Genomic DNA, 144,179 nt, shown 5'->3' with positions numbered 1-144,179 from the left:
AAGCAGTTCCAAACTAGATTTTGAAAGGCTAAGAGTATTAATCTTGTTTCTTTTCCTAATGGTAGGCGAGCATTCTGGTCTCTTACCTAAGATATTCAATGGAACTTCTGCCCTACCACCGTTAAAACCTGAGTAAAGTGCCTGCCTGGCAACCCAAAGGTCGCGGGTTCGAATCCCGCCTCGGGCTTGGATCAAAGTACTGCATAAACCTTGGGAGGTGCACTATGGCCACAGAAGCCGATGTGCCAACAACTACCAAACCAAAAAAAAAAAAAAAAAAACGTTAAAACCTGATGATTCTATTGACACCTCAGCTAAAGGTAAATCTGACCAGTTAGCATCCTACTTTTTTTTCCAAGTCTTCTATTGACGATCTTGATAAATCACCTGCCATTTCCAGAATACTCCATTCAGTGCCTCCTATGGTCTTCCATCAAAAGGATGTCAGAAGAATTTTGAACAAGCTTGATTCCAAGAAAACTCCAGGTCCTGATGGGATTTCTCCACTTGTTCTCAAAACCCGAGCTTACCTTTTGTCACCTTTTAACACTTTCTTGTCCCCCTGGTTTTCCTTCTGAGAAAGTTGCTCATATCCAGCCAGTTTCTAAAACGGATGAAAAATTCTTCACATTCAATTATCGTCCCTTTGTTTTCTACTTTCTAAAGTAATGAAGAAATCAATTAACTGCAAACGCCTAAACTATCTTGAAACCTATCTGATCAATGACCGCCAATGTGGATTCCGTCAGTGTCGATCCACTGGTGATAAAATGGCTTAAGTTAGCATTAGCATTAATTGAGGCATATGATGCAAGAAAGCAAGGTTATACAGCATCAGCCAAAAATTAATAAAATAAAACCTTCCCATTTCACCCATCTGGTCACTCCAAATGTTTGTCTAGTTCAGCCTTAAATTTATTTAAGCTATCAACTTCCACAACAACAGATGGAAGTCTGTTCCAAACTTCCAGCAATCACCTACCCTCTGGCTAAAGGCAAACTTCCGCACATCTATTCAACAACTGTGTTTCCTCAATTTGAATCTATGCCCACAAGTTCTTCATCTGAGCGAGTGGAAGTATCCCGTCAGCATTGTGCCTGCTCAAACCATTTACGGCCTTATACACCTCAGTGAGATCACCTGGCAGGTGCCTAGTCTCCAGATGCTGCAACTTGCAGAGCTTAAGCCTTTCTTCGTAATCGCGCTAATTTGTTCCTCTCACCAATCTTGTTGCCATTCTCTGTACTCGTTTTAGCAACTCTACATCCTTCCTAAAATGAGGCCTTCAGATCTGTACGCAGTACTCAAGGTTTGGCCTGACCATTTCCTTATACAAGGGGATAATCACCTTGTCTGCCAGCAAAATTACCTATCTGTAGCCAAATTCAATGGAAAATTTTGATGAAACTCAAGCAGTTGCTCTTGACATTTAAAAGGCTTTTAATCGTATTGGTATAAAGATCTTCCAAATAAGCTGCCATCTTATGGACTGCCGATTGTTTTTTGTAATTGAGTATCTAGTTTCTCTCCGACTGCTGACAGGTGACGGCAGATGGCCGTTTTCTAACTTTTACACTAATGCTGGTGTTCGCCAAGGTCCAGTTCTATCTCCCACTCTGTTCCTCTTGTGTATTAATGACCTTCTTCCATTGTCTGGAAATCATCTCCATAGTTTTTTTGATTCCTCTTTCCAATTTAAAATACCTTGCCCTCAGAGGCCGACTGTTAACTTTGGGGCCCTGGACCTACACTGTTTGGGGGCCTACCCAATGAACCCAAATTTGGGTTAGTTGTGGCAACTCATTCGCCATTTTGTCGGAAAACTGTTTTTTTTTACCCTTTTTTAAATAGGAAAAATTATAGGCAACAGACATTGAAGAAATTTTTTTTATTTTATTTGATGCACTTAGATATACAAACTTTTATATAGTTATAATGAAAAAAGGTTTTGTATACATAACAAACATCAAACATAAATAAAAAATAAAATGTATTAGATATTACTTTTAGTAACAAACAAAAAAACGAAACAACAAATTCTCAGGTCTCTTGAAAAAAAAAACAAAAATAATACTTATTCTTAAAAATAAAATAAATAAAACATTCTAGGAGTTATATAATGTAAGTACAGTATTTTTAATACATTAAAGACATTTAAAGAGTAACTCTTCTGCATTTTTTCGTTGCAAATTCTTTTATTTGATCATCACATTGTAATTCTTTGGTTAAATCACAGTTTATGCAAAGAATTGATAAATAATTTAATCTTTCATTCGTCATTGTTGTCCTATATTTGTTTTCTATATAGGACATCCTGGAGAAGGATCGCTCCGCCTCACAGCTGGTGATTGGCAACGCCAAAAAAAGTTTAGTTTTGTTTCACGATTTAGAAGCTCCCACCTATGGGTAGTTGCAGAAAAGAAAACATATATTTATTGCACTACTCCAAAAAAGTTCACAATTTGAGTTGCAACTTTAACCGCTTCCCCATCAACTAGATTTAGGGAATGTACGGCACATAATCAGCACATTTATTTTTTTTGTTTGAGATGTGCTTGCACACCATTGTATCGGCCGGACATATTTGCAGCGTTGTCAAAAGACTGTCCTCTACAATTATCCAGTGGCAGTCCATTTTTTCTTAGAAATTCTTGTAAGGAATTGAATAAAGATAAGCCACTGTGACTACTAATTTTGATGAAAGATACACATCTTTCATACACTTTTCCCTCAAAACAATATCGTACTATAATAGCTAGTTGGTCATTGTGGGACAAATCTGGTGTCCAGACCATCACACTTGAGTAGTACTTTGCATCGTCGCTATTTATTTCAGCTATAATTCTTTTTATTACTTGTTTTCCCATAATCTCTATTATTTGTTCATAAACGTTTTTTGATAAGTACGAAGTGAAAGGCTTTGGTTGCAGTTCTCGTTGGATATGTTCGCGCATGAATGGATCGAACTCTGCTAGTAATTCCAGAGCCCCCATAAAATTACCATTGTGCGGAGAGCCAAATATTTCCTCGTGACCTCTGAATGCTAAGCCCCTTACACTTAAATATTTCACCGCTGCAATAACACGTTTTAGGACATTGTGGTAATATTCCGTATCTTTTCTTAGTTGCTCCTGCAACTGCTTGTCAATAACAGACTTATTTTATTTACGTGTTAACCATACTAACAATGATTTCTTATGTTCATTAGAATTTTCGTGACTTTCTAAACAAGGTCCTGTATGTTTCCAGTCAGCGAATCCGGTTGTGTGTTGAGAAGGGACTTTAGAGAAAAGTTTGCAGACTAGACAAAAAACACTTCCCATACTGGTAGAATAGCACAACCAAGATCTTTCAAGTAATTGACCATTTTTAATTCTTTTCGTAAAGTACTTATTTGAAAGTTATCTGTTTTGTTCTTTGTAATTCCTTATTGAAACTGGATATATATTTTTTGCATCTTTATTTTGGAAATAAGTCATTTCATGTGAGAGACAGTGATTAATAAAATTATCATTTAACTGTGTAGGCCACAAACCTACGTCAACATATTCAGCGAGCAACTCTGCATTTTCTAAAGCCTCTTCTGCCTCTTGATCACTATCTTCTTGCAAAACAGCAAGAGAGACTTCAGAGAACTGGTCGTCGTCTAGGTCTTGTATATTTTTGTCTGGTACTGAATGTCCGTCAACGTCAACATTGTTTTTCTCGGTTGTGATTCTAGTTCTAGTAATTCTTCGTTATTGTTATAATTTTGTTGTGTTTTCTGTTTCTCATCGGTTAAGTTATTCTCTCTTTCGCTTATTACTGCACCTATATCGTTTAGATTCTCATTTTTATTTTCCAATACAAAACAATTTGAAATTTTGGCACATTTACTTCTTTCTTTTTCTCTATTTAATTGTATTTTTCGTTTTTCAGCTCCGCTTTTATATTTTCTACCAGACATTTTTTAGGTATTTATTTAATCACCAGAATGAGAATTATTAACATCAGTTTGTATCAGTTGTATTTTACATAAAATTGACTCCACAATGATTACTCAATCATTCTCTTACCTTACCATTTTTTTTTTCTTTCTTTCTCTTACATCAATAATATTTACTTCAGCTCTTATTACTCCTTTAGAATCTTTGTTTTAGCCTCTCACACATAAAACGTATTACGTTCTGTACCCTCTTATCTCAATAACATTCCTTATAGGTCACCCATTCTGCCTTAATTAATATCCACCCTAGTTATCACATTAGTCAACCCTCTTTACTCATGAGGTTTATCTATTAATAAAATTTATTTCTCTTTGCACCTCATCTGATATGTTACCTTGTTTGGCACTTGACCTAATTTAATGACATAGGTTAACCTGTCCTTACAGTACTACCCTTATAAATATAGTTTCTTTACTAATTCCTTTACATTATTACTTTGATTTTGCTACTCCTGAACCACCCTTACATTTTTTCATAATCATTAACAACAGGAATGTTCCTTTCTTTTACAAGGACTATAACTCAATGTCTTACAGAGCTAGGTTATGAGTCCTTGAGTTCAGGATTCAATAAAGAAACAAGGAACAGACTTACTTTCTGACATCGCCGCTACTTCCAATGTCCTCGCGTTCAGGTTTCCCACGCGGCTGACAGGCTTATTTCAGATCCTTGGGCACTCCGGTTTTCCTTCGAGACTGCTGGGGACACTCCGGTTTTCTTTCGAGCCTGACAGGCTTGCTTTCACTTCTGGGGTAGACGATATATTCACAGGTGTACATACCTGGCTCATTGTCTTTACAAGGGCCTACATTACCAAACTCACCTACCTCCACTTCAACCCGCACTCATGACCTTCTTTCTCCCCTTTGACCACACCACACAAAAGTCAGACACAGAATGCTCTTTTCTCTCAATTTTTCTTTCCCCGAACTTCACTCTTCCCCTCAAGTTTGGCACGCCTCCCCCAACCAATCCTTCCCCTCTGTTTAAATTTATGTTCCTTTCCATTTGCCAACACAGTTTATTTTTTTATTTATTTATTATTCAATTTATTCCATATGCTTCACCCCTGAACAGCCTTCAGCTAGGAGGGTGCCTATATACATTTGTACATTTTGACTTAGACAGCAAACATAGAAGTCGTACATAAATTACACATATTATTATTATTTCTATTTTATAGAAACAGTTTCTATATAATATTATGAACATTAGTTTCTTTATCCAACAAACATCTAAAGTGAGCAAATATAGCGGATAAAAATATATACAGTGACACGAGCAAAAGGTAGAGACATATAAACACATACGCGTCCTAATGTGTGCACATACAGCCAATACATATACATACAAAACACATAATGATTTAAAACAAATTAATTCTTCAGCAAAGTAGAGTTCATGGGAGATTCCATCCTGAAGGAGATAATCAGGAAACTTCTACAGTTGTATGTGGTGGTACATGTCCTGTATCTTCTCAGATCTGTACGCTTTCTCATCACAGAACTTGTGGGAATCAATCTTCAGGGTGTTGTACGTTTGGAGGATGTTAGACGGAAAACATCTTCTAAGCATAGTTAAATTCTGTAATAAGCTTCTTAGGGGAATCCATGAACTATTGCAAAGGACGCGGGAAAGCCTAGGACCTGCAACAAGATTATGGACATTTGGAGCGTCAAAGCGATCGGTGAGGAGTTGACAGAGATTACGCAGATTTCCTGTAATCAGCAACTGATTCCAAGGGGTGCAACCGAGGTTAGCATACATGATTGATCTCGAGATGGTGAAAGGGAGGCCATTAACACGGTTCAACCACCTTAAAATCCAGTACTCGATACCCATGAATTTTTTGATGTTAGTGAGGGAAGCAGAGGACCAGATCGTCGAGGCATACATGGGAATGGGAACAAGACATGTTTGTATGTAGTGAGTGGCAAGTTTTTGGTTGTTTACTCCAGTAAGTTCCTGTCTTATCGCCCACATTGCTGACAGAGTTTTTGCTTTAGTGTTGGCAAAGTGCTGTTGGAAGGTCAGGCCTTCATCCCAGGTGAGCCCTAGATCAGTGTGATGAGAAACCTTTTGCACTCTAATACCATTTATGTAGATGTTTATGTTCATCTTCTTCTTCAGGTTGGTGAAAGACATTTGTGCTGACTTGGTCGGATTTATGGATAGGCCAATATTCTCAAGATAATGGACAAGTTCTTCTATTAGGGCAGTGGCATGGGCGTTGATTGCTTCAGATTTGTCACCGTGTTTTGACGAGATGAAGAGTTTTATATCATCTGCGTAAGAGCTGCAGTCAGGATGCGTAGATAGGAAGGGGTCCAAAGCGGCAGCAAAAAATAGTGCGGAAAGGACGCCACCTTGGGGGACTCCTCTGTAGACGACGTGGTTCGATTGGAAGGTTCTATGTTCTACTCTCAAATGCCTTTGTTTGAGAATGGAAACGATGACTTTTAATAGGCCTCCCTGTATTCTGAAGTGCCTTTCAAGTATTGTCATCAAGGAATTGATTGAGACATTATCGAAAGCAGCTTTAATGTCTAAAAATACTACATCAATCTGTTCTTTGGCGTTCAGAGTCATTTGGATCCGAAATAGGGTGTCCATTAGATTAGTCACAGTTGATCTCTTTGGAATCACAGTGTGTAAATATGGTGGTCTTTTATGGAAAAAATGCATAACAAGAATTGGCAGCAGAGTCTTCTCAAACAATTTTAGTAAATTGCAGCTTATAGAGATTGGACGAAAATCCTTCTTGTCTTTCGGATGTTTGACTTTAGGCACAGGTTTTACAATATAATGTTTCCATATTTCAGGGATAATTCCAGTGTGTAGGGTTTCTCTAAATATGTGTAGCAAGACCTCGATGATGAATGGACTGCTTACTTTCATGATGAAGAGGGGGAACATATCAGGGCCAGAAGTGGATTTATTTGGGAGACTATTTAATGTCTGAATTACATTTTCTTTGGTTATGGTGATTTCTGTTAGTAGAGGTCTGATATCAAGATTGGATCCGGATGGAGTCATGTTATTCATGTAATTTACTAGCCAACTGGTATTGTCTGGTGTGAGAGAGTTATTCTTTAAATTAGGGTCTGGAGAGATTTCGAAGATACTGTTCGCCCATTCCCTAAATAAAGTTTCATCTATGGTGAAGTTGGTATTCTTGTTGTTATTGATTCTTTTAGACTGTTTAAGCTTTTTAGAAATTGCAAGGTTGTACTCTTGGCGTTTGTGCTTTAAGAAACAGGCTCGTTCTTTTTTGTAAGCGATGTAGTCTTCAGCGGTTCTGGTTTTCTGCCATTTTCTGTAAGCCTTTTGTTTTCTTACAAACACAACCTTCATATTGTTGTTAAACCACCAGTTAGATCGATGTGAGATCCGAATCTCCTTAGACGCACCAACACAAGCTATTTGAAATAATTCTTCAGCCAGGATGGAAGCGGCTTCAGGCCCTGACTTTTCTAACAGACAGTTCCATTTATACGTAGTGAGGCGATGGAGGATTATTTCTTGCTTAATGAACTTGTTTGAAAAGACTCTTCTCCCAAGCTATCTCCCTAGTGCGCAAACCAACCCTTTTCTCGAATTTTCTTATTTTTTCTCACAGACAGTATGACCCTTTCGGGTCCACCGTCAGTCAGCCTGACGCCGTTTTTAATTTGATGCGAACACTGGACTCTTTTCCTGTTTTGGCTCCAACGGTGTCATAGATCAAAGAAGACGCCTCGCATAATTCCGCTTCACGTCTTATTGTTCTTCCTTAACAACCCCTTCACGCCCGTTTTCAAATGGCACCCCTTTACTTAGTCCTGCTGTCCCTGTTTGCTCTCTCATATTATTTAAATTACTTGTTTACCATTTTGCTACTATTCTCGATTCTCACGCTTAAACTATCCCATCACTAAATCTAGCGTTTTTCAAACTTTAACATTACTTCTAGCAAAACAATTATTTTTATTTTAAATTTGTAGAATTTTACATTGTCATTGTCAAGTAGGCCAGCTTATAGCTTACGCCGCTTGCTAGTGCATACCGCTTACTTCAAATAAACGGTGTCCAGTTATTTTTATTATGGCTCATTTCGAGGAAATGCAAAAAACGATTGAATTTACGTGCCGACAAAAGATTTCCGGAAAGTGATTTAACTTATATTTATTTAGTAAACTTTGCCGATTCTTACCAGTGAAGAAACGAAGCACCTGAACAGTACACTTCACCGAACGAATGGCTATTTAACATTCAACTATACTGTACTATATATAACTTCAAATGTCAAACGGCGAGAGTTACAGTAAGCTAACACGCTTTAGAGGGGCTATACTTGCACTCCCATTCCGACGTTGCCACATTATTTGCATAATTGACAAATGACAAAGTATATTTTGATTTTACTGACAGAGCCGTATTTACTGTCATTTAAAAGATTGATATTTGATATTTTATTCAAATCCAATAGTGTTGCAAACCAACAATTTAAACTTTATCTAGGTACGAAAAAATTTTGTATAATTTATTTTTTCTTAAATTTTTAATTTAAATTGTTTTTATTTATTATTATTATTTTTTTTTTACTGCGAAGGGGCCCTTTGATTGAACGGAGCCCTGGGCTGCAGCCCATAAAGACCATGCCTAAATCCGCCCCTGCTTGCCCTACACAAACAGCTTCAGCTTCTCCAATGTCCATTACCAATTCCTTTAATGCTCCAGGTAATTCTCCAATGGGACCTAGTTAACTTAACTTCAATCCTAAGACTCAGTCCTGTCGCATATCACTCAAAAAGAATTTTCTCCTCTGCTTAATTTCGACGACATTTAGATTTCTAGAGATCACTAATCTCTTTTAGCATAAGCAAATCATAGATATTGCTTTCTCTGCATCTGAAAAACTGGGTTTTCGCTTTTTGCCCCCCCCCCCCCCACGTTACTTTTCTTCTAAACAGCAACTCACTCTGTACAAATCTCAAATCCGCCCTACCTTGGAATGTTGTTCTCACACCCGGGAAGGTGTACGTATAACTCTTTCAGGCTCCTAGAATCTCTTCAAAAGAGTGCCGTTAGGTTAATTAATGACCAATCTCTTACAAAGTCTCTCCATTCTCTGTCTCACAGACATTCTGTTTCTGCTGCATGCCTTTTTTTATTTCCATGGCTACTAGACGAAAAACAGCAGTTTTTCGTCTAGAAAAATAGAAGTTCTCTGAGAAGAAAAATGTGCTATCCTCGCTTGAAGCCAGCTAACTCAGCCATATTGGGAACAAAGCACATGAAAGCTTTTCGCCTAATCATTGATGACATTCTCCATTTAGTAAAGGAGGACGGTGGTTTTATTCACAGTATTACTGGCGAGGGAAATTCAAGATTTTATGAAAGATCTGCAGCACAATTAATTTTGTCTGTTTTCTGTTTTGAAAGTACTAGGGAGACCCCTAAAACTACTGTGTTATGGGATGACGAATCATGATACATGGAATACATGTTTGACATTGTTTGTCTGGCGGAAATCCAAACAACATTATTCACGTACAAACAATGAAATTTGACACATCCATTGTACTGGCTGAGGTTGTTTCTCCTGATTTGGTCAGCGTTCCTGGAACAATGAATGTCATGTAGTACCTTGATAATTCTGGACAATTTTACTCTTTCTATGCCATGGTAGTAGTATGGGAAATGCCCTTTTTGTTCGTCATAACAATCATACTGAAGAGCCTATAGAACTAACTTTTCTTCTAGCTCATTTATCCCTTCAACTTTTTTTTCTCGAACAGTCTTCCTTCACACGTATTTCCGGAAAATTGCAATCTACAGAAGTTTAATTTTAATGTTGTTGTTTTGGTTTTTGGGAGCATTAGCAACTAAGCCCATATTGCTCCGCGGATATGCGGTGGTTATTCCCTGACCTTTCCGCATCCTCCGTGTTTGGTAGTCACGGGCTCAAACCCCTGTCTAATCAAGAAGCGTGTGCTACGCACTGCTGCTCCTGCCCACCTGGCTACGGAGGCGCCTTAATTTTAATGTGAACAAGTACCTTAATCTGTGATTACTGCTACGCATATCCAGTACCTTGCATTCATAAATGTTAAACTTCAATTGCGATTCCTTAGCACATCTGCCAATTTTTTCTAGATCTTTTTGCAGTAGTTTACCTTGATTAATGCCAACCTTTTGTATAATCTGTAAACTTACTCATTAAGCCGGATATAAATAAATAAAATAAATAAATAAATTTTCTGTTTATACTCCGGAACGATCAGAGGAGTTCACAAGATATACAGAATACAAGAAACAGCACCGTATTCACCAGTCACGGGCTTGAACCCCGGTCACTCAAGGCACGTGTACTTATACACCCGCGCGCCTGACCACTAGGCTACGGCGGCCTTACTTTCATCAATATCATTAATAAATAGAAAACAACAACGGGCCCAGCCACTGAACCCTGGGGGACTCCACTGATAACATTTGTCCACGAAGAGCCGTGTCCATTAATAATCACTCTATCTTCTCGCACTCAGCCCTCCCTTTATCCATAACAGTAACTCTCTCTCTTAATACGACACGCTTCAATTTGTACAGCAGTATTTTATGTGCAACAGTATCAAACATTTCCTGAAATCCAAGTATGTTATATCATAACTATGTTTTGGATCCAGTTCCTTTGTTACTGCATCATAGTATCCAGTTAGATTGGGCAAAGATCGCCCCTTAAGAAACCCATTCGGTGTCTGCATTATAATTTCAATCCTATCTAGATGCTCCTGGATTACGCCTTTAAGAAGTTGCTTCATTATTTTCTCCGGAACAGAAGTTAAGCGAATATGTCTGCTAGCAATTACTCATATCATATTTTGATCCCCTTTGCGAACTGGGGATAGTTTCACACATCTCCAGTCCATGGGTCCTCTCCTGAATCCAAGGATGCTCTCATAATTATGATTAAGGGTTTGCTTACCTCCTTTGCTACCTCCGTTAATAGATATCATCCACCCCAGGCGAGTTTATTATGCGTAGCTTCAATAATTTTCTCTTTCACTTTCCTCTCAGTTATCGCAAAATCATTTAGCTCTCTGTTAAAGTTTGATAAACTTCTGACATCCCTTTCCCTAAAGAATATCTCATGTGTGAATGTAGACGCAAAATAACTATTCAATTTGTCAGTAACCTGAGCAGCAGCATCAACAGTTAGACCATCAACATCAAATGGACCAAAGTGATTCAAATCTTTCCTTCTGTTGTTTACATAAGTAAAGAATTCTTTCTTCTTTTGTGTGTGAATGTAGATGCAAAATAACTATTCAATTTGTCAGTAACCTGAGCAGCAGCATCAACAGTTAGACCATCAACATCAAATGCACCAAAGTGATTCAAATCTTTCCTTCTGTTGTTTACATAAGTAAAGAAGTCTTTCTTCTTTTCTTTGCACTTTATCCAGAGACTTCTCATAATCTGCCTTAACTTGCCTAAATTCCTTTGTGACTTTATTACAGACTAATTTATATCTACCACAGGCTTCTATATCACCTGAAACTTTATATGCAACTCTTGCACATTTCTGCTCTGTCACGTTTCTCAATAGTTGGTCTAACACACATTTATCTCTAGCCCTCGAACAGTATTTCTTAGGGGTATGAAAAGTCTAATAGCGTCTATGATTATTTACCTGAATGCTTCCTATTTAGAATTTGTTGTTGGTAACAGCATTAGTTGGTCCCACTGCACAGAATTTAACAAATGTCTGAGACCACTGTAGTCTCATTCGAAAGTAAAAACTCTTCCCTTTACCCTTGATGGTATTACATCTTTAAGTAAATCCCACATCAATACACTGTGATCACTGCCACCTAGTCGTTATTTTAAGTGCAGATTTTTAATGCACAAAGAATCACAGCTAATAATCAGATCAAGAGTATTGCTATCTCTTGTTGCCTCTCTAACGTGCTGCTGCTGTAGCAAATAGTCATCCAATAAATCCACAAAAGCCTTGCTAGAGTGTGAGTGAAAAGCCCACAAGCAGCCAATATCGGGTAAGTTAAAATTCCCTATTATAAGACATCCTGTTGACCGATCACTCTGTATCTTTGTATAGCTGTTATTCCCATCACAGTCTTTTGGTCTACAACACACTCGTACTCTCATTTTCATTTTCGTTTCCTCAGTGCTTACGTCACACCAAACTGAATCTACAGATAAAAGAACCAGTAGGTGGCAGTGATCTATCACAGTGTATTGATGTGAGATTTATTTCAAGATGCAACTACTATCAAGGGTAAAGGGTAGGGGTTTTTGCTTTCGAAGGAGAGATTCCAGTTGTCTCAGACAGTTTTTAAATTCTATTCAGCATTGCACTGGCCACCACATCGACTGGATGAACTGCCTTATATTTAATATGCTTCTTAACTAAGAGCTTAACCCCCCTCTTCTGCCCTGTCTATCCTTTCTGTACACATTCTACTCCCCATTTTCAAATTCTTCATCCCTTATATCTTGAGTGACACCACGTCTCTGCTCTGATATCACCACAATGTTTGATGAGTTCAAATTCATCATTATGAATACATTCAAATTCATCATTTATTTACTATGCTCCTAGCCGTAGTTACACGCAAGTATACATTCAACTGTTTTTACTTTTAGCTACCCTAAGAGTCCATGTATTTGCTTGTTAGTGAGGATCCCCCTCCCCAACAAGCTTTGAAATTACTGACCCCCCTTGCTTTCCAGGCTGCTGCATGCTCCAATCGATGCAGTGCAAGAATCACTTTCATCTCCTCATGCGGCTCTAGTATCCCAGTAGGTTAAAGCTATCAGACGAGTTTCAGCCTGGACAAACGCCGGACTGTCATTCAAGAGATCGATAGGAACATCCATCGAGGGGAATCACAAATAAAGGAGAAACAGACGACGAGATCGTGTCACACAGATCCCACAGTAACTGATTTTACTCTTTTTCTAAATTCCAGTCTATTGGTGACCTCCAGCGTTTGGTGTTAATGAGATTTTTTTTTTGCAGTGATTTATCCCTATTCAGCGTTTAGTTATATTGTATTGTATTTTATCTTTGCTATAATCTAGCTCCTCTGGCTCGAAACCATACCAGTTTAATATTTGAAATTATTAATGTTACACGAGTAACAAATAAAGCCATTATTATTAATAACTGTTTATTTTTTATTACTACTTGATTCGCCCGATAGGTGTCATATTACTTTCGAAAGTTCATTTTACGCGTTAAACTTAAAATAAAAATAAATAATAATAAATAAATTAAAAAATGGACTTTCGTTACATAACTAATTCACTACTTGGATGCAAAGTATAACAGAAATCGTTACCTTCCTACTTAGCTATTTATTGAATCATTTCCTTTGTTTGCCATACTCGAAATGAGTCCCAAGCCTTCCATATACCTGGCAAAATTACTCTAGAAATTCATATATCATCTGCAAGCTCTCCTTTTAGTCATGACCAGGATGTTACGCATCCCAGCATCTTTTCAAATAATTGATATAAGCCTTTCAGTGGACTTAAACAGTGGAGTAACTTGTGTTACAGCCTGCTCGCTAATTTCGATTCGCATTCTACACTAGCTTTTCGTTCGGCATTCTCATGTTGTTTATTTAATGGTGTACTGTTTGCGCGTTCGCTTCGTAAACAGACACTCCAATAATGACGTTCTATTTAATGAGCTGGCTTTGCTCCTACCATTATATGATCACACGGAATACTCACCGAAATTGTTTCAGTGTTGACTTTGAATAGTTTGTCAGCATGGCAGATGTACGTAGGGTTCCCACTTTGAACATCTCATCCTTAATCATCTGCAAGGTTAATTTGGGTCATCACAGAAGGAGAGAGCGAAATTTCGATCTTTATATGCACCTAGTGCCTAAAATATTGGAAACCTTGATTTATTCTGAGTCCCTTCTGCGCTGAATATATTTCGCATCAGATAGCAGGTGGTCTCTAAAGAAACACGAACTAAACAGTTGTGAAGTTGATCAAGGTGAACTGCCATTCGTTATATGAAATCAGTTTTCAAAGTTGTAATACAGCTAAGGCTATCTGTTTAGTCAGTGCATTGCTACGTTACCGCCTGCTATCTGATAAGAGGACTTTTCAGTCCCGAAACAGGCTATCATTGCAGTCTCATCTTTTAAACAAATGGTCAATGAAACTTTTGGCGAGGGGCCATCTATTTGAAAGAAGTGCAATGCCAGAGCATCTCATTACAAAGGCAAATTTTTGTATGTTGCAGTTTAAATCTTGCTGGCTGCGAAACCAGATGAAAGGACAAGATAGTCGATTATACTACGATTATAATTTCTCTGAGGTCGTATAGCTTTGCATTTCACTTTTTAGTGATATCACGTATTCAGTAAACTTCGTAACTTGGCACGAAGTGCTCTTGCAAATTATACTTGTGTAGCAGATTATATTGAGCTTGAGCGAGCTAGTGATCAGTTTGAAGTCACTCAAACAAGTCACTCAGACAGGTACAAGGGACATTTATAGGGGCTGAATAAGAATTACCAAAAAAGGTCACATTACAGAAGTCGATACAAGATGCTCGAAAGTATGGTCACATGATATAAGTACGGCGTATGATCCCCTCCAACGGTTAAACAGCACGGATAGCAGTGAACCATGCTCGATGAGGGTATCTCTAAGGTTGATTCTGTGACAACAAATCCCATTCTTCCCCTAGCGCAGACCTTAGCTCACCAATGACCGAGGAGTTAGCTGTCAGCATGCAATACGACACCAAGGGCGTCCCACACATGTTCGATCGGATTTAAGTCTGTGATCGCATTGGCCACGGTAGTCGTCGGATATCTTCAGTTTCAAGGCTAATGGGGGGGGAGCCCTGCGGTCCGCTTCTCAACACTTGAAAAAAATCTTCAGTTTCAAGATATTCCTCCTCTACTTCAACTCTATGTGCAGCAGCATTTTGTTCATGAAAAGAAAATCTGGCGATCCACACCCCTAAAAAGTTCACATAAGGTTGGAGGATCTGTTTTCGGTAACTCTGCGCACTTATGATACCCCTATCAAAATCATGAAAAGGGGTGCAGCCATTGATCAATATTCCACTCCACACGAGAACACTGTCTCCACCGTAAGTGCCCCTTTCTCTGATGTTGGAAGGATGTTACCGCATTCCTCGTTATCTCCAGATAAAATAAAGCCTAGAATCTGTTTTTAGGCTAAAATCTGAGTCATCAGAGAACAGAACTGCATCTCATTTATCAGTGCTCCAAGTCACATGTTCACGGCACCATTTTCGACAAGCTCTGCGTTGGTTTGGGTTAATGGGATACAACTCACCGGCTTCCTTGCTTACACTTGAATTGAACCTTCTTAACACAGTCCGGTTGGAAATGGTTTCACCTCACCTGTGACCGCAGAAATCTCAAAAGACAGTTGATGAGAGGACATCGTAGGGTTCCGTCTTGCTGTTAGAGCCAGACAGCGGTCTGTTCTGGTTGATGTAGCCCTCGAACAATCTTGACCAGCTCCTCTTGCAATAGTTCCTATCTCCTGGAACTGCTTTCACAGTGCTGAGATGACACTGCGTCATTAAACCAAGGTGTCACCTCCGCCTGCGACTGCCCGGCTTCAACTTGTCCAATGGCCTGCCATCTCAAGGAATCATCTAAACGACGATGACTTGCCATCCTGAGTACTGGAGATGTGACTGTCCCACTGAGCACGCCAAAAAAACGATAATGAAGTGATATGGTCGCAACCCGTGTTTTTATGGGCATGAATAATTTGCACAATGTGCGGCTTTGTAAGGTGGTAGAATCGCTTTGTATTGGTGCTCGGAATTTGCATGCCAATGCCTATTATATCAAATATTCTCCTTCGGCAACACTGTTCACAGTAAAATATTCATGAAAAACATTTTGTTCTGATAATTTTGGGGAGGCGTGTAGTCTCGCAAGATGCATGAACTAATGTAGAGAAAAAAAAAAAAAAAAAACAACAGGCGGTTCTCCACAGTACATTAATAAATGTTTAGAGATGTAAACAAGTTCAATTGTTAGTGCTCAATAGAACGTGCTTTTGCTGGTTCTTTCACTTTTTTTTGCTACTTTTTCACTTTGTCATTAGGTGTTGATGTAGTAGGAGTTTAGGAACATTGGCGACTAAGACCATATTACTTCTTGTATATTGTCTGTAAATGTGTGTGTTCTGATGGCGATTCTCTGTTTGTTGGATGAAAAACCCGAATTTACGGGAGTAAAAACCGCGCTACCCTCGCTCGAGACGACTAACTCAGCCACTTTGTGAAAAAGGCCCATAAAAATTCCTCATGTCATCGACGGGACTCGAACTCAGGTCTTTTCCACCGGGTGTGGGGGAGGACGGCGATTCTACTACCTGTGCTACCCACGAAGGGGTTATTAGGTGTGTTAAGCGCCAAAGCAACTAAGGCTATGAAGTGTCACTGTACTGTTGAATGTGGTTTTCAGGCGGTTTTTTTGAACGAAAAACCCAACGTTTCTTAAAGAGAGAAAAAAAAAAGTATGCAACTCTTACCCGAGACAGATTTGTTCAAAAAGCCCATAAAATTCTTCGCATCGCTGACAGGATTCTAAATTCGATTCGAATTCAGACATTTTCCAACCTACGGACACACAACCGTCATCATTCATTGCAAATAATTCATTGCAAATTGACCTTGATTGCTGAGAATTCTATAAAAAGAAAATTTGCTCTGCAGTTGACCGTTGACCTGGAATTAGAACGGCTTTACAATTTCAGTTCAGGCTGCAAACATATCCGGGATCTAATTAATGATTGAACAGAAGTCATGTAGCAGATCCCGTAAGGAATCTTTCGTCTTCTATAATAATAATGCAATTAAAAAATATATATAATAATCATTTGGAAGACAGCATGTTCTTTATTGATACAAGGAGGTTTTCAAGACCGACGGAAGAGTGTCAGAACATCAAGCAACTAAGGCTATGAGGCTTCACTATATTGTATGTGTTAGCTTATAATTTTCTGTCGATTTGTCTGTTTTCGGGAGATAAAACCATGAAGTAGGATCTCGAAGCATCCTTTTGTTGTGCCAAAGCAATTTGTAGATTTACAGTAGATATATACACTGAGTGATCACTGAATTATGACCACCTACCCCTAATACCATGTTGGGCCGCCGTTCGCACGGACAACAGCCACTGTTCGCCTAGGCATTGACACACTAGATGTGTGAAGACACCCGTAAGGATCTGCAGCCATGATGCCTGCAACGCTTTCCACAGGTTCGGAACAGATGACGGTTGTGTGTCCGTAGGCCTCACTTCCCGTCAAAAACATTCCACAGGTGTTCAATTGGATTGCTTGCGACAAACACACGAAGGCATCCGTCGGTGTGTTGCACCAGATATATGGACTCATCCAACCAGCGCACTCGTTTCCAGTCCTCCAGTATCCAACCAGCGTGTCGTTGACACCACAGATCAGTAGTGAGGAGAGGGTGTCTATTGGGTCAATTGCTGTGGAACCCCATACGTCTGAGTGTGCGACGCATCATCATTTGGGATATTGTTCTTGCATTCGCATATTGTATTGGGATGGATCTATTGTACATTGACCTGCTGTTGGGCCCGTACAATGCACAGCGCCCTTTGCTTACCACGAACATCTACCTTGCGTAATCCTTTACAGTTCTGTCAGCGGGAGGCGACCTTTCGACACCGTTCTTTGTACACCTTAACCACAAGGGGCCATGAGCAACCTACAGATATGCCGTTTCCGATATAAAAGCATCCAACGGACGAACACCCACAACCATACCCTTTTGAAACTCCGTGATATCTTGACTAGGTCCATAACTGCTACTTTGTCACTTTGACTTGTACTATAAGATGCAAATTACCACAAGATGCAATTAACAGAGGAAGCTGTTCAACTTCGTTATACTGCGAGCTATGTGGCACGGTCCATTACGGATGGAGTGATCATATTCAGTGATCATGGAGTGTATATATGTATATTGTCTTCATTCATCCTAAGTTGTTAATGAATCCGCTAGAGGGAGTTGAGTCGGTTATTATCGAAAAGTAGAAATGCTGCGGTTGGGGTTTGTCTAGCGAATAGCTGACTTGAATGATGGCATTGTATGAAGATGGCTATTTGAATGTGTTCAACTATAAGGAGTATTGAAAGTGGAAATTTTATTTATTTGTTATTGAGAATGACGTTATCTATCGATAAGAACATTTATACAGTGAAAGAAAAGTAAAGGTTGTTCGGTTCAACATTCGTATTTCATTATCGTTAGGCATAAAATGATTTTTGGAGCTTTGTACAAGAAAGTTTATATGCAGCGATTCCATTCCTCAGTAAGGAAGGAGGAAGTTAAAGATCGTACGTAATTTTATTGACTTTTGACAGGGTGACATACCGAACAACGCATAGTGTTAAACTGATGAGCCGTTGGTGACCAGAATCTCTAAAAACACCACCACAAGTTACAAGTAAGGATCGTGGAAGGTAAGGAACGTAACTCATAGTACAAGTTTGTAAAGGAATAATTTATAAGGACGACATTTTCTGATAAGATAAAACTTAGTTACCATTTTGATTTTACCAAAATTGTATTTTAGAAGAAAAATTGCATTTATTTGTTTTGTGGTTTAATGTAAACAATAACAGTTTAGTAAGCGGCCACCTTAATTTAGAATTTTAAAAATAATTTGGTCCTTTTAACTTTATCGCACATTTTGTATGAAAAAAAAAAAAAATTGTTATTACCAAACAAACTTTCTTTTATTCCAAAGCACCTTTTATTTGCATACTGAAAGAAACAGAAGTGAAACTTTGTTAAGGGAGCTTTGACATCCCTAAGTATCTACAATAATAAGAGAAAAGAGAGTATTATAAGTACTTTGAAATAAAGACTATTTCAGGCGTAGGGGCCCAGTTAATTGCTTAGAACCTGATAAATAGTTAACTGTTCTACCCAATGAATCCCTCTGCCCTCTAGTTCATCTTTGTTGTAATAACCACAAATTTCAGAAGAGAAGAGACACACAAATTTAATAAAATCATAATTTGTTTCCTACGTAGCGTCCACATCTTGACCCACCGGACAGTACTATGAGCACTAGTGCGTATCTGAAAATCGTTGTGGATTAGATACACCTGGCAACGTGGCTTGTCCCCCCCCCCCTCAAGGTGACATTGCAGCCATCCACGGCTTCAGATGCGCGAAAAAGTAGTTGAGAAACATGAAGGCTTCACGTATCTGCTTTGGCCAGCCGAAACCCATTTAACGTCTCTGGAGTGAAGTGAAAAGGCGTGTTCTTCAACATAATCCTCTGCTCATGTCACTTCAGGCATTCAAGACAGTTATATTACATGAATGGTCGAATATGTCTCATGTCACCTTTCATCAGTTTGTTGACTCCAAGCGACGTTGCATTGGAGAAGAGATTTACACCAGAGGTGACCCAGTAGCCTATTAGCTGATTGTCCTAATAAGGTGGCCACGCGGTGTAGATCCAGGATTCGATAAGTGTAAGATATGTACCAAATTTAAAAATCCTCCTAGGATTTTAAATATGAAACTGTTATGGTGCATTATCGGTGAGAGGGGGAAGACAGGAATGTTACTTAACATTGATAAATACGTAATCGAATTGGAATACTTCGTTATGGGGGGATTCCAGATATTGTTAAGAGAAGGGAAGAAATGTTTAAATGTTTTAAAAAAATCGCGTTACGTAATTCTTGATAGCCTGTTTTCCCCCATCTAGATAACAAGTATCATTTTATTTTGTAACTTCAGGTTTTTTAATTTTTTTTTCATTTATTCCTTATTCCTTCACCGGAAATGAGTTCGAATGCTGTCATCCTATTCCATCATCCACGTGACCAATACACCGAAAGTTTTTTAATCATGAACGTGAAATGTGAGTTGGATACACGTATTAGAAGCGAGCTCAAAATGCTGGACATGGTTAAGGGAAATTGTATATCTGGAGAAATACAATTTAATTAGATTAAATTTTTCATTCCATTGCAATTCGACGCACTTCGATGCATTACTGCTTATCTTTATTTCAACATCGGTCTTTTTCGTATAAATTAAAGATTAAAACCAATAAATTTGGAAAAAATATTTTTAACAACAAAAAAAAAAAAACTGACAAAACCATAATTTTTTAACTGACAAAAAAAAAAAAAAAAATACTTGCAAAGTTCTGTTCGTTGCAACCATGAAAAAATAAACTATAAAGTAAACAATCGCAGTTATTTTGTAGCTGTGTTCAGCTAAAGCTTGGAAAGACCACGTTGCATACTAATGTGCATGACTAGAGCGCCACCTGCAATTATCTTAGATAAGAAAAGGTGGCGTCATTTTTTAGTTTAATAATTGCTAGAATAACAAAAAATAAACACATTCGTTATTTGCCTAATTAAGTGTTTCAGTAAAGAATAAATTGATAAGATTAAAATATTTACTCAATATAATATTTAATTTGAAGTTCTTATTTTTCGTTGTCCCATGTTTACCGTTTGTATAAAGGCTTTTTAAAGGTCACCTTATTAGGGAAATTGGACCCTTGAAATTCTTCTAACTATGGGGAAAGAAGGGTAAGAAGTGGGTAAATAAATGTGATAAGCCAGCTGACCGGGAAGGGCACTTTTGTTAGCGCGCGAGTGAAGTGGTTCCTGGTGAAGTCTTGTATGGCATGGTAATGTGTTTTATCTACGTGCAGTCGTAGTCGTTTTTGCGCCAATAAAATCAAAATCAATCTACGTGTAGTACGTTCGTTAGTAAGACTACAGCATTGGCGCTATTCATCGTACTACAAAAAAAAAAAAAAGTGCAATGCGTTCCCCAACTGTAGAATTCGATGCTTTCTGCACGTCTTTCCAGTAAGTGTTTACGTGTCCAATCGAAATGCATCATCTGGTGAACTCCCAGTTTGTTTCCAGGTGCGAACCGATAAAACTTCAGTTCGCAAAATGTACAGCGACCTAATATTACAAGCGAAATGCACTTACAATTGTCGCAATGAATTTTTTCTTTAATATAATTTCCAAAAGTTCTCCTTCTGAGTAATATAAAATTGCATATTTTATTTTGCTTTTAATAATAACAAAGTGTACCTATTGTGTATAAACAAAGTTTTGGTAAGTCAAAAAAAAAAAAAAATCATGCTTCTTTCCGTGTAGTGCGAATAAGATTAGAATGGTTGGGAAAAGAAAGATCAACAATTTTGAACTGTTTGATTCCTTAGTAGTGGAGGCGTGTGATGCAAGAAACCAAGCGTATGAACTTATGTAGAATCAGCCAAAAAAAACAAACAAAAAACAATTTCGCACAACAATTCCCTTTAAAAGTTTGTCCAGTTCCTTCCTGAATTTATTTAAGCTATCAGCTTCCACAACGACAGATGGAAGTTTGTTCCAGCAATTAACCACCCGCTGACTAAAAGCAAGTTTCCTCATATCTATTATACAACTGTCTTCTCAATTTGAGCACTATAACCTTGCTGTTTTTGCGCCACAAAATTCCAAATCAAATCAACCTCCATTTGAATTTATGCCCCTCAGGTTTGTAATCTGAGCAAGCGGAAGAATCCCATCAGAATGGGAGTATTCCGCTTGCTCAGATTACGTAACATCAGCCGCTTGCTCAGAATTCAGTGTGCTCAACCCATTGAAGGCCTTATACACCTCAATCAGATCACCTCTCTGATGCCTAGTTTTCAGCCCCTGCAATTTGCAGAACTTAAGCCTTTCTTGGTAAGAGGACCCCTTCGTTCCACTCACAAATCTTTTTGGCCTTCTCTGTACACGCTCAAGCAACTCAGCATCCTTCCTAAAATTAGGACCCCAGACCTGTACGCAGTACTCAAGGCATGGCCTGACCATTGCCTTATACAAAGTGATAATCACCTCCTTTTCCGTACTAGCAAAATTTCTGTATATCATTGACAATACCCCATGACCTGCTCTGGCAGCCTATCTGCATTGCTCAGAAAACTTCATATCTGACAGGTCTTTTTCATTTTCTACCACCCTAAGTGTAGTACCACACAGTTGGTACGTTACTCTGGGGTACTTCTATCCATTTGCAGTACTTTGCATTTGCCAATATTAAACTTTAGTTGCCACTTCTCAGCCCATCTTAACAAATTGTCTAGATCCAGTTGGAGTAGTACACTGCCATTACTTTCATTAGCAGCCCTGCCAACCTTTGTATCATCTGCAAACTTCGACACTAAGCCTGATATACCTTCATCAATATCATTGATAAATATACAAAACAACAGTGGGCCCAACGCCGAACACTGGGGAACTCCACTAATGACATTAGTCCACGAAGAGCAGTGTCCATTGATTACCACTCTGTCTTCTCCCACTCAACCATTGTTTTATTGATTGTAACCATTAATGCCATATTACTCCAATTTGTACAGTAGTCTTCCATGTGCATCAATATCAAAAGCTTTCCTGAAATCCAAGTATGATATCAAAATTTGATATACTTGGCAATAAGTACATTGTTGTCAGTAAGAAGTCTGCGAGGACGCCTGAAATGTTTCATGTACATTAAGCGGTTATTCGTATTTAAAGGAGAGATCACAATTGCTGTGGAGCAATCTCTGAAGGAACGCTCGTTGAAGTTATAAGCTTCAATCAACGTTTTCGATTGGGCTTGAATGCAGAACCGTCTCGTCCTGTATGTGTTTGCTTGAATAATAAACTCGACTCAGTTTATATATTGAATCATACAAAATTCGCCAAGTCCAGTGCAATACATTAAAAAATATAGGGATTGAAAACTTTCTGTAGACGGTCTTGTAACTGTTATATAATTCAAATCAGAATTGAGTCGTTGCTATTTCGCGTAAAATCGATCAGCACTGATGTTATCTGAATATTTTGTAGCATTTTAATACAGAGCACTTTACAATTAAAATACCTTTGTCCAGAGGTGTCTGGAGCCTCATCTATTGGTCATATTGAAGCGATAGCTCGCATATGTATATGGGGAAGAGAACAAAGAAAAAAGTTGTCGACACATTTCACCAGGAGAAGAAACAGCGCTGTTTTTGAGAAAGATAAAAACGACGTAACTTAAGTACACAAAGTCTTTAAGGTGTTTGCTAATTGTTAAACACGATGTGTTCCTTACTAGCCCAAACAGCGCTATTTCTGCTCCTTTGTGGATATGCAAATTAATTTTTTCTGCCTTTCTCCATTTTCTGCAGAAGAGAAGGGTAGAATGTGTTTAATGTGGTGTTAAATTTTGCTGGTGTTTGGTACAACAAATTAAATTTCAGTCGGACCATAAGATGACACTCCAGAGAGCTGTGAGTAAGGATACTTTAATTGCGTATAAAGAATGTACTATTTAAAAATGACTCATTTCATGTGTTAAATTAAGGTTTGGGAAATGAAGCGTATAAAACTAGTGAAACTAATTTGAATGGGATTCATTACAGAGCAAATATAAAAGATTTTAAGTGTAGACCTGCCAATTTTAACAATACATATCAAAGATATTCCGGGGACGGTGAGCATTTTGTTAGTAACTCCTGACTGTCTTAATTGTGTTAATTAGAATTATGTTCGCTTCTTGAAGTGGATAAGTTGAATTAGCATATAATTACATTTCCGGGATTCATTATTCAAAGAAATACGCAGCGAAATTGAGACTCTTAATTTATAATTGTGGGACTGGTAGCTATGAGTCGTTCCCTTAATTGCTCTGCCGTTTGTTAATTCAATGAAATATCGAAAAGGTAAAATTCCTTTAGATTGTAATTAAAGCTAAATCGTGTTATAAAAAGAACTAATCAAAGGACTTTTAGAGACTGTATTTATCTCTTGTAGGAAAACGTAGGTGTGATTTGTTGAGTAATCGGGTTTCCTTTTAAAGTTCGAATGACATCAAGTAAAACTAACTTTCCAACCTTCGAATTACGCAGATTTAGAAAGTCCGAAAACACTTGCGAATTCCAGAGCTGAATTTGATTTTTACTGATAGTAACTAGATTAAGAATTTTATTACAGATTTAGAGTACGGCATCCTTACAAAATTACAGGATGAAAGAAAATTAAAACATTTAAAGGAAAGCGCATGAGTTAAGTATAAGGTCAAAATCTGTTGGACCATGACACTTTTCGTTTTCAGTTGTCGACAGTCTTTGCACCACTTTAGTGTTTGTTCTATCTTGCGTGGTATATTTAGAGATAGACTGAAACTGTAGTGCCATCACCAATCAGATCCGTAGTTTCATTAATAAAACACTTAACTCCACGCTTATAAGCAAAAATTCTAGTCTATTATAACTTAAGTAACGTAACCACACTTATCTTGCAATGTTGCCTTCTAGATAATCCTGCCCAAAATAGGCGCTGTTTCGAATTCTCTTTGGAATTTGTTTTCAAGTCTGGAAAGAGTGGAAACTCAAACTGCTTACTACCAAATCCCTAATCAGTTCTTTTAGAAATTTTATACTGTATTTTTTGCACTCGTTTAAAAGAACATGAAATAATTTAATTTCCAGGCTTGAATTTAAACGAAAGTGTTCACTTACCGGTGTCCTATGGTGTCAACTCCAACATGGTCCCCTTGAAACTTGTGGCGAGATCAGTGATTTTACGGCTGTTGAAAATGTTTAAAGTTGGAAGCATCTCCAAGGGCACCTGGAGATGGTTCAAACAAACAAACGATTTCAGCTTTGTGTTAAATAAAGTATATCAGTTCGTTTTAAAAAGGTTTTAGCCTTTGCATCATGGACTAATCTTTTATAATAAGACAAAACTCACTTATGCAGTATTAATCACATGGATCGAATTTCTAAATTGTCTCTGAAAAGGTGGAGAAAATATCTGTAAGGAAGATCGAAATAAATCGATATTTTCTCTCTCCTATTTTTATGTCCCAAGAATAATACAACACTGACAATGTTAAGGACATAACGTTATATTGATTCTAGGCTATCCACTCGGAATGATTTTTATAGAGTAGAGAACTCTCCTAAAGGGATAGGAACATTGCTTTGTTCTAGATATTCGCATGAGCTGAGGTCTAACAGATAACTTGAATTTCCTGTTTGAAAAAGAAATTCCTTTCTGCTCAGAAGCCTGTCCACGCTTTCTTATAGCAATGTTCCTTTGAAGAGTCGTAAAGCGATAAAATCATTGAATTATCTTTCTCCATTTATGTATCTTCCTAGGAATGCAGGAAAAGAAATCTATTTGGGCCATTCTCAGTTATTTATATCACCAATGAACTTTCTTCCCAATGAATCACACAAAGGTTGCTTTTTGAAGGGTGTATGATGAAACTAGTATTATGGGAGAAGTGTTTCTACATGACAGCATTTGCTTTTCCAAAAAGTATTCATAAAAAGTTACGTTTAGTGAATGAAAGAATTAACTGTAGTAATGAGTGAGAACAGCTCAGTTCTAGTGTTTGAATTAATTTTGGGGAAAAGAAAAGGAAGACCCGATTTCTTGTCTGGATTTAGGGCATTCCAACGTCTTTTTGGATGGATTTGGGATCCTTTTCAGGAAGAGACCTGGTGCATTACACCTGCTGCACTCCTCCCCTTAGGGACCGGCACTGAGTAGTGAATTATAATTTATTGCACTTATTGTCAGCTTTCAGTATGGTCATATTAATGCTCATATTCTGAGACTTCTAAAATAGTATGTCTCCAAAACTGCCACCAACCAGTTGGCTCAATATTGCGCCACTTCAAATAGAGAAAAAATCCTTTATTTTTTGTTCCGATTTCTCACACGGTGCACGCCTCAACTTCTCAATACGTTGCCTTGGTCTTGCGCCACTTTATACAACACTTCCTCACCTTAGAGAATTGATGCAAATTTCATGGAATTTTTTTCACCAGAGAGACTCGTTTTGGTGGATCGTAATGTTCAAATGAATGGCACCTTTAGGGAAGGGAGAAATAGTCGTATAATACCAAAGCAAATCGTGAAAAATGTGGCAAAGTATGCAGTGAACTCTGGTGCAGAAGAGACTAGTCAATCTGTGAACTCTCGCTTCTAGTGTAGTGGATATTTTTCACCGGGTTTTTCAAGGCTGAGGTTCGAATCTCCCTCAATGATGCAAGGAATTTATGGGCTTTGTTTTTTTTTAACAGAGTTCGCTGAGTAGGTCGGTTTCAGGCGAGGGTTACCTGATTTATATCGAGAAATGTGTTTCGTCCACAAAACGGGCAAATTGATCACAGAATACGCAATTCACAGACATTATACTGAGGCCTCGTAGCCTTATTACATTGGTGCTTAACATACACAAAACAATACATCTGAGTAGGTGTTGAAGGGTAATAACAGTATAGGAAATGCTGCACCGTATGATATGTAAGGACCTCCGCTATTACATATGCATTAAGAACTTTTAAAATTGGTTTTATGTTGGTCCCTAATTTAATATTAGTTTTGTTATTTACTTGGCGGTTATTGAAGAATAAAAAAAAAAAACACACACACACGGCCGCAAAGGAGGCGTAGATCTAATCTTCTTACATGTTGCCATGCGGCGCGTGAGCATTAACTCTAACCTATAAGATTAACTCTAGTCTTCCTCTCTTCGGAGCGCTTATTTTCGTACTGCAGGTGCTAGATGTAATTTGGACAACGAGCAAACATCACGTGTCGAAAGGTTCCGAAAAAGTCCTTGCCAGACATCCGCAAACCATGATCGTTGATCGATCGTAAAAAATCGCTTCCTTCCCTCCACAATCTGTCTGATCTCTAATAGAATGCCTGACCAATCAATGATTACATCACTAGTGTTATCAGACTGTTAATAACCCTAAGGCTAAAAAAAGATTTTCTTATATAGTCTACACCTCCTCTTCCTTAGGTGCGTGTACTTCAGTATTCGTTACCTTTGAAAGAAAAAAGATAATTGCTATTATTTAATTACGCTGAACATTTTAAACCAGAACCTATGAAATTGTGAATAACTTCGAGTAAAAGGGTGCTAGTGACAAGAAATTTATAGGCAGCTTTCTTTATTCTGTGCGTAGTATTGTTGTTAATCATTTAATTCTTTTAACAATTAATAGTATTCCATATTCAGTTATATACCGTCTGTTATTTCACGTTTTTCTGAATTCTCCAAGATGGAATTGTGACGAAGCTGGAGAAAAATTATCAGTGGCTGGAGAACTGAACGCTCCTGCCAATTCCACTTTTACCAGGCAGGCTTTATAACATAGACTTCATCGAAAATTCCCCCGATATGTGCTGGTAATGGAAAACGTAGCTCAGCAAGATCAGAAGGAGGACACTTCCAGTTTAATTTCATCTGTCAAGAACTCTTGTCAAAGATGATGAAATGAAGCAAACAAATTCTTCATATTCATGAATCTCGTACAGAATACTGAGAGTTGTGGTTAAGTGTATAGAGTTAACCTTTTTCGATAGATTGAAAAGAAAAGATGAAAATGCAGTTGAAACAAGAGAAAAGCTAAGTTGAACCCTTCAGGGACTATTTCATCACAGTCTAATAGATACGATAGTAGTTGTACTTTGATTTGATGAGTAGTCCGTTTTGTTTACCAGCTTCGAATCAGTTCATCCTGTGGTTCCTTTGAGACATAGCAATAGTTAAGTCACTAAAATTTGTTTCAGCTCTCGTCTCTGTATTACTGTGGAGTCCAAAGTGAATAGCAGAAGACGAGGAGGGATTTATGAAACACGTTTTGTTTTTACGCGTATGTCGATGGTCTGCGCTGTCGGAATATGAATTAATAATTTTGTAAAGCTTGATATCATCCGCAAACAATTGGCAGACTGGAACACGTCTAGATATACTGTAATATAAAGAGATGAGTACCTAAAGGGGACTCAAAAAGATTAAAAGGATCTGAAGTCTGTTTTCAATCACATTTTCAACCAGATTTATCGAATAGAATTCAATAGAAAGTTAAATGAGAGAAATGTGAGGATAAACAGAATTGAATGCATTACGTATATCGAGAAATCTATTCACTTCTTTCAGGATTAGTATTTATAATGCGGGTAAGTGCAAAGAGCAGGAACAAAGCTGTATAGATTGGATAAAACATTGAGATTCATATAAGGTTTCAATATTTTCGCGATAGATGACTGCACGATAGATAGCGAGATCAGTTTAACGTCATTCTTTTGTAAATTCGAATTATGTGATCGTCCCTAAAAGCACAAGGACCGAATACTATCAAGAAAGTAGTTGATGATCCTCTTGCTGTCCACATGCGCTTTCTCTTAAAGTAGGAAGACCATCTGGACCTGAAGCAGTTGAACCTTGTATAACGCCCTCGTGGGTAGCACAGTTGGTAGGATCGCCGTTCTTCCCACACCGGGTGGAAAAGACCCGAGTTCGAATTCCGTCGATGATGGGAGGAATTTGTATGGGTTTTTTTTCACAACGTGGCTGAGTTAGTCGGCCTCAGGCGAGGGTAGCATGGTGTTTCATCCAGCAAACAGAAATCGACCTCAGAACGCACGCAACTTACAGACAATATAAACGGAGCAACGTGGCCTTAGTCTCCAATGCTCCTAAAACCCAACAACAGCCAACCAACCTTAATATTGAACCCTAATAACATATCAATAAAGATATGTTGACATAATTATTGAACAATAACAGCATAATCCTTTTGAAGAACAAAAGTTATATGATATATGTAAATTCGCCAAGGTATTAATTTCTCATCTGTTATAATCTACCCTCGTAGATGTTACAAGCATAAGAAATTTCTGCTGATGCGTTTGGGAAAATATAAAATAAAAGCGAAAGGTAAACGTTACGGCTCTTATAAACACACATCTGCAGTCGCAAACAACGTTCTTTATCTTTCGTAAAAGTTCGTCCCCAGTTTTTCATACGTTGAGCAGCCACTTTATTAAATACGCCTACCCATTCATGAAATGGGCCTTCAATAAAACGTCATGTATTCATACAATGCAGTATAAAATAGTTGGGCAGATACGTAGGAATGATGGATGTTTGTAATTCAATGCGAGAATGAGCAAGACTCAACTTTAAGTGAATATTTAAGTTAATTAATTGACTGTGCGCCGGCATGGATATCTCTAAAACGGCAACCCTGCTAGGGGTTTCACTAGTGTGTCGAAATTGATCCAAATGACCCAGTAATATCCAGCCACTGTCGATCCTGCGGTCGGAAACAGCTCGTTGATGAGAGAAGCCAATGGAGGCTGATGAGACTACTGCAGAATAAGAGAGTCTATAATCAGTCAAATAACATGCCAGTACAACAGTGGTAACCAAGAGAGCATTTCAGGACTCAATTCCCACCTTGTCACGGATCGGGTGTAGCAGCTGAAGGCCAAACTGGGTTTGGCCATGTTCTGAGAGCTAAAACGGGTTCAGAAATACCAACACTTGTTGAGGAGGAGTTTAAAAATGTTGGCTGGTCCGACGAATCTCTGTTCCTGCTGTTTCACGCAGATGGGAAGACTAAAATATGAAATAAAATGGAATGAGTTCATAGACCCACCTTGCCAGGTCGGTGACGGCGGGGTAATGGTAGGAAGAGTGTTTTCGTGGAGCCAGTGTGCACCACATTTTTTTGGGAATTGTTATATCTGGCGCATCCCCTCATGGCTGCAGTGTATCCATCTGCAAATGGGTTCACCTAACAGGATAATGCACCACATCACAAGGCCAGAATTGTACAGAACTGATTCTACGAACATGAGAATGAATTTAGCCTACTGTGGTCTCCTCGGTTACCAGATCGCAATAAAGTAGGAACTCATAGGAACGAACCTCTTCGGAACAGAAATCCACAACCACCCAGTTGGTTAGAACTGTGGTAGGCAATTGAGTTAACATGGATCGACATCCGTGGCACGCTTTCGACACCTCGCTAAAGGGGCCAATCAGTGTTGATTGTTTTCATTACAGAAATAAATACAAAGTCTATTACAGCTGACTTCGCTTCCCTAAACACGCAAAGTGTTTCCAGACCGGTCGTCCGGAACTTTTATGTGAATCCCTTTTAATATACATTTGTATTTTTTGAAGTGAAGTCTTCCAGTAATAATTCAAAAAATAACTTTTTTGAACGTACTACATTTTATTAAAGACACTACTTTTGTAGAACATAATAAAATCTGAATTCTGATATTGATATCAGTTTGTAATTAGTAATAATAAAATATAATTTTTAAAACATAAATTGTAAACAAAATCATTCAACTAAAACTAATGATGCTTACGATATTGTTTTGAAGAACACTAAAATTCATCTCGACAGAAGATGGATATTATCTAGCTATGCCAGGAAGCGCAGAACTTGAAGAGGCAACTTTCAGTTTAATTTCGTCTGACAAGAACTCTCACCAATAGAGACAAAGAAGATAAAATTCTTTTTTTGTAATCCCTATATAAAAGAAGTGACTTGTCTGTTTGTGCGTGCACACCAGTGGATTCTTGAGCAAAGTAAAAAACCTAATTCAATTGAATGGCACGTTATAATAAACTGCTTCCAACTTCCCTGTGGACTGTCTTGTTGTAGTCTGCACATGCAACTCGCTGCACTTGTATTTGTGAAGAAAGAGCGCTCTCTGTTTTGATTTAACGAATACCCATTTTGTTTTGTACCGAAATGTGGCCACCACACTGATCAGTTTGTCCTGTAGTTCCATTCATACACATAACAAGTAAAGTAACTAAAATTGTTTACTTCTGTTATCGTCTCCTTGCAGCCTTGTTGAGGAATGTGAGAGGGGACTTTCTTACTGAAAAACAAATATGTTCGCAAGTCGAAGAAATCGAAAAGAATAAGAACTGTATATTGGATAAAATTTGTGGTTTTGTTTCTTTGAATTTCATAAATGTCAAATAGGCTAAATATGGAATATTATTAAGGAAGTACTGGATATTATGATCGTTGCCGCGTGCTGAGTGGAGAACTGAATAGAAAATATGGTGAATGAAATTAACAATATTTTTTGTTCGCATATGAAGTGTTACGTTTTGATGAGCTCGATTTTTGTTATAAGTTTACTAAATATATAACCACGAATTATTACAGTTTGCTTATTATATTAATCACAACGGAAATGCTGTACGTATTTCAATTTTTATTAAAATACAGGAGAAAATTAAAGTACCTAAGTTGCTATTCGCAGTTTTTCTTTAAAAAGGTTATATTAGCAGAAAGTTGCCTTTAACTTTTTGTTTAATTACTATATCGCTCGACAAAATTAACAGAACACGTAGAAAACGTAGTACAACTCGTGCAGCTTGCGATGAAGACCGACAAAGTTTGGTATGGTGGTGGTGTTCCGTAGAATAAAAAAGAGAGCGAGAAACTTCGGACAAGCATAGGGACATTTATAGGGGTTGTATAAGAACTAGATAACTCATTTCTAGTTGTCTCCAAATGAAATAACGTATAGAGTCTGTTTGTAGGCTAAAACGGGACTCATCAGAGAACAGAACTGTACCCATTTGTCAGGGCTACAGGTTCACATATTTATGGCACCAGTTTCGACGAGCTCTGCGGTTGTTTGAGATTAATGGGATACAAACCACTGGCTTCCTTGTGAAGAAATGAGCTCTTAACACAGTCCGGTTGGAAATGTTTTTAACTGTGTCTGCAGCAACCTCAAGAGACAGTTGACAACAGGACGTTGTAAGGTTTCGTCTTGCTGTTAGAGGCAGATACAGGTCTGTTCTGGTTGACGTAGCCCTCGGACGAGGACGACCTTAGCGAGCTCTTGTAATGGTTCCTGTCTCCTGAAACTTTCCACAGCGCCGAGACAACACTGCTGATACATTAAGAGAACGTGCCACCTTCGACTGCCCAGATTCAAGTTGTCCAATGGCCCGCCATCTCAAACAATCATCTAAACTACGATGATTTGCTATCCTGAGTACTGGAGATGTGGCTATCCCACTGAGCAAGGCGAAAAACGTGAATGAAATGTGATCGCAACTCCCACCTAAATAATGTATTTATTATATGGTAATAACCTTCACCTGTGTTTTGTCGTAATTTCTAATTAAAAAGCCCAACTCTATAAAAAGTACAAAATTATCATTGTTTTTGTAATGATGCTACAAAGCGAGTAAAATACTATGGAAGTTCTATATCTCCTCATTATAATAAGGCTGCGCGTGGAAGAGAACTCTCCACCCATCACTCCGTTTCCCTACAGAAAAGCTTACTTCTAAGGGGGTAAATCCTAACTGGTTAGTGAGAATTAAGATTATGAAATGTACTATAAAGTATTTAAGGGCAAAGGCCTCATGCTACGAGGTAGAATGACTATCATGTAGGTTAGTGCAAATGCATCATTTATCTACCAAAGTAGTTGAATTAATTAATTAAATTGGCATCGTTTTGGTTATATCTCATATTGTGAATGCATTCACAGCGAGTTGCCATGGTATTATTATTATTTTTTTTTATGTGAACCCCAAACACGAGAGGTATTAGAACTTATAGTACTTAGTACTGTGCTTGGGTTGGAGGTTGAGAAGACGAAAGAAGATATTTGTTGACATTGGACTTGAACTTCTGTAGACTGTAATTTTCAGGAAATACGTATGAAGGAAGGTTGTTCCAGAAAACGGCGTTTGAATGAATAAACGAGGAAGATGAAGAGTTGGTTCTGTGGGTTTGAAGTTGGACAGTAAAAGGTTTTTGTCTACAGTTTTTGTGGTGGAAGTGCTACTGCTGCTTGTAGAGAACACTTGCAACGGTTTCCTAACCGCAGAATACCGGATTCAAGAGTGTTAACACCAAACTGCGTGAAACTGGTACGGTTCCCAGCGCTCATACTTCTTCTGAACGTGCAAATGAACAAAATGTGGATGAAATGGAACACATTCTTCAGTCGGTAGAACGTAGCCCTACTATTAGCACACGAAGAATTTCTATGCGTATCGGTGTTCCACAGACAAGAGTATGGCGAACATTAGGTGAGCACGGCTTGTATCCATTTCACATACAGCGGGTGCAACACCTTCAACTAGGAGTCGACGCCCAGAGATTTGAATTTTGTCTGTGGGTAAATGCTAATCGCCGATTAATACTGTTCAGCGATGAAGCTACTTTCACCCGTGATGGTATCAACAACACCCGTAACTCTCGGTCAGATGTAAATCCACATGCTGCTGTAGAAACCAATCTTACGGGGCCCATATACCTAGGATTTCTGCAAAACTAACTTCGACTACTATTGGAGGATGTTCCCATGGATTGGTATGTACTTTCAGCATGACGGAGCTCCTTCATATTATACCTGTCTGGTGATACAATATCTAAATTGATCCTTGAATGATGGATCGGCCGCGATGGTCCCGTTCGTTGGCCACCAAGGTCTCCAGACCTCACTCCGTCAGATTTTTGTTTGTGGGATCGATGTATACAAAGAAAAAGTGAATACAAGAGACGAATCGCATTTTGGATACTGCTGCCCTCATAAAAGAATGCCAAGACGACCTTAGAAGAACAGCACGTCATATTACCACAAGAGTTGCAAAGTTTGACAATGTCATCCTGTTCTGTAAAACTACCAGAGAAATAAAGGAATTGGTAGTCATTATACATTCTACAAATTAACAACGAAAAGTGAATCTCGTTCTTGAAGTTTATTTTCTGATGTGCGTGTTTGAATTTTTTAACATTTATTACGAACTGTTTAAAAATTTGTCGATTATTCGTGTTTTGTATCATTCAAAAAGTCAATAAATACAAACAATAAGTCATTTATCGTTCTTTAATAGCTCTCATAATCGCTTTGTGCGCGCCAGTTTCAAACAGCTGTATCCACTGAGAATTGGACACAAGTTTATATGAACTTTTTTACTCAGAATAATCGATACTATAACCTCCCAAAATATTTACTGTTCCTCCCGAATCACCCTGTATATCTCTCTGACAGATGCGATACGCCCGAGTTTCTGCATGCGCAAATGGAAGTACTATTGAACGCAGGTTTCTTCGACCTGCGTTCAATTGCGTGAGTCGCAAAAGTACAGTATTACATGAGTCAGGTTGGCGTGCTGTACTTGTCATTAAGAATAAATAATATTACTTCATACCAGCCACTGCCACGTGTAGCACAGTGGCCTTTTCGTACAACAAAACAAGCAAACAGACCAGTGAAAACATGCAACTTACGGACATAATACACATGGGTGGATGAGTGTGTTCTCAAATAATTTAATAAATATGAAATTACTGCTCGTAAAGATTGGATATTCTTGGCAATAGATAAGAATAATTCAAACACGAAAGGTAATAAATACTCATAACATATTAGATAAAAGGTTCCGTTTATGCTTCGGCCCGACCAATGAGGCCAGGGTAGGTTACCTTTTTAATTATTTAACAAGAATATTATTATTAATAATCCTATTTAGCATTTCTGTGCGTATGAATCGCGGTCAATTCAACACACGCATTCCAGCTTTGACTGCCTCTGAAAGTCCACGAGAGCGAAGGTGACCCTATGTACATCACTATATACTGAGTTATAGTTTAGATGTATTGTTGGATTGCAGTGCATTTAGTGTGGCTCGTGCTGTTTTCGATTCGATTCGTGCCGAATCGAAATGGTCATCACTTCAAGAATCAACACCGAATCCAGAAAAGGTCACCAATTGTGTGGGCTGGTTTGTTGTTGTAGGGTTTTAGGCGCATCAGCAACTTAGGCCATATTGCGCCGTTTATAATATGTCTGTAAACTGATGTGATCGGTTTACTGGATGAAAAACCATGGTACTTCGTCTAAGACAGACTAACTCATCCATGTTGTGAAAAAGACCACAATTCTTCGCATCGTTGACGGGATTCGAGCTCAGGACTTTTACAACAGATGTTGGGAGGACGGTGATTATACCAACTGTGCTACCACGAGGGGAATATTCAGTGGGAGCTTAGCTTAAATTTTCAAACTCTTCGTGCTCTAATTTGTCAAATTGTAACGCCTGTGATTAGAGATTCGTTTAATTTTTTTCCCCCATATAATGATAAATACTAAAATTGAATCATATTCGAAGTTGTCTCTTGAATATTTTTAGATATCATGTTTAAAAAAATTACTCCTCATGTAAATATGAAATATATATTAAAATTGTTTTAACGGATGTCACTTGTTCAGAGGTCAACGTTTCCCTTTGTTTTTATCACGTGTTTTCACGATATTATCGATCATGGTTTGGAAAGTGCACACTTTAAGGGATATTTCTTATTCGTTGACGGTTTCACGTTTTGAAATTCTTTTGATATAACGTGACTTTCTCTTAAATTTCTTAGAATATTGTCGTCTGTTATCCCCACAAAATTTGAGCCTGAAATGTTTCGCTTATAAAAAAGACTTCGAAGAAGGTTTTGATGGACTTTATTGTGGTTAGATATTTCAGGTCTGTGGTTTGTTTGCATGTTTATTTGATTTGAGATTTACGAAGTACCTAAATCCTCCAGGGAATCTGCCCTTTCTATTTGATCACATGTTTTTGCCTTTTACGACAAAGATTCTAGACTATTCCGTTTTACGACAGTCCGCCTCAGTTTCAATCACCAATCCAAAGAGTTCTATTATGTACAATACTTGGGAAAGTACCACTGCTTGAAGGAACGCTGATCCAAAGGGGAGAAGATGCGAAGTCAACGGAGTCATGAAAAACAAATGAGTCGGGAGACTTCAAGAGACGTGAATAAAATAAATATCGGAAAGGGAGATCGTATTAGAATTGGATCCTCGAAACAACGGTGACAAACACGAAGGTAAAGAATTGATAAATTGTCTCCCCGATTCTGTAGGGGGATTTAAGATACTTTCTAGGGCTGCTTTTAAACAGATCAATTGATCTCCTTGTACCTCTTTGGACAAGCTGGTATCACTTATCAATTGTTGCTTCCTCTTTATTGTATATTTGAGTGTATCCCGATTTAGGGAAATTTTTAAACTTATCTTGTATTTACTATATTTATTCATTCCGGTAATTTTTTAATAAAATAACAAGATCATAAAATACACCTTTTCAGTTTTCTGTAGTTTATTCGCAGAACATTTATTTTTTGAACACGATTTTTCAACTGAAAACTGAGTTTGATTATATTTCAATTGATTCTAAGTTAACTTCGTCGAATAGATGTGATTTTATAGTTAATTATAGTTAAACAAGAGTTAATGAATGTGAAATTCACTTGTGAGAACTTTCAAATGGATTTAATTACGTCGATTCAGCCACAAACGCATCGTAATTGCACAGGAGTTCACCAACGTTTGAGTTTGAAGCGAATGAAGGTAAATAAGCTGTAATTACAAAATATAAGAAAAACGTAGACCATTCAGGGAATATCATTTCATTATGGAAAAGCAACCAAGAATTAAAAGAAGGATACAAAAGTAGGAAATGAAACGAAAAGGTGAACTATTCCATCGTACCTTTCATAAAAACGAATTCCTCGCTGACTTTAGACTACTTTGGTGTCTGAAACAACAGAATAGTTCAGTTACTAACCAAATAGCTTTGGCAGTAGTTGCTTTGACAAAATAACTTATAGAACACTGGAATCTTATCAACAAAGGAATGTTTCCAAAACTTTTTTTTGCAGCGCTATAGAAACTCTCTAAACTTGAAATTTCCCAACCTTTTACCAGAAAATATAACAATGATACATTCAAGGTTTTCCATCTCCTAGAAAAATCTAATGGTTCAAAGTGATATCACTGAATGGCATGAATATTACTATACAGCGATGCTGGCTGTAGCTCAAGCAGTGAGTGATCGATTCTTTGAAAAACCCTTCATAAAAAAAAAACTTAAAGCGAGTAAAATTGAAAAAGGAGCGCCATTGAAGATTTTATTAGGAACAGGTGGTTATAAAAATGTTCTTTTTTTCACTTTATTCGTGTGAAACGCTAACCTGTTTCATCAGCACACCCAACCGTTATTGTGAATACAATGGAGGCTGGAATTTCGTAATTTGTTTGGAGGAAAATGAATTTTTTCCAGGATTATCTGTTTATAAGTTTGACAATGTCATCCTGTTCTGTAAAACTACCAGAGAAATAAAGGAATTGGTAGTCATTATTCATTCTATTAACAACGAAAAGTGAATCTCGTTCTTGAAGTTTATTTTCCGACGTGCGTGTTAAGATGTTTGCTTTCTTAGTGTTTTTCAATTTCTTTCAGCTTCTTATTTCTCCTCTTGTGTTGTTCATACAATTCTTAGACACTTTTTTTTCTCTAGCTCTGACTCGTCTGTGTCAACAGGCTCTATTAAATATCAGAATGAGATCTGTAAAAGAATTTTTGAATAACTTCGCACTTATTTAAAAAGTCCTTTCAATTACCAACTTTTAAAAACGAACAAATTATTAGCAAAGATCAAATTTTGTTTATTTTCAATAACTAGCATCACTAACCTCAATCGCACACAATTTTAACAGCTTATTATGGAGAGATGGTGGAGATTCGAGTCTTAGCGATTATTAATCAAAACAACTGTCGCGCTTACCTCGCAAAGGCAGGAACTTTTGGCAATGTGTACACTGGGTTAACAAAATTAAAGACTAAACACATAAATGTGAATATCTTTAAGACCGAAAGAAATGAAGATGGAAAACTTTGTTGGTAAATACGTCAAACTAGGAATAATTATCCACAAAAATCTTCTCTGAATCTTCACCTGGAAGTTACTTTTTTTTTAAGGATAATCATCGAAATTATGCAAATCGAATCTGTTTCTCTAAGGACTTGATCCATTATAACGAGGATTTGTCCTTCACATGATTTTTCCTTAAATAAAATTTAAATTACAGATAAAAATTAACCAGTGCACAGTTAGTCTCTGGTTTTAGATTGCATGGTATCTTTCTTCCGGAAACTCAACCTATGAATAGATAAACTGACTACAGAATACATGCAATTCCCTGGCCTTAGTCAGACCTGGTAAACACTTTTCTCTTACATTCTTTCATTTTGTAGCATAACAAATGGCTTTTCTCTTATGAGAGCTGTCACTTTGAAAGCGGAGTTCTAGGTGCACGCAGTTACTCTTTTCTGTTCCGAGGCGTCAGAGCATGCTCCTGATGTTTCGAAGAAAGTCGAAGGCACATCGCTTCGTTGAGTTTTACGCTCTGTTGGTTTATTTAATTATTTTCCAGTTAGAGTAACTTTTTTTGCCTTCTCATACTCACCATCTGGGAAGTGTTCCAGTCAAGCTACGTTACTTGGACTAGCAAGTTAAAGCCGCGCTCTTTATCTACCAATTCCAGGATAATTGGAGGAAGCGAGCTACCATTTGCTGATTTCTACTGTGGTTTTGATTCTATGATATTTGTTTCCGTGCTTGATTCGTTGGCTGCGTAGCAGCTGTTAATTAGACGCGCCTGTCTGTCGTTGATGATACCATCAGTGTTTTATGACGATTTTCTAGTGGCCAAGATGAGGGAACGCATTCATTGTAGCTATTAGGAACTCATTCAGGTTCGATTCATGGTCACAGCGTTCCCAAAGACTTTTCCACGCCAAACTAGCCTTACTTTAATCAATTTCAAGATCTCAATGAAAATCCTTGTGTTCCATTGGCCTAGAAGATTTCCTATAAAAACTAAACCCAAATTCTATCTCAGATACTGCAGATCCTAATTTGAAGATTAATAGCAAATTTTAAGATATTGTCTATCGATGGGTAAACATAAAGATGCATCTTACGCTTGGTCAGTTTAATCTGAAGCCTTGATGAAGAGGTATGTTCGAAGGAAAATTCAAGGTCAATGAAAAGTTACATCCCAGTTATTTGGTCGCTGGATGTAAATGTTGATTGCGTTGGAATTCATCACCCGATATTCTCAGGGATCGTAATCAAGCAATTCGCTCTTGGTACCACTAGAAGGACAGTTTCCAGACAAGTTCATATACAATGGAAGGCTTCAGAAAAGAGGATTGTATGCGAGATATAAGAACGGGATTTTCTGTTCATAATAATATTTTTGATTTGCGATCTCCATTCCAATATTCAAGATGGAGCAGCCAGATCTCCAGACCTGAATCCGATTGAGAATATCTTGGGTGCTCTAGAGAGAGATGCAGTCAGACATCTGACCTCCTACCACCACTCCGTACGCCAGAAGAATCTGCTCTTGTTAGTAGTGGGATTTATTATCATAGGATCTTATCAGGCTTGTGAACAACATGAGAGCTCTTGAGTTGCTTGGCTATTTGTGGCAACCAAACACTCTGTTAAACTATTAACTCCTGAATTATATGAGACTGTCCCTTCAATTTTCGATAATTAGGAATCGATGACTGCGATCCAGGAACAGAGGCATATTTCTTTTTAAAGTTAATGTAATCAGATCCTATAATATTAAGTCTTCTACAAAAGTCTGGATAGATTTCCCTCAACAGCCCAGACTTTGTGATGGTTAACTTTTATAAAACAATATATTATTACTAATGACTTACTTGACTCTTTCTGAAGAATAAATTTGCAGACAATATAGTGATTACGACCATTAGTTATCCACTGATGCAAACCTTCAAGGATATTTTTTGCCATGGCTGACTTAGTTGGGAGAGAACTGCATCGGCTTTTTTTGCTGGAAATTCAGTTTTTTCAATCTAAAAATCGCCTTCGATGCCTTGGAACAACTTCTAAATCGATCCAACCCCCCAACGTCAGTCCATCTGAGAAAGATATGCTTTTCTTAAGTAGTGCAGGTCTGCACACTGTACTGTTCCTTTAGCTAGTCGACTTCTCCACCAGAGTCAAAGATCTTCGGTTGTTTACAATATCTCGAATGTGCTGTTCCTAAACGAAACTGGTGGTGCAACCTGTTCTTTTGTTTTTTTCTTCGCTGGATGATCTCCAAAACTTATTATAATAATCGCCTACAAAATCGATAGCGCAGGTAACACATAAATATTAGATCAAAGAATCCTTTATACATTCAGTATTACTCAGCGAAGCGTGCCAAAGCATGATTAGTTGAAACACCAGCGCTCTAGTTAAATGGTTTTAGCAAAAAGTCATCTACTCACGAGATGGTAATCTCTTTAAAATAATGCCCGACTGAGCTAATATGGGCTGATTTAATTTCTCTCAGGGATTAAATCTGATTTTGTAATTAATTTCTAAAATGAGAGTTGATTTTGCCAATTACTTTATCTGACTGACATGTTTAATGCGTGGAAGAACTCAATGTACCATTACTCATCTCATTAGCTGTTGCTAGTACTGTTTATTATATTTGTATGATCTGGTTTTTTATAACCAATAAATCCAGCGCTAAGATGGATCTTACAGGTTATCTTCTGCGTCCTAAGCTAATGGAATAGCGATTCTATAGATTTAGAGGGAGGTCTGTCAAACGTGAAAAGAAAGAAAAATATAAGCATATTTTCGGAAAGGCAAAATTCAAGGTATCGGAAAGCCGAAAGACACCAAAAAGTGGGTCAGAAACTCAAGAATATTCAAAGTAAACCCAAACCCACGGCAGGTTGAAATTGTATCTTCACTTTGCCGATGGCATGCCTTGCCTTGGGAGGGTGGGGAGATGAAGATGGAACTGTAAAAATAGATGACCCATTTGTAGCTTAAGATGCAGAGGTAGGGGGTAGTGAACGTGAACAGCAATCTTGGAATTTCTTTTGACTTGTCTTGATTCGTTCAGTTTTGTCATGTTTAAAGAGTGCTGTATTCTCTGTAGAAAGTAATGCCAAATTGGAGGGCGCATGTTTGTGGTTAACATTTCGAGAAGGAATTTAAACTTTTACGAGCCCGAATGAGAAATTTTTGTTCGCTCATCTTTGAACGTGTATACAGAACGATCGCATGTTCTTTCTCCAGTGAACAAAAATGAATCCGCATATTCCAAGGATATAGAAGACTCAGAATTGTCCGAATTTAGAAGATTCAGAGGTGCCTAATGGGTAAGACCCAGATAATTGGACTTTTTGGGTCATTGGTTAGTCGGTCTATACAATTATGTTTAATGGGGCAATTTGCCCAGTAAAACAATTGTATAAATCTGAAAAATGAGCATAGCGAGCAGTCCGGATTGCATGTGGCTTAAAACGATCTTTCTGGGTACTCGGTAGCTGCTTTCACTCGCTGCGACAGAAAAAGTACTGAAACCAGGAGAGCTACGAATACATCTAGTATTCGTTGCTGCACCAGTGAATCTGAGTCCGAAAGGATAGTGGGTATCTGCTCAAGCGACAGTCTTTCTCCTATTCATAGGAGTTCGCCACTGAAAATAAGTCCTGTTATCAGTTGGGTGAACAGGGTGATATTAAAGCAAAATTTCTATTGGAATTCTGTAGATGCTCCGCTGGTGGACATGATCGATTCCACGCTGTAGAGATTTGAGAACAAGACCACTAAAACATCCAATCACGTAGTATTGGAATTTAACTGTCCTGAAATAGTAGTTCTAACAGGAACAGAAAAAAAAGGGATTTGGCTTCCGTATTACGTATCTAGATGGATCACGTCGGCATTGAAAGTTTAGAGTTGAGGGTCTGTCCAAAGACCTAAGAGTATAACAGAAATGCTATAAAGTCGTGGTATACGGATTACATATAAAAATACGCTGTGTGGCCACTTTATTAGGCAATCTAATAAAGTGGACGCTCCTTTGGTAACATCGTGTTCGTCATGCGATGTGAAGCAGGTGGGCAGATTCGTTGGAATGTTGCATGTGTGTAATTGTATTTAAATTTCATGAGAATGGGCAGGAGAAAAGATTTAAGTAACTCCTGAACGTGGCACGATAATCGGCGCCAGATGCGCTGTTATGAGTGTAAAATCGTAATTCTTCTGGGATCGTCATACGATTCTGTCTCGGGTGTATTGAGATCATTCAATAACTAAGTACCGTCCAACCAATGACGATCCTGTGGTAGTGAGAGGCCAATAGAGTCTAACAGGACTTGTGCAGGTTAACAAACACTAGTTAGTCAAATAACAACCCAGTACAACAGTAATGACCAAAGAGGCACTTCAGTACACACAACTCGCACCATGTCACGGATGAAGTATCGAAGCCGATGATCAAACAGGATTCAACTCATGTTTGCAAAAAACAAAAGGGTAAGTTAGTAGGTTCAAAAACACAAATCTGAAAATAGGTTATGTGGAAATTGGGCAGAACTAGTTTCAGGAACATGAGAGTGAATTCTGCATATCACGGTGGCCTCCCAGTCACCAGATCACAATACAATTCAGCACCTGTGGGAAGTGGAACAAGCTTTTCGGAGTAGAGATCTGCAGCTATAAAGATTCCATCAACTGTAGGAAGCAATTCAGTCAACATAGACTAAATGGGGTATTGAAATCCTTTATTTTCTGGAACAAAAATTCCCGGGATCAATTTGAGGAGAATTGCAACATTCCACTACGTTGTTTGGGAATAATATATTTAAATATCTAACGTTTGTATGTCTGCTTCTGAACTGATTTCTCTCTTTCCTTGTAGGATCATAAGACAACATTGTGAACAGCAAGGGCATCCATCTGTTGCGAAATTAATTGTTCCAATATGTCCGTGTTCTTCCAGACTATAATGCATTTCCATGGTTTCGATATCGTACTACAACGCATAAACACGCTTCTGGCATGTAGGAGGTGCAGATGACAATGCATAAAGGTCACAGGGTTGAGCTTGAGGTCATCGACATATACCAAAAACTTAGGAATTTCTAACAAGAACGTTTGAAGTGCTGCTGCAAACAGTGTTGAGAACAAAACTCCACCCTGCGTAACTCCTAGTTCCTTTAAGCGTTAGCTGCTCACCACTGTGACAAACCAGCAGTACCCTAGTGGTTAGGATTCCAACCAAGATCTGAAGGAGATTTCCAGTGATATTGAAATGAAACTGCACTATGTGCAGGAGAGCGTTTACTGAGAGGCTATCATATGCAGCCGAGGCTGATAGTATTCAATTGATTTTTATTGTGGACTGCCTTTTGCATTTCAAAAAGTTTGGAGCAGATTAGTGATGGTAGACTGAGTGGTAGTAGTGATGGCCCACTAATGATATTGTGGAGATGTGCAGGTCTATAGCTGAAACAGTGATCAACTAGTCTTGCATGGATCGCTTTTTGGAAAACTTTCAGAAGCGAGCACCCAATCGAGATTGGTTTGCAATCCTTCACACATATTGGAGATTTGAATTTGGAACTGGTTTGACATAGTAGGATTTTTAGATTAAAGGCGTGGAGCCAGTTTTTAGAATTTCATTAAATATGTAGTGAAGGATATCAATAATGTAAATGCTATAAACTTTCAATATGAAACAGAGAAATCCATTCGGGCCCATCGTTGCTTTATTGGGAAGCTTGTTGATCGCCTTTATTGATTCCTTAGAAATGTGAATAATTGCAAAGTTGGGTCTTGTGGTTTCTTAATATTCAAATTGCATGTACTGCTTTTATCTTCAATTTGCCCGAAGTTTGATTCAGACGACGCATTAAATGTGGATTGACTCATATTGCACCTTAATACATGCTTACGGTAAATTCGTTTATTTTCTTTCAGGTGGTTGAAGGAAAAACATAATGGTAGCCTATTTCACTTTAAGAAAGTTGGCTTTCCCTTTCTTGAAACGGATGCGATCTTGGTCGGTCCCTGTTCTTTTCCATTTTCGAAACCCTTCTTGATTTTTCAGAAAAGAACTTTTCAACTCAGAAGAAAACCAGTGGTGAGTTCTGGGAGAAATACGCGTAACTTTAGAGGCTGTTAGGTCCTCAATTCTTGAGAGATTGGAATAGAGTTGGTTAACTGCTTCCTCAAGGGGGAAGGTTTCAAATGTCTTCCCAGTTAAAAGATCTTAGAAAGTTGAATTTTTTTTTAACATTCAATGGAGAAAGTTTTCCTGGAGGTCACAACATTTGTTTGGATATTTTCGGACTTAATGGAACATTTAAAAGCAATTGGAGTATGGTCAGAAGAAATTAGGCGTTATTCTTTCTAGCCCTGGTGATTTATGGTAAAAGAAGGTCCAACATCTGATTTGTCCTTGTAGGATTAGTACGTTCTTGTACTAATCCAAAGGTGCAGAAAAGAGCATCTAGGTCATTCCTTTGTCGTTTGTTTCCTCGGAAGAGGCATGTTAAAATCTTCTATTATGGAAGTTGGAGAAGCTGGTTGCAAGATCTGTGATATCCACATGTGGAGTTCCATCCTAGTATCGGGCGGTAGATAGATCGGTAACACCTGGAGACGAGACGGGTAGTAAAGACTTGACAAATGCTCCGATGAGATTTAAGACTGGAGTCTGGCTGTCGGTGATAGCAAGTTTTGGGATCTTAGGAAGAAAAGGTGTTAAGTGAAACAGAAAGATGGCGGCGAACTTCAAAGCAGCGGACTGCCTGGGAAATTTACAAATTTATTAAAATGGGAGGTTGAATCTAGCGGGGATGGACATAGCATGGGAAACCTACGCGCGAATAGTCGGGATGTAAATTTAAATATTGATGTAAGAGTGGTTAAATTTCTGAGCGAAGGTGGGCCAACACAAAAGGGCCTGTACACAAATTCGGAAAACAAAAAGAGAGCGCGCGCAGCCAAGAGGACACTGAGTTGAGTTTTTTTGTTGGTGTTAGTGGGAAAATGAGTTAATAAGTTGTGTAGGGTTAGATAAGTACTCAGGTCAGCAGTTGAGAAAGTCCTGACAAAGTTAAGATGGAGTAGTGAAGGGTTAGATAAGTTTAAGTACAGTCAGTAAGTTAAGAAAAGTTAGAGGAGTTTCATGATAGAAGAGAACAGTCGAGTAGTCCGTCATCGGAAGACAAGGGTAGTGGCCCGTATGCAAACGAGTGAAGTGTATGGAGAAATAAACCTAGTCCGTAATAGGAAGGTTATGAAAGTGGCCAGCGTGAAAATAAGTAGTGTAAGAAGAGGAATAACCCTAGTCCATCATCTGTAGGCAGTGATAAAGGTGTAAGAAGAGAAATAACCCTAGTCCATCATCTGAAGGTAAAGGCAAAGGCGCAGATAAGTGAGCTGAGAAGGTAAAGTTGTAATCCCGAGTCCGCCAGAATAGCTGAACCGAAGGTTAAGTAGCAGTATCGAAGACGAGCCCATAAATTCCTAAGAGACACAGTGATGCCCTATCCAGACGTAGACTACAACCCATTGAGAAACTGGAAGTCCTGAGATGAATGCGATGATGTCATTCCCAGACAAGAAGCTGAAGGCCCCAAAACGGAGAAATCAGATTCTTAAAATTAAGTAAGTGACTACTTATAAGGTATTCTCACTTACCTATAAAGGACTGTAGGAACTCTAATATCAGATTAATAGAAATTTAGAAAGATGTTAAGGGAAGGTTGTACAAAGGTATAAATATAGAGATAAGTCAGATGATAGTTTTGGGTTTTGATTAATGTACAATTAGACATGTGTAGAAAGGTAAGGGAAGGAAATTTTGATATTTGTTATTAGATATTGTTTAACATATATGTATGATATATTTTAGAAGGGAGGGGTAGAGAAATACAGAGAAAGAAATAGCCTTATGAATGTAGCTGACCCTTGGGAACTGCATTAGTGCAGAAATTGATGTTAATTATACGATTTATCTTAATTAGAGAAAGATTGTGAAATTATATTCCCAAGACAAAATGGAGCACTAATTAAATCGGAAGTTAAGAGTGAAATTCCTAAACCAATTTATAAGGTAAGAATTTGATTTACATAGGAGAAAGGGTGTTAACTAATCCTCTTAAGTATGTATTGTTCATGTGTGAAGAAGAAGAAGCTATAGCAATTTTTTTCTAAAGATATTAAGTTTGTTGTGTAGAAATAAATAACCCTTCTAGTGTAAACCCAATGTATTGAATTGCATATATATCTGATGCTACATAGGTAAATTTGAATAATATTAGTATGTGCTTGAGTTTTGATCACTTTATCATGTTATATATATGTAAATAAACTGTTATGTTATAAATTAATGTGTGTTTTTGTCATTCTTGAACACTCAGCCTTTCCGAAGGGAATTATACGTAATTGAGAAGTTCCCTTGAATCTGAAATTCTCCTGTGAATCCAAAGACAGATGTGTAAGTGGGGGTATAAGAAAAAAGAGGTCTATATAAATAAAAGGGAACAAAAATAAATTATATTTAATATTAATTAAATAAATAAAACAAATAAAAAGTAAAGACTTCATCCCCCCCACACACACTCTGTTTATGATTGAGTCAGGTTTCCATAAAACATTTATTTGATTTTAATTGCTAGACATGCGTCTGCAGATTATCTGATCCGCTAGGGAGAAACTGCCTTATCTCGGCGCGAGCCATATGACCAAATCTGAATAATTAAAATCAAAAGCTTATTAAAATTTTATTCTATGCCTAGCGTAAATACAAAATTAACGGACGTTTCTAGCTAATTTATTCTGTTCTTCATGCTGCTGATAAGATTAGGTCTGCAAGTTCTACTTAGTCGAATGCTTTTAGGTAGAATAAATTTTGTTTTCGTTTGTTTTAAGTTCGTCCGAGAAGTAACTTAATAGGTGTGAACGGAATCCGATTTATTGGGCAATGATTAAAAATAAACACCCGTTTCGTATTTTTCTCCTTCAAATGCTGTTTCTAATGGTCGCGCAATTAGAAACAGAAGTTGAAAAACAATATTAACTGCACTAATTGCCTCGTTAACGGCAAGTGCATCGTCTTAGTGTTTGTTTGAAATCCCCTCCCCCCTTTTTTGTATTCTACACACCTCCACAAAATCACTTTACCTCGTTTAGCTGGTGAGATATTATTCAAAGAGGTCGAAATGATTAACGCCGGACTGATTTCTTTTGAGGGGAAAACAAGGAATGGCACTTAACGTTTTGTTGTCAGTGAAGAATTGGAAAATGGTCTTACGCGTACAAAACAGGAAATGCTGTTAGATGAAACTTTTTTTCCAACCACTTGTTAGAAAAAAGAAGGACGATTGGCTCAGAAAATATGTTTACAAAATTCACTGAATTATGACCACCCCTATGAAAACTGAATGCGACCACGTGAGGACGAGAGTGTGCAGTTAGTCGATCTACGTAGCATAGATAAGGTTTGTGTGTGTTATGGGAATTTAACGACGCATAAGTTGCTGTGGCTGTAATGCGCCTAAGATAAGGTGTCAGTGGTTCAGTAGGTAGTACAATTCCGAGTGTGATGGGCAAAAGGAAGGATTTATCGGACTTTGATAAAGGACAGATTGTGGGTGCTCGACGAGCAGGTGCATCGATTTCCCAAACGGCTGAACTGGCGGGGTGTTCGAGAGCCGCCGTAGTTAAAGTGTACCAGGACTGGCGTCAAAATGGTCAAACAACGATCCGTCGGCAAAACTGCAAAGGTCAGCGAAAGGTTGATGTTAGAGGTGAGCACCGGGTCCAACGACTCGTACAGGCACTGTTGAAAGAGTTGACTACCCAATACAACATGGGCCAACCCGGAACAATATCTGGCATGACCATGCTTCGCACGTTCGCACGTCTGGGCTATATCAGCAGACAACCCCTACGGCATCCTCTCCTAACCAAGGTTCATCGGCGTAAAAGACTCACCTGGTGCAAAGAGCATGCAAGTTGGACGTTAGAAGAAGGTGTGCTGGTCGGATGAGTCACGTTATTAACCCCACACCGTGGATGGTCGTTTACGGATCCGGCGTCAACAACATGAGGCTCTTCATTCAACATGCATGGTATCAAAAGTGCAGGCCGGTGGAGGCGGTTGTATGGGTGGGGCATGTTTCACTGGCACGAACTTGGACCCACTGGTCTCCGCTATCATCAACTGCTTGCTGATTGTATACACCCCGCTATGTTACTTTTTCCTGAATGGCGATGGTGTCTTCCAAGATGACAATGCGCCGAGCCATCGGGTACTTATTGTGCAGGAATGGTTTGAGGAACACAGTTCTGACTTCCAGCATATCGATTGGCCTCTGAACTTTCCCGATATCAATCCCATAGAGCACTTGTGGGACACTATGGAAATTTATATCAGGCGTCTGGATACACCAATCACCTCCATTGCTGACCGCATTACACACCGTTTGGTTTGCCATACCTCCCGAAAGCTTCCCACATCTTGTTGAATCAATGCCACGTCGGATAGCTGCTGTACTGAGGGCAAAAGGAGGACCTACGATGTATTAGGTAGGTGGTCATAATTCAGTAATCACTCAGTGTGTATATCCATTGATTTTGTCAAACTGGATCAGAAAGTAGTTCTGTCCAACAGTGAATGTTTTATGCATAAATGAGCCCTGAACATACGCCACAAAAAAAAAAAAAAAATATATATATATATTTACTATTTGCAAGATAAGTTGGGTGCAACTAAGTTGGGCATGTGCGTAAACTGCGCAATGGCCAGATCAACGCTAGTCGTGTCAGAAAAAATAATACAAAATGGGTTTGGACAAATACTGGTGTTCATATTTAAGTGGTATGTCTGGTCTATGTGAATTATGGATAAATGATGGGTGAATGCTTAATCAAATTGAGTAGTGATCCCAATATTTTTCCACCTGAATATATATATATGGATACTGGCACTGGCTTCAGCTGGTCAGGCCAGTGTGGGATTGCATACTCGCTAAGTTTTCAAACTGGCTACCAATAGCTTCACTAAGCGACACTACACATGTACAAAATCCACACACATTTTTAAACCTCTGGCATTGACAGTGTTCTGTTTCACACCCACAAAGTATACTACGCGGAGATGGGAGGGGAAACCCTAGTGCCATTTGACACTAAACACTCTACACGCTACCTTCACTAACGGCGCCCTGTCCCTAAGTCTTTAACTCCAACCCAACCCTACTAGCTGTGATTTTGGTACTGCCTGGCTACCTCCCAGAGGTTAATGGTGGGCAACGTGAAGTCCCATCAGGGGCCCCGCGGCGAAAAGCCAGATGACAACACAACTCAGCACTACCTTCATAAAACAACACGCTACTCACACATCTGGCTTTCACAGAGTACTATTTTACCGCATAGAGTATACGGCACAGCTATGGGGAACCACCGGAGCCCCCAACCCAAACACTATGACACTATGTCAACCCTAGGGCATTGCCCATACAACCCTCCCACATCTCCAGAGTTTTCTCCTGCTGAGTTCTACCACCCTAAACATCTGTTACTGTTCTTAATAGAACCCCCTCTGAAGGGTGGGTCGCCTTTACAAGGATCCCCTCTGTTCCCTTAACTTAATTCTTGGTGGACGTCTTGCTATCAACCTTCTTCATCTCTTGCCCTAACTCTGTTTCCACCAGTCCAATAACTTCCACTTTTATTTTCAGGAAGCCCTCCGTGGCAAGCTCAGCGTCCCCACGGTTCGCCTAGCCAGAGCATTGAACCCTATTTCCTGACCCACCTCCACGTGGTTGTGTACGGGCAACGGGGGCCTTGCTTCTCTAAGGGTCCCACGGCTAAGAGGCCAGATGCCCAACATAATCTATCACAATACGACACAAAGCACACAAAGATACACATTATCTAGCCTTTACAAAATTTGTACTGCTTTACAGAGTTACTTCGGGGAGTTGCAAAGACAGGAAAACTCTAGAGTCCATGAACGGTGAGATGAATACCGCTTCGCATTGGACCTATGAACAGCTGCCCTACCATTGAACCTATGGTAATGCAACTCCTTAGATGATCGACGTACTGACAGACGCTCTCGTGGCCTCTTGAATCTGCTCAGTGATGCGTTCCGTAGTCGATATACACAAAGCACGAAATACCTTCCTTATGATTCATCGAACATTTTCCGCGAGTTTGAGTCTCCAAGTCTCTTTAAGTGGACCGTATTCAAAGATATTTGAGAATGCGTGAATTGTAAATGTTAAGGGTTTCACGTCTAGTATATTTGTGCAGCACGTGTGCAAAGTAGTCATTTTACTTTGTTCGGAGGGGTGCGTCTGTGATATTTGCAATTCAAATGAATCGCAGAATTCTGTGGAGGTTGGTTATAAAATTCAAATTTAAGACTCCCTTTTAAAGTTCCACATTCGGTGATTAGTTTATTTAATCAGTAAATTTCCTTCCCGGTGTCACGCATTTTGATTTCTATTTTTATTTATGTAAGAGATACCTCGTATCTTAATTTGGGAAAAAAAACTTCTCTCAGTTATTGTTTTATCTGATTGGTTACTTAAGTTAATAAGCTTCCCGAACTTGAGTAATGTTAACACGAGGATTTTCATCCACGAAATGAAACTTCCATATGTGGACAATGTAAACGAAATTCAAATATGACAGGGCATGAAATCTGAGAACAAAGCGAGGGTTTATTAATATCTTTCCTAGTTGGAGCACTGGCAGCGAGAATTCTTCGATGTTAAACATTAAAGTTCTCCAAACGTGTTCTAATTCGTTCACGTTGCCACGGTTACTGCTGTTGTAACCCGTCAAACTGGAATGTGACCTAAACAAACTTATGGCGCCGTTACTTTGATTCAGAAAGGTGTCTAAATGCTTTATTGTGTTTGCTGGAAGCGATGTAAGTGATTTCTTTTGAACATTTACGCGAATACGTGGAGATAAATCAGAAGAATTATCGAGGATATTTTGTTTCATCTGGGAGTAATTGCTCTTAAAGTATTCATAACAAATGTGGAGCTATTCGTATAGTTTCAAGAAATCTGGAGACTTTTTTGATGACTTGAACTCTGTTTCTTTATGCAGTGTTTTTCCTTCGCGTCTCTGTCTTTAGAGTGGAGTGGGGAGGGGTTATCTCGTCCGGCACGAGCTCATAAGAAACATTTATCTCCAGAGACCTTCCGGGCTGATTTCTTATGGGCACTGAGAGATCTGCTTCAGCAGTTATGAGAAGTTTATCTCCCAGGAGGTAAAAGGACCAGTAATAGTAGTCGAAATATAGGTGGCGTCGGGGTTGTTTTGACCGAATGACTTTTTTGCCAGTGCTGAGGGATTTTGTTGTGGAAATTCAGCAATATGAGAGTTTCTGTTCTTTGGAGCTGAAGAATGAAGTCGCTACCCTTGCAAATATCAAGTCGTATGCGTAATAAATGATTGAAGTAAAGTTTAGATTATTTTTTGAGACCCAGTTAGCAACTTTTACATTCTGCATTCAGATCCACAGTCTGATAAAAAGTCTGCGCTTTAATTATCCACTTACATATGTACCAGAAGCTTCTGGTACGTGGATGTAAGTGGATGTGTACTGGAGGCTTCTGTTTAAATGGCCAGATCGTTGATGAACGCGCCAATTTGGAGGGGCCCAAAGAGAAATCTTGGGGAACTTTTCTGTGTCCAGGTAAAATGGATGCGAATAGTTCAGGATTCTTCATTCTTGCTTAAAACTGCCTGTTCCTAAAAATTCAACCAAATAATTTCAAAATCTATAAAGTGCAAAGCTTTTACAATTTTACTACTAGAAAAACTGGGTTGTTATGTATTTTATTTACAACTAAGGATAAAGCATGCAACACTTACATTGAACAGTCTTTAATCACAAACGATTTCTTAACATTTCCAAACACATTTAAAGGATTAATTACAATGACACAGCGTCAAGGTCACATTCACGTAATGTCATATTTCTGTCACCGTGGTTTTCAAACTTTTATTGAAATTTCTGTTCCGGCTGCTGAGGTAGACAGTTGATGGTGTCTTTATGGTAGATGGTTTCTTACAAAATAAGATACTGCTGAATTTGTGGCGAAATTTTTGGCTGAAAATGCTGTACAAAAGAGGATTACACGCCGAAGATGCGTATGCCATGATGTTGACAAAGATTAAGAACGACCACGTTTCTTGAAACAGAGTTTTGCTGAAGGTATTGTAGAATAGAAGAACTTGATGAGGGGAAAAGCTAATAAAATAAACCGTTACCCCTGCAATCAGCATCTTGATCACCCCACGACGGGCTTTCATAGTGGTAGCATATTTTTCCTTCCCCACTGCTGGTTCCAGGGAGCGAAATGCATCGGCACTGAACAAGCGTTTTCCTATATACACGTAAAGTGTCACCTGGAGAACAAGAGGGAATAGATAGAAGAGGAAAAACTCCGAGTACTTGAAGATGAGGTGATCAACAGCACTAGGAAACTGGACGATGCAAGGAGTGAAATTTGGTTCCACTGGGAGTAAGATGTGGAATGCCAAGTTAGGGGATGCGCAGATCATGGCAGAGGGCCATATGCAGGTAATGATGAGGAGGATTCTGGTTCTGCAACACATGATGTGAGCTTTAATTGGATGAATGATCGCTATGTACCTGGAAGAAAAAAAGCCTTAATTAAAAAACGGTTTTTAATCCAACATGTTTTAAAACTAGTTCAATAAAACCTGTTGATAATTTAGCTCACTGGATGGCAGATTCCAAACGGTGTTTAAAGTCCAACTCAAAATTCAACATCATTGAGGAAAAATATTTTTTTAGAAAATACAAGTGTATAAAAATTAATGCCTCGTTGTTTATATTTGTTTAACTGCTGATTAATTGAAATTATCTAATTGAAGACTGTCTTAGTTAACTGAGACCACTCCGGTGAACACCTGTAAGTCTGAAATGAATGTGAGAGGGAATTGATACTTCTGTTTTCGCCTTCTAGATGGAGCCATACTATCGAAACCTGATCAATAATTCAAACTCCAAACTGGGCATAACAAAGCCACAAATAAGAAAGATAATCTTGTTGTTGGTAAACGGACTCCCTCCCCTCTCTCCCCGGGTGACGAAGCGATGCCGGAAAAGGGTAGGGAAGAAGATTGAAGGAAGGAGATATCAGTTCTAGTGACAGAAATCCTAGACTTCAATAACCGATGAACGCATCTCAGTTGTGTGCGCAGACCGTGCGCGTATTTTTGGTAAAAATCCAATCATTTGAAGAGAAACTTGAGTCTATATTTAGGGAGGCTGTCGACGTCCACGTGCAGACATTCTATCTAATTTTGAATGATATGCAGTAAGGCTCAGCTATATATTATACATTCAATAGATAAAAGTGGCATTTGAATATTATGTTATAATTTTATTTTCAATTTTTTCGCTTTTTCTCTTAATGCATCTTTCTTTACACGGCTCGGACTTGCCGAGTTTTGAAAAGAACGAAGAGGAACATTAAAATCTAGGGAAATCAAAATTAAGGAACGTTTTACCTTAATTTTTTCAAATGGGTGTTTCCCCTTACCATCTGGTACGGTAGTGTATGCATTATAACATAATTATTAAATTATCCAGATCTTTTAATTCGCAATATAAACGCCCTAATAATGCAACTACTCAATAAGTGAGTCTTATATTTTGGGGGCTTAGTATATAAGCTCTATTACCACCTTAGTTTTCAGGGGTATTAAAATATAACGATCATAGAGATCTGCTCTTCGTTTGGACATATTATTCCAACACTTAATGGCAAAAGGAAGCCATATTTTACCAAATTAATCCATTAAATAGTGTTTTCGCTTCTTAAAAGATAGTTAAGAATGTATAATGTGGAGATTGCCAGGTGGTTGCTGAACTTTCAGATCGAATTTATTCACTTCTGATGGCTGCTCTTGTCCTTTGATGCATAACAGGAGCTCAAAGAATTTAAAACTTAGAGGAAAAGTCTCAATATTAGTTCAGAGGAAGGTTATAGTTTCGAACTCTGGCTTTTCTAAATTATACGAATGATGTACAGCAATAAATCAATCAAACTCAATGGCTTCTATCTTAGAGGAAATAAACTGCAATATAAAAGGTTTTATGATCAAGTTCTGAATAATGGATCTTAGATATCGAAGCCGATCAACAGAGAGAGAGAAATGGGTGCGTGGAAGAGTGGAAAGGGTGAGTTCTGAAAAACGGGTACACCTGGTAATAGGATTTCGCTCTTTTTGTTGTCCTACGCCGTGTCAGATCGAAAGTGTCAAACTTCTTGGCTGTTTAAAGGCGCGACTTGTCTAAGGCATTGTCGAATCCGCAAGATTTATGCTTTAAAGATCGTTAATAGATGTCCGTGTACTCTCTAAAGGGCTTCGAGTTTCTCCAAGATGTATAAGTGTCTAGTGGTTGCAGGTAGAAAATATATGCGTCCATTAATTATGTCAGTACACCACCAAGAAAAGCTCTCCTACCAAGCAGCTTGGGAATTTATGGAAGGGGTCACGACACTTGATAATTTACCTGGAAGTGTACTTCCTAAACTAGCCCACGAGGTGAATTTATGGGGTGCTCTCATGTTCTTTAATTAACGAGAGACAGCTGTTTGTGTGAAATTAGCAAACTGGGGAAAAAAGTGTGGTAAAAATAGAAATTAACTTTAAGAAAGTCTACTGTTACAAATTAGTGTATTCTACCACCTTTAAAATTATATTACACGCGTTAAATGCTATATGATGGACAGTTAAGACAACATTGTGTATTCAGAATTCGAATTATGCTCTCTGTAAATTCCAGAATTGCATTGATAATGTCCAGGCACATAATGCAGACTCTACAATGTTGATTTTACCAAAAACAAACCACCCATTGAGTTTTACATTGGTGTACGTTGCTTGTCTGGCTAACCCTTCATCAAGATTCTCAATTTCAGATGAATTAGAAACAGTTGACAATAACTGCTTAACTCCCACAAAGACAAACCCTGATATCATTAAGATAAACACACTCTACGAGTTACATCTACTCTTAGATGCCAGCATATTTTCCATCCTTATAACGCTGTAAGTGGAATGATCTTTATAAGTTTATGGTATGGTAACCAGGCGTTCTGATAAAGTTCTAAGTTACCTCTAACCAACCTTAATGCTGAAAGGGAGAGACCCCATAGTGTACGGTAAACGATAATAATATAAATTACCTCAAAGAGTGAGAAGCGTACTTATGTAACAATATTTAAGGAGAAATAGCTTTGAAGAAGAGCGAAATTGATAAATTTAATGAGATAAGATGATGGAAAGGGACAATAAGGAACCATCTTACAAGAGCTTTGGTTATCTTTGGAATAAACAGTAATAGCCCTCAGCGGCAGATGTAAACAGAGCGAAAGGTATCCCACGGGAACATTTACTCTCTAAGACTTCATAAAACAACGAGGTAAAAGCTCTCGTTGGTTTCTTTCTTTCTTTTCTCAACTTCTATCTGAGCTTCAGGCAAGAGCACATAAAACGAATGTCTCACTAATGCTTTTTTATAATGTGATAAAGTATCTACTGATATTTGTGCGATATTCATCGAGGAATAAAATGATTTTTTTTTCTTCAAGTAATACGGATAAATTTGATCACGTCAACACTCCTAGAAAAGAAAGAGAAAGCGGAGCAATTGGAAGAAATCTTGCTCGTAGACGGCCGATTTGTCAGATCGAGTTATTAAAAAAAGAATGTTGTTCATTAGGTGGTATTGCGATCTTTAAATGGCTTCTGGATATCAAAACATTCATGAAATGAGAAGAATGCAGCTTGTCAGTAATGTGAAATGCAATTGTAGGATTGTATGAAGGATCTAAAAGAACCTTCACACGAACAAACATCTCCCATTTCATCTACAAATCAACAGTATTGAAATGGGAGGTGCAATGCTCTTCCGATATGCGCTCCACAATTCTGAAGAGAATAACAGGAGCTCAAAGAATTTAAAACTTAGAGGGAAAGTCTCAATTTTAGTTCAGAGGAAGGTTATAGTTTCGAACTCTAGCTTCTCTAAATTATACACAAATTTAACATAAAGAAGTCGTTCCATTTTTGTGCTACCAGGGTCTGTTCACTACGAACTTACACTATCTTGCCAACAGTGTTCGGAGACCACCATAAATAAACAAATTAACGAGGGGGGTAAATCCAACTTTCGCTCCAGTGACATTTATCTGTTGTGGAATCCTTACGATAAGTTCATTGTAGCAAGGATCTCTGTCCTTTCCTCCATCAGTTTGATCTCCAGTTCAACTGTGGAAGAGGGTAGCGTCCCAATCTGGTGTTTCAGTTCTTCCAAAAAGTATTTGATCAGATTCGCGTATTAATCTGGGCTAGACGAGTTATTGGGTTTCATTTTTACTCGGGGACGGAATGTCTCTGCCAAGGGATAGCCCATTTCTACAGAACTTCCAGAATGCGACTGAGGGGCCTGATGTACCTTTTGATGTTCTTCCATCACTTCATTTATGGGCTGTGGTTGACATTTGCTAGGTTCAAATTTGTGTAGCTTGATGCGGCTACTCTTAAGCCTCTTTGGATCTTGCCGCTACATCCTGGATCCAGTCAAGGTTGTAGTTCCGTCCCACGCAACGAGTGGGCACACTTCTGAAGAGAAAATACAATACACGGATATGAGCGACAAGTTCAGGTGCCGTTAAAATAATAATTTGCTATATTGCAGACTTTTTCAATCTGTTTCTCCTTTACGTCTCCTTCCGTGTAGGAGACGTAAAAGAGAAACAGTGAACAAAAAAATATGGTTTTAATTTTTGATTTGCCTTTTACTTATCCTCTGTTTAACAATTCGTTTTTCATTAATTTTTCGGTTCATTTTGGATTAAAAATGAATTGTTAATAAATTGGAAACAGATATTGGAATCTTCTTCGAAATGATTATTACAATTTACTGCCATTGATAGAAGTTTACCAAATAAGATAATCTCATATTAGAAAAATAATCCTTTGGCTGTTGGAGTTACCTCGCCAATTATGTAGATAATTCAAAAGTTATTCAAATCAGAATCCTCTGTTGCTGCAAGCAAGTATCAAAGCTAACAAATAAATTTAATGGTTAAGGAGCTTATTCTCCGCAAAGAAAGGATACGTTGAAGGTAATTGGAACTGAAAAAAAGAAATTCTATTACGGCTAGAAAGATCGACTAAACCAAATGATGGAATTAATGAAACCAATGATATCAATCTGACTTCATTAGAGATGCAATTTCAAAGGAAAATATTGAAGATGAAATATTAAGGGGAAAATATTGTGAATCAATTATGGTTTGGAACAACGCGGAACATAAAGCGCAGAATATTAAGTTACATAATGAAAATGCGCTTGCTATTATAATGCGTTTATTGAACTTGTATTTTTATTTCGAGATAAAACATGGATAAATTAGCTAAAACAACAGTAACCCATAAATGCATATCTTCTTTGTCGTATACATAAGGTATACTATAGGCAGACCCTGTGGAGATCCACAGGGTCTGCCTATATTTCTTATCCACTGCGAACTTGTAGAGATCGCTATCCAGGGAATGTACGTACCTCAGCATTTGAATGGATAGAAATCTATCGGATAACTTGAACCGGTTTGGGGTGGCCTGGAGGACTGGGTTGGCTCTATTGGGACTGGGAGTTTCGAGCGGTAGTGGGATCATAAGTGATCCCGACTATTTTGACAGCAAAGACTAGCCTTCTCTCGTTAATGATGACCAGAAGACGTCTGATGTTAACAGTTGTCACCGTCTGGGTGGTTCTTAGTGCAGAGGGGAAACTGACATTTCCAAATGGCCCACTTCAACAGCCGGGGTCCCCCAGCGAATATCCGTCTAAGGTACGTCGCAGCAGTTGATGTTCCGACTTCGGCGTCATAGAAAATGACCAGACAGGCACAGGTCTTAATGTGTGTTCGCTCAACAGCTTAGTTATGGACTTGTGAAAGTTGTTGCTTTAGCAACCATTCATCGGAGTCGGCAGAATTTAATTTCCAGGTGATCTGTATTGAAGAAAGGAGAGCTTCTGGTAAAAAAAACAAAACAAAACACCTAAATGGGAATGTTGTTGGAGAGCAGAAATCGCGGATCGCTCTGAATTGGATTGCAGTTTTGGATTGCGTTTGAGTGAGAAAATCAACTGTTTAAACTTATCATGATTGATACAGAGGCTGCAACCGGACAGGTAGGCCTCGAGGTTCTGGATTTTCTGTTGGATCAAGGCATTTGATGCCGTAACTAACTTCAGAACCGTGCTTCAAGGACCTTGGTAGCGGTGGTCGATCTTGAATGAGTTGCATAGCGTTTCTGCGGTAGCTGTTGTTTTAATAGACTTGATGCAGAATAAATTGGGCGGAAGTGACTGGGTTGGGAAGCAGAACGAATTTCAGCCAGCGGTCTTACCAGATTGACATGACGACACACAGGAAGGAAAAGTGTTGAAGGATAACGACAGAAGTGTTCAATAATGAATGTACTCGGGCATTTCACATAAACTGAGAAATCCTATCGGTGCTAGCTGTGGCCATATGAGTGCTAAGCTATTTTTTGCGTTGATCAGTTGATTTTTGGTAAGGTGAACTGAATTTATGGAGTCTACTGAAATCGGTTTGAGTGGAAATTACATTGGTGTGGTGAATTCTGGTTGATCACTGAATAGTTATTTGTTCGACACTCTGCTAAGGTTGAGTGAGTTAACGGACATCCTCGGTTGGCTTTTCATTATGATGGCTTCAGGTGAAGTTTTATTGGGTCCATCTTGTTCCTATGAAAGAGAACCCTAACTCGGGAGAAGGTAGTCTATCAGAGGTGAGCGAAGTTTTTCCACTTTTTGTGCATATCTTGTTTCATGTGGAAATTCAGAGTTTTGGGGTCCACCAGGCCTTTGGATGATCTGTGATGATCAGTTTTTTGTAGAGAGAGAGAGAGAGAGAGAGAGAGAGAGAGAGAGAGAGAGAGAGAGAGAGAGAGAGAGAGAGAGAGAGACTATCTTTTTAGCACTTTCGAGTTCTGAGTCACAGTCCTCTGGGGGCATCCCCATGGGATTTTCTGAGCTACATAAACATACTTTCTTGGGTTTACTTGGACGCTGTAATAGTCTTGGGTGTGGCTTTCCTTATACCAGAAGTAACGGGCGCTTCTATTTGTAAAGAGAGAATAATATGGTTTTTATCCGAATGAATATTGCTTATAGAGTTTTGATTAGCCACACAATGCATCGATGCGAATGCGATGTCCGGTATGCTTCTGTCCCTCGTAGGTATTGTGCCAGTTTAAGCCCTAATGTATTTGGACCACAACTCCGTCTTCTTTTAAGGTAGTCCAGACGATTTAGGAGATTGAAGACACCACACACGAGGTGTTTCATTGATAAGTAGAGTTGGTTAATCAACCAATTCAGGAGTTAACTATATGTGCGTCAGGAACTGTCGGGATATACACAACGACAATGTTGACAAAATTGTTCTGGTTATTGTTTTTAGCTTTTAGTACTCGCAGACTGCCTGGACAGGATTAGATTGACTCGGTACTGAGTGGAAGACAGAAAGTACCTGACCTTTAAAGAAAATAAGGTCATTACTACTACTCTCCCTTCCTCCTGCATTTTTCTCTTGATGCGTACACCATCTGATACTCTGCAGCCCATATGGAGGTGATTGTTTCCTGGTTAGGGTCAAGCCATGTTTCTGCAAAACAAACAACGTCCATTGTACTGGACAGCAACGGCTCCTCAACTTCATTAAGTTCATTGCTCATGGATCGCATATTTTGAAACAGGACGAAGGAAGTCTTTTCTTTACCCATGTGAGAGATGTAGCATCCTGTTGAAACTATATTCTCTCTTGGAGGTTACGCCGCACACTTTCTATCTAAATTGTTTGCAATATGTTGAGGTACACCTCAGAGGTTACTGTAACACTTTGTACAGTTTCATCCCCAATGAAATACTAAATAACTATCTTCGATCAACCGATTTCATACCAAATTTATAGGGCTTATTCAACACTTAGAATCTAAAGATCCGACAATTGACCCAATCCCATAAATAAATGTGACATTATCCAAAAGATAGGGAGACATCTTAGAGCCATCGATAATTTGGTTGATATTCTGGATTGTTTCTGATGGCAATCCTTACCCAGTCAATGGATTCCGGTGTACGGATTTTGTTTTCGAGGGGACACAATTTCTTTTCCTGGAAATTTGCTTGCCATCTTATTTGTTGTAGTTGTGGGTGGAAACCTCCTTTGAAATTCCCCTTTCGCGCTGACTGGAAGATCTCTGAAGATCCGGGCAACTAACACCCTCTGTCCTTTTATAAGAAAGTTCTTTAATTTTCCTACCATCAACTTAGGTACAAACTTTTAGGTAGATTTTTTTCCCTTCTTGTCCTTACAAACTAAAAATCCTGCAGAGACCACTGAGGTAGAGTTTCAGTAGCTTCGACATTGAAATAGCAGTTTAAGATAAACTGCGGAATTTACAGAATATTACATAAAAATAATTGTTTCTTACCAGTTAATAGATGTTCTTCCAAAAAGAAAACTAAACGCAAATATTGAACACGTTAAATCATAACAGCAATTTCTGAATTTCCAGAGGATGCGTTTTGGAGTTAATTCCATATAATAAAAAGTACTTGTAGGGAACATTATAATTTTAAGACATCCTTCGTACATCTTAGAGAATATCTGATGTTTATTTTGGCAGCCAATCACAGCGTCCCTAAACAATGATTAATTTTTGTATTTATAGGCAGAGGACTGTCATGTCAATGATCGATCATTCCATGCTTTTATTCATCATACGGCTTAGTTCAAAATCCCGATTCTTAAATAACTTTCAAGTAGTTTGACAGACTGCTGAGGAGGGAGGCTTGGAAAATAATCAACAGAGACTTTAAGGCACAGGAGAGGAGAGGAAAAAAGTCGAGAACGACACAAGCAAAAACAATCTGTCTTCAGTTTGCGAAGTTTTGATGTAATTTTTGAAGCATTTAAGTTCCGAATGTCCATTGTGATTTTCTTACCTGTGGATTTTTGGATCTGACTGTTTCTTTAAGAGTGAGGAGAGAAAAACACATTTAAACAAAGAAAAAGTTTAAGATATACAGATAGCATAAAATATGGAAAGGTCAGAATTCCACCTAAGGTTTATCATGTGAAAGAATAAGTGACAAATACTTGAAGAAAAAAAACTTAAAGAAATACTCTTTTTAATGTTTTTAATAACGGCAACATTCTTTAACAGAACTTCCTTTAGCCGAGTAAAATCATAACAAATTTTCGTTTTGTTAATTATATAGCAATAATATCTTAGCAAAATAAAGATGTATAAATTTATCTAGTTTTAATAATTAAAGAAAATAAAAAAATGAACTTATATCATGAAGAAATGTTAAGGAATATAAACTTTTTATATAATTGAAAGGAGATATCTCTCTGGCTTATGTTACCCATTTATGGACTAATTCAATTGAAAGGTTCCGTGAAACACAAGTAGTTGCTCTTGACATCTCAAAGGCTTTTGATCGTGTTTGGCATAAAGGTCTTCTAAACAAGCTTCCATCTTATGGTTTTCCAACTGTTTTTAGTAATTGGTTATCCAGTTTTCTCTCTGATCGCTCACTGAGGGTGATGGTAGATGGCTCTCTGTCTTCTAACTTCTCCACTAATGCCGGTGTCCCCCAAGGTTCAGTTCTTTTCCTCTTGTATATTAATGACCTTCTTCCATTGACTGGAAATCCTATCCATAGTTTTGCCGATGATAGCACATTGCGTTCCAGTTTGAGAAACCTTGTCCTGCTCAATCAGCTTCAACTTCTCGAAAACTGCTACCAATTCCTTAAATGCCGATCTTCAAGTAATTCTCCAGTGTGGCAAAGACAACTAATTTGATTTCAATCCTTCTGAAACTGTCTTGTCTTATATCTCGCAAAAAGGATTCGTCTGCTCCTATGCTTATCTTTGGTGACACTTCGATTTCTAGACAAGTTGATATATATCTTTTAGGATTTACCCTGACTTCTAATCTCTCTTGGCACAAGCACATTACAAATATTGCTTCCTCTGCATCTAGAAAAGTTGGTTTTCTCTTTCGCTCTCGGAGTTACTTTTCTTCCAAACAGCTGCTCACTCTGTATAAATCACAAATCCGCCCTGCCATGGAATATTGTTCCCACATCTGGGGTGGTGCCCCCATAACCTCTCTCAGGCTTCTTGATTCCATTCAGAAGAGGGCAATTAGGTTAATTAACGATTCATTTCTAACAGAGTCTCTCCACTCGCTTTCTCATAGACGCACTGTTTCTGCTGCATGCCTCTTCTACAGATACTTCCATGGGCACTGTTATTCTGAATTGGCTTCTATAATTCCCACTCTCTCTTTCAAAACAGTCTGAACATATGCTGCCACAGCCAACATCCATTTACTGTCCAACTTCAAACCCACAGAACCAACTTTTCATCTTCCTCATTTATTCATTCAACTGCCGTTTTCTGGAACAACCTTCCTTCATACGTATTTCCTGAAAATTACAATCTACAGAAGTTCAAGTCCAATGTCAACAAATATCTCCTTTCGTCTTCTGAACCTCCAACCCATGCACCGTATTAAGTACTACAGGTTCTAATACCTCTCGTGTTTGTGGTTTCCATAAAAAAAAAAAAAAAAAAAAAAAAATTCTATTTCGCCCCAACGGTTTCTCCAGTTCCTCCTTGAATTTATTTAAGCTATCACCTTCCACAATGGCAGATTGAAGTTTGTTCCAGAAATTAACCACCCGCTGGCTAAAGGCAAATTTCTGCAGATCTATTCTACAACTGTCTTTCCTCAATTTGAATTTATGCCCCCTCAGGTGAGTAATCCGAGCAAGAGGAAGAATTCCATCAGATTTGAGCCTGCTCAACCATTCCAAGGCCTTATCACCTCAATCAGATCACCTCGCAGGTGCCTAGTCTCCAAACGCTGCAATTTGAAGCATTGCTCTTCTCTGTACTCGTCTCAGCAGCTTACCAATCTTTCCCAGGTTCCGAATCTTTTGTCACTGTAGTCGCACTTGAAATTAAAAGATGCATATTTACGGAACATCTGAATGGTGACTGCGATTATGCTCAATGGAGTTTTTGTTTTTTTTTTTTTTTTCTAAATCTCGTGGCACACCGGTTGAAAATCACTGTATTATCTATTAATATTTACTTCGAGACAGCGGTAAGGAAGGAGATAAGCATTTCCCTTTTTAAATTGAACCGCTGTAGGGTATCAAGTAGCAAAAATTAAATTATCGCTTTCTTAAAGAAAAATAAACTTTAAGATCCAGAACTCCTTCATAGCTAACGAGTTCTCGCTCCATTAATATATTTCCAAAAATTATTTAAATTGAATTCCATGGACACAGTTCAATCAGTAAGACCAAAATGAATTTCATTCTTAACACTTCAATTTTTAATCAATTTTTTTTTAAGCTTCATTAGCCACGATCCCTCTAGAAAGAAACGAAAAAGCACCTCCAGCAGCCTTTGTTCCGGTCCAAAGAAGGAAAATTAAAGCTTCTTCCATCGATTTGGTTCGGCGAAAGGCTGTAATCCGTTCCTACTATCAATAAAGGCGTTTAACTCTGTTTTCCAGCAAGCGTGCGTTAGAAATTGCATTTTCTGCAGGAATAAACCTGGTTTCAGTTGGTAATAATGGATACTGAATTAAAGTTTGCACCTTGTACAGTGTACGTATGCGCGTGCGTTTATAAATCGAATATATTCGGTGTTTGACGTACTAATGGAAATCGGGAGTCCCCAGAAAAAGAAATCTTAGCGCTATTTGCGGTTAAATAAAACTGGGTCAGTTGGTTTTTTGATTTGGTCAGCTAGTAGAGTCCACGTAGACCATGACATATTTATTATACTTCTATTCTATTATAAATCTAATTAAAACACTCCTTTGAAGCAAAGGAAGACGATTAAATGGACTGCCTGCCTTTGTGGAGTCAAAAGACAGGAAACTACGTCAGTTCTTTTGCTGTCAAGAAGATAAACGAAACACTTTTGGCCTAACTGTAGCCTCTAGTGAGGTGAGCGAATCGGAAACTTTCCTCTTAAATTATGCGCTCTCTGTGACGAGTTATGCTGTACCCACCAACTGCAGTAGGTTTTAGAATTTAAAATGTGACTCCTACTAATATTAGAAGCATAATGGATTTTCAGGATTAATTTTTCAGTTGCTTTCTTCTTTCAGATTCTGTAATTTCTTCTTTGTTACTCCCGAGAGTGAGGCTAAATGACATTACGAGTTAATGTCTTTTTTTTCCCTTTTTAGAGTAGAGGTAGTGAATTTTTAAGATTCTCTGTTGGTTTAGTTTAACCTTTCTTGAAGTTAAAAATTCGGTCTCTGCCAGCAGGTATTAATTGTGTCCACGTTACCAACGCATCTAATTAAAGGGCATCTCCGTTAAAGTTAATTAATATTTTAACTACTACGTTGAAGTGGTTTGCAGCGTATTATGGTAAAAAATAAAAGTGATCAACAGAAATCGGTCTGGAAAGAAAATAAAAAAAATTGTAGGCTGTTAGTATATTTATCCTAACGCTCACAAAAAATGTTTTTTTTTTATTATTTACACTTTCTGTTTACTGTGGACGTGACTTTTTTTGCATTGATATTTACCTTTAACGAAGAAGCTTTCTTTTGCGTGTTCCACCATCTGTCAAGATCTCTTTTTATAAGGAATGAACCTTCTGGCTGTTCAACTGTTAAAAGGTCAGTACGTATCATGCCGAAAAATGCAACGCGAATCGACTCCAGAATTAAACAAAGTTCATTAATAGATGCAAAGGTGATCGTGGATAACCACTGATAAGAATTTTTAGGAGCCCATGAATGTGGGTTTTTGTTGCAGTAGGGTTTTAGGAACATCAACAACTTAGGCCATATTGCAAGGGTACACTCTCTGGAAATTGCGTGTTTTCTGTGGTCGATTTTCTGTTTGCAGGATGAAACCCCATGCTACCCTCGCCCGAGGCCGACTAACTCAGCCACGTTGTGAAAAAGACCCATACAAATTCCTTCCATCATCGACGGGACTCGAAATCGGGTTTTTTCCACCCCGTGTGGGAGGATGGCAATTCTGCCAACTGCGCTATCCACGAGAACTAAATGTGGGTTCTAGCTTCACTAAATATTTCCATCAGGCATTGAGAGTGAAGACGTGTTTTTATTATTGCTACCTACTGAGATTCCTTAAAAGGAATATGAGTAATCCTTCGAAGAGTTATAGTATCAATTATTAAAAGCAAAAACCAGTGAAATTACTCCAAGATGGATTACAAATTTTACAATGAATTCACAGCGCTGGAGACTTTTCGATGGGCAACGTTACGCCTTCTGTTTTGCAATTCCAAAATTCCAGCGTAGAAACGAAATAGAAATTTTCAAAAGTAAAAGATTTCTCGAGGACATCAATTAGCCTCAGGTCAAAATGAGGAAAAGTGGTTGTTCTTTTGTATTTGCTCCAAAACGACTAAGGCTGTAAGGTCTCGCTGTATTATAGCAAATTGTGTGTTCGGTTTGCCTGTTTTACTGGATGAAAATCCAAAATTTCTAAGAAGGTAGGGAACTATGAAACCTTGTACTACACCCAAGAGCATGGAGATAGGAAGGTAGTCTGGTTAGCCTGTCCCAGCCTGAGCATCGTATAGCAGGTCCGGATATAGAAGAGAAAAGATACTGGAGGAGAAAGACAGATGACGCTTTCCCTTGGTCCGAGCTGGTTTTAGACGTCCTTGCAAAGACCGAATAATTTGTAACTATGATATACAAAAAGGTCCACAAAAATTCTTTCTGTTTGGACCAAATTCGAATCCAAACCTATTTATTTTTTCTTATTTCTACCTGACAACAATACCCATACTAAAGCAGAGCGTTTTCTTCCTGATTTGGTTCTGCTCTATGATTTCGAAATAACGCAAAAACAAAATTTCATGTTCTTGTACTCTGAAACTTAAAGTGGATTGTGGAATCAGATGGCATTTTAGATATGTTTCCCCGCTTATGCATTTTCATTATATCTAGTTTGGTAATTATGTGATACTTCTATTAGAGAATATTTTAACTTAATAAGGAACTTTCACAGTATTAAGGAATTAATGGCCAGCTAATTGCGCCGACCGGGCTAGCCGAGTGGGTAAAGTACCTGCCCGGCAACCCAAAGGTCGCGGGTTCGATTCCCGCCTCGGGCTTGGATCAAAGTACTGCAAAAACCTTGGGAGGTGCAATATGGCCACAGAAGCCGATGCGCCAACAACTACCAAATCAAAAATCAATCAGCCAGCTAATTGCGATTGTTTTAATTATAATTAAAACAATTATAATCAAGAACCCTTGCCCATATAGACAAGGGTTCTTGTTTTCTTTTCCCCTCCAGTAAGAGCGATTTTCATCCCCCAAAACTGACAGTAAGACCATATATTATGTGCAATTTAAAAATATAATATACTGACACCTCACGGCCTTAGCTTCTTTGGAGTTTTCTTCAACTTTCCATTTGCTTTCAGACACCTACTTTAATGCAACTCAATACGATCCCATTTAGTTGGTGGTACAGCCTGTCTGTACGTTATTCGGACAAATGTGCTGTTCAGAGAGAGAGAGTGAATTCAACCCACTGCGGTAGCCTTCCCAATTACCATTTCTCAATCCAATTGACCACCTGTGGGATAAGATGGAATGCAGTCTTCATGGTAGAGATCAACTATTTCATTTGCTGAAATTGTGGAAAGCAGATGTCAAAACTTATCAGCATCCCTTTGGCATGCTCTCAATACTTGGTTGAGTCCATACCGCTAAGTATCGAGGCTGTTTGTTGAGGGCTAAGACCTACTCACTCTCAGGCCGGAAAAATTTTGTCCAGCTCTGTTCAACCTCCATTCTTCCCTCGTGTATTCTGTTGTGATTTCAACTACTCGAATAGGGAAGCACGAGAATTTAGGACACAAGATTGTCAGATTAAAATGATGCACTTGATGGTGGTTGAGAAAGCAGTAAGTAATCATTTTCTTTACCAAGAGATCGAGTGGCTGTCTGTAATAGAAGCTGCTTCAACAAAAAAGAGAAATCCAGTCGCGAAACAAGAGAAAAGCTAATTATCTTCGTATAATTAAGAAAATAATTAGAGTAAGAAGCCTCGATAAATTGGCAAAAAACTTCATCTTGTGTAATATCTAAGATGAACGAAAATGTTTCATTTTCTAACAAATTGCGTATTTTTATACGACGCTACCTTAAAGTAATAAGGTACGTTGGAAGAAGTATTTGGTTAATATATCAGTATTTTCTATGTTTTTGAAAAAAATATCAAATGTGGCATGTGAAGTTCGAGCCACTACTATAGACCAGCGGTTCTTAAGCTTTCTGAGCCCACGCCTCTCTTGACCTGTAAAATTTTCCCGGCGCCTCCCTCGAAGTAAAATATCTATAATTGTGCAATTTCTTATTTTTAATATGTTAATACAATAATTATTAATACGTCTTGATGCGTTCTCTTCGTCAAAAATACTCCAAATATTTTCTATAATTATTATATTTGGTTGGGTTGAAAGATTTTATTTACCACAGTGAAATTGGTCCATGATCTTTCAACTGAATTTCTAGTTGCAAGAGAGATTCCACAGGGTTTTTCTTTTGGACCACTTTCTTTTGGAATTTTGATATTATGACGTGATATATCGATGATATAAATACTTATTCTCTCTCTTTGACTCTCAGGTGGAACAAAAATTTCTACTTACGCTGATTTGAAAATATCGAGACCAGTTTCTTAGGCAGTTCATCTTAATGAGCTGGAAATTGATATCAATTCTAGATTGATACGGTTAAGTTTCAATAGAGATAAATGCTATATGATGTCAAATTTTGACTATCATAGGCATTTTAAGATGCAATTAATATTAATATCAACGTACATCGTTTGTTAGTAGGTAGCTATGAGTGAGGGAATGTATGACCAGTGCGTAATCTGGCTAGGATGGTTTCTTCCTTTCTGTTTCGTCTCAGACTGGATTGCCATTGTTTGGGTTCTCTCTTGATATCAAGAAGTTTATTATTTGCTTGATCTTTCCACATGCGTGTCCACCTTTATTTATACGTCTGTCTGATAATGGATTTATGGTCAATATAAGGAGTCCTGAAAGTAGATGATACCAACATCTCTATCAGAACTATTTCAATCGTACTTTTCATCATCTACAGTCACATCGATATTGATCTAACGAATGACCCGAAGAAGATGATTTAAAAATTATTGAAAGAGAAACTTTGATTCGATTAATTTGTCCTCTTGTCCACAAAAAAAAAAAAACAAGGTGAGGCGTTTATTAAGAGTTTGTTTGCAGTGTATTGATGTTCGTAATGAAGTACTCCACCCAAACATTCAAATGCAATCAAGAAAATGGTCTTTTTCGGCTCGCAATGTATGTGACAAAACATTTCTTTGGGGACAATAATAGTAGAGCATTGGCAACTTTGATCATAAAAAAATTATGCTTTTGTTAGACTTCATTTAAAAATATACTCTGTGACATTGAAATTGCAGCGCCCAGAAGGAATGATCGGAATTGCCTGCAAATCAACAGGCGGAGGAGTTCATTTTTGAGCAGGACAGTGCCCGAACATATATATGCCCCAAGGGTTTCCTCTCAGTGTATTCGTGCTGTGGACGTACTGTCTTAGCCAAGCAAGTCCTCAGATTTCTCCCCTGTCAAGCGTGTGCAGGCCATCATTGGCCTACCCTTGTTGGTAGCACAGTTGGTACAATCACCGTCCTCGCCACATCCGGTGGAAAAGAAGAGTTCGAATCACGGCGATGACGGGAGGAATTTTTATTGGCCTTTTTCACAACATGGCTGAGTTAGTCTGCCTCAGGCGAGGGTATCATGATTTTTTCTCCCAGAAACTCGTATTTCATCTAGCAAACAGAAAATCGACCTCAGAACACACGCAATTTACAGACAGTATGCACTGAGCAATATGGCCTTAGTCGCTAATGCTCCTAAAGCCGTACTACAATAAAACAGACCCATCACAACCCCAAATAGAGGATTGGTATTCAAACAGGACATTTAAGTTTAGCTGTTCATGGAGGTGATCAGAAATCGCAGCTGGACGAAAGACAAAAAAAATGGCCTGATGAGAAATTAGGACTGTAAACAACTTTATATCCATCAATCCGTGGAATGAATACCCTTTCCAACAAACTGAGTGAACCTCGATAACGAAATGAACGCTGAGCTTGAAAAGTAGTGGACAACAGTAACCTACAGTTCATCTCGATTAACTTTTGATTCTCCTTCTGCAGAAAAAAATAAACAATAAAATGTATCTTTTTAATTATTTGCATTTTAAATACAGTGAATGCTATAATTTTCAATTGTCATTAAAATAAACTGTTCATTTTTAAATTCACAAAGAAATACCTTAATTTTTACGATAGCTATACAATTTTTGATTGGGAACACTTGGTGGGTGACCACATTGCTTGTTGAGATAAGCGATACGGTTATCAAAATTCTGAAATCTGATCAAAACTTCGAACTAATTAAGATTTAATTAATATTTATTAAACATAATCAATATTAAACATGTTTAATGAAATGTTGGATGTATAAAATTAAATTAGAAGAGCTTCTATTTAATGAAACCCATTTATCACGAAATTTCCTTTTCCCACGATTGTTTAATCTCTAAGATTAAAGAGCGTGTGTCCAGAGGACTACAGGAGATATAAATAAATCAAGATTATTAAATTTCAAAGAAGTAGGAAAAGCACAACGAGTTGATGCTTAAAGATCTAAATATTAGTTATGTCTGCACGCATTATTGTAACTTTTTAAATATTTTCTTCATCCAATCATATCATAATAAAAGTAACTTAACAATACTCGTAATGAATGAGATTTAAAAGGTCAAATTGAAGTACACTATTAATTCTCTTTTAAATGCAGTTGATTATTTAGAGAGATCGTGTTTTGTTTTATCCAGATAAAAATAATAAGGAAACGTATCTGACTGTAAACAACAACACTGTTTTAATTAATGCTAGCACAATAGAGGACATTAAACTTAAAAATAATTATCTGTCCAATATGGCTGTCATGGTCTTCGCAAAACTAGCCTTTTGGGAACAGAACAACAAACAGCAAGGTGCAATTCCTCAGAAGTGCTCTAAATTCTTTAACTATTGACTACTGAAGCCCCAGTATACTACCTGTGTTTACTACTAAATACTTTATCATTTAAGAATCCCAAAAGAAGTAGTCAAAATGTTAAATCTGGGAGTACAGTGGCCATTCGATGGAACCTCGCCGTCCGATCATCAACCGGGAAACTTTTCGTCTAAGAATTCACGAATAATGTTTGCATAGTGAACTGGGACTCAATCCTGCATAATAAGTAATGCTAATCGATTTTGGACTGCATTAATGGAATTTGTCTGGAAGCTTTCTGCCCTTACGGTTCCTTCAAAGGAAAGAATTCCGACAAAACCTCATATCCAAATTCCAGCCCAGCCTGTCAAGCCAGGAGCGTTTAAAGAATAAATGGGAGTTGTTAAGAGAGTAAAATAAACAAGGTGATAGCGATTAACAGTCCAATTTTGTTTAAATGTAGCTTCGCCAGTCCACAAAGTCAACGATATCTGGATTTGTAACACATGTCCAGAAACCGTTTGGCAACTTCCCATCTTCTATTTAACCTTCCTTGTATTTAAGTTCCTGTATGATTCGATTTAAGCTCTTATAACATCTTCCTTTCCTGACTTGAAGTTTTCTTAATGGAAATAATCTGCGATGGAAGGGACTGTTATCATGACAATATATTAATTTTTTAAAAAAATAAACAGTTCTGAATATAAATTAAACAAACTTTATTTAAAATATTTTTTTGTAAAAAAAAAAATCATGATTTTGGTTGGTTAAGGGTTTGTCATTTTTAATAATTCTTCAAAGCTGGTAGTTGAAAAGAAATTGTACCACAACCTTCAAGTACTGCAGCAGATTCTTCTAACTTTTTATACAATCTAAATGGAATGTTTGTGACAAGGCTTGAGCTCTGTATTTCTTAGAGTTGCAAATTTTGTCGGCATCTAGGCAAAGCATGTTGCAAAAATGATCGTGCAGTTGGGGTTATTGAGCTTGGAGTGCCATTGGGTATTACGGATGCAGTGTTTCCTTCCTTCTGCTGGAGAGTCTGTCAGAACTCGAGATGGGACAGGGTATCAATCTCCTTCGTTATGAGCTGTGACAGGGTAGTGATGTTTCTAACAGCAACAAGTTGTTTTCAGAAGGTTGGTGGTTTCCGAGTGACTATTTAGCCATTGGAGAATCCAGTATTCAATGTTGAGGAATTGTGACTGGATGGGGCAGATGAAAAGATTAGAGATGCACCTTTTGAGTGTATTGTGCAATCATTTTAGCGTTGTTAATATCAGTAAGTTCCTTTAATATTTGGCTTTTTTCTTTAAAGTGCTGGATAAATCTGAGATCCTCATCCCAGATGAAGCCAAGCTCTTTATGGGACTCAACGTTTTAAATTTGAGCGTTACTGATTTGAACTGTTATCATTCTTCTGTTTTTTCTTCTTAAGTATCATTTGCGCTGATTTAGTGTGGTTAATCTGGAGACCAAATAACGTTAAGTAGAGCTGTAAATCAAGTAATAATTGTTAGTTGAATTGGGTCATCAGAATAGATAGAGCTTGAGATCGTCCGCATACGATAGCTTATCAGGATGATCGGAAAAGAAGGTTCAAGTGCGGCAGCAAAACAATAGCGTGAACTCACCTCGTGGGACTCCTCTTGTATTAGTGTATTCAAGGAGAAACTGGGGGTGGTGGTGACTAAAAGGTGCCTCTCCTGAAGGATGGCTGCCAAAACCATCTGTGGATGTTGAAATCCTTTCAGAATATTAAGAACAGCTGGGAGAGTGACTATCAAAAGTTGACTTGATGTCAAGGAAGATGATGTGCAGTTTGGATTTGTTCTTGAGGACCTGAATTCTGATTAGTGTCAGAAGGATTGGTAGTTGTCGATCTTTTAGTGATAGCTGTGTACAGGTGTGGTAAAAGAAATCGTTGGAGATTGTGGACTACATCAGTTTTATATTTTAGCAAGCTGCAGCATATTGCTATGGTTCTGAAATCTTAGATTTTGGGTTCTTCGTCCTCTGGCTTCACAGATGATTGTTGGAAGAAGGCCGGTGCGCAGGATTTCTTTCAAAATATGCAGCAAGAAATCAATTATAAATTGACTGCAAATTTTTATGATTGGGTCTGACTAATTTCCCTCCTGAGCAACCGACTTGGAGAACATTTTATTAATTACAGTGATCAGATGCTCTCTAGAGATTTCAATGGAGGTAAGGGTAGCCCATACATCATTGGAATTTCCAGGAAGTTCGAAGGTAGTTTGGTCTTAAGCAGCAGAGATTTATCCAAGGGAAACACAGTGATACTCAACATCTGTCGGACACCACGCGAACTACTAGCTCGGGGTAGTTAGTTTCAACATTACTTATTAGGTTGTTTGGACCTAACTGTTAGATATTTGTTATGGCCTTGGGCGCCGTGAACCTTGAAAGTTTGGGAACCTCTGGCCTTCAGAAAATTTGTTAAAATTTGTCTCAGCCCATATAAGAAAATGCTTATGCACATCCTTACAGAAAATTCTATTAGACATCCAAAGGTGAAAGCTTTCTGATCCTCAATTCAAGACAAGAACTAGAAAGTCTTTCTTTTCATGATTTCCCCACGAAACCAACAAGCAACGATCACATGTGACTGCACATATTGACGTTACCATAAACACTTGATTATAAATAAAACAAAATATTTATTTAAAGTTTGAAAAAGTGTGGGGAACTAAATTTGCTTAAAATAGAAGCGCCTGCTTAATATACGTGAGATGAACGTTTGCTATAACCGATTAAACGCTTTCTGTTTATATTAGATGTCAGTATTAACAGAGGATGTTTATGTTCCGAGTACCAGAGGGTGGTGGTGTTCACTTGCTGTTCCCTTAAATCAGATTTCACAGCACTACGTACATTGCCATGGACGTATCTTGACAGTAAGAAAGGTTGTAGTTTAAGTGAAAATTAAAATGTATACTCATTTAACTTTTACGGTCCATTTATCTAAAATAAACCACTCCAACTTCAGAAATAAATGGAGGTTGGAAGAATTTTCCAAAGATGGTCATGAAAAATGCACTAAAACAAAAACAAAGACCACTTTAGTGTTATTTGAGGAAGTAGAGAGGGATGGAGATCGATGTGAGCGATTTATTTGAAATTTTTATATTGCATTACGAACATAAATAACATAAGACCTATTCGATTTCTAGAAAACAAATCGATTTGTTACTGTCTGTCTTTTCCATTCTCTTTGCAGATTGTTACATCAAAATTTCAGGGGGTATTCGCTCTACTGGTTCTGCGAAACACAGTAATAACACTGGATGGGAGAGAAACAGTTTATGATCGTGTCTGCCCAAATGCCAACTCTCGCAACTCAATCCATGACTCGTTCTACCACCCACCTTTCCCATTCTTCACGCGAAATGTCGATGAGATCCCTCTATCCATATATTCTTTCAATATTTATCGAGGAGGAGGTGGATTGACTACTCCCTAAAAGTGATCTATTTGCACGATATAAATGGATTAGAGCTCTTGTGCAGACTTCCCAATATTGTTAGTATTTCCAAAGGCAGCACTGAAGGCGATGATTTATTATAATCCATTACCTATTCCAAATAATTTCGTTGCCTAACAGATAGAATAAACAATATTTGTTCATCATATCACTTATGTAGGTCTAAATTTGAGTTCCACTTGAAAATAGTTTCAAATCATTTAGCTAAGGTTTCCAATATGCATTTAAAAGCATTTTAAGGGGAAAAACAAAAAAAAATTGTTGAGAGCTTTATTTCAAACAAGGTTTTGTAAAGTATAAAGTTAAGTTGGGCATTCTGAAGTGGCAGGGGACAATCTATTAGACCTAACTTGATTAAATTTAACCAAGTTAAAAGTAGAGTGAACTAAAATGATTTAAAAAAAATAATAAACAAAACGGATTTTAATTTTAAATACGTGCAGTTTAATCAAAATTATTAAATATGACTACAACAACCTCATTACAAAGTACTGACAAAGCTTTCGATTGCTTGTAGCACATATCTGTACAAGATGTTTTAAGTAAAGCACGCCCGGGTTCACAACTGAAACTCGCTCTTTGTAGTCTTTATAAGGAGTGCCATACGTGCCTCCTGAAAAATGGTGGATGCGTCAATGAATTAGCGCTTGTGCATGGTGTGCGGCAGGGCTTGTGAGCGTAGTCCAGCCCTGTTCTTCATGCCTCTAGAACCTCTACTGAAATGCGTTGAGCTGCTCTGCGATGGAATTCCGGTTTCATGAGTGGGTCAAAACTAAAATTAAGGTATGGGGAGCAGGGGTATATCGAAGGCATTTTCCTGGCTGTTCAGCGGCACCCACGGAAATCTTAGGGTTTATCTTTCGGAGGTGTCCTGTAGTTCCCAATAAAGACTCTCAAAGAAATCATGAACAGGAATTGGCCAGTTGGATATCAGACAGCCTTCCTTTCGTAGGGAAGTTACCACACTGTGGACAGTGGTGGTCCCAGCCCTGTTTCACATCTTGAATATCGCTGGGGCAAGCAGATGGACTGAACACTCAGTTCACAGTAAGTTCTTTCAATTTTTCCGTAATAGGAGGTATCAAGAGGTCAAACAGATTTGCGTGGGTCAAATTTGGAACTTGTCCAGATTGCAAGGAATGCAACCTGGACAAGTTCCAAGGTGAAATTCCGCAAAAGGGCAGCTTGATGGGTCTTCACAGCAAAATCATTTACTGGGCGTTATTAGACATCCACAGAACCCCGATAATATACCGCAGTTGGCTCAAGGTTGAACAATATCCATCAAGAGCTGGAATATAAAAATCAGCGTGAAGCCACCTGCCGAGTGATTTATCAGCACCTTAATTTAATGCCATTAAAGCTTAATTTAGCAGATTCTGCAGTCCTCTGTGTTTTTATTGTGGGGCGTGGGACACAGTGACTCATGTCTCCTTTGAGTGTCCAGTCACCCAGAAGGTTTGTATCAAAATTCATCGGGAACTTCGGCTCAATCAGTTAACGAAATTGCAAATTCTGTAGCTGCCGTTCGCATACCCTGCGAAAAGGGAATCCAGAATATTGATCTACATGTTGAAAGAAGCCTAATATCACGTCTGGAATGTTCGCAGGTATAGAACGTAAGATTCTATTCCCTGCACCGACCTACATAACCAGAAAGGTTGTGTAGACCAGTGCAGAGTAAAGTCACGCTTAATCTAAGACTTTTGAGTTAGACTTCTACGTTATAAGTTTATTAGAGGACAAGGACCTAGTTTAGGTGGTCAGTGGCAATCTGAACGCCTGTTTATTTGCTCCGTTAAATAAGAGGAAGCTCACCAAGTGAGAATCCCTGGTGTGAATCAGTTGAAAGATCATTGAATCCCGGAGGAGCATGCTTGGATGGATAGTGGATTCTGATTTCATAAAATATTTCTTTTTCAGCCTTCGTGGGTAGCACAGTTGGCAGAATCGCCGTACTCCCCACACCGGGTGGAAAATACCTGCATCGAGTCATGTCGATGACGTGAAGAATTTTCATGGGCGGCGTTCACAACGTGGCTGAGTTAGTCGGTCTCAGGGGAGGATAGCATGGTTTTTCTCCCCGGAAATTCGGGTTTTTCGTCCAGCAAACAGAAAATCAACCTCAGAAGACGCGCAATTTACAGACAGTATATACGGAACAACATGACCTTAGTCCTAAAATCCTACAAGAACAACTTTCTTTTTCGCTCTGTCCTTTTTTCCCTACGTCTATTCCCTTGGAGGGTTAAAGTTTTCTCAATCCACATATCTTGTATGCTCTTTAAATGATAACGAAAATGTTCCGTTAATTCAAAGAGCAATTTACCATTTTTGTGGATTTCCTAAAAACGTAATTGCTGAATGGCAAGTACAAATCGAAGTTAGCCAAACATCTTAAAATCTTCCAGTTATTTTATGTACTTAATAAGCGAGCGGATATTAAAATTTGAAACTTCAGTTCCTGTTTCTCCGGCAACAACATCATATACATCCTGAACTCTCGAGAGACTAAAGAACGCATTATTGTCATGATTGCGAAGTAAAAATCTGGTTTAATTGAGTTCTCCTCGAATTAGTCTTGTCCTTCGTTTTGCGTTGATCCTGAGCATCTTCAAAGTAAAAAGACACGAGGAACGCATCTCAGTACTTTTTTTCTCCTTTAATATTACTAAATGGATGAGGCGGACCGTGTCATATTTTTGTGTATACCATCTTTTCATTCCTTAATTGTTTTAATTGAAGACCTCTCGACTTTGAGCGATGCTTTTCTCCAGAAAAGAATGTCAGGTTTTTATATCAACGACATTCTTTTAAAATACAAGATGACAATTAATCAGCAGTGTGTAATATAAGAGTTACTGCAAGTGGACCACCCTTTTTTTGGTTATAAGCTCCTTTAGTTTCCTCAGCTTTTCTAGTAAAAAGAAGGCTGAGAAATAGTAATAATGCACTTAGAATCCTTTAATCTATTTTATCTTCAGCTACGACTGCCGTGACTTTGCTGAAAATCAAATTAAATTAGTTTTTATTTCTAATTTTACTATAATGCTACTAATTGTCGTTTTTTTTGGAATATTCTTTAGCTTTATAACAAGTTGCCTCCGTACTGTATTACTTAAAACAGCACTGCCCTCTTGAAATAGGGAACTTGTTTGAAAAAAGTGCAATACCAAGTCAATTCGTGATGGAGGTAGAGAGAAATCTATATGAGAAATTATGCCATATAAATAAAATCGTTTACTAAGAAACCTTTTGTAAAGCAAATAGGAAAATCTTCAGATTTCATTAATTGGTGGTTAAGATTTGTCTATAAAATTAGTCGCTCCATATTACAATATGGCGATCATTACTCTAAAAATAAGCAGTTGTCTTAGCCATTTTTTTTAAACGAGTAATAATTTAAACGTGGTGAGAAAATCAACTACGAGACATCTTTCAGTGGTATTAAATTTGAGTTTCTTAAGCTGGATAAGATGCGAAGCAAGATTCTCTTAAACGGATTGCACTGTAGAAAGATAACAGCATTTGTGTACCATAAAATAATTTAGAGTTTAAAATGGAAAAGGAACAAACGTTTAATGGATTTCCTTCGTATACGCTTGCAAAAGGAAGGTTACAGAAACTAGAAACAAATGTATCTCTAGAAATTATTGTGCACGCATTCCACAAATGGAATGCGTGTACATATGATTCTCAACACAAGAATTCAGTGGTCTTGAAATTTCTTGCAAACTACAAACCCAACCAACGTAGTTCTTGACATTAAAGAGCGAAATCTTCATCAGAAGATTGAGAGAGTGAGATAATTATCTAATAATTAATGATGCAATTAAAAAAAGGAATAAACTCTGTCAGCTTGAAATATATAATAACGTGGCTAATATAAAGATAGCTGGTGAAGACCTGAATAAATTAACCATGTAGAAAAAAGCCAAGAAAATGGCACTCATTGAAAGAATTAATCCCGTATATATACTCATGAGCCAAAAGATTATGACCACCCATTCCTCTCTACGAGTGACCATGTATGAAGATGGCACTGAACTCTTTCACCAACACAACGCCCGTTTCAAGGTCTGCATTATGCAAGAATGGGTCATGTCCAAGCATTTCGCGTGCTCCCCTGGCCACCAAATTCCACCGACATCAATCCCATCGAACGTTTGTGGATGCGGTGGAACGCATCCACAAATGTTCCGTCCTTCTGCCCAACTACTGCGAGATACCTGAGAAAACTTCCTGCGGTCTCGTGGAGTCTATGCCACACCGGATGCAAGCGTTCATCTGGGGTCAGGTGGCATCATTCACATCATCTGTCACTCCAGGTCCTTGACGATGTAGTTCCTGGTGTTGATTACTTGGTCTTGGAAGCGAACATGAATCCCTAAGAGTACTCTTACAAATTAAATGAAAATATTTATAAGAAATAAATTCAAGTAGAGCAGAGAAATGGTAAATTTTAAGGTTGAATATTACGTTTGAATATGGTAGATATCAAGGTTTGAAAAATGCTGGATTTAGGAATAGGGAGGTTACAAATGATGTGAATTAAACAGCAGTTAAATGGAGACAAGAATAACAAGTATTGTAGATGTGTGGAAAGAGGGTGAACTGAGTAAACAAAACAGTGGCCCGTACTAGGGAAAGAGTGGTGATTTGTGAAAGGGGAGAAAGGGTTCCTGGTAAGTGCAAACAATAGCATCAAGTAATTAAGGAATGCTTTGATGTAAGCGCCATCTAGACATAAGTCGGGACGGTTTGGCGTTTGTGTCGGAAAGCCTGCGCCGGTGTGACGGATTTTTAGGTAAGTTGGCGACGTTTAGCAAGGAAAGTGTAAAGACGAAATAGATAATTTTTGAAGTCGATCGGCGGACGAGGATGCGAAGGCAGATTTCGAGAAATATTTGGCAAAGGATGCTAAGAAAAACAGCAAAGACTTCATTACTTATATAAACTAAAATGGGATGAAACAGATTGGTCCACTTGATAACCATGGTTCAACTGTTGATGATCCTGCTCAGATGGCAAACAAACTGAATGAGTATTTTGCATCTACATTCACGTGAGGAGTTGAAAATGCCAGAAGTATATCAAACTGTAACCGGGTGCTTAATGGTTTTGTAATAACTGAGAACAAAGTGGGGGAGAAATTGTTGAAGTTAAACATAAGAAAGGCACCTGGGGCGGGTGGGATCTATCCAGTTATATTAAAGGAGGCGGCAAAGGAACTAAGCAAACACTTAGCCATAATTATGAGAGCATCCTTGGACTCAGGGGAGATTCCCACGGACTGGAGATGTGCAAATGTATCCCCAATTCACAAGGGGGGGATCGAAGGGTGACACGAGTAATTACAGACCAGTTAGTTTAACTTCTGTTCCAGTGAAAATAATGAAGTCGCTAGTTAAAGGTGCATTGCAGGATCACCTAGAGAAAACTGCAGCAATAACTCAGACACAGCATGGGTTTGTTAAAGGAAAGTTTTGTCTGACAAATTTTATTGGATATTATGATGTGCTTAGGAACTGGATGCAAAAAATAATTTTGATATTATATACTTGGATTTCAAGAAATAATAACTAGGGGGTTCCGCCCCCTGCTCGCTTTGCTTGCCAACCCCCGCGCACGTTTTCTACATAATATGTAGAGGTATGACTGAGTAAGTCAAATCTTTTCTACGTAAAAGATACACCTGTCTAAACGCACTGATCGATATCTAAACTAATATACATTGAGTAATCACTGAATTATCACCACCTACCTAATACTTCGTAGGTCCTCCTTTTGCCCTCCGTACAGGAGCTATCCGACGTGGCATTGATTCAACAAGATGTCGGAAGCGTTCGGGAGGTATGGCCAACCAAGCTGCGTGTAATGCAGGTGATTTGGTGTATCCGGACGCCTGATGTGGATTTCCACAGTGTCCCACAAGTGCTCTATGGGATTTAGGGCACTTTACAATGGATATGCTGGAAGTCAGAACTGTGTTCCTCAAACCATTCCTGCACAACAAATGTCCGATGGCTCGATGCATTGTCATCTCGGAAGACACCATCGCCATTCGGGAAAACGTGTAACACATAGTGGGGTGTACACAGTCAGCAAGCAGTTGTTGATAACGTAGACCACTGATACGTTGTTCCACATGCACCGGGGGGGGGGTTCAAGTTCCTGCCAATGAAACATGCCCCACACCATACAACCGCCTCCACCGACCTGCACTTTTGATACCATGCATGATGGATGAAGTCTCATGTTGTTGACGCCAAATCCGTACACGACCATCCACGGTGTGGAGTAAATAACGAGACTCATCTGACCAGCACACCTTCTTCCAGTCTTCTAACGTCCAACTTGCATGCTCTTTGCACCAGGCGAGTCTTTTACGCTGATGAACCTTGGTTAGGAGAGGATGCCGTAGGGGTCGTCTGCTGGTATAGCCCATGCGTGTGACGCATGATCATTGCAGATATTGTTCCGGGTTGGCCCATGTTGTATTGGGTAGCAAACTTTTCAACAGTGCTGTGCTTGTACGAGTCATCGACCCGGCGCTCACCTCTAACATCAACCTTTCGCTGAGCTTTGCAGTTTTGCCGACGGGTCGTTGTTTGACCATTTTTACGCCAGTCCTGGTACATTTTTAACTACGGCGGCTCTCGAACACCCCACCAGTTCAGCCGTTTAGGAAATCGAGGCATCAGCTCGTCGAGCACCCACAATCTGTCCTTTATCAAAGTCCGATAAATCCTTCCTTTTACCCATCACGCTCGGAATTTTACTACCTACTGAACCACTGACACATTAGCTATGCTACATAAGTCGACTAACCCGCACTCTCGTCCCTCACGTGGTCAACGGTCAATTAAGAAATCGACCAATCCCTCTCGCCAGTAATATCCGTTATTTAGGTTCACCATTAGATACGAAAATGAATTTTGCCATGCATATAACCTCTCTTAGAACCCTATATTTGAAAATCAAACGACGCTGTGAGCGCTGAAGCAGTCTTTCCCTCATTCACAATCTGTATCCCTCCCGGTCGAATGCAGAGCTTTAAGCAGTTCAGCTATCTTTAGACAAATATCTGTCTCAACACCAATAGCCTAATATATACCGATTCCATGTGCGCGCCGTGTGCAATAAGTTCTGAATCCCACAGTAAAAGAAATTCGGCCTCGCGGATAAATCATTTGCGGAATAGCAATCATACAGTAAGCCCCTACTATCAAGATCACGCATATGGCACACACATCTGATCCATCTATTCGTGCTCATGGGTGATGGCCCTCTATGCATGCACTGTTCATCACAACTTACAGTTCGACATATCACCTTAGGCTGTTCGTATTATTCCCTCATCAGAAAAGCTACCTTCCACTCTCTGACACGAATGCAAAAACCCATAAACTAATCCACCTTTTGAGGAACAATACTAATCTGGATGAGCTCCTCACCTATCTTAAGCAAACCAGACTATATGAATATTTATAATGCATGAGGAATATTGTTGCATCCGAAAGAGCAGGACTAAAATATTTAATTGAAATATTTACAAACTATAGAAATATTTGCAAAATACTAAACTATTTACAAATATTGTATACAATATTCATTAATATACAAAAAACGTTACAATGGAACATCAAATGTCAAACAGTGAAGCGCGTGCTCGAGTTTGGTGAACGTTATGAAGGCAGTTGTCAATAATTAATTGCATTTGTAGTGACGTAATTGCCTCGTCCCCTTTTCCCATTGGCTCGAATAAATATCACTAGAAGCAAAACATTTTTTTTTTAATGTATAGAGAGATTATTGCTAAATAGACGTGCAGAAATTGGCTTTCAGCCTGAAAGCAGTTTATTATTGAATTAAACTTCCATCTGGTGTTGTGGTTGGAAGTGGATAGTTTAATAAATTAAAAGTACAGTTAGGCAAATTGTAGAATGGCTAGACAGATAACTGGCGTTATATTAGCTTGCTTCCTTGCATAATTTGAAAATACTAATAATCTAAAATGAAAAATGTAGCAAGAATTCTAAACACCTTTTGGAGCATAAAGCGCTTATTTTTATCTCCTTCGTACTTGCCTATACATTTCTTTCTGTCCTTTAGAATTCAGAATATTATAATATATTTTTATAAATAACGTTTCGATTCTTTATGTAAATTTGAATATTAAAAGACAAAATGATTTTTTGCATTTAATTAATAGTGAAATCAAATTTATTCTTATACCTTTCTGTAGTAAAGTAATAGTTACTATTTGCATTATGAAGCATTCCTACAATCGTACAAAAATGATTTGGTGGGAGCAGGCCTGCTTAATGATAGTGTTTCAAAGATAAGGCTCCAAGGATAAAATTGTCCTTAAATCGTTATGCTTTAAGGACATTTTAGGTTGATCACCTAAATTACACAAATTAACACTTAATGTTACGAAAATACCCAATGGGTTACACTAAGTATTGTTGCTTTATCTGCGAGTGGGATAGTCGTGCCAAGAACATGTACTACGAGAAGAGAAGTTGGCCTCAACGAAAATCATTAACCTGGAATGAAGAACGTAGCATTTGAACTTCTGGTAGATCCAAATAAAGCTTTGCTTCCACCATTCCACATCAAACTGGAGCTCATGAAAAATTTCGTGAAGGCTTTGGAAGTGAGCAAGTCCTGCATTCACATACTTGCAAGAGAAATTTTCCAGACTCAGTACAGAGAAGATTAAGGCACAGGCCTTCATTGGTCGACAAATAAGGCAACTTTTGAAAGACTAACAGTTCGAATGTGTCCTTAGTGATAGCGAGAAATCAGCGTGGAAAGCCGGCAACCACAGGCAGCTTGTGAAAGATCTCATTACTTCTTATGAAAAACTGGGGTGCAACGCACCATTGAAGATGAATTTCTTGCACTCACACCTGGATTTTTTCCCACCAAACTGTGGTGCCATCAGTGATGAACATGGTGAGCACTTCCATCAAGACATCCAGCGATGGAACAAAGATTCAAAAGCAAATGAAGTGCTGCTATGTTAGCCGATTATTGTTGGATGATGAAAAGGGATGCTCCCGAAGCTGAATACAAGCGAAACGCGAAAAGGTCCCGTGTTTGATACGGGTATGTTCGTAGTTACATCTTACTGCCATATAAATAAAAAAAATACCTTGTATAAATATAAAAAAGTACTTTTTTTCGAAAACAAGAACCAAATCTACCTTGGAATGAGTGAGTTGACTGTTGGAATGTCTGTGAAAATCTTATGGTAATTCGATTACTCACTGGTCTGCAGGTAGGTTTCCCAGAATACTGAGACTATGAAAGAAGATATTTCTGAGACTATGAAAGAAGATATTTATTGACATTGGACTTGAACTCCTTGTTCAAGGAGTTCAAGTCCAATTGCAATTTTCAGGAAATACGTAAGAAGGAGGATTGTTCCAGAAAACGAAAGTTGAATGAATAAACGAGGAAGAAGAAAAGTTGATTCTGTGTGAGTCTGAAGTTGAATAAAAGGATGTTGACTGGTTGTGGCACGTGTTTGGAGAGAATGGGAATTAAATACCAATTCTGAAGTGCCCATGGTTGAATATAATGATCACGATACCGTTCTTGATATGTTATATTTTTAAAGTTAAAGATTGGGATAGAAGAGAACCTTGTTCGCATTTTTCTTTCACTTCTGTAAATTGAATTTTTTAGGAAATACACTGGGTGAGTTATTCCAGAGAGCCTTAAACAAAAAAGGCAAAATTGTCATGCTTCTTTTTATCCTCTCTTCTTTATCTGCATCAGTCCAATAAATTTTTTTCGTCTTCCCAGTTCTGTGAACCAAATCACACTGATTGAATAGCGTAGGATGTTACAACCAAAATAAAAAAAATAACTTCAATAACTTTTTGCTTGACTGTAATGTCGCTCTTAATAAGTTTCTTCTGAATTAGTCTGCGTCAGTACCTTCATTTACCTTCCTTTTCCATTCTTTTTGTGTAAATGATTTTCTTTTTGCTTCACAACCCTCAACCAGTCCAGGTCACTAAAACAGGGTATGGCTTTAACAACTTTCGTAGTGACAATCTTCATTTTTGTTCCTTTCATCTGGTTTCCGCGCCAGTAATTTTCTTCTAGCTACCAACCCTCAACCATTTCGTGCTCTTGGAAAAGCATGAAATGGTTGAGGATTCAGCTCAGTGATATGTTAAAAAATCATTAATAAATAATCTTATCTGGGTTTTACAATATGGATGGAGTCATGCTGAAGTAGGGATGGACTCGAATCGTCGCATACATCCAATTATCTTGCACCGTACTATTGTACAACGAATTGACGGGGACCCCTAATAGACATATCTGGTCTTCTCCAGAAATCTGAGTGTCATCGAAAACAAGAATAAAAGCAGAAGAATCCGTTTTGCGAGATGTAAGACAGGACTGAGTTTTAGAAGGATTGAAATGAACTAAGTTACCTTTGTCCCACTGGAGAAATTACTTGGAGATCGACATTTAAGGAATTTGTGGAGAACATTCGAGAAGTTTAAGCTAGGAAAATTATAGATGGAATTTTCAGTCAATGAAAGAATGTCATTAATATATACCAGAGGAAAATAGTGGGAGAAAGAACTGATTGAATCTTGGGGAAAAGCCAGCGTAAGTTGAGTAGGTAGAAGACAAGTCAAAGAGAAATCTGGATACCCAATTGCAAAAAATAGTCGGCACTCCATAAGAGGAAAGCTAGTTTAGAAGACTATTATGCCAAACATGCATTAGAAATATCAAGAGTAACTGTTTGAGTTTCAACAAACTTTTCCATTGAATTTATCCATAGATGTGTAACATAAACCGAAATATCAACATTGACGGGATCCATACTAGCGATAATTCAGATAGATTTCAAGATAGTTTAGGAATTGGTAGTTAATATCTTTCTCCATTACTTTAGAAAGAGTAGAAGTAAGTACAATGGATCGATGATTCATTGGAAGGGATTTATCACACTTTTTTTAGAAACTGGGTATATGTGAGCAACCTTCCAAACAGAAGGAAAAACATCAGGAAAGAAAGTGTTAAAAATGTGACACAGAACAGGAATAAACTCAGGAGCACAGGTTTTGAGAACAAGTGAAGAAATACCATGAATATCCGGAGCTTTCTTGGCATCAAGATTGTTTAAAATTCTTCTGGCAGATTTCCTTTTGAAGGGAAACCACAGGAGGAATTGAGTGAAGCGTTACTGGGAATGGTAGGAGGTGGTTTACCTGGATCGTCAATACAAGAATTAGAGGAAGGATAGGGGTCTAGTAAGTCGGCTTTATCTTTAGCTAAGAATGCAATAGAACCATTAGGTTTTAACAGTGGTAGGCGTACAAATGAGCAAACATTGCGGCCAATAGTTTTGATAAGAGACCATAATGCTCAACTTCCTGGATAAGAAGCAAGTTTTCTACTCTTATCCTGTTCAAAATTTATTTTGGATTGATGAATAAACTGCTTTAAATTGATGCAAGCTTTAGTGCAGGCAAACGATAAACCTGGTGATTCGGATGCTAGCCAGTTGCGATATGCAACATTCTTTTCTTGAGCAGCTTCAGCGCACTTATTAGAAAACCAAGTTAAATAAGGAATAACGTTTTCCATGTGGAATAACGGATTTCATCCCCACAAGAATAATTTCACTGACACAGCCTGAGCAAACATTTGGAATAGGAAGATTTAAAACGATAATCCAACCAAGGAAAACGGAAATAGAAATCGCCGAGATTTTCCCATTCTTGTAATGTGCGATGACATTGGTCTGAGAATAGCCACAAGAGCGGTGCTCCACTGAAGAAGAGACCGCCACAAAGATCAAAGTATTGGCTTTGTGGTTAGGAATCTGTGCAAGGTCACTGCAAAAGCCTCAGCATCTCAACTAGCTGGATCCGTGTGACTTGAAAACTGAATCCAACTGAAGTTGTGAAAGTTAAAATCACCAAGGAAAATTACCTCATTGTTAGCAATGTTGGACTGAAGAAAGTCGAGCTTAAAAGAGTCAAGGGATTGGTGGAATTTTCAGAACGATAGAGGCAACAGGTGAATTTGACAGAATGTGGTAGTTTTTAAGCCAGAGAAGATTGAAGAGATGAGATTATTCCAAATTACATTGAAAGATATACTTAAATTTTAGTCGTTTTTTTCTTAAAACAGTGTGCGAAGGCCGGCCGCTAGACAGTCTACCAGACTGAAGCTATTGGTAACTCTTAACGAGCCATCTTTCAATAGAGACATGGCCTTAGTTGCCCATGCGCCATAAAGAAATATCAATCAATTCAATGGAGATGTGATAGAGACAATTTTGACATGCCACATCCTCGATACCGTTTTGTCTACTTCCATACAAACGTTTAACGTTGTGTAAAATTCGATTAAATCTTAGTAAACATTATAGCCCAAAGCAATCTGATTTGCTGCTGCTGCCATGGTTACAGAATGGGACAGAGAATAGATCACATTTTTCCCTTACTGCGAGGAAAGAATAAATGGGATGAATGCCTTCTCTTGTACGCTTAGATGATCTATTGAAGTCTGCCCTCTGAACAGATTCTGAATGGTTGGAATTCGTCAGATTTATCATGAAAGGTTGAACTGTGTCATATCTCCGGCATGGTATAAGGTGTTTTCCAATACATTTTGTTGGAAAATTTATAACCCAGAAATTGAGTTCAGTACTGAACGTGTGAAGCCTTTTCATGTATGACAGGCGAAAAATTTAAATTTAAATTCAAATTGGGGTAAGGGAGTGATATCACTTAATTGTTAGACGGGTACTTTTTGCTGCCTATATTTGCTCGATATTTTCCTGATTACCTTTTCGTCTACTGAGTTTACTGTAGATTCTAATAAAACTAGAAATATTTCGCTCGAAATTTTTGCCTTTTTTTCAAATGTGGGCTTCTCCAGAATAACCTTTTTCTTCCTATTGATAAACATAGGATGATAGGAGTCCACGCGAGAATCATTGTTTCCAGGAATGAAACTCCAGGGTCTAGAATGGGGCGAATATCTTCTGCGAGTTTACATTTTCACTTGAAAAGAACTGAAATGGTCCATCCAGAATCAAAATAGGTTTTTCTACCTGTAGAAGAATCGTTTAATAGTTATCTTTTTTTAATAGCCAAAAATTTATTGAGTCCAAAAGCTGCTATTTTAACATATTCAATTAGTATTGGGCAAAGCAAATCAGATTAATTCATACAAGCAGCTTATTTTTTTAGATTCGACCATCTTTACTTACCTCAGTTCATATACACTGTGCATTACGACTACCCCTCCTCCCGTGTTTTAGGAATTGTCTATTCCTTCCCGCCTGGTGAAGCAGGTGTCATGGCGAGAACAGGCCAATGTAATACTGCAGGTTCGTGGGATGCTGTCCATATGAAGTACTTGATCGAGATGGACAAGGGACATGATCTAACAGACTTCGAAAAGGGAATAGTTGGTTGTCGGGTACCGGTTGAAGTGTGGCAGTATTACGAAACCTGCGAATCTTGTGGACCGAGTGCTGTAGTTAAGGCATTCCAATAGTGGACGGAGAGAGCAGAAGTTGCCGGGCCAATGGCGAGTGCATTCACCACGCCTCGTCGATGGTCGTGGTGAATGCAGGCTGTCCCGCCTTGTGTGAGCCGATATTTCGATGTTTCCAAGACCACGATCGGACGAACCCTCCTTGTATGGAGTAGGCGGCTGGTCAGGCTACCCATGCTTACAACCAACAATACCGATCCCTCTGAAATATTACATTCTCTGGCAATCACAGGCTTTAATACGTCTATCTGCATAAAGTCTTCAACTTTTTTGGCACAGTTTTTGTAATTGGCACTTCTGTTGACGCCCCGACATTGGGCATTTTCTGTGAATTCTGAATTGCTTATTCTAAACGGAAGTTAAATCTGATTCTTTAATGACTCTCCCTTTAGAGGTCGGGAATAACATAAAACGTTGTAGCAGTCGACACCGACCACCATACACAAAATGGAGCTGACATTTTAAAATATTTTCTGTTTCTCTATATGCAGTTGAGCAGGCTCAATGCCGATGGGATTCCTCCTCTTGCTCAGATTACAAACCGGAGGAGGAGGAATAAACTGAAATTGAGGAGAGATAGTTGTCGAATAGATGTGCGTGTACTTGATTGCTGGAACAAACTTCTTGTATTCTGGAAAATTTAATTCCTTTCCAGCTGTTTAGTATCAGTGGTCGTAGAGACTGAGCGAATTTCATTTCTTAAATTGAAAACAAAGCATTTAATCTATTTAAGTTGGCCAGGTAATCACTGCTCACCTAGAGAGCTGTAGAGCCTTGACCAGACAATCGTGCACCGTCTTAGAAGTCTTGATGAATCGATTATCCTATTATAATTCATTTTCATTTAATCCCGACATAAACATTAATTGTTTTACGAAAAGATACCGCACTGCAACGCCGAAATGCGATTCATTCAGCTGAGAAGACCTCTTGTTTAATGATATGACAAAGGATGAGTGGCTACTTCCAGGACAAGAGAAGGAAGAACAAATCCCACGTGTTTATATAGGAATTAAGCAACTATAGCTTCACGAATCTAGTGAGATACAGGGTGTTATTTTAAACCAGAACCCGTGAAAATGCGAATAACTTAGAGTAAAAGAGTGCTAGGACATGGAATGTATTAATTGATATTCTTTTTACCACGGATAGTATCGTGAACCTGTAAAACTAAATGAGCATGACGTTCAGCATGTAGGAGTGCGTGTTCTTGTGAAATATCACCTCAAGACTGGGAGAAGAAGACCCGAGTTCTTATTCCGTCAATGACACGAGGAATGGGACACCATGAGTCCTCTTTTCCACCTGTCTACACTGCTCGGAGAACATGTCCGACCGTATCATAACTCCCAGATCATTTTCTTCTGTTCTCAATTTATCTCCACCGAGTGAATCTGATAAGTTATTTTGGGTGCTATTCGCCAAGTGCAAGCCTTGCATTAAAAGACAGCCGCCACCATCCTAACTATCTTTGAAGTCTCTCTTAGTCGTCCTAAATAAACGCTATTGATTAGCTGCTTTACCAATCTTGACATCACCTCTTTATCTCCCATCGTCGATGTCATTTTAAAGAAATCAAAAACAAAAGTGGTCTCAGTACCGATGCTTGAGGAACCTCACTTCTTACGTTAGCTCAATCTGAAGAGTAACTATTAATCACAACTCTTTGCCCTGCAGCAACTCTACAATCCAACTGAGGATTTTCCTTTTGATTCAAACGTGTTTCAGCTTATACACAGCTTTTATAGCGTTACAGGCTTTCGACAGACGGCGACACCACGCGCAGAATAAAGAATGTTATTTGTAAATTTCATGTCTTTAGTACTCTTTTACTCTAAGTTAAAGGCCCAGGTTCGAATCCCGAGAAACTTATGGGCTTTTATCAGTCAGTGGCTGAGTATCCTCGTGGATAGTACAATTGATGTAATCACCATCTTTCTCCCTCTGCTGAGAAAGACCCGAGTTCAAATCCAGTCAATGACAAGAGAATTTTTTTGTCTTTTTCACAACGTAGCTTAGTTAGTCGTTCTCAAGCAAGGGTAGCATGGTTTTTTCTCCCGGAAACTCGAGTTTCCGGGAGTAAAAACTTCATATTATCGCAGTAAGTTGTACAATCAATAATTATTCTCAAAATCAGTGATTAATAGCATTCCATATTTAGTTGTATACTGTTATTTCTGTATTTACCAAGTAGAAGAGGTAAAATTTTCACAGAACTGGAATAAAATTTACGTGTCCGGAGAACTTTAATACCTTTGCCAGTTCTACTTTTATTGAGCGGGCTCCCTTATAACGTAGACTTTATCGAAAATTTCCCCCGAGCAGCAGATTTCTGGTAATGGAATAGGTAGCTGAGGAAGAGCAGAAAGAGAACACTTCTCAGTTAAATTTCTTCTGTCAAAACCTCATGCCAAAAGAATGATGAAAAACAGGAAACAAAAATTTCTTCGTATTCATGATTCTCGCATAGAATGCCGTTGTGATAAGCGTGCAGAATATCCTACTTTTTCTTTTTGAGGGATTGGAAAGATGAAATGCAGCTGAGTGACACGTGATAATAAACTAATTTAAGTTTCTTTCACTGGTTGTCTTATCGCGACACTCACAATATTACCAATAAGAAGTAAGCGTACTTGGTTTGGTGAATAGTTGCATAGAGATGAGAGATTTTAGCTGTCATCTATATATAACTTTAATTCCAAGAGGACAGCAGAAGAAGGATTTTAGTGTGCTGCAGATGAAGATCGATTATGTTCCAATTAAATTTAAAACATCCGATTCATTCCTGCCTTAATACTTGACAGTTGGTCTGCACGAGTATCACAGTGGTTATAATCGCCATCCTTTCCACCCTGGATGAAAAAAGGCCCGGGTTCGAATTCAGTCTTGCTTAAAACTTTTATTGCAGCGTGTGGACTCATCTCTTATATGTCTGCTATTTCTGCTGTTGTTATAAGGTGACTAGATCTGTGAGGTGTAACGTCGGATTCAGTTTGCCTGTTTTCCTGGATGAAAAACTAGTTTTCTACAAAAAGATACAATTTTCAACACGCACAAAGCGGAAAAAATATATACAAAAAAGCCCTACATTTCGTGCATTTTATACACAGATTATACTGTGTAATTTGTGTTTGTTTGATAATTAAGTCGTAATCAATTTAATCAACAACAAAGTCCACATATTATGCATATATTTAACGTTAAAACAATTACATCCATCATCAGTCATCCCTTAATTCTGGTATAATACGATGACAGCCTTTAAACTATCACGTTTTAATATATTGCAACTAAAACACGATTATTTCTCGAACTACTTGAAGGAATTAGTCTTTGATCGTAATGTCAATAACAGATCTCATTATTATTCTCTGAGGATTAGACGTTTTCTAATTATGTGAAAAATCTCCAAAGCTTTTATCTTTCTCGATCATTTAAATGCAAATGGGAACATTAAATTCTAATAACCCTTTCGATATATTATATAGCCTAATCTAACTGTCGCTAAAAACTTTGACAATAATTTAGAGCTTCGTGAAATGGCGCATAAAGCAATCCTTGTTGCACATTTAACAGAACTGCGTATTTGGATATGTTTTATTTCTTTCGAAAACTGCTTGTCCCTAAGCTATAAATATGGACCTCGAAAGAATGCGTGAATTTTGTTGCGAAGTCTATAAAACAGCCAACCTTTGTTCTTCAAGATTTGAATCTCACTGAAGTGGCTCATTTCAGCAGCTGAAGATTTACAAGGGTTCTTAAGATGCACATAAGAAGTGTCATTTGCAATCTAAACAGACGTATATCTAGTGGCGAATCCTGGCTGCCCCGCGAGATTTTATTACGCAATATCCGCACATATAAGGATGGAAGTATTAGCAAGGTAGAGTTATGAGATACGAAAATCCATCCAATGGCCTATTTCCTGAAAATATTAGGAAGTAGAATTACGTCACAACATCCGGGATGCAGTTGATGAAGTGACTTGTCTTATCCACAAGATTAAAGTTTTTGATTGCCTTAAAATGATGTTATTCTTCTAAAAAGTTTAGATTTCCTTTAAAATAAATATATTGGACGTTATTATAATGTTATTCTTCTAATATCTTTAAAATAATAAGAGGTATTTTAATACACCTAAATTTAATATTTATAATATAATAATCGAGATATTAATGATCTCCATTTTTTTTTGTTTTGGTGTCTTTTTTTGTTTTCAATTTTGTTAATGCCCTTTCAAGATGGTTTCACGATTTGCGCTATCTATCATTGCAATCTTGAAGAAATAAAATTAACTGTACGTGAATATTGACTACACATGAATTAGGCGCGTTAATGCAGAACACTTTCAAATTGTTTACAAGTGATACGCATTAATGGGATTGCAAACACTTTGGGATTTAAGTCTTTATTGGCATTGTAAGACGATTATTCGAAGACATGTGGTACTCAGCTGAGGTTTTCCGGGAATGTGTGAAAACAGATGCTGAAGGTAACAACTTTCTTGAACGAAGATCAATATCCCACTTTCTGTGGAGTTTTCACAAGGCAGGGTTGGCTAGTGAGTTAGCCAAAAGGTAAACACGAGTCATTTAAACTGCTGTTTACCACGAAACATGAAGCTTACATTTGGAGTGATAGGGTTACTACGAGATTACAACCACGTTGGTCAAGATTTTTGTAGCTCCAGCGAACGCTAAGTTTTCATTTATATTTAGTCGTTTTATTGACTTAATTCTTATACTAAATTATTTTCTTTAAGTAGCTTTATAGTTCTAGCCAAGCTCTGTGGTTTATTTTTGAATTTAGACAGCGAATTTGAAAGTTAATACTTAGTGTCAGTAGATTTGACGTTCGTAACTTACCGCCATTGTTATACGATACGGAATACTGTAAGGGTTAACGTAAAACTAGATAGCGAAATACCTAGCACTGTATTAGAAATTTGTTAAATGTAGAGTATTATCAATAAAACTTATTAAATTTAATTATACTTAACCAGAATCATGACCAGGACTAGAGCAGCAAAGCAGCGTTCACAGAATAGCCAGAGTGCTGTGGCTCGGGGGAGAACCGAAGAGGGAGATTCTCCCACGCATCACAGTCAAAGACAGTGCGCGAAATGTGAAATGTTTGCAGACCTGTCTAGAACAGGACATGATCTAGCTAAGGAGAATGTCTTTGTGTGCGCTAGGTGCAGAAACTGTGAAGAAATTAGGCGCAAACTCAGCGTTCTGATGGGCGTCTATAAGAGTTTGAGGTGAAGGGTAAATGCCCTCGAAGAAATTGAGGGGCCGAACTCAACGGCAGAGCTCACTCCTATGCATGAGGCAATCTCCGAGGCAGAACACGCTGGTCCCAAAGGAACTAGTTATTGATGGTGACTCTATTGTCAGGGAAACGGGGAATATATTATGCAAAAAGGATAGGCGGAGCAGGACCAGGGTATGTCTTCCAGGGGCAGAAGTTGATGACGTTGTAGAGCAGATATCATCTTTTTTTAAGGGCTGGTTTGGATTTTATTGGCGCATTAGCAACTAAGGCTATAATGCCTCAACTTTTAAGGGCACAAAAGGTGATATTGTTGTACACGTTGGCACTAATGACCTTAAGAGTAAGAGATCTGCAGATTTACATAACAAGTACAAGTCAATGTTGCAAAAAAGTCGCGAGTTAGGGTTAAATTTGAAAGTGTCTGCAATTCTGCCCAGACACGACAGGAGGGAGTATATGATGAGTTGTGGGAACGGGCAGTATTATCAAGCTCTATGTGATGGTTCTTTATCGTTGAATGATTTATTTAACTATTTTATACAAATCTCCAACCCTCCTTGGAACCTCCATTAGGCCATGCTTAAGAATTTATTTTTTTTCCTTTCTTGAAGCAAAGGGGGATTTCCTCTCCTCCCTTCCAAGACCCACAAGCTATCCACTGCGTAGTTAACCAGCACCCCTTCTTTCTTACCCTTTGTCATTAGGGTTGTGTATCAGAAGATCCAAGTACCGAGGAAATTCTATTTTTTCTCTTATTATTAGCTTCCCTTGCTAGAATAGTTCGCGTGGCTTATTGTAACATTAAAGATGAAGCACATGATAAAAGAACAAACTAGATTTATTTATACAAGATATTTACACACACTATATAACTCATGATATCAAATTTTCTATAATCCAGTAGTTACTACACATGATTTAATGTTTATTCTCATTTGGCTCTTCCAACGATAATTAATACTCTCACACACACACCTGCTATATAGAACGCTAATAGCTTAGCCAATACAATCATTGAGGTTATGCGTATAAGTACATAATATGTATATATCGGGTGATCCCATTTCTCTCTTTTTACTCTGGAGAAGAATGTTCTCCTGATTTCTAATGAGAATAATATACTTTGATACATTGATATTACCAGTTATACAATCCTTTATCCTGAAATTTCCCACACTTAACAATTTTCTTTGTTACAGCTACCTCAAATCACAGATGAGTAACGTACACTCTCTCTCTCTCTCTCTCTCTCTCTCTTTATTGATTCTAATATCTATCACTTGCGATAAAAGTTCCACTAACTACAGTCCTTTATTGACTGTCCTGTCCATTATTCTTTTCTCGTCTATTTCTTATGTAATTTATAAAAGGAAAGGGATGACTCAGATTGATCCACTTGATATCGATGGTTCCACTGTTGATGATCCTGCTCAGGTAGCTAACAAACCAAATGAATATTTTGCATCGACATTCACACATGAGGAGTTTTTCAGCGAGGGGAATGCCAGAAGTTTATCAAACTCTAAGAGGAAGCTAAGTGATTTTGTAATAACTGAGAGCAAAGTGGAAGAGAAATTGTTGAAGTTAAACATGTAAACGGCACCTGGAGCAAATGGAATCTATCCAGTTATATTAAAGGAGGCAGCAAAGGAAGTAAGCAAACCCTTAGCCATAATTATGAGCGTATCCTTAGAGTCAGGGGAGGTCCCCATGGGCGCGTCCGTAGCCAGGTTAGCAGGAGCAGCAGTGCGTAGCGCACGCTTCTTGATTAGACCGGGGTTCGAGCCCGTGACAACTAAATACGGAGGATGCGGAAAGGTCAATGAATAACCACCGCATATCCCCGGAGAAATATATGGCCCTAGTTGCTAATGCTCCTAAAAACCAAATAGCAAACGTAACAGGTCCCCACGGACTGGAGATGTGCAAATGTGACCCCAATTCACAAAGGAGGATCAAAGGCTGACACAAGTAATTATAGACCTGAGTTTAACTTCTGTTCCGGGGAAAATAATGGAGGCACTGGTTAAAGAGGTGATGCAGGATCACCTAGACAAGACTGCATTAATAGTTCAGACACAGCACGGGCTTGTCAAGGGGAAATCTTCTCTGACCAGTTTGATTGGATACTACGATGTGGTCACAAAATAACTGTATGCAAAAAATAATTTTGATATCATATAATTGGATTTTAGGAAAGTTTTTGATACTGTTACACATGGAAAACTGCTGTACAAATTGGAGCACAATGATATTAAAGGCAAGTTGCTACAATGGATAAAAGGATGGTTGAGGGGTACACGGCAGAGAGTGGTAATAAATGAACACTGCTCTTCGTGGACAAATGTTATTAGTGGCTTTCCCCAGGGTTCGGTGTTGGTCCACTGTTGTTTTGTATATTTATCAATGATATTGATGAAGGTATATGTCGAAGTTTTAATGTCGAAGTTTGCAGATGATACACAGGTTGGCAGGGTTGTTAATGACAGTAATGGCAATGTGCTACTACAACAGGATATAGAAAATTTGGGCAGATGGGCTAAGAAGTGGCAACTGAAGTATTGACAAATGCACAGCACTGCATATGGGTAGAAGTAACCCAAAAGAGAAACGTACCAACTGTGTGGTACTACACTTTAGGTGGTAGAAAATGAAAATCACTTGGGGGTAATTGTGCAGTCAGATATGAAGTTTTCTGAGCAGTGCAGACGGGCTGCAAGAGCAGGTCATGGAGTTTTGTCAATGATATATAGGAATTTTGCTAGCTGAGACAAGGAGGTGATTATCCCTTTGTATAGGGTAATGGTCAGTCCACACCCCGAGTACTGTATACAGGTCTGGAGGCCTCATTTTAGGAAGAATGTAGAGTTGCTAGAACGAGCACAGAGAAGGGGAACAAGACTGGTGAGGGAAACATATGAGTGCGGTTAAGAAGAAATGCTTAAGTTCTGCAAGTTGCAGCATCTGGAGAGTAGGCACCTGTGAGGTGATCTGATTGAGGTGTATAAGGCCTTGAATGGAATGAACAGTTTCAATGCTGACGGGATACTTTTGCTTGCTCAGACTAAGAACATGAGGGGGGGGGGGCATAGATTCAAACTGTGGAAGATAGTTGTAGAATAGATGTGCGGAAATTTGTACATCCGCCAACGAGTATTTGATTGCTGGAACAAACTTGCATCTGTCGTTGTGGAAGTTTGATAGCTTAAATAAATGTACGGATGAACTAAACAAACATTTTTGTAGTGACCGGATGGGTGAAATGAAAGGTTTTTTTTTTTTTTTTGGCTGATGCTGTATAAGCTTTCTTTCTTGCATCCTGTGCCTCAGCTAATGCTAATTTGTACAAAATTATCTCTCTACAGAGGTGTTTAAGAACTGATCTTTGATAGGACGAATTTTTTTTTATCTTTTTCCGGTTATATTTCTCCTATTAAAAATAATTCATGAACACACAATTCTTCGCTCGTTTTATTTGGTGCATGATTTTCATCACCGTACCTTCTAGTCCAGGTTTAAAGCCAAGAACGTGTCGCGTGCTGTGGACGGAGGGCATGATTTCATAGAGATGTTAGGGGAGTGGAGAAGGGGAGACGCTAACATTTGGAGATTGAAAAACTTCGGGGGGTCACCGATTCAAGACCCATACACTTCAAATTGATTTAAATCCAAAAACAAAATACTTCTTTTGAAGTAAATTAGTTCGGAAATTTTTAGCGGACTTTAGAGATTATTTCAATCACATTACTGACCATCCCAGCAATATTATTAGAAAAGCCATGTTTACTAAGGACAGACTCGGAAATGAAAATAATTTAAAAGGATGGAGATAAACAGTGGAGGAGATAACTTTAAGAAGAGCAAATAAAATTATCTTTCCCGAAATGCGAGCGAGCTTAATTGAACAACCCCTCGAAGTGTGTTGAAGCAATCACCGGAAGGCAATTGACGCCAGTGAGACAAATGAAAGAGTTCCAGGATCATCTCCGTAATTTAACCAACTACTTCGAGAAAGAGAGAGAAAGTAAAAGAAGAAAGAAACCTTAAGAAATCTCTTAGATTTCAAGAAAGCTTTTCAAAGCACCGTGACGAAACGGGGTCGCTCTGAAACTGCTCGTTCTGCACACCTGTCAAAAGAATACGAGCACAGTAAATGTTTGTACCGACAGAACCTAATTACATCAACGAAGAATTTCCAGGAAGTTGTTAAAATATTCAATTTTTGCGAGGCAGATGCTTTAATTGTCCGAGAACGCATAGTAGATCAGACAGTGTAGAAAACGTGGCCAGCTTTCACTGAATTACCAAGAATGTCCACAGATGATAATTACCACATCCAAACAAAACGAATTAATTTCACACAATGGCCTAGTTTCATCGCATTGTACATACCACGCAAATGCTATTTAAACTATTTTTTTTGCGCTTTGTCTCCACCAAAATGTTGGTGAAGGCGAGTACGTGTGCTTTGCGATTTCTTTCTGTTGGTCTCAAACTCCAAAACGTCCTTCAGAACGTTGCGTACATCCCAAATATTCCAGCTGAGTTGTGGGTCTTGGAAAATGTCCTTTTATTCGGTTTAATGGACTTGTGAGGGCTTTTTATTTCTCCATTACGCGCTCCATGTAATAAGTCAAAAGAAAAGCCAGAAAACAATCTTTTATTGTGGTAAAAATCGAAATATACTTGAGTTATACACAGCTCAGAACAAAAAACCTCTTTAGTGAATGAGTGCCTTTGATCAAATGAGACAATGGGATTTTTTTCTGAAAATGAAGAGGCCCAAAAGGTAATTACACCACAGGGAAATGATCAGTTGTAACTCGTGAGTTTTACATCGAAAGTTAGACTGGTTTACAATTAATGAAAAGTCAGTAGATGCCAGAGGAGATCGTGTTGAAGAAAAAACAATCAATAGCTCGTATTTTATTCTTTTACGTGTTTTCGATATCTTTAGCATTTTGTTTTATGTTTTCATCAGCTGATCGATAACGCTCTCCTTTTCAGTATGTAAATACCCAAGTCCTCTTTTAGCAGCGCCTTTTCTCTTTCGAATCTGACTTAAGTGTTCAGAATTCTACAAATGTACTGGTGATGTTGAAGAGTGTTCGTTTCTCAGTGCAAAGCAAGTTCAGAATGCTTTTTTTTTTTAAATCCAGGCTTTGCGATTACCCAAAACCAATACTCTGGCATAAACAAAAACACTTAGACCCACTACTCATCTGTGTGCCGGTTAGTTTGACCAGAAGATAAGATGTCGTTGTTTAAAACTGGTTAAACAACACTTTACTCTTTTATCAATTGTCCAACGATTCAATTTGTAATTGCTGAATCGCACAAGAATAGAAATGGTTTTCGTGGATGATATGCAGCCACATGAGTTCCATCAGCAAGATGGGACACCACCTGGAGCTTGCACTTGCGTGATTTCCTCAATAAAAAAAATTTCCTAACAAATGGATCCAATTCCATGGTCTCCTCTTTCTCCAGATACCACGCCTATGGATTTCTTTGTATGAGGATACGTGAAGGACAAGGTGTATAGGACAAGATCACAAAAAGGATTGAACTGATTCGAATCATCCGTTGAGAAAAGATGAGCCGATTTCATTCTAAAACATTTGAAATGAAATCGGCTATTACAATAAAACTTTTTAATCGGGTGAATAATTTATAGACACGATTTAACACGATACTTTGGTGCGCCTAATAAAGTGGGCACTGAATGTATGTGTTTATTAGCTAGTAATTGGAAAGATGGGCACCTTCATTATATTTCGAACTTTCAACAGTAATATTTAGAGTTGGTTTTGTAGAGGAGAGCTGAACCTTGATCGTTTTCTCCACACGACAATTATTTCAGCTATTTCACGCCAGAAGTTTCACAATTATATTTTAACGGATGGTTGTTTCTGATTTTCAATTACCCCGAGGTATTCTTCATACAGGATTGCGAGCTAAGACTTGTACAACTTAGAAGTTTCAGATTAACCTTTCATCGTTGTATTAATTTCTAAAAATCAATATTCTTCTGCAGTTCTTCAAAGACAGTTTTCCATCGCTCTTTCAGTTTTCATAAATGCGTTGGTCAGAAATAAATATTATTTATCCACAACAACAAATCTGATTTGCTCATCACGAGATCGTCATGGTTACTAATTGCTAAAAACACAAAAGCAAAGTACCAAGAAAGGATAAGAGCATGTGTGTTCTAACCTCTCTTATATTAAATATCGGATAATGAGATCTCTGTATCTCAGCCTTGAATACGAAAATAGCAATATTTCTATCCTTACCATTCTGGTTTTACAGTGGTTAATTGTACACCACAATTGTTCTTTTTCTCAGAAAACAATTCTAATACGTCATTAAATCCACCTACGATAGTTGGAAATATTTCCGGTTTAATTATTTAGCTCGATAGTCTACAGCAATATAAAAAAAAGGTAATTTTTATTTAAAATATATCCAGGAACGAATTAGTGAAGACCTTTTTATTATAATTGAAGTAATCATTCAGCAGATTGTTAAGATTAATTTAGAAAATAATTAACGTATATTTATTTCTGTAAGAAAGAAATTATACATAAAATTATAAATATTATAAATTAACCGTTTTAAATTTTACGTAACTCTCATATCTACATTGAGTGATCACTTTATTAGGTACACCTACATTCGCACACCATTAAGCGGCCACCAGCCTGCATTGACAACTGGCAGGATGGATCGATGGACTGGTGTTGCTTTTCCCATATTCTGGTCCTTTTCTAAGCAGAAACTGGAATTCATCACACCCGTCAACACATTTCCAATCTTTCAGTGTTGATATTTCTGAGTCCACTCTAACCGCTCCATCTTGTTTTTTTTTGCTGACAGTTTTTGAAAAGTTTTTGTTACAGGATCACGTGGCTGAATACTGTCTGTACAAACAGTTGGCACGGTAGTGTTTCTATTTGTGTGGCGATCTGTGCTTACATTTCACTGGAAGTGGAGAGTAAAGATGATATGGAAACTTCTCTTGCCTTAAGCAACATACTGCCGTTGAGTTCCTGATAAACATGCGAAGATATCTTTTTTTGGGGGTGGAATGACAGGTTAAGAAAACGCCACAATTCAATTTATTCCTTCACTGAACCAAGATTAAACTTGGCTTCTTTTTCTCTGGCCGGTTGCGGCGACTGTGTATCTCTTGACATGGGAAGCACAATGCGAATGACTCCCGTCTGGAATTTCATTTAAATAACGCTATAATCACAGACATTCTCCTCTCGGGTGGCTGAGTTTTCGAGTTTCTACTCGAAACCAAAGATTGTATTTCCATTAATGTATGGACCACATATTCAGCAGTTGGATGACCAAGAGATAAAATGCAACAGAGCCTTGAATAGAATTAATGAATATTCTGAGCGTCTGACGAAATGGAAAGATGTAAAAGCAGTGAGATGGTTGAGAGCCTTCTTGGGTGTTAAGAGGACAAATACCATGTAAAAATCAGAGTAGAGGACACGAGGTTCATCGGATTACAATACAAGTTTCCATCTTTCATAACCACTGTCGCCGTTCACGACACCACTACAACTTCTCGGACCTGAAAACCTTTCTCTATACGCACTGTACGTGTCCGTGATTTTACACAGTATTTCCTTTTTTCTAACAACGAGAGAAATTGTCATCTCCGATCATGGAGTACCTTCTTTCTTTCCACGTTGTTTTTCCATCGCGAGTTTTCCCACTCAGCAGCCTTAATTGGACAGACCTTGGTCTATCTATTTAATATAATGGACGAGAGAAATTAATCTCGACAGCTTATCGAAGAAAGCAATAAACAGAGGACAAGAGCGAAAATTAAACCTATTTATAGGCTTCTCTGATACACTGGAGGGCTGTTGTGAAGTCATTGGAGGGAAAGCCTGAAATGAAAAATTCCCATAGCGATCTAACTTCGTTGACGTGTAATGGAGAAGTTACACTATCGTTCATTTTCTGGAACTAATAAATGACTCCCTGAAATTAATCTGCTACATTAATAACAGTTGCATTCTACTGCATAATTTATTATGGAATGTGAGGATTATCGCTATTCCATCAATGTATTTAGAAGTACCACAAATGCTTCATGATCAGCTGCAGCTTTATGACTCAAGATTCTTCTGGATTTTCAAAGAAACAAAACTGAACTCTAAAATAATTGATAGTTATATTTGCTTCATAGTCGACTCCATGAATATTTACATAGGTTGAAGAGCTTCAAAGTAGATGAGGGAATTTCTGAAGACATGGACAGATCATCTTCGGGGACGCATACTTTAGTAATGACGCTGATATTATGCGTAGAAAAGATGTCTCCAAGTGAGATTATACTGAATAGAAGCGATCGATTTCTTCCAGGCTGCTTTTATAGTGAAGTGTAAAATACGATTTTGTGTTTTCTCTTGATCTTGTTTGGTTTCTCAAAAAGGCATCTCAAATGACTTCTGATGGAAAGAACGCCAGATTATACATTGCCAGAAGAAATATATTCAAAATGGACACGCCCACGCATCATTTGCTTACGCATTTCGAAGTACGTAATGCACGGAGTATGAAAGATTTATTATATTGATGTTGAAATGGCGAGTGAATAGATGGACAGAACTGCATAGTTTATAGCAGTTTATATGTGACAGAAGGATTCTTTTAACCGTGTATACAGAAAGCGAAGGACAAGTTCGTGGCTCCATAGATGCGACATTATTGGAGGGAGGATTTCAAATAGTCAGTCCCAGGTAGAAGTAGATGCTGCATATTCTTCGTGGTTCTCTCTCTCTCTCCATCGAATGTGAGAGCAGAGCTCTGGAACAATGTGATCAACCCTAAAACACTAACCGAAGTTAATTGATTTTTTTCCACGATTATGCGCACAGTCAAGCAGATTATTACAATCTTTGTTGGAAAATGGCAGCGAACATAAACAGAGGTATCTCAATAAATAATTGATCGTTGCTCTCAGATGGACAGCGCAGATTTTATATCAGATTTACCTGCAGTCGAGTTGACAGATCACGCTGTGTATTTTTTTCAAAATCCAGCGCAGAAGTCAACAATTATCAGAAATAATGACAATGGAAGCTGTTCAGGCGCTGCTGAAGCCCAGACATCGGCGTTAGATCTATAAGGAGGTCAAGAGCCCCTCACGATGATATGTAATTTTATATTTAAAGTCTAAAAAATGAAACAGAATTTATAAAAAGCTAGCTTATCCTGTGGATATTCTCAAACGTTCACGTGAAACGTGTTTCCAGCATATCACAGTATTCTCTTCTTGGTTTGAAACCCAGAAACATTTTCTAATGAGACGTAATATCGAAACTATCGCTTCTATGGGTTTTACAGGGATCAATAACGGGGAACAAACTGCAGACATTTGGCAATATTTCGTTCAACTCTAAAAAGATTTTCTTTATAAAATGTAGATTCAATTGTAGATTTATTTGTTGGAGATGCTACCACTTGAGCTCTTGTGCCATTCTCACTTGATTGATCTCTTACAGTCCTCATCCAATATTTTTATGCCGCCAGCCAAATTGCCAACGCAGATCAAAAACATGTCAATTTGTTTTTTATAAAATCGTTGTGCCCAACAAGATGAGAATATAAAATCGTTGCAGTTGAAAGTTTTTAAAATTGGACTTCTGCTGAATACTAAAAGCTTTTGACGAATTATGGAAATAAACGATGGATCTATATTTTGCATAAATGTTTGGTGTGAGATCCTTTTTAGTGTTGTATTTAAAATAAAATGTAGCAAGATGGTTTAACGTAAGGAAACAGACCTTGGAATAAGATGGTTCATGTTTTAAATAGATTGAAATGTACAAAAGTCTGATCCAGGAATAAAATTTGGATGAAAACTTTGTCAAAAACATGAAATATGGTGCATCAGTATGGTATTATACTAATCTTTTAAGATGACTAAGAACATCAGTATAATACCTTTTTAGTGGTATCTCTTGACACTGAAATGATCGTAGATGAAGCCATTTTTATCCCTCACGGGCAGCACAGTGGTTATAATCACTTTCTTCCCGCGTGGGGTGGAAAATGCCTGGGTTTGAATCCCATCAATGACGGGAGGTAGGCATGGGTCACCCCCCCCTCATCACAACGTCTCTGAAATAGTCGGTCGCAGTCAGGGATTGCATAGTAGATATTTGAGAAGTTGCAGCTGTTTGTTCAGAGGGTTTGTTGAATTGGAAGGGACTTCGATTATGTTGGTATAGAGTTTCGCAACCAGAAACCCTAGAGGGAACCTGATTGAGGTTTATAAGGCTCTTAGAGGGAGTTAGCAAAATGAATGAAGGCAGAATTTCATGGTTATAAGCAATTCCAGAGCCAGAAGCCATAAATTCAAATTACAGGGAAAGAGGTTTGGTTGTTAGTTGTAGGCGCATCAGTAACTTCGGCCATATTGCGCCGTATGTAAAACCCGAGTATCGGGGAGGAAAAACAATGCTACTCACGTTTGGCAACGACTAACTCAGCCACGTTGTGAAAAAACCTATAAAAATTCTTGGCGTCATTGATGGGATTCGAACTCTGGTCTTTTCCATCCGGTGTGGAGAGGGCGGCGATTATACGAATTGTGGTACTGCGAGGGTGGGAAAATATCCTTTAATTTAAATTTATGCCCCTTAGTTCTAAAGTTCTTTAAACAGTGAGAATACCACTTTCATTAATTTTACTAATCCCTATCAGAGCCTCGTAATCTTCAACGAGGTCACCTCTGAGACCCCTGGTTGCCATGGTCTGTAGCCCGCATAATCAGTCTTTCCTCGTACGGTCGTCCTTCTGCCGATCTCGCCGTTCGAGCTGCCCGTCTTTGGACCCTTTCAAGAAGCTCAAATAGCTTTTTTCATCGGATTGGTCTCCATACTTGAACACAGAATTCCAAATGTGGTCTTATAAATGCCTTATACAGTGCGATTATGATCTCCCTATCTCTACAAGATAACGCTCGATAAATCATTGATAAGACACCATGGGCTTTCCTGGCTACATGTCTAGAGAAAACTTCATATCTGCCCGTTTTGTAAATTCCAGATCCCTTTCTTCCTCCACTGTTTTTAATTCAACTCCACAAAGTGTATAATTTATTTGTAGGTTGCTCTTTCCCAAGTGTAAGACCCTGCATTTAATATCATTAAACCATAGCTCTCTGATCATCTCTGAAGTCTGTTCAAGTCATCCTGAAGTAGCGCTGCTCGGCACTGATTATTAATGACTCTACCAATCTTTACGTCATCTGCAAAGTTTGACATCCGCCCTCTATCCCTTCGTCGATGTCATTTATGAAAGTGAGAAACAACAGTGGTCCAAGAACCGATCCTTAAGGCATCCCACTTCTGACATTACACCAACCTGAAGAATATCCATTAAGCACAACCTTCTGCAATCTGCTGTACAGCCACCCAGCAATCCATCTTAGAATCTTTCCAGTAATCCCAACATGTTCCAGCTAATACTGTAACCTTTAGGGACTAAGTAAAATGCTTTGCTAAAATCCACATAAACTATGTCGAAATTGTTGATTACTGGATCAAGTTCCCTCCACAGTAGCTGAGGCCCATAGTTTGAAGCAAATCAAAGTTCAATTGGACAGTTACGTACGTGAGGAAGGAAACGCATAATTTGTATTTTCATATCTGGGTACTTTCAGCACAGCAAAAAAACTTTTGGAATTCAAAGTTGACCTTGTTTCCAATCTGATACAAAAATACAGCATTATTGAATCTTTTCTTTTCCTTCGTTTTTGTGGAAACCATTGATGTGCAGAAACTGCGGTTATATTCGAAATCAGCGTGTCCTATTTCTTGAATAAACATCAAGGAAAGCAGATAAACAGGACTTCATTCAAATCTCTTTAAATTAATGAATTTTCTGTCAGGAAGCTTTTATTATTCTCCTGGGGCGAAGTACATTTTCATGAATGCTTCGTTGGATGTAATTCAAGTTTCCAAACTGGAAAATATCATCATCGAATTCGTTAATGTGACACACGACTAAGTAGAAATCAGATGCATTCAGAAAAACTAGACTTCTTACATCTATTCAAAATCTTTAAATGTATTCAGCAAGATAAACGTCTGATTTCATTGTGTTAAAGTTTTGTGAGCTAAACCTTTCCTTCGTGAAACGTCTTGAATACCGTTGAGATTACTGAACTGGGAATTAGCATAATGGAATGCGGTACGTACATACAAATTTTGGTCCATTTTCCTTTCAGATATTAAATCAAAAATTCCTTTCAACAGGATAATGGTACAGAGTTACAACCATTGGTCCTCTAAGCAACCTAAATAGCGTCTGTATTTCGTCGATAAGTAAAATATCTTTTCCTTGCCCATTGTATCAGATGGAATTTTACTCCACAGTCATTCTGACTTTGGGAATTTATGTTAATTCTTGAAATGTAAATAATAAACCCTACTAAAAGACGAATAACGGAAAGCTAGAAAGTCTTAAAGAAGACGCTGTCTTGAGTTAGAAATTTTATGGACAACAAACTATTAAAATTCAAGATTTGCCGTGCCACATTAGTACAAGCCCTTAACAAATATTACTAATTGGAATTTGGAGATTGTTGTTGAAGAGTTGTAGAGCATTAGCGACTAAGGCAGTATTGCTTCGTGTGTTTTGAGGTCAATTTTCTGATTGCTGGACGAAAAACCCGAGTTTCCGGGATAAAAAGCCATGTTACCATTGCCTGAGACCGACTAACTCAGCTGCAAAGGCCCATAAACATTCCTCATCATCGACAGGACTTGAACTCAAATATTTTCCACCCGGTGTAGGGAGGACAGCCTGGATTCCAAGGAGCTTATCTTTAGCTAACAAACAGTCGACCACTGGAATAAAGTTGCATTTCAGGGTCGCTGAAGTTGAGAGTTTCAGGAAATTCGTGGGTAGAGCACGACACGAAAGGGAAGTTTTTTAATAACGTTCTCCAGTCAAAGTGCTATTAATAATGATAAGGAGCGTATGGCAACCCGCTACTGGTTGGCACAGTTTGAGGCTCCCTATTAGCTACTCCTCTCCCACAGTTTCTCCAATACGCCATGGCCAGTTACATCACAAATCCAGACTCTTCACAGAAACTAAACGACTGAGATCATGCCAATCGGGTCAACTGATGCGAAATACGTCTAACTTTATTAAGGAAATGTCCATCGCTGCTGTTCCCGGAACTGGGCAGATTGGCTTGATCGATGTCCAGTACACTTTCCTACAAAAAAAAAAAAGTATTGGGACATTTGTCCCATGACTATTTTGCAGTAGAGTGTATACTTGTACATTTTCGTATTTGCCGTCGTTATTAGATTTTGGATCATTGCATGATTATTCATATCGAGATTTATATGGGTCATTGCAGTATGATTCGATCGCAGAGGACGATTTTTGAATAGTTCATGCGCATGTACGCCGAAACGAAGTCGTGCTGAAACTGTGGGTGGACCCAAGGACAGCAGAAAAGATTGGTTTCAACCAACCTTTTCTACTTGCTGTTGGGTGTTGACCGGCGGTATAATTCTTGCACCCAGGGTCTCTTGAACTTGAAATCGTCATGTTTAAAAAATGGACCTGCCAGAGATGAGTAGCTAGGTCCATTTTTACAAACATAATATACTCCTAATATATAAAAAAAAATTTCCCTGATCTCACCGGAGACCGATTAACTCGGCCACGGTGGGCAAAAGCCCATGAACGTTTCTTGTGTCATTGACTTTTTCGCAAGATTATTAACCGCAAGATAAACATTTTAGATTATGTACTATTTAAAAGATAAAGATAGTACAAAAAATATTAAAGTAAAAGAATTTTAAATTTTATAAATAAAATATCTAAATTGAAAGCTGGTTCCAAATTGCTGGCGAATTGTTTAAGTTTTTAATGAAATTTGACGTCGTATTGCAATTTAAGGGAAAGGTTACGTGACGAAGAAGCAGTCCATTAAATTCATGAAAAATAAATTTAATTTCCGATGTTTATAGATAAAGCAATGTTGAAAAGAGGAAAGCTTTGAATTGGTAGTTGCATCGACGAAAGTGGAAGCGAAATACTTTAAATTTAGCAGTCCAAGGATAAAAAATGGACAAGAAGATATTGATGAATGTAATTCAAATGACGAAGAGATGAAAGTTATAAGAAAACAACATTGGATAAACTCGTTAATTTATTTAAAAAGACTGCAACGGTCTTCTTATCAGATAATTGGGTTGCACTGCAAGAAAAGGAAAAAGACCAGAAATCAAAAGCAAATGAGGTAAATAATGAACAAAAACTGCATTCATTACTTTCAACGAAATTAGAGAACTGAGAGAAATAATCATTAAAGAATTATATATTAATACACTGAGTTATGAAAGGCAAATCGGAAAATATGCTGGGCAATAAACGTCATGGGAAAGCCAATTAAACTACGATATTGAAGCAAAAAAGATTAAACCTAAAAATGTGAATACAATACTTTTTGCTACTCGTGTTATACTACAATTATACCAAGTGAACTGATGCTGACATTCTTTTTATTGTCGCTTAATCAAAAACAATTCATGGAGGTCAGGGTTATTTGATATGGGCGATATGTTATGACGCAACAGCGTTGTTTTTGAATTTATGGGTAAAACATTTCATATTTGAAATATGCAAATTAGCTGACGTGTTCCTGAAATTGAGTACCCACCAACGAGTTCTCAAGTCGTTAATTAAAGGGTTCTAAAGCGCTGGTGGTATTGAAGCCTTTTTCAGGAGAGTGGTTCATAACTCAAAGATTCTGTACAATGGCTGAAGACTCGAAATTTGTCTTCCCAAGTCCATATCCAGACATGTTAGGTCCACCCGAGAACGATTTCATAAACTACTTGTCGATTTGCCTGTTTTGATGGACTAAAATCTGAGGAATTTTGTTTGGATTAGGACCGGTAAGCAGATATTTGATGAAACAGAAGATACAGGACTAATAAATACGATAAGAATCACATTTGGAATGATAGAAGGACCATGGAAGAAGGCCGGGTAATTCTGATAATACAAGAAAGTGTTTTTGTATTTAATAAGCCCAGCAAAAAACGGAGAGCTCAACTGGTAGCCTAATAAAGACAGAAATTGAAAGATATCATTAATGTACAACGTACATGCAATTGATTATCATATGAAGATTTAATTTTTTCAAACAATGAAGGTCGATGAAAGAATCAAACAGTTTCCGTTCATATTTTATCACCTCCGTTTAACATAAAAGTAGCAATATATTTGGGGTTGGAAAACTAAGTTTCCAGAAGGGAAGGAGCCTTATGTCTCATTCTCATATCGACCATGTCTGTTATCACTTCTACTGCTTTTGAAAAGTCTGTCGAGTTGCTAATAGATATTTCAAAAATCTGTCGAGTTTGTAATAGATATTGGAAGTTACCATCGTCCCAAGAGGAAGCACTCCACATTAGTCTGGTGACAAGAGTCTAACCGCATGCATGACAAGTGGCGTAACCAATTTCCTGAATACTTGATGTGAAAACAGTTTCATTCAAACGGTGAAAATTAATCAGATGAGTCAGTTGAATAGCGGACTTCTATCAAATTAAAATGTCTTAACAACGGGAGGGCACGAGAGAAACGCTACAGCTGGGAAAAGTCAAAGATGTCATCTTTCAATATCTCCAGAGTTCAGATTGATTTGATGTTAATTAATCTGTAAACAAACAAGATTTCATGGTGTACTCCTGGTACAATTAATAAGTTTCAATATAAGTGGTCCGAGGGAAGAAACGTTTGGGACTCCAAGATTATATTTGAAAAGAAACAAACTTTATGTACTGAACACCAATTATATGTTGAAAGAGAAGATACAGGTCAGTTAATTGGAATCTACTCCTAGAAAGATGGGAAGGTATTAGAATGTAATATCTCTAGAGCGATCATAGGGTGTACTCGAACAAATAAATTATTAAATCAAACAGAGCAGGAAAATTGATCATAACTATTTCATTAGCATTTTTCAAACCTAGTGGAGATGTTTCTAGCTGAAGTTTAGTTTCCAGCGAAAACAAATAATTAAAATAGCTAAAAATCTTTTAGGATGTTCCGTACATTTAGTTGAAATCCAATCAAAACTGGAAGATTTTTAAATATGGGCTTTTTTCAAATCTCCTAGTCCAGTTAATCAGTCTCAGAGAGTTGAGTTATTCAGTACCCGGGGGATTTTTATTCAGAAAAACACAGTGACCATAGAATACATTAGTGGGCCACAGCCTTAGTTGCCTTGGTACAAAAAGAGCAGAGAAAAGCCCAAATTAACATTAATCCCTCCAGAATTAAACAGAAAACTTTCTGCAGAAGTGAAAACGTACTTTATAATTAGATGTTCAGTGAGAAAATTAGCTACCATGTTTAAGTTTTAAACTTCCTTCCTGAAGTCTAATTACACTTCTTCCTGATGAGTCTGTCTTCAGTAGATCGTCGTTGATTTGCCAATGATGAAAATTTATTTTTCTACAGCAATAATTATATTTGTACTAGGAAATTGGTGAAGCAGAAATATAACTACGAATGTTATCTTTGAGACGACTTTGCATCATGATTGCAATCACGCTGCAGATAACTGAAATGCCATATTAGATAAGGTTCTCTTTTCTCGCTCTTACTACTTTTGATGGTTCTGACTTTAATTTTGATACTTTATACAGCGTCATATAAAGTAATTTCCTGAAATACCCTTTATGCAAAACTAAATTTGCATTAACAGCATTTCAGGGAATTTTTGGACAGAATTTTCAAACGAAGCAATCCTACATGGTGTATAGTGGAATAGTTGAGTTCTATAAATTGATGGAACTTTATATAGTAAGTTTAATTAGTGCATACTGTAAATAAAGTATTTGTTGAATGGGTTTTTAGGCGCATCATCAACTTTTGAGCTGTATATAATACGTCTGCAAATGCGTGTGTTCTCTGGTCGATTTTCTGTTTGCTGGACACACAAAACCAGAATTTCCGGGAGGGGAAACCATACTACTCTCTCTCCTGAGACCGACAAACTCTGCCGCGTTGTGGAAAAGGCCCATAAAAATTAAGGTCTCGTCAATGATGGGTCTTTGATGGCCCATCATTGATGGGATCCGAACTCAGGTATTTTCCAGTCGGCGATTCTACCAATAGTGCTACCCATGAGGGCGAAGTATTAAATACCCTTTGGAAGAGATGAAATGAGCTCTTTCTCTTTTATATGCAATGAAGTCTGATGCAGATTGCAATTTTTTCCATCTTCTATACATTTATTGTATCTTAATGATTCCCCTCTTACAGATATTGGAAAATTTGGTACAGATGGGAGACGATTTTATTGATAATTTGGGTTTTTCATCAATCAAAGGAGCAGACTAACCAATCATAGAATACACTAACCACAAATTTTAAACAGCTGAACCCAATCCCGTTTTTTTATACTGCATTTTCTTGATAGTGCATTTCTTCTATCTCTCTCTCTCTCTCTTCCATTCTCCGCTAATTTCTCGTTTTATTTCAATGAAGTTTCTTCCGAAACTCGAGCGCTGTGGAAGCGTTTGTCTATTAATGAAAGCGACACCCTTTTATTCCTATCGTATTCCCATCGAAAAGACAGCTCTGGAATTTCCAATTCGATTTCCTGCGATGGTCTTGTCTTTTTTTTTTTTTTTTCAATGGGCTTAACCGGAAGAACAATTCTCTCGCTAGAGCTCTGAAAAACAACGTCTGCTGCTTTGTCCCCAGTCATCTCAAGCTAACAGTAAATAAGGTTCCTTGGCTGACGAAATCTATCCGTTAAAAGAAGCAGCAAAGGAGGCAAGCAAACCTTTAACCATTGTTATGATAACATCCTTGGATTCAAGAAAGCTCCCTACAGATTAGATGACAAGTTCCTCCCCTATTCACAAAGGGAGATCAAAGGGCGAAGTGAGCAATTACAGACCTGTAAGCTTGACCTTTGTTCAGGGAAAATAATTGAGTCAATGGTTAAAGAAGTAATACAGGGTTATCTTGATAAAATGCAGTTAGATGGAAATTGCAGCATGGATTTGTTAAGGGGCAATCTTATATGACCCATCGGATTCGTGTTATAACTCAGTAACGAAGGAAGTAGATGCAAACAATCATTTTGACATCAAATGTACTCAGGTTTTAGAACAGCTTTCGACATTGTTTCACACGAATGACTGCTATACGAACTCGAGAATTGTGGAATTAAAGACAAGTTACTGCTATGGATAAAGAAATGGTCGAGTGAGGGAAGTATAGTTGGAAGAAATCTAGATTCCATGGTCATCAACAAATATTGCCCTTCTTGAATTGATGTTATTATTGAAGTCCTTCAGTGTTCGGTCCTGGGTCTCTTACTGTTTTCAATATTTATCAATGACATTGATGAAGGCACTTGATATGCCTTCATCAATCAAGCTTACTCTAAGTTTTCAGATGATACAAAGGTTGGCAGGGTGGTTAATGATAGCAATCAAGCCTACTACTGTAACGGCATGTAGGAATTTTTCCTGTACGGACAAGGAGGTAATTATCCCGCATCTTGAGTACTGGATACAAGTGTGGAAGTCTTATTTTAGGAAGAACATGGATCTATTGGAAAGAGTGCGAAGAAGAACAAGATGATAAAAGGGTATTTTATCAAGAAATTGCAGACTCTGGAGACTAAGCACCTAAAAGAACAGGCGGCTAGTTCCATAGAGGAGACCTGATTCAAGTGTTTAAGGCTTTAAGTGGATTGAGTAAACTAAGTTCTTATGGCAAGTTACTCTTTCTGGAATTGCAAATTATAAGGGGACTTAAATTTAAAACTCAGTTAAGTAAAATTTAAATTCATGAAAACACCATTTATTTCTTAATATAAAAATTTTATAATAATACTGGTTGAGGTGGACTTAATTTTTCATTTCCAAGAAGATTATCCAAAATTTTATATTTTCAGTTTAAAAAATATAATCTCTTTCACACATGTCTTACCTTTCAACACATACGCCTACCAGAGTCATCACTGAAGCGTATAAAGCGAACACTTCGATAAATCGCAGTACTTTACAAAGGGGCAGCCCCAGTAACCATCCTTTGTTTTCCATGAACTGTACGATATCTGGAATGCACGCAATCATCACTATGAGGTCACTAACGGCCAGGTTCATAATAAACAAGTTAGTGACCGAGCTCCTCATTCTCTTATCTCCCATCACGGCGTAAATCACCAGTAAATTACCCACCACACCCACAGTGCCGATGACGAAGAACAGAACGGACAAAGATATAATGGTAGCAAAAGACGTGGGTGCTGGACGCTTTCCTTCGTCCACCAAAGTGAGATTATTGTAGTCTTCCGTGTAGTTCGATATGTTGAGGTCAATAGACACTTGAGCTAACGATAGCGGGGTCAGGAAGTCGAGAGACATTGCAGACCCACAGTGCAAAAGACGATTATACGCGGAGAATCATTGAGTTCGACCACGGAGGCCCGACTTAGGTCCCAGTTTTTGTGGATGACAATTCACGCGGATCTCTCAGCCCTCCTGGTTTGGTTTTCTTACTTTACGTATGCCGAAGAATAAGACAAAGGCGAAGAATCATTTTCTTAAGAGTCTCTTTTCCGTCATTCATCAAGGAGAGTTTGAGAAACTTTCAACTTTTCTCTCTTCGCTGTCTGCGCTAGTTTCCGTATCTCTTCCAACGGTTTCCTTCCCGTCACGCTTCGATCAGACTGGTAGCGACTGTTCTGCTCCGCCACTCTTCAAGACACGAAATGTGCTCCTTCGTACGCCATCTAGCGTCGCAAAAATTCTTCGGAAGAAGAGTCGCGTTCTGCGAATAGGTTGCGAACTTCGTATTTAAGTCGAAAACTCAGAAGAGTCTTGTTAGGGATTATATCTCCAGTTTATGGTAAACATCTTTTAAATGTTGTTAGGCCAACATCATTTACGAGTATTCGATGAATTTCCAGTCGCTTTAGTATCTTCGTTTGCCTTCAAGTGATTTAACATTCGTTGCTGCCTTTTCCAGGCTCGAATTTCGTCAAGAACCACGCCATCCGTGGCACAAGGTGGTCTCGTTTGAGGATGCCGAGAAATGTCTTTTCCGAAAACTCTGGTTTTTCATCCTGCAAAAACAAGTAAAGCGAATTTGCTTCGGTGCAAAAGCTAATAAAACAAACAGAAAAAATAATCTTGTTGGATTCCAATACGAATTAACAATCAGACAACTTAAAGCCAATAAAATAATTTATTTATTTATGAAGTCTACATACAAAAAGGGTTCAGAAACAAGCTGGTTTCTATAGTCTTATGAACTAATGTAGTAGAATTGGAGGTCGTCAAGGGTCTTCTGTTGTAATTCGATTTGTTGAGGTCATTTGGTGAAGGTTCCAAGTCAACTGAACTGGTTGACTTGGAACCCTTAACAACCGCAGCCTTAAACAGAGCTGGTATTAATGGTCACAAATCTTGGCCTAAACAGAAATGGGTTACGAACTTCAGGAAGTGTTCGTGAATTGGTGCTTGACAAAAAAACCCGAGTTTCCCGGAGAAAAAGCCTTGCTATCTACACTTGTGTTTCTGGGAGGGAAAACCTTGCTCTCTATGCCTAACTCAGCCACAGAGTGGGAAAAAAAGTCGATAAAAGTTCCTGGCCTCATTGAGGGGACTCGAACCCTGGTGTTTTTCATCTGGTGTGAAAAAGGGGCGAAGCCACTTTGCTACCCACGTAGATCGCTTTAAATTATGGAAATACGGGTTTTAAACAATTATTTCGTGCATGATTTACTTTTCTGAAAGAAAATTAAGGCCAATAACGCCAAGATGTAGTATAAATCTAATTAAGAAATGTCAGGTATCAATTATTATTCAACTTTTGGAAAAGCGAAAAAAAATGTCAAAGTTCTTTTTTAATAGTAGTTCAACAGACTTGTCACTAAACAGTTTCTTGATGAGAAAATTAGAATCTGAGAACAGGCAGGAGCATGGTTTGGACGTTGGTAATTCAGGAGAATCCAATAGGAACCTACGTAAACAGAGCATCAAATGCAAAGACGTTTCTACTGGTTGATCTCTTTGGTTCCAAGGAACCTAATCTTAGTAACTTTCTTTCAGTTGAATTAGGAGAATCAATTACTTATCGTAAGTAACAAATTTTATTGAAATATTAAAATATAAGCTGATGACGTGTTGCAACATTTTCTCAATGGCCAGAAGAATCACAATGGCTGAATATGGATGAGTTTATAGAAATAAGTGGAAGTGCAGAGGAAATTATACAAAGTTGCGATAATAACAACACAATTAAGCAAAAACGTCAGAGTTTCAACACAGGATGCATGCATAAATTCTTTCACTGTTATAATGCCAACGCTATAATAAATTTATGGCTTGTTGCACACTTTATAGCGATGTCTGCTTACAAAGATCGCGTCATTACCACATCTTTAGAACTGTTGTTTTAGATGAAGAACAAGAGTGGGCACTGTTCACACAATGTACGCAGAACGTTTATAATTTTGGTGACCGTTGAAAAGTTGATGTCCTCATTGGTCGCTGGAGCTTGCAGTAAAACTTCGACACACTGTTGATCTATCGCAATATGCAGATTGATCGATCCGTTACTTTAATACCAACGGGAATCTAAATAAAACCTTACGAACACCGAATGATGAACATTTATTGCTGCTGCAATAACACAAACAACAAACATTGCAGTGTATATAAATAACGCGCTGATGGTGTGCCTCTCCGAGAAATGCAGGAAGCAGACGGCCTACAACCCTACATAGCTGATAATAAGAAACTTGAAGTCTTGGGGTGATTACGATACAACAGAGAAACATCTTGATAGGAATGTAATCCTAAAGGGACCACAACACGGGTTTGTGAAGAGGAAGGCTTGCTTGACAGACCTGGTTAATTGCTGCGTGATGACGTCACGAAGCATTTAGATGCTGGAAATAATTTAAAAAGGACACGGAACTTCTAGAAAGGATCCAGAAAAGGGCTACTAGATTCGTCGTGAGTGCTAAGGGCTGTCTCTATAAGGAACGTTTGAAAAAATGAATACTGGAGACCAGAGACCTCAGTGGTGACCTGACAGAGGTGTTAAGGTCCTTAAAGGAATAAGCAGAATGAACAAGAACGAGGGGACACAATTTTAGGAAGCGATTGAAGAAGATTGGACCTCGTGAAGTTTACTTTCAGATAGCGCGTGTTTGATCATTGGAATAAATTCTCTCCAGTGATAGTTGAGGAAGAGTCCGACAAGGTTTGAGACGGAATTCGATTATTACTTTTTAGAAACGAGTAAACTGCGATTGACTCAGCGCTTTTCATGTAATTGGTTGAATGACAATACGTGATGTTTATTGTTGTTGCATTCAGTAAAAATATGTGTAATAAACTGTGTTAAACTCTTGTAATAAGTGACCTGCTCAACCACAAGCTCGGTGGTGAATGCAACAGCATAATCCTGTCCACTTGTACCACACTGAAGCTAAAACAAATCCAAACCTCCTCTACCCCAAAAGCTGATGAACACCCTGGATCAACAACGAAGAACGTGTATATATTGTTTCGATGGCACCTGGAACGTTAGAATGCGGAACCATCTTTCCACCATCAGAGAAAGGGACCGTTATGGTGGAGAGGTGTTCTCATGTGGGGCGAAATAATGATCAATGGCCGCCCTCCTCATGATTTTGATAGGGGTTACCGAGAAAAGATTCTCGAACCCTATGTATGACGTTTTAGGGGTGCGTATGGCCCAGATTTTCTTCTCATGCACGACAACGCCACTGCACATAGAGCTCAAGTGGTAGTAATCTGGATGAAGAAATTTCCGCGTGCACGTGATTCCAAATCATCTCTCTCTCGGTTATTAGCTCTTTGTAGATCTATCAGTTTCTACTTCTAGAAAGGGGTAAAGCTTAAAATAGAAACTATTATGAAACGCCAACATCCTCCCATCGCGATACCAAAAAGCTTTTACAACACATCACAGAGAGAGTGGGATGAGTCTTTCTGCATGCATTTTGCAATAAACGAGAAGGTACATTTTGGATTTTGAGTGCGTTTTAAATTCAAAGTATATGCAAAAAGGAACAGGTAACATGAGGAAACCTCTCTACAAGAAAAAAAAAAAGAAATTCAGATCGAAACTCTGTGCCCACAAAAAAAGTACGCGACCGAATTATTAATTATTGCATGGTTTCTTCATTTTTATATATATACAAGCAAGCACAAATGCAGATGCTTTATATAATTAAAAACAGTGCTCTTGCCCATTCTCCAGGACTGATTTATTCTTCTTTAACACAATTATCATCCACTATATAAACCATATGAACACGTCTTACAGAAAGTTCTCGAATTCAACTTGAGCCTCCCATGAAAGTAAAAAGTGGCTTCGTCACCTGTTATCGATTTTTTGGAATCGAATTCTCCAGAAAATACTTCCTGGAGTTTTTACCGTGGAAATAAAATGAAGTCTGGAGTCAAAAATAACCTTCATAAGAACAGGTTGTTCGCAATAAGAGGTAAGTAAGGCCGTGAGGAACCAGTACATCGTCGGGTTGTATGTTTGTGGGACTATAATTACGAGTAATTTTTTCCGAAGAGAAACTCACTGAATCTCCTCTCTTGGACACCAACTACGTCACCCACAGGCAAGTCAATAATGCGTCCTTAATGAATAACCTGAACTCTCAGCTAACGTTAAGATGTCTCGTGCATGTCCGCGACAGGGTAATTTGGTGGGAAAGGATGGCTGACACTAAAGGATAAGATGTCTTAAAGAAAAGTCGGCAACAGACAGAAACGATCGGCAAGGGAAAAACAAGTTCAGAATAACAGATATTTATTTAAAGTATACCCAGTAAAATAAAATAAAATAAAATATTTCCAGAAGCTTTCGGAACTCGTGTCCCTTTCTCAACTGACAGAATTTTTAAATACATTACAAGCAAACTGTGGCACGTTACTCATTCGTCATTGTTGTAGCACGGACGTGTGCTGCCTTGCGCCAGTGATCATCCATCAATAAAACGGTTGTCTCCAGGATTGGATGTATACGCATGCCTTTCTGGCGATTTAATGCCTTAGGGTTGTTCATTATGTTTAGTGACTCTAGCCATAGGCGGTGGCGAAAGTGTCGCGCGTGGTCCACTATCTCAAAGTCGCGCTTGGGGTCAAGATCGTGGTTGGTAGCCCAAAAATGTTCTGCAAGCGCGGACTGGTCAGTTTCGGCAAGCCGGATTGCTCTGTCGTGTTCCGTGAGGCGATCCTGGAGACGTCTCGATGTCTCACCTACGTAGCAACTGTTACAGGCCCTACAGGTGATACGGTACACTACATTGCTGCGTAAGACAGGTGTGACAGGGGTCTTCACACTGGAGACAAGTGAACGTAGGTTCCTACCTGGTAATTGTACACATTTTATGTTGTAACTTCTCAGGATCTTCGAGATACGTCCTGACACTCCTGGATAGTACGGAATGTAGGCGGATGATATGCCGACTTGCTTCGGAGGTCTTGGGTTGGAAGTAAGCTCTTGTGCCTGTAACAAGCATCTGTTTAGTACATGGGATGGATAACCGCATCTGGTTAAGTCCGCCTTCACACGGGAGATCTCGTTACGTCTAATTGTGTCGGTGCTGGAATGGCTCCAGGCCCTGGAGAACAGGGTGCGGGCAGTGCTATTGAGATGGCTTGGAGCGTGGCCGGACCCGTAGTTGGTGAATTGACCGCACCACATGGGTTTGCGGTATACTGAGGTCTCTAGATGTGGGCCTACGCGATGCACTAGCACGTCCAGAAACGGGAGCGAACCGTCCACCTCTGATTCTACGGTAAACTTGATGAAATTGGATAGAGAGTTGAGGTATTCTAGTAGTACCGTTTCAGAACCACGTGGTATTATGGTAAAAATATCGTCGACATATCTACACCACGTTGTAATAGGTGTAGGTGGGTTCTGGTGTATCTGCTTCTCCAGATCTTCCATGGCGATGTTAGCTACTACGGAACTGACAGGGGCACCCATAGCAGTGCCATGTACTTGTTTGTAGAGTGAGTCTTCAAAGGTGAAGATGCTGCTAGAGAGGCATAGGTTGAGGGCGGTACAGATGTCATCAGTGGATAGTGACGTCCTGGATTGGAGGCTTAAGTCGCTCTCAAGGAGCCTTCTGGCGCAGTGCACGGCCTGTTGGACGGGAATCGAGGTGAATAAAGAAACCACGTCAAATGATGCCATGACAGAGTTATCAGGGATTGAAATGTCCTTAATGGTGTTAATGAATTCACTGCTGTTTTTAACGGTGTGAGATGTATTACCTATAAGAGGCGAGAGGAGGCTCGCGATGTGTTTGGACAGTTCATACGTTGGGGCACTGCAGCAAGACACTATAGGTCTGAGAGGAATACCCGGTTTATGGATCTTTGGTAATCCGTAGAATTGTGGTAGTTGACAGCCAGTACCACGCAGAAGATGGTGAGTCGCGGTCGGGATCTTCTTATCTTTAAGCCATGCGTGGACAAGTTTATTAACATTTGCTTCCAGACGTTTCAAGACTTTAACGGGAGGATCAGGTAGAGGTTCATATACAAATCGAGAGGTTCATATTCAATGCAAACACATCGCGAGCCTCCTCTCGCCTCTTATAGGTAATACATCTCACACCGTTAAAAACAGCAGTGAATTCATTAACACCATTAAGGACATTTCAATCCCTGATAACTCTGTCATGGCATCATTTGACGTGGTTTCTTTATTCACCTCGATTCCCGTCCAACAGGCCGTGCACTGCGCCAGAAGGCTCCTTGAGAGCGACTTAAGCCTCCAATCCAGGACGTCACTATCCACTGATGACATCTGTACCGCCCTCAACCTATGCCTCTCTAGCAGCATCTTCACCTTTGAAGACTCACTCTACAAACAAGTACATGGCACTGCTATGGGTGCCCCTGTCAGTTCCGTAGTAGCTAACATCGCCATGGAAGATCTGGAGAAGCAGATACACCAGAACCCACCTACACCTATTACAACGTGGTGTAGATATGTCGACGATATTTTTACCATAATACCACGTGGTTCTGAAACGGTACTACTAGAATACCTCAACTCTCTATCCAATTTCATCAAGTTTACCGTAGAATCAGAGGTGGACGGTTCGCTCCCGTTTCTGGACGTGCTAGTGCATCGCGTAGGCCCACATCTAGAGACCTCAGTATACCGCAAACCCATGTGGTGCGGTCAATTCACCAACTACGGGTCCGGCCACGCTCCAAGCCATCTCAATAGCACTGCCCGCACCCTGTTCTCCAGGGCCTGGAGCCATTCCAGCACCGACACAATTAGACGTAACGAGATCTCCCGTGTGAAGGCGGACTTAACCAGATGCGGTTATCCATCCCATGTACTAAACAGATGCTTGTTACAGGCACAAGAGCTTACTTCCAACCCAAGACCTCCGAAGCAAGTCGGCATATCATCCGCCTACATTCCGTATTATCCAGGAGTGTCAGGACGTATCTCGAAGATCCTGAGAAGTTACAACATAAAATGTGTACAATTACCAGGTAGGAACCTACGTTCACTTGTCTCCAGTGTGAAGACCCCTGTCACACCTGTCTTACGCAGCAATGTAGTGTACCGTATCACCTGTAGGGCCTGTAACAGTTGCTACGTAGGTGAGACATCGAGACGTCTCCAGGATCGCCTCACGGAACACGACAGAGCAATCCGGCTTGCCGAAACTGACCAGTCCGCGCTTGCAGAACATTTTTGGGCTACCAACCACGATCTTGACCCCAAGCGCGACTTTGAGATAGTGGACCACGCGCGACACTTTCGCCACCGCCTATGGCTAGAGTCACTAAACATAATGAACAACCCTAAGGCATTAAATCGCCAGAAAGGCATGCGTATACATCCAATCCTGGAGACAACCGTTTTATTGATGGATGATCACTGGCGCAAGGCAGCACACGTCCGTGCTACAACAATGACGAATGAGTAACGTGCCACAGTTTGCTTGTAATGTATTTAAAAATTCTGTCAGTTGAGAAAGGGACACGAGTTCCGAAAGCTTCTGGAAATATTTTATTTTATTTTATTTTACTGGGTATACTTTAAATAAATATCTGTTAAACTATGGACCCCAGTACTCCAGGCCCATTTGTCACTATAAGTTCAGAATAAGTAGGGCATCACTCTTTTGACATTGCTGACTTCTATTGCACCCAAACCAATCCCCCCCCCCTTTTTTTTTCAAACCGAAATTCGAAGTACATTGTGATCTCAGTGGAGATTATTGTGGCCTCAGACATCATTTGAGTTTTGTTCGGTGGGATCAGCTGGTAGTCAAACAAGTAACTTTAAAAGATACAAACTTTTTTTTTTTTTGCTATTAAGAAGCTACTCTTTAAGATGCAGTGTAAGTTACGCAACAAAAGCACAGAATACAGTTGTAAGGGGTCATTGTAAACTATGAGGAGTTCCAGCATACTACAATGGGTTTCATAGCCATTGTAGTATTTAAGAATTTTAACTAAAAGTATAAGATCTGTTGTCCAAGATTCCGAAAGCTTTTTAGATGAACACCTGCCTATATATGAACTGGAACTGTAATGTCACGGACCCTTACCCTTATGCAGATCAGTTTATGGTGGAGCTCAGAATGTTTTATCATACTCAAGGATCTGATTTCTGTTTGTTGGACGAAAACCCGAGTTTCCAGGAGAAAAAACCATGCTACCTTCGCCTGAGACTGACTAACTCAGCCACGTTGTTAAAAAGGTGCATAAAACTTCCTCCCGTCATTGACGGGAGTCGAACTCGGGTCTTTTCGGCCCTGTGCGAGGAGGACGGCGATTTTACCAACTGTGCTACCCGCGAGGGCTCGCTGAAAGCGACGAGATGTCTAGCTTTCTCTAGTGCGTGGTGGTTGAAAACAGCAGCAGAAGCGAAAACCCATGCTGCGCAGCTCCCTCCTGTTGTGGACATCGCAAGGTCCCCAAGGACATTGAAAGACACTCTTGTGGACGTTTTCCAAGAACATGGCAGGGTTCGCTTTTACTCCTTTCTTCAAGAATAAGGTATCCTTGTCCCTCAGCTTCTTTTGACCTACCAGACAAATTTTTGAAATAATATCAGACGATTAATTCTCTTTCAAACACCGGAAACGCCTTACCTCAACTCATCCTGCTTGTTTATGGTATCTCTGCTTTTTCCTGCACCCTTTTTAAACCTGTTCATGCTTCGGTATGTCTCGTTCACATCATTTACTTCCCTGGGAGGGGTGTCCGAATATTTTTGATAGGACAGTACACAAGATTTGATCAAAAAGTTCCCGAATGGTCTTATAATCATAGAGCACATAGCAATAACACTAATTGAACTCCAGAGTTCTTCAAATGACTTTATAAAAGTAACAGCACTGCTGGCAGCCCACAAGCAAAACAGTAAGGAGAATTTTCTTAAGAAAAAGCTACCAAGACTTTTTCAATCCATACATTATTTATCGATTTTCATTTTCTGCGTTTTTCTTCCACCTGCAGCTTGTCTGTCTTTCTTCCGTTCTGCTTAGTGTTCTTTACAATTGAAGAAGGAAGGCTGTCTTATCGTATTTCTCAACAGAAACGTGTGGATGTATTATCGACCTGTGGCATTTCTAGTATTCCACAACTGGACAAAATGCCACACGCTTTGGATGCTCTTTTTTAATAATTCTACATTTTTAATAATTCTAAACGATGGCGATATTTGACCCTGCAGGCAAACACGCAACACAAAAATAAATGCATCTCATTTTAAAATAAATTTTTCTGACGAGATCGCTTTGCCAGTTTTTTCAAATACAGTAGACCCTCGCTAATTCGGTTACAGTTAATCCGGATCAAAATATGAAAAATTCTGTTCACAGTTGAGTACTTTGAAAGAGACGGGATTTAGCAAGGCAGATGAGTCACTCTGACTGCGCAGAGAGAGAGAGATGGAACATACATTACATTGTCTTGCATGTTCTTCAATATCGTTGTGGACTCTGAGTCGGACTTTATACGTATATATACATAACTTAACATATTTTATATACACTGAGTGGACAGAAATCATGGGATACCTACCTGGTAACGGGTAGTCCACCTTTTGCCCGGATAAGGGTAGCTCACGGCGAGGCATTGAGTACCCTAATTCACGAAAGTGTTCCATTGCTTGCTGCACCGCTGTCCATAATTCTGTCGCATTTCTCGGTGGAGGATCCAAAGTTCGAACGGAACTTTCCACAGTACCCCAAAGATGCTGCACAGGGTTCATTTCCGGTGAACGGGGAGGCCATTCCGTGGTGGTAAAATCTGCGGAATGCTCTTTGAATCACGTTCTTGTTGTAGACACCACTGCTCTGTGAGGAGGCGCATTGCCGTGCTGGAAGAGTCCATTGCCCTGTGGGTGCACAAAGACCATGAAGGGATGCAGATGGTCTGCAAGGATGGACACGTAACCTGTACCGTTCAGAGACGCGGCTAGATGTACCAGAGGTCCTAGCGTGTGCCAGTTGAACATGCTCCATCTGCCTGAACAGTTCCTTGTTGACATGACGGGTGGATAGCTTCGTGTGGTTTCCACCAGATACGCACCCTCCCGTCCTTTCGAAATAACTGGAAACAGGACTCATCAGACCAGGAGACTCGTCTCCAATCATCCAAGGTCCAGTGCCGATGTTCTTTCACCTAGTTGAGGCGTAGAGTCCTGTCGTGGTGTTAGCAATGGGACTCCGGTGGGTTGGCGGTTCCCATAACCAACTGCGGTTAATGATCGCCTGATGGTCTTGGAGGAGACGTTTCTGGCACCTGCCTCGTTAAGGTCGGCGATGATTTGTGCCACTGTCGCTCTCCGGTTGGCTGAAACAATGCGAGACAAACGTCGACTTCCACGTTCATCCACCACCTTTCTTCGCCCAAAGCGTTGTCCACGATGAGATGTTATTCTGTAAATGGCATATTCTCGATATACTGTCGAACGGGGATAGTGCAATTTCTGTACTACCTTCGCGATAGTGACCCATGCGTCGGGCACTCACTATCATCCCTCTTTCAAAGTTGGTTGACTCACGACGTTTATCCACACTGCCATCGAATTACCGTCTACGTGCATGCAGTGTACCTATATACCTACTAAGCGGCGGGCTTGTCCACAAGCGAGAGGGGTGACAGCGTCGCCTTGTCCAGGAACCGGGTATTTCGTGAATTCTGTCATTTCAGTGTAATTATGGGTTCTGAAGAATTGAAATATGGAATAAAAAGAAAACATGTTACTTTAACTATTATTAGCAAGCTGAAAGTGGTAGAAAAACTTAAACGGTGTTCCTGAAAAAAAATAAATAAATAAAAAGACAATACATTCATCCATCTATCGATGGATAAATGTATTATCTTTTTATAGTTTTTAAATAAAGGATGTGCAGGGATATATTTTTATTTGTTTTAATCAGCGCTACATATATTTTATTTATTAAATTTTCCATTTATTTGTGTTCTTAATTTTTGTTCTTTTAAATCTATATTTTGCTTCACTAATCCGTAAGACCTCTGTCCCCAATTAATTCGAATTAGCGAGTATTTACTGTAATATCCTAAGAACTAAAAACTTTTCAATATCTGTTCCTAAGAGGTTGCGTGTGCAAACTTTGACATTAACATTATTCTGGCACGTCGAGTAATGAACGGAACAGCTGAACGACATCGCATCTGCACGCCGAATGACCTGTAAAAGCTAAGAACGCTTCGGTTGCGAGTCGGACGCTGCTGAGGTACGGGAGGGCTTACTTTCTTCTAATGCACACCTGTGCCTTCTGGATAACACTTCGCTCTTTCGCACAATAACGTGCTCAGTGGGCTAGAAAGTAAGAACACGAGTCAGACTTGGAAGTTTTCTGTAGATGGCGTCATGAGTAATAAGTATTTCCCATAATGCTTAGCAACTAAATGGTAGCCATTTAGAAGCAACAACCATTCTTTAATTGAAATCGATGAGTGTATCCAGACAGCGATTGAACTCCGCTAAATATATAACGTACACTGTGTACTGATCATGCGCAGACTTTTCTTCGACTTTTGCACTAATTTAGATCTTTGAAGCTCTCTGACGAGGATCTAACATAGTCGAAACAGCTCTGTATAACAAAATAGATATATTTAAACCAGTTGGATTAAAAGAAATTTATATTTAAGCTTAAATAAATTCTGTCTGCGAGATAATCGATTCATGTAATCCATTGGTACGGATTATATCGTATTCATAGAAGGAATGGAATCTTTTCTGTTGGCACACCACTTTAAAAGATGAGTCCCGTAATACATCACATTAGAGATAATGATTTTCTTATCTACTTTCCGAGAGTAAGGTTTCCCAATTAAAGTAATGCCCAATGCCAACTAATAGGATGAAATCGTATCATGGACCGAAGTGTTTCTTAAGGTGATGACTGTTCCATCCAGATCATTTGTGGAGTGAGTTCCTTTGTCGATTTTCTATCTAAGAAATTAATGCACTTCCTCAAAGGCAGTTTATACTTTCCCCGAAGGGTGTTTAATAACAGCAGTAATGGCGGTGTGGTGTAGAATATCTTATAGAGCCTTCTTATGATGGTATCTATGAATAGGTTATGGATTTATGCAGGTCCCAAAGATTTATGAAGTGATAATCTTTGAGAAATTAAATATCCGCGTTTCAGAATTTACTACTATAAGGGCACCCTCGTAGTACTGACTCTTTAAAGGAATTACTTCTTAGCTTCTCAAAGAGAGTGGAAGATCTTTCTGTAAAATTTCACTTCCGCTTGGGCCCTCAACGTGTAAAAAGATCCAATATTTAATTTAACTGCACGTGAACGCTGTTCCCTGTTGAGTAAAGAAACGAAGTTGTCGAGTTTCGGTCTGGAAGGAGATGATTGACAGAAGAAAAAATAATTTCGTATTCCCCGACAGTAAGGTGCTAATCGAAAGGTGATGGATGTATAGTTCGGTTTGCTAATAAAAGACATGAGTGGGATATAAATTAAAGAGCATTTAATGTAAATTTCTTTTTTTCTACTAATTCCAGGCCAGGGGTTAAGGGTGATAATAGTGTACCTGAAAGAAAATTTAGCCTCCTTCGCTGCAGATAGTTTTCTTGCTTGAAATGGCATTAAGATATGCTTCGGGGATGAAGTGTCTGTACCCCCTGTCACAAGCAAACTTATTAAGGTCGGCATTCAATGACTGGACAAGTGAGAGTACCCGAAACGACAAAAACCTATCAGAAAGGCTGAAATGTAAGCATAAAGTTTGGGTTACTCTGACGGAAAGATGAGGGACTCGCCAAGATCGAATGATGGTGGTGCAGAAAAATGTTGGCCATTTTTTTGCGCCATCTTTTTAACAGTAATAGTAAGACGTTTCAGCGTAGGGCGTCTTTGAATTTGTAGCAAATTGGCCATTGCAGTTGTTCTTAACTGGAGAGGAAGCGTTTGTTTTTTATGGCTCATTTTAAACGTGGCTTCAGTGTGTGTGTTTGTGTGCTAGGGGCAGCAGATGCCCATTCCTTGGCAGCATATAAAAGTAATGAGAATACCATGGTTTCTTGTATCTTGTCGTACAAGTAAAAGTGGTAAAGTCGCACTTATGGGAGTAAAGCAAAGATATTATGGAGTTTCAAAATGACATCATTGTGGAAGATCCTGCGTGGAGGTTCTTCCATAACGGAAATGGGAAGTCTGGTCGGTTGTTCACCTGCCACTATGGTTAAAGTGTACAAAGAATGATGTCGAACGTGTCAAACCACCTCCAGCGGATAGAACTCTAAAGAGTTACGCAAGGTGGAGGTTCGTGGTGAGCGAAGGTGAAGCGCAATGTGCGGGTTCAACGGCAGGTCACTGTGAAACAGATGACATCGCAATACAATAATAATAATAATAATTTTTCTGTTTATTCTCCGGGACGACCAAACGGTCAGAGGAGTTCACAAGATAGACAGAATACAAGAAACAGCACCGTATTCAGTAGTCACGGGCTTGAACCCCGGTCACTCAAGGCACGTGTACTTATGCACCCGCGCGCCTGACCACTAGGCTACGGCGGCCTTAGTATAGTGTGTTTAAGGTCTAATGGCACCAGGGGTTTCTCTCATCTCCGCATAGTTTACATTGTCGTGTGATACAGTACACTGTAAAGGCCAGAGATTAAAAGTGTATGGATATTGTGGTGCGTAGTGTCGTGTACCGTTGTTCTTCTGGCCATTTAGCCGCTGGGACCCTGGTTGTCTACACTAAACCCCGTGGAGGCAGACCAGGTACACTAGTAATTTGTTTTACTCTGGCAGGCCCTGCTACCTAATTTCCTGAGATTTCGGTGGCTAGGACCTTAAAAAAACAATTGGGGAGATAACGCTAGAATTGGAAAAGCTTGGTGAATGCGGTTTAATTTTGTCAAATTTAAATTTGGACGTGTGGGACGTGCACTAGTGTACAGACAGAATAGGGGAGAAAGACTTAAGGCTGGGGGGAAAAGTCAGAAGTATGGAGACGAAAGAGAAGACGACTCCAATGATATCCATTGGAGTAGGGGTGGCGTAGTAGTAAGTAGGAGGTGGCGGGAAGGAAGGAGACAACAGATCGTCCCCTCCCCTCCCCCCACCAGGACAGGAAAAGAAAGTGGGTGAGGCTAAGTGCCCTACCCAGAATGCAACTGGCGAGGTGGCAGCTTAGCTGCATTCAAAGTCTTGGTTTTCATAATGTGTCCAGCCAGGGATGCTCAAGATGAGTTTCAGTGCAGGGTTCTTAGTGATGAGGTTGTTCTGGTTATGCTAAGTGTTATCAAAGTTTCTTGGTTGTGATAGGGTTCTGCGCCTTGTGAACAATAAGGTTCTGCGCCTTGGACAAACTTTGTGAATGGTTTGTAGTTCTGTTCGTCATCAAGTAGGCAGTGTTCCTGGGACTGTACTAGAGCTGAGTGATGAGAAGGGCTGGGCTCGGAGATCTTCGTACAGATGGCAGTCGAACATCAAGTGGTCTCAGGTTTCTTGGGAGCCACATGCACATAGGGGGTTGTTTTCAATGCCTAGCATGGTGAGTTTGCTGTGGATGGCGCCATATCCAGTTAGAAGATAGGTAGTTTGTAGTCCTGGTGAAAACCAGGTCGGGAACTGGGGAAATACTCTGTCGATGCCCGGTATAAATTTTCGAGTTATTTCTACTTTGGTGGAGGCTGTCCACCTTTCCTGCCAAATTTGTTGTAGGTAGGTCAGAAATCTTTTCTCGCTGGGTCTGTTGCTTAGTGGATCTGTTGTATGGTCGATATAGGTAGCGGGTTTGTTCCTACTGAGTTGGTAGAGCATTCCAACACGTGTGACCTCCAGGTCAAGGGGTAGCACCCTTGTCAGTACCTGCAGTGCGTGCTAACCGTGCTACTTGATCTGGTCATGTTAAGAAGAATTGGCCTGTGAATGGACTCCAATTTTCTCTTATTGACTATGGTGGAGGCCTTGTGAAACCTCGCCCCAGAGGCGTAAGTGTTTGTGGGAATGAATACGGCTTTATAAAAGAGAGCCAGCGTGCGTTTTTTTCAACCCCTAGTCTCGGTGGGTCACCCTGGCCACCATTGCCGTATAGGTCCTGATCTTTTTTGTATATAGTTCAGGTGTGGGAGGAAGGATAGGTTCTTATCTATTACTATTCTTAGGTGCTTTAGTTCAGTGACAAGTTTGACTGTAATGCAATGGATCTTGATCTGTGGTGGTCTTGTTGGCGCCAGGGAGTCTTTTAGCAAGATGGATTGAGATTTTCTGGGTGATATTGTGAGGTGGTGGAGTCGTACCCAGTCCATAAGGGTGGTGAGAGCGCAATTTGCATAGGTTTCAAGTTGAGCCTTTGAGTCAGCGGCCAATATTAATGACAGATCATCTGCATCGATCTGAGTGCGGACATCCCCAAGGTCCGAACATCCTATATCCTGGATGAGTTCCATACTCAGGAACTCGTCCAGGACATAGGTCTAGAGCAGCGGACCAAGAATCGAGCCCTGGGGAAACCTCGGTAGATTTTCCTCTTCACTTGGCAATAAGGCGCCTGGACTACTACACTTATGTTTGTTAGGTAGTTTTTTATGCAGTTATAGAGGTTGTTAGGGAGTTGTGCTTGTCGCAGTCAGCCACCAAAGGGTGTCGAACGCCCCAGCGAAGTCGACTGAGATAACTAGAAGGTATTTCTTGTAACAGTTGTTGGTTGCCTTGACGAGATCTTCCTGGCTTCAGCCATATTGGAACAGGCATCTGTGCAGCACTGTAGTGGTTGCCTATTTTTTGACCGAGTAAATGTTCAAAAACCTTACTGAGCACCGAGAGTAGGACCATGGGCCTATACGAGACAGGAAGTTCTTGAGGTTTAGAAGGATTCTTCCGAATTAGGCGAATACCTGCCGTCCGCCAGTCTGATGGAAAACACCCCCGTTGGAGGCACTGGTTATAGAGGTTTAGAAGGAGGTGTGGAGTGTATTCTGCTACTTTTTTCACCATTTCCGGTTCTATCAGGTCAAGTCCTAGAGTTTTTCTGTTTCTTATCTTGTTGACTGCGAGATGGAGGTCAGTTATGGTGAGAGGGTCCTCTGTCCGGGTAGAGTGGTGGTTTTCATTGTCTAGGCAAATCTGCTGTTGGTCAGGAGAAATTTGTTTGTCTAGTTGTTTGAATAAGGTGTTGAGGATGTTGCTAACTGAGTCACCCCAGGTGGTGGTCATTACCTCTTGTGGGGTTCTCGTTAACTGTGTTACCTCACCTCTGGCGAGCTTGTTTGTTGTCACTTTATAAACAACACCCCAGGGGTCAGTGTTTCCTATTGTTTAGACCAGGTGCTCCCAGGACTGCTATTTTCGTTGCCCGATCATTGCTGTGTAATCATTCCTGGTCTCATGGTATTGTTGCCGCAGGTATTCAACTTCTGCAGGCCAGGTGCTCCTGGCTCTCTGGAAGGCACGTTGCTTCCGATTTACCTCTTGCCTCAGTGGCTGAAGTTCTCTGGACCACCAGGGGACAGCTCCTGGAAGGGGATTTCTTTTCCTGATGGCTTCATTAGCTGTATTCACGATTACATCCGTTGGTGCCAGTTAGGATCTTGGTCTTGGGGATTCTTAGCCAGTAATTGTTTCTCTTCGGTTAGCATCTCCTTAAATAGGTTCCAATTTGCCTTGTCCGTGGCGTATCGTTGGAGTCTCTGTCCTGTGACCGGGGTACGGGTTATTGTTCTTTTCACGTTGAAAGTAATGACACGATGGTCGGAAGTGGTCCATTCCTCCCGCACAGTCCAATCGGTGATGTAGCCTGAAAAGGGTCTGGTTGATAAAGTTACATCTGTGGTGGCTTCCCAAAGGGTTCTGGAAAAGGTTGGCAGATTGTTAGGACGATTATGGACGACTAAGTTTCTGTTTATTATGAAGTCTTCTAGACGCTGGCCATTTTTTTCCCCCCTGCGTTCCGGGATTTCGCTGTGCCAGAGCGGAGAGCGGCAATTTACGTCCTCACAGATTAGGATTTTTGCTCCTAGCTCAGTGAGAAGGTGTTCAAGGTACTGTAAAGCTGGCAGGATATCCTCTCCTGGCCGACAGTATAGGGAAACTGCGTAGAAATCCCCTAGCATTGTAACTGTGTGCGCACACCGCCCAGGCAGAGCAGAGATGGCAAACCTTTGTGACCGTGAGGTTGGGGTTTCGCACGACTATGGCTGTCCATGGCATCTCTCCTTCCAACTGGAAGGAGAGATGCCATCGCAATACAATACGGGGAATGCGAGAACAATATCCCAAATGACGATATTAGCACACTCAGGCGTATGGGGGATTCCACAAGGGACACTCTTCTCACCGCCAATCATATTTGATGGTGAATGCTGTGGTGTCAGCAACATGCTGGTTTGGGCAGTGGAGGATTAAAAACGAGTGTGCTGGTCGGATGAGTCCAAATACCTGATGCAACATGCCAATGGACGCCCAAGCAGGTGACTATGGTTGCTTAATATGGAGCATGTTTTTGTGGCAAAATAACTAGAACCCGTGGTGCGTATGGACCAACGTTTCACTGGTGAGGTCTACCGCCAGCTCTGGAAACCATGCGCACCCCTGACATGTTGCGTTTTTCTCCGACAAAAACGGGATCTTCCAAGACGATAATGCACTGCGTCATCGGGCCGCACTGTGCAAGAGTGGTTCGAGGAACACAGTAAAGATCTTACCCATCTTGTTTGGCCTCCAAATTCGCCTGACCTCGATCCAATTGAACACTTGTGGGATATGTTGGAGCTGGAAATGAGGCGTGTATGGACACGCAACCATCATCTCTTCCGACACTGTGGAAAGCCTTGCAGGCAGCATGGCTGCAGATCCCTATGGACGTCTTCAGGTATCTAATGGAGTGAATGCCTAGGTGAATAGTGGATGTTATCCGTACGAGGGGTGACCCAACACGGTAGTAGGTAAGTGGTTAGAATTCAGTGATCACTCTGTGTATACTGCAAATGCTGTTTGACAATCCATCAAAGTCGAGCTGTCTGGTGAACACTTAGATTCAAACCCAAGGTCTGTATGCGTGTTAACAATAGCGACAGGAGCGTTACAACACATCACAGAGAATACAGGAAGTTGGCTGAATACAAGAAGCCATTTTAATTAAGAAAATTGTCATAAATTCATAGAGGCTAAAGGTTCCAGCACACGTTATTAGTTTCCCTGTAAATAAAGGTTCTGTAGATATGCAGGCGTTCGCATATTAATGGTAGGTTATTGTATAAGCAGTAAACAAAATTTCGGGGCTGAATAGTTTAAAATATACCAGTTTAAGTAAATAATCAGCTCGTGTTGCACATTAATTACACCCTGGACAACGCTCCATGTCTTATAGGAGTTTGTCGTATATAATTAATTATATGTTCTTATTATATGACCTTAATTACCTGCTTGTCACATTCTGCCATTATTAGAACTTAATCCTTCGCTAATTACTCTGAACAATTAGAATTATTCGCATCCTCGTTTTCTCTAAGGTTTCCATATCCTTCTTGGTGAGCGACTGAACAAATGTTTCCGAAAACGAGATTATTCTATTTGAACAGCACTCACCATTTTATTGCGTTTCCTCAAGCACCTTCCGTTAAAACATATCACAAGAAACACGGTTACAATTTCCCGAATTCTAGATTTTCCGTTTAGAAGAGATAACTCAAGAAGCACTTCGAGTCTTGTACTTTAGTAAACCCATTTCCTTGGACACATTCGTACATTATCGACCACGGTGTTGTCTGTTAACGTAGGTTAGGGAAGTAGCCACGGACAGGTTGTTTATCACAAACAAATGCTCTTTTTTATGTGGGAAACAACATCCATTGAGTCAGGTAGACTTCAAAAACTGTAGCTGAGTAACACCTTAGGCAAAAAGCGCCGCAGAGCACATTTGGACCAAACCCCACAGATGTTTCTACACAAAAAACGTATTTGATTCATGAAATTCCACGTATTGATTCTCTGCACGTATTATTTGTCAAGCAATGTGTCATACCAGTTGCTTGAACAGACTTTCTGGGATTGACATTTACCATTGTTATTGTTATATTTGTATTGTCTCCAAAAGCAAACAGAAATGGCATTTCTTTTTAGTTAAAGCACCCTACGGCTCAGGAAATGTGTCCACTTCAATGTTAATCCCTTCTATTTGTGGGGCTGTTTACTTTTCTTACAATTCTACTGTTGAAGGGTGATCAACGAGATGTTATTGGTCACTAGAGATGATTTATTTGTTTATGAATATTAGGAAACAGCATAAAAACGTCTTATTTGTATAAAGCACGAGTCACACAGTAATATATGGACATGAATGCAATGGTGCTATCGGTATATTTGCACAAAAGAAGCAAACAGGAAAGTAGGAGATTGCAATTAATCCATTGTTACATTTCAAGCACTTTCTGTTATCAAATAAACGCGCCTGGGGGTTAAAATCTTCCATACCGTCATCCAGAATTGTTTACCAAGGCTACTCCCACATGATTCTCAAGTGATGGATAGTCGTGGGTATCGATTTGAGTCTTTCCTTCTTTCAAGTAATGCAGAACATACAAAATGTAAAAGTAAAGTCAGATTTCCATCTGTTGGGTATTAATGACACGTAGGATTTCAAACAACTCTTTCTAAAACACCCAAACGTACAATTTCATGAAAATCCTTCAACTCGGAGTTGATTTTTTACATGCGGACGGACAAACGGAAAAGTTGAAGCTAACAAACGCTTTATTCATACGGGAACGATCTAAACTTTGGCTTTAGGCGAGGTTTGAACACTGATGCTATAACTCAAGTGAAATATTATTGGAAGTGCTCCACCAAAATACTCGTTAGGCATCTTCATAAATTTTGCTATAAAATTGCAGGTACGTGAGATCCAGGATCGCAGATTTTTAATAAAACACGAACAGATTCCGAAAAGGATTATTCAGACATCTTATCGGATATCACACCACGACATAATTTGATTTCGCTCTGGTTGCTGCTAACAAAATCGCGACAAGATAGGGAAAGGCGTGACGATAACAAAAATGACTTAACTTGAACAAACTAATGAAAATTATACGATAATAACCACTTCCATTATCTGATACGAAACTATCGTTGCGCCACATAGTTTTGTAACCATGGAAACGTAGCGTGTGGCTAAAATCGGTTTCGTACATTAGCGTACTTTGGTTTCTGAGCAAAAAATGAAAATCCTTCGATTGCTAAATAAAAAATTTAGTCATTTGCTTAGAGTGGTTAAGTTTTTGACTTTGTATCTTGTTGTCCGCATATCTAGATCGACTGTATTTTTCTAAAAGTGGTTTGGGCTGAAGAGGAAACAGCAATATTACTCAGGAACAAGGAAGGCTTTAAAATAATGCTTCCCACGTATACAACCATTCCTAAACAGAGCACAAATACAAACAAGAGGGTTCATTAACCGATATTCGAAACTGTGGGACAGATAATAAGATCTTGACATTGCGAGTTTCGCTCGAGACCTCACCTTTACGACCTTCGTCCGTTTATTGCTTGGATGTAACTGCTCAATCGATTATCTGCCGATGCAACCCTCCTTCTGCTACGATAGCTTGAGATGTGCGCGTGGGAAATCTTGGCGATTCGTCTTGTCACCAGCATGTGTTAAAGTCCTTATTTTGCTCTGCTGGCCAGAAACATAATGTACGTTTTATGCACACGCCGATAAAGTGAAATAGAAGTATTCAGTGGGTTGCTCGATGAAGACAGTGTAATTCTCGGATATTTTGTTGGGTATCGGTTTCCGGGGAGAGAGAGATTTTCAACTTTACCAGCCAGGGACGAATTAAATGAGGTTCTTCCAAATGCCTCAATCCAACAAGTTTTCTTGATGGACCTTCGGCGATTCATGGAATGTACTACAAAACTGCAATCTTGGATTGGTAACTAACTGGAGTATGACAACTTCGAGCAGCTCGACATCAAAAATTGTTCTCATCACATTCCAGTTCAAAACCTGGTGGAGCGGAATGGGCATCTCCTAACTCTATAAACTTTAAATCTTTGCTTAGACTTAATATAACGAAAAAAGTGTCCCCATTTGTTGTAAAACTCTAGCGCTGACTGCTTTGAAAACCAAAAATGGGTGATTAAAATTGGCTGTATGCGACAATTTGATGAATGCGCGATAATTCGGTATATCACACAGAGATCAGAATTTAATAAAAACATCAAAGTAAAAGATTTAGAAAACGATAGAAATTATGGAGACTTAGAAAAGAGGAACGCATAAATTTAGATTACAGAAAATAATATTTTTTATCCAATTATTTTGTATAAAAGGATTATAACACCTTTATTCCAAATAAGATCATTTATCAGTATATTTATTCAGTTGAACTCTATGCTTTTCTGGGAAGATCAGCCTACATCCATTAATGCTCTCTACTTCTGGACTCTGGAAGAACTCCTCATCCCCCATGTATGTATTTCCTAAAAAAAAAAGCAGCTAAAGAAATGAAACTAAAGTGTTAACAAGGTATTCTTCTATTCCAGTCTTTAATCTATCCGTCTGTGATACTTTTTTAATAGGATTCCCTAAAAAAAAAATAAACTGTAGTTTAAAAAACGAAGGTTGATAGTACGCTCCATCAAAATACAAATTATCATGAACTGTACCATGATTCCTTGCAACCAACTTGACGTATCTCGTGTAGCCTATAATTTGTGACGTCACTAAACATCAGTTTACGTCATCTAAGTCGTTTGGCATTACCGGATATAAAAATCATATTCCGGAAATAAATCAGAGTTCGAATTCTTTATTAGGAGCAAAGCGATGTAAATCGTTTCTGGATGTATTATGCAAAATTTAGAGAACGCCATAAATGGTACTTGAGAGAACGAGTGAAGGAGCATTCTTGCTGTAAGAGAGGAAAGAAGGAAATTTAGTACTGCAAAGATTTCAGAAATTCACTTTACTGTAGCGATTTTGTCTAAGAAGCGAAGACCTATAATAACTCTTATCTCAAAAAAAAAAAAAAAGTTTCTGGTATTAAATAAATCACAACTTTTTTTTTTTTTTTTTTAAACAAATATCTTTTTTGAAAAATAATTTTTTACATTCCTATTTGCATATATGCTTACTTCTAAACACGAATTTTTTTATAGATTACCAGAAATTATTTCTTAATAAGAGATAAAGATGTAAACTTCATATATAAAATTTTCAGTTATTTTATATAAAAAAAATTGTATTCTTTAAATTAATTAGAAAATCTAAAGCAAATTTCTGAAATTTATTGCTTAGTAAATGTTTATTTTTTTTATACACCTTTAATTTTTCTAAGATATGTTCCATTAAGTTTGAAAATAGATAACTTTATATGGGATGTGATTTTGCCAATTTTCTTCTAACAAATTTTCTAAAAAATGATGTTTTGCTTCTTCTCCTTACACTAAAGAGTACTAGTCACAAAGCAGCAGCATGGAAGTTAAATATTTCACTGATAACTTCATCGAGCATTTCTCTCCAAGCAATACATCATTTTTTTGCAGTTTGTGCGGTTATCTATCATTCGAATGTCCTTATACACATCATCAATCTCCTTGGCATTTATTACAACCTTCATATTCAGCCAGATAACACGAGTTCCTTGTATCTGAGGGTGAAGTCAGCCATTTATTTTTCAGATTGTTCCAGCGCTCGTGTTCCTATACAATCGAATAAATATTCTAACATTGAAATAGCAGAGAACTGCACGGATTCCTCCCTCCACTCTCAAACTGAAGTGCTGCATACATCACACAGTTAGAGTCGAATTCGAAAGAATTTTTTTTCATTTAAGAAGCGAAGATATTGAATTATCTTCAAAGGATGAGACGAAGAGGGGGTACTTTAAAGTCTAGGTTCAATCACAAAGCTAAGGACAATTACCTTCAGATGATTTTTTTACGAATTTTAAAACAAACCGGATATACGGTCTTCGCAATCATCGTGTACTGTGGTAACCATAGCAACGAGCGTTATGCTTCAACAGTCAAAAGGAAGGTGAGCTATACAAACCATTTCGCTTAAAGAGGATCTTCAGAAGCCGTTTCTGTTAATTTTAGATTAACGAATTGAAATTCTTTCGAGTGTAGTGCCCGAGCTTCATGGGTTACGACAACATTAAATCCGATTACGCAAACATTTCAGAATAAATAAGTTTTTTTATTTGGCACAAAACACTCTTTTGTTTACATACAGATCCAACACTGGATGAAAATCGCTAGAGATGAAATGGTGTGTAAGAAACTCAAAGGCTGTCACAAATACTATTACGTTATTACTCAGAACAATACACGCGCAATAATATGTTGAAGAAATTCGATCCATTATGGTGTTTCCAGTGCAAATACTGAAATCGCTGAATCAATTAGGCATAATATGCAGTAGAGACAGATGGTATGAAGGAGTTCCAAAGTTCTGTATATTTGAGCAGACTTCGATAGAACAAGGTCGGTACTTAATTATGCTTAGTCTTTGGGACTGACATACATCAAGCAGATTCTTCTATATTCATGCATTCCTGTTGTCTGTGTGGTTTCTACGCTGAGTAGAACATAGTTGTGTTACTAATGAAACCTTGCTAATTTATTTTGTCATTGCCGTGGCTCTCCCAAGAATGTTATTCTAGAGATACGATATTAATATCGTGGCGTGTGGAAGTAAGAGTGGTACAGATTGGCAGTTGGGTTGGTTTAACCTGGTGTGGTGCATTTCGGGAAGTTCTGTATATTAAAACGCACCCAAACGAAAAGATTCAGCACCATTCTTCAGGCAGATATTAGAAGACTTCTAAGAAGCTCACTTATATTGAATAATATTTCCAGAAAGTTTCTTAGCAGCCTTACATGAATCTTCAGTGGTCAATAAATACTTCATTGATTTCAAAAACGGTGTGAGCGCCGAAAAAACATCCCGATCCTACAAAATAATTATTTATTTTTTTATCTATTATTATTTCTTTCTGAAAACATAAGCCAACCTCTAAAGTGCCTTAAAATGGTCATTAAGAGGAGTCTGAGGTTGTAACGATTCTTAAATCAATAACCCAAAATTGAAGCATAAAAGAGCTATTTTTGGAATATTTTTTATTCACCTCGCTGCTTCAGTAATACTTTCCAGATCGCAGCTAATTTATGTAACCATTTATTTTTAGATTGGCATGACTTTCAGCATAAATTTTCAGTTTTGACTGAAGAGTGCAGAACCCGAAGTAAACTAAAAAAAAATTCTAAAAATTTATTGAAGTTAGAAAGACATACATTCATCACCCGTGAAAATCCATCACTATACCCTTAAATAGTATGCGTGACTTCGGGGGAAAATCGAAGTTATTTAAAAGGAAAGGATAAAAAATGATCCTCTTATAATATTCAGCGTGTACTTAAAAATACCAAAACTTATTGACAGACCATAAATTTTAATATTTATAGATCGTACATGGAGTATGGATGAATATTAAATTAACGGTCACGTATTCCTCTGAAAGGTAAAAGGATCTGCGAACAGAAGCTATATTGAATTATTTTTAACGAGAATATTCCTTGGAAAGAGAATAGACAGTGGCTTAAAAATCTAATGGCAGCAGAATCTTCAATGGCCCACAACCCCTCTCCATTTTTCATTTATCTGGTTGGTGGTAGCCACAGATTTTCTAACAATTGCTGGCGTTAGATTTCGCAACTGGATTCATTAATCTTCTCGAGTGACTGATTGTCTGTATAATCATCCCACTTGGACAGCTTGTGTAATTAGCCTCCATTAATTAACAATTACTCAAGACAGCTAAATCCCGTATTTGTGTACGCTGCCAGGGTTAAACAGTCTCGTGTTCTGTACATTATCTTCAAGAGGCTATCTTTATTTTCTTAGACATGCGCGCTCTTCAACGTCAACCCGAATTCTTATTAAGACATCTAGAAAATATTACCAGTTTATTATTTGGGAGCTTTTATAGGCTGGTGATAAAACTGCAAGTTCATCGAGGTAATTTGATAAGCACTTGGTAGAACATTTTGCAGAAGCTACTGTTAGGAACAGGATTCAAATTTCGATACTTGAGCAGTATGAAGCTAGCACAGTTCCACAAGTGGATCGTAACAAGTGCAAATCACGCAATAGAAGAAAGGAATGATTGCGTGACTGGATCATAAAGCTGTTTCTCCTTGATAAATGACCACTCTTGGTCGCATACGCTAATGACCATCTGATGAAGCTCCCAGTGATACGCTATCTCCAATGAACCGTGCAAGCGCTTGTTCCTGCTGCACTACACGCGCATTCGATTTATCCATCCCCTTGATCTCATTTACTTCTACTTCTCCCTCTGTCTTTTTCGCGCACCGACTGTGTGATCTAAGTTTTTCGTAGATCACACAGGGTTATTTCGAGAACTGTTGGCCACTCATCGGTGGGTGGGCAGATACCCCCCAGTGATATAATGAGTGACAACACAGTTATGAAATTTAACTCCACAATATGAGAGATGCCAGACGGTAAAGTACTAACTAGGTCGCATTGTATCACCGGTGTGTTACTCTCCCACCGATAAGAGGCCAACAAGCTTCGAAACGGTGCCGTGTGGGTGGTGGTATCCGCCGAAAATAAGCAACATTAGTCTTCTCTACTCGCGAAGCGTTGCTTATTCGAGGTAGTGCAACATCAGGGCAACTCGTTGTCAAGGCGTTCGCCTTGACAACGAGTTGCCCTGATGTTGCACTAAGTTTTAATTAAATTTTAATTTGTTGCTCAAAATATGAGAAGTAACAAAAACGATGCCATTTAATTTCGGCGATTTATTATGAATCAAATTGTTGCTTTGCACCAATTTGTTCGTCTAGTAAGCTTTCAGCCCCCTAAACCCTTTTTAGTACTTATTATAAACTTTGTGATGAGAAAGAAAGATCTATAGATTGACGCAGAGTTTCCAAAATTGCATTTTATCCATTCAAGCTACAAATACTTTTGGAACTCGATTAAAAGAGTGCATTCAAAAAGCTTCTGAATTTCCAACGTTCAATATTAATAATAAAACTTTAATGTTGGTGACGTTGAGAGCCTACAAGCAGCAATTCAATTGATGGAAAGTAAGAAATAAAAAATTCATGTTTTGATATATCTACAGAAGAATCGTGAATAAAAGAAGGCAAAGGCGATTGTAGAAAGTGAATAGTGATTCGGTGGTATGTTTAATATTTGCATTTTATAAAAAGAAAAATATTTATACAGCATTTCATTATTATATTAATAAATAATCGTTTATTTAAAGTAATTCCCATTTTTAAAACTTAAAAACTTTGTTTTTATTCAACGCCTCTTTATTCCTCATATTCCGATAAATGATTAGGTGTTTAGCCAGTAAAATAATATTTTTAATTACAAATAGACACTGCAGCTTTCGTGGCAAATGGTGTCTCTTCTTCAAACAAAACATTGTTCTACGTTGTAATAGGGTCTAGTGGGTTCAAGAATTGTGTTCTTCTATGGCGATGTTGGCCACTGCTGCACTTAACAGGGGCGCACATGGCAGTGCCATGTACCTGCTGGTATACGGAATCCTCAAAGGTAAAGATACTGCTTGACAAGCACAAGCTGAGGGCGGTACAGATGTCCATAGTAGACAGTGATATTCTGTTTGGAAGGTTTGGGTCATTCTCAAGGAACCGCTTGGTGCAGTGTACGGCCTGTTGGACAGGGATCGATGTAAATAGCATTTTGAATTCGCCGCTGTTGGTGACAGTGTGGGTGGTGTTTCCTACAAGAGGTGTGAGGGGTCGTGCAATATATTTGGACAGTTCATATGTAGGTGCATTGAAGCAGGACACTATGGGCCGGAGAGGAACACCTGGCTTATGGATTTTTTGTAACCCATAAAACTGTGGTAGTTGGCAGCCCGTGGCCTGAAGAAGCCGCCGAATTGGAGCAGAAATTTTCTTTGTTTTAAACCATGCATGGACAAGTTTATTAACGCATGACTCCAGACGTCCTAAGACTTTAATGTGCGGATCTGTCACAGGTCCATATACGCTGGGGTCTTGCAGGAGGACCAGGGCTTTCTCTCGGTAGGCTGATTGGTCTAATACGATAGTGCGACGTCCCTTGTCAGCGGGAAGCACGACGATGGTACTGTCCTTTCTTATAGAGGAGAGGGCGGCGTATTGACGGTGATTAAGGTTTGAGCAGGTGGGCCGTGTGCTTCGGAGGATGGAGGCAGTTTTGAAACGGATTTCATTAGCAGTTTCTTCAGGGAGGTTGGTAATGCTTGCTTCAACTCCCATAGCGAGTTGTGTGATCGGTGGCTTCGACGGCGAACTTCATACCGGCGGTCAAGACGTTGAGCTGTTCGATGGTTGAACGGGTGTTCGTTCTTGAGGAGTGGGCCTCTCTGTCTAAATTGACAAATTTCCGTTGGTGTCGTGAACGATAAGTATGAGAGATACGGTTAGCTTGGCGACAGATGGTACGAACAAGATTAGTAAATATTATAGGTGAGATCCTACCTTGTAGTTCCTGTAAGAGTCCGAATTTATTGTAGTCAGCTCTCTTGATTTCGTAGTGGAGATGGGTTATCCACAATTTCAAGGTTTGCAGGCCGAAGTTAAAACAAGTACGGTCCACGCGAGTGCTATTAAATAGGGCTTTATAGCGGAATCCTCTAGGGATGGTGCGGTTGGTTTTGCACCTAAGCGCAAATGTTGCCTGTTGCGGGCTATCGAATTGAAGGACTTCTGCAGTTGGACACAATCACTGCAAACGTTATGGCCATAAAGAGAACGTATGAGGATAAATGGGCTGTTGTAGTGGAATCCATAGGATGATAAATGATTAGGTTTTAGCCAGTAAAATAACATCTTTAATACAAATATACTGTAGCTTTCGAGACAAATTGTGTCTCTTCTTCTGTTTCCATTTTCTGTTGAAGAGACACGATTTGTCTCGAAAGCTACAGTATATTTGTATTAAAGATGTTATTTTACTGGCTAAAACACCTAATCATTTATCATCCTATGGATTCCAGTACATCCCATTTATCCTTATCCTCCTCATATTCCAGCAAGTAGTGCAATACCAGAGAAACTCATTGCAAAGGCTAGTTTGTGCAGCCGTAAGAATAAGACCATTGCATCATCGCTGCGGTTGAAATCCTGCGCCGCCCGAAAAAAAATTTTGGAAGGGTAGCGCAGGGGGTGATAGTTCAAGTTTTGGAGAAAGAAGGGGCTGGATGAAGATAAAAGGGGTGGATGATAGGAAGACTATTCACCTGGAAATTAGAAGTTAAAGGGATAGAGGGGCATCCCTGTGGAGGAAGCCGACCCTTCACGGGGAGAAACAACAAGAACAATAGGTTTGTGGTGGTAGGGTCCGCCAGGCGAAGAAGTTGGCATGGAAGTTGAGGGAGGAGAAGCAGGGATTGTAGGGAGAGAAGTCATAGGGCCAAGGCAACTTATATGGGGGGGGAGATCGTACTGTGGAAAGCGCTTTTCTGTTTTGTGATCCCAAACCAGCTGCAGCCGGTATTAACTAAAATACACCAAAACAATTTGCCCGACCTTTTAGGCACTTCAGAAACAGGCCTTCAGCGTCAAACCCCATATTAGTGCTTTAATGTAAATGATCTAAAATCAACCGCGCTCGTTCCAATTTTATTTTAGGTCTTAGCCACTAAAATCCCAGGAAAGTAAGTGGCAGGACCTGCCAGAGTACAATTGACTCACTGGTAACACCCGGCTAGTTTCCACGTGGCGAGATATGGGCAACGTCGGGTCCCATTAGGGGCCTGGGCACAACATATAACACTACTCGTGACCCACACACTTCTTAATCTCTGGCTTTGACAGGATACTGTCACCGATACATAGAATGGAGATGGGAGAAATCCCAGGAGCCGCTAGACCCTCAATATCCCTCATATCTATGCGTTATTCGATGCTTATCAAGGGAAAACTATTTCGATTGAAATCTGTCATTTACTTTTTGTGTTAAAATGAAAAAATCAATTTTTTATTGCACTTCGATAGCGCGCTTCTTTGTTCTAAGTAACTCTCCTTTTGGTGACAAAAAGGTTGTTAAATAGTTAATAATTCTATAAATGTCATTTATAAATTTCGCGACGAGAAGTATTTTTTAACAATTTTCAAAGCTGGAGTTGTCCCGGGAAACAGATACTCAGAGAGCCAGTGTTCAGGAGGCGGTGGTGGGGAGGCGCCTGCGAGGAGTCTTGCACGGTCCTCACCTGCCAGTCGTTTCTCCCCCAAGACTTTAATCGCTTCTCCAGGAATAAGTCGGAGTCGCTTCCCCCACCCTTGTCATTCACAACAACTGGAAAGACTCAAATAGACAACATTTTCGTCAGTTTTAGGCCAAGCCGGGGTAGTAGAAACTTTTTTTTTAGTTACCATAAAGCTCTCTATTTGAGATACAACACCAACGACCATTCGTGACTACGAGCCCTTCATCCTGAGTAATCACAATGACCGGCGCTTATTATGTATCCGAGAATGAACGGTATTTTGTTATGGAGTGTCCACCGTAAAGTGATTTGATCATACTGAACCAATCGTAAAGCTGGGAAGACCCCGGTAGTGAGCGTTGTAAGGCGCATAGCGCACGTACATGTGCAATGCGTTCGTGGATTGACAAAAATCGCCAAGAAAATTCTGCAGAAATGATTCATCTCCTCCCCACCATTGTACCACTCCGTACCAGACACGAGCGACGCATGGCCAAATCGAGGACCCACCATTCTCCGCCGTATTTAATAAAACATTTCTACGGAAAAAATTTATAATTCAACGTGCCGAAGACTAATGTTGAGCGTTGTAAGACGTATAGAGCACGTATACGTGCAATGTGACCACCGAAACCACCTCGGTTGGGTACAAAGGGGAGATCTAAGTTATTTCGACAACGGAAGAAATTACAATGGAGTTGAACAAAGAAGTCGAAGAAGGTCCATTCACATCTTAAGAGCCTTGCATCTCCCCGAAATGTTAGAAGTGAATTTGGAAGAAGGAGTCATGGAAGGTGATACTGCAAATGACAACGATGACGAGTCCTCGAAGCCCAGTCGTAAACGAAAAGCAAAGAAGTCAAAACCGACTGCCAAAAGTCCTCCAAATTGTTCAACACGTAATACACAGCCGGAGCAGCAACAGGATTTTAAGAAACACCGAAGCATCCACGCTCAGTTTAAACGTAGATTCCTGGATAATGACTTTGGTTCTTGAACCAAACACAGTCTGTTCCGTGTGTTTGGTTCAAGAACGATATGAAGATTGTAGCGACTCGAGATTTCCAAATGAGGATGTAACTCAAATGTCGGCCTGTAACAGCTGTCGTGGCTCTCTCAAGAACAAAGTGATTCCTGTTGTATCGAAGTCAAATGATTTTAAATATCATCAGATGCCACAGCACTTGCCAAAACTAGATTTGGTAACGGAACGTCTCATATTTCCGAGGCTCCCATTCATGCAGATTCGTCTCCTGCGGCATTCATACGGTCAATACGGGATCCTCGGTCAAGTAATAAATTTTGGCTAAAGAAGTTTCACTTACCTTCCGCTATGCATGCTCAGCGCACACGCTATTTTTTTTCTGTAATATATTCGGGGTCACAGTGGAAGAACACAGCACAGGTCTCACTCACACATTCGCCATCTTGCAATTCATCGTCATTCAAAGGCAAGACGCAGGTGCCATCTAAATATGACAACTACGTTGTCATATTTAGGTGGCACGTGTTTACCCAGTCAGGATTGTATACCTCCGATCTTCGTCTTCTGACATATCGCTTCCCATTCGAGCCATGTAGGTTGAATTTCGATTCGTCAGAAAAGATGACGGTGTCCCATTGCTCTTTTGTCCATGAAACGCATTTTAACCCAAGCAAGTCGCTTCTTCCTCATTTGTTGGGTCAACAAAGGCTCCTTCTTGGGCCGATAGGCATGCAGACCACATTCCGTCTTTGGATAGTTCGTGCACTTGTTTCAACAACACCAGAGGCCACCTCAAAGTCCAGTTTTAGATCAGGAGCACTAGCATGGCGATTACAAAGGCAAAGCCATTTCAAATATCGACCTTGGGAAGGGGTAGTCACTCTCTTACGGCCTGATCCAGGTCGTCTCTTCACATCATCGGTTTCACGCTTTAATTTTAGCACCGGGATACTGCTGACTGGTGGCAACCTATTTTATCAGCGATAGCACACGTAGAAAGCCCTTCCTGGGACAGAGCAACAGCTACACTTGTTTTTCTTGGTGTCAACTGAACATACGGAGCCATACTTACACCTCTGCAAAACGGGATATTGATGAGCGTGCATACGCTTCCAACGCCGTATTTATAGAAACAGCTGATGGAATACCTTGCAATTACTGTCTGATGCAATAGATGCGTTATCTGACGCAACACCTTTGCTTTGCGACAAACAAAATGACTGTAATCAAACGCTATCTTATACGTTTCACTAAAAATGTTACTTTAACTTTTTTTTAAGGTGATGCAGTTTTCGTTTGTCTGCCACTGTTGATGAAAAATAAGATGAAATTGCAAACTGCTGGGGTTTTCATGTATTATTGGGTCTTAGGTGTGTGGAGATCGGTAAAATAACAATATCATATAGTCGAAAACAGCTGCTTGATGCGAGAGGCTAAAGAAAGCTGCAAAGATTTATGCAGATGACAGAACGGCTGCAGTCAGTTAAATAACAGTCCAGTATAACGCAATTATAACCAAAGAGGCATTTCAGAACTCACAACTCCTACTTTGTTAAGGATGGAGTATTGCAGCTGATGACCGAGAAGGTACAGTTATAGTGGACTCAAGAACACTGACATTGGATAGCGGATGATTGCAAATACGATGTCTGATTGGACGAAACTTGGTTCCTGCTGTTCCACGCTGATGGGAAAACTGAATATCACGAAAACAGCTCATGGACCCGTCACCTTGCAAGATGTCAGAGTAGGCCAGTGGCAATAAAATAATGGCACACGTCGGGCCTGTTGATACCAGCGGACAAATATTCCCATGCCACAGATCATCTGGAAATTGTTCTGACAGTTTTGTTTCCAACTGTACAAACTTGTTAAAAAAAAAAAAAGAGCTTAACGATTTAAACTGGCTTTTAGGAAACGAATTTTAATGGTTCGTTGAAGCGAGATACTCGATGTTTGTGATACTTAAAATGGCAATCTTCAGTCATTAAGAACAGCATGTAATCATATCCGGTATTTGCATTTAACGGAAAAGACTAATTGAAGTTCATCGGGAAATGTCGGAAGCTTGTCCTGACAGGGTTATGGATGCGAAAAATGGCGTAGCTGGTTGTAAAGGTTTCATGAAGGGTGGTTTCTTGCAGAACGAAA

The 144,179-nt window shown here is 38.9% G+C and overlaps 2 protein-coding genes across 2 annotated transcripts; both read right to left on the bottom strand.

Moving 5' to 3' along the window:
- Positions 1–51,572: 51,572 nt before the first annotated feature.
- Positions 51,573–111,709, bottom strand: LOC150091552 (neuropeptide receptor 15-like). The gene is made up of 2 exons (XM_090368891.1): positions 111,210–111,709; positions 51,573–52,257 (listed from the first exon to the last, which is right to left on the bottom strand). Exons 1-2 carry the CDS (start codon positions 111,644–111,646, stop codon positions 51,573–51,575), a joined length of 1,122 nt encoding a protein of 373 aa, XP_090225017.1. The 5' UTR covers positions 111,647–111,709.
- A 26,542-nt stretch (positions 111,710–138,251) lies between these two features.
- Positions 138,252–139,091, bottom strand: LOC150091551 (uncharacterized). The gene has a single exon (XM_090368882.1). It carries the CDS (start codon positions 139,089–139,091, stop codon positions 138,252–138,254), a length of 840 nt encoding a protein of 279 aa, XP_090225008.1.
- Between the last annotated feature and the right edge of the window lie 5,088 nt (positions 139,092–144,179).

This window comes from Mastigoproctus giganteus, chromosome 1 (genome assembly GCF_048544385.1).
Source record: "Mastigoproctus giganteus isolate SK-2022 chromosome 1, ASM4854438v1, whole genome shotgun sequence".
NCBI lineage: Eukaryota > Metazoa > Arthropoda > Arachnida > Uropygi > Thelyphonidae > Mastigoproctus > Mastigoproctus giganteus.
Note: the sequence above shows the minus strand (reverse complement) of the source record. Positions and strands in the feature narration are given on the sequence as shown.

Excerpts from the sequence above, each read along its gene's own strand:
- LOC150091552 (XM_090368891.1), bottom strand. The coding sequence starts at position 111,646 with ATGTCTCTCGACTTCCTGACCCCGCTATCGTTAGCTCAAGTGTCTATT. Across the intron at positions 52,258-111,209 it reads GTAGGCGTATGTGTTGAAAG|GTACATAGCGATCATTCATC; the intron begins GTAAGACATGTG and ends TTTTTCTTCCAG.
- LOC150091551 (XM_090368882.1), bottom strand. The coding sequence starts at position 139,091 with ATGGGAGTTGAAGCAAGCATTACCAACCTCCCTGAAGAAACTGCTAAT.